Source organism: Neolamprologus multifasciatus, chromosome 3 (genome assembly GCF_963576455.1).
Source record: "Neolamprologus multifasciatus chromosome 3, fNeoMul1.2, whole genome shotgun sequence".
NCBI classification, from domain to species: domain Eukaryota; kingdom Metazoa; phylum Chordata; class Actinopteri; order Cichliformes; family Cichlidae; genus Neolamprologus; species Neolamprologus multifasciatus.
In genome coordinates, this window is record NC_140441.1 from 34,567,404 (window position 1) to 34,676,865 (window position 109,462).

General features: G+C 40.6%; 7 protein-coding genes, 1 long non-coding RNA gene and 1 pseudogene across 13 annotated transcripts in view; 4 read left to right on the forward strand and 5 right to left on the reverse strand.

The window, feature by feature from the left end:
- Positions 1-948: 948 nt before the first annotated feature.
- Positions 949-18,535, reverse strand: LOC146522754 (uncharacterized). Its single transcript, XR_014872993.1, has 2 exons — positions 18,318-18,535; positions 949-1,847 (listed from the first exon to the last, which is right to left on the reverse strand). It is a non-coding gene; the product is annotated as an uncharacterized LOC146522754 (long non-coding RNA).
- Positions 17,037-20,426, forward strand: LOC146522755 (uncharacterized). Its single transcript, XM_085153403.1, has 3 exons — positions 17,037-17,211; positions 17,319-17,678; positions 20,313-20,426. The coding sequence occupies exons 1-3, from the start codon at positions 17,154-17,156 to the stop codon at positions 20,414-20,416; spliced, it is 522 nt and encodes a 173-aa protein (XP_085009529.1). The 5' UTR covers positions 17,037-17,153; the 3' UTR covers positions 20,417-20,426.
- Positions 20,026-30,028, reverse strand: LOC146522756 (uncharacterized). 2 transcript variants are annotated; one of them, XM_085153412.1, is made up of 4 exons: positions 29,847-30,028; positions 24,303-24,358; positions 23,836-24,195; positions 20,026-21,713 (listed from the first exon to the last, which is right to left on the reverse strand). In XM_085153412.1, the coding sequence occupies exons 2-4, from the start codon at positions 24,349-24,351 to the stop codon at positions 21,610-21,612; spliced, it is 513 nt and encodes a 170-aa protein (XP_085009538.1). In that variant the 5' UTR covers positions 24,352-24,358; positions 29,847-30,028; the 3' UTR covers positions 20,026-21,609. The 2 variants fall into 2 exon arrangements, with proteins under 2 accessions (XP_085009538.1, XP_085009536.1); XM_085153410.1 differs by having other exon boundaries at positions 29,874-30,026.
- Positions 30,029-32,053: 2,025 nt separating this feature from the next.
- On the reverse strand, positions 32,054-33,975 carry LOC146522757 (uncharacterized). Its single transcript, XM_085146174.1, has 4 exons — positions 33,847-33,975; positions 33,383-33,739; positions 32,830-32,951; positions 32,054-32,739 (listed from the first exon to the last, which is right to left on the reverse strand). The coding sequence occupies exons 1-4, from the start codon at positions 33,893-33,895 to the stop codon at positions 32,683-32,685; spliced, it is 585 nt and encodes a 194-aa protein (XP_085002300.1). The 5' UTR covers positions 33,896-33,975; the 3' UTR covers positions 32,054-32,682.
- A 14,255-nt stretch (positions 33,976-48,230) lies between these two features.
- Positions 48,231-50,332, forward strand: LOC146522758 (tripartite motif-containing protein 16-like). The gene has a single exon (XM_085154815.1). It carries the CDS (start codon positions 48,377-48,379, stop codon positions 50,042-50,044), a length of 1,668 nt encoding a protein of 555 aa, XP_085010941.1. The 5' UTR covers positions 48,231-48,376; the 3' UTR covers positions 50,045-50,332.
- Positions 50,333-52,001: 1,669 nt separating this feature from the next.
- On the forward strand, positions 52,002-58,632 carry LOC146522759 (uncharacterized; annotated as a pseudogene).
- Positions 58,633-60,079: 1,447 nt separating this feature from the next.
- On the forward strand, positions 60,080-62,993 carry LOC146522760 (programmed cell death 1 ligand 1-like). Its single transcript, XM_085152062.1, has 4 exons — positions 60,080-60,265; positions 61,420-61,475; positions 61,583-61,936; positions 62,163-62,993. Coding segments are annotated over exons 1-4 (444 nt in total). The 5' UTR covers positions 60,080-60,263; the 3' UTR covers positions 62,195-62,993.
- A 960-nt stretch (positions 62,994-63,953) lies between these two features.
- On the reverse strand, positions 63,954-76,499 carry LOC146522761 (uncharacterized). 3 transcript variants are annotated; one of them, XM_085152052.1, is made up of 10 exons: positions 75,848-76,499; positions 74,724-74,783; positions 73,937-74,046; positions 69,759-69,897; positions 68,475-68,501; positions 67,699-67,778; positions 67,473-67,563; positions 67,268-67,375; positions 65,653-65,820; positions 63,954-64,579 (listed from the first exon to the last, which is right to left on the reverse strand). In XM_085152052.1, exons 1-10 carry the CDS (start codon positions 75,876-75,878, stop codon positions 64,443-64,445), a joined length of 951 nt encoding a protein of 316 aa, XP_085008178.1. In that variant the 5' UTR covers positions 75,879-76,499; the 3' UTR covers positions 63,954-64,442. The 3 variants fall into 3 exon arrangements, with proteins under 3 accessions (XP_085008178.1, XP_085008169.1, XP_085008159.1); XM_085152043.1 differs by having other exon boundaries at positions 63,954-64,576; positions 73,937-74,052; positions 75,848-76,497; XM_085152033.1 differs by having other exon boundaries at positions 63,993-64,579; positions 73,937-74,052; positions 75,848-76,495.
- Positions 76,500-93,908: 17,409 nt separating this feature from the next.
- Positions 93,909-109,462, reverse strand: part of LOC146522762 (FHF complex subunit HOOK-interacting protein 1A-like) — a 23,119-nt gene continuing 7,565 nt past the window's right edge. For all 3 annotated transcript variants that reach the window (XM_085152022.1, XM_085152011.1, XM_085152005.1), the window contains exons 4-18: positions 108,053-108,254; positions 107,748-107,969; positions 107,280-107,442; positions 107,034-107,145; positions 102,393-102,494; positions 101,861-101,917; positions 101,666-101,752; positions 101,044-101,211; positions 100,883-100,962; positions 100,419-100,591; positions 100,227-100,338; positions 97,505-98,802; positions 97,022-97,200; positions 96,817-96,937; positions 93,909-95,985 (exon numbers count right to left, since the gene is read on the reverse strand). In XM_085152022.1, the coding sequence (XP_085008148.1) occupies positions 95,753-95,985; positions 96,817-96,937; positions 97,022-97,200; positions 97,505-98,802; positions 100,227-100,338; positions 100,419-100,591; positions 100,883-100,962; positions 101,044-101,211; positions 101,666-101,752; positions 101,861-101,917; positions 102,393-102,494; positions 107,034-107,145; positions 107,280-107,442; positions 107,748-107,969; positions 108,053-108,254 (3,309 nt within the window). In that variant the 3' untranslated portion in view covers positions 93,909-95,752. The remainder of the gene's footprint in view (positions 95,986-96,816; positions 96,938-97,021; positions 97,201-97,504; positions 98,803-100,226; positions 100,339-100,418; positions 100,592-100,882; positions 100,963-101,043; positions 101,212-101,665; positions 101,753-101,860; positions 101,918-102,392; positions 102,495-107,033; positions 107,146-107,279; positions 107,443-107,747; positions 107,970-108,052; positions 108,255-109,462) is intronic.

Genomic DNA, 109,462 nt, shown 5'->3' on the forward strand with positions numbered 1-109,462 from the left:
AGTTTTATTTTGTTGTATTTATCCGCAACATCTTGCTTTTATTATCTCTCCCAGGAGGGCTAGGCTCAGTTTTTAAAAACAAAACTCGAGCTTCGGAGTGGAGCTACCGGAGCTGAACTGTGCCCCCGCGATTCTCTGTGCTGTGGTGTATCATCCGCCGAAACCCGTTAAGGATTTTAATTGTGAATTTGCTGATCTACTAGGGAGTCTTCTCTTACGCTATGACCGTGTGCTCATTGCTGGCAACTTAAACATCCATATTTGTTGTGAGGCTGATCCTCTGGTTAAGGACTTCCTTGCCTTCATTGACTCCTTTGATCTCACCCAGTGGGTAAGGGAGCCAACGCATATAAAAGGTCAAGGACACTGGGATTTCAGATCACTTCACGGTTATGTTTAATGTAAAAATGCATAATGTGGAGTTGAACAGTGATGGCCCATTGCACCAAGTGCACATGATCAATCCTCAGCTATTGTTCACTTTTCGGCTGCCTTTAGGTTGCCAACCGCAATACAGCTCTATCATTTGATGACTTACAAATCTTCATCAGTGTTGTGCTTCAGTTTGCAGCTTCACTTTCTGCAGCATGTGAAGGCTTTATATATGTTTTGACTGCAGGTGCTGACACGCCTTCATGGTTCACACTGGTTGTACTAACAGAGCAGAGTTCAGATGTGTTACATTACAATCCAGTTCCTCATGACTTACTGTTAGCACTGTGTTCTTTTAGTGCTTTAAAACTAAAAACAATGAGCTGAATTTCATTCCCCTCATCACTCAGATCAAGTCAGATCAAGTTTGAACAACAACTTTTGAAAGTTTTAGGCACATTTAGTCATTTGCTGGTGTGGTCGTTCATCTAGAGGTTGTATTTTACCTCATTTTAAGAAGAGGAACTAGATATTTTTTGTTATAACAGACTTAAAAGAAATGAGAATTCATCAGAGAACAGGATTTTATAGTAATCTGTAGTTTGCATGGTGAAGAAAATGTGTAGGGGTCAGAAATTCCTGACTGAGCTTTAAACAGCTGAGCCTGACTGACTTTCACTCACTCTCTCTGCTGAAAGGTGGGGTCATGTTGCTGTTGGTGCAAAGTTTGAGATCGGGTTAGATGTCACTGTGGGAACGAACACGAGTCTTCTCAGGTTTGATTTACTTGAGAAACAGTTTCAGTTTTATAAATAACGAATGAGTTCAGAAAATAAAAGAACTTCATGAATCATTTCACATTTACCCCAGAGGAAAAGAAACACAGCTCACTCTCAGCAGAATATTTAATGAAGAACAGAAATACAGATTTGTTATACGCAGATAAGACGTAATTTTATTTTTAACATGTAATTAACTTTAGTCTTTTCAGTGTGGCCGCTGTGCAGAGGTCAGTCTGTCAGAGTTACTTTAAACAAATTAATCAGTTTGACTCAAATCATTTTGAACATCAGTTCTTATGGGGACTTGACAATGAAATGGAATTTACACTAAATTCATAAACTTTTTGATTTTACACATTCAGTTTTATATTTTATCTTTGTTGTAAGATGTGTGAATGCTGCTTGTCATTTTTGTATACACTGATTTGCAAATGTGACTTAGGTTTTCCCAGTGAGCCGTGATTCAAAGAGATAATTATTTTAATCTCCTGTCTCTATAACACCACAATGAATGGAAATTTAAAAAAAAAACATCTACAAGATTTTCTAAGCAGAGATTTTGGAATCACTGATATTTTATTTGTTAATTTTAATTCATCACCAGGATAAATATACGGTTTGCTGTGAATAGCCTGTATTAGGATAGAGAATCAAGGCCTTCTGGGGTCCAAAGTGGCCCAGGATTGCATCGTGCTCCATCTAGGGTTATGATAGTTTACTGAATTACAACTAAAATCTTAAAATAAATTATTTTAAAAGTAAAAAGACCCAGATCATCGTTTCCCTGTGAAGAGGCAATAGTGAACTGTTGCCTGCGCAACTGATCCTAGCGCAGACACTGAGAGATGCCCGTACAGCGCTCTCTGTGGCGAGTGGAGCAAATCAGTAAACGAGAAAGGAAAAAATGACAGATGTAAGTAAACATTATCAAGACACATGAGGGAGGAAGGGTGAAAAGACACAGATTTCAGATTTATGAGGTGCAATACTTTGTAATAAAACTGCTCTTCCCTGGATAAATTTTGCCTCCATCCCACTTGTCAGATATATTTCTAAGACTGACTGTAGATATCAAAGCCCATAAGAAAGAAAGACAGAGAGACAGCGGACAACTATCTTTGGCCACCTGCTAAATCTTGTGCAGAGCTCCACTTAAATATTTCTCCGGCAGCCTCTGTCTCTGTTCCACGTGTAGTGACGAGTAAGCACCGCCCTTTGGGTCCTGTTCTCTTTAAAAAGAGAAGTGAACGTAAGTAGAATCTCTCTATTAGAGGTGGAAGCTGCCAGTAAGTGTCCTCGGTGCAGAATTATGGTGTGAGTGGTTTCTGAAGACAGACTGGTTTGGGATTTGTAGAAAGCTTCATTTCGGTCCTTAAGAAGCTCACAGCAGACCCAGACATCTCTTCTTGAATTACCTGAGTGGTTTACGTATTCTACGGAAGGATTACCAGACTGTTGCACACGTGCTGCCGCATGCACAGTGTTTTCAGTGGTTTTCATTTGTGTTCTTTTGCGAGATAAATACTTTTATTTCACTGTTTTAGGAATTATACAGTGCTTTGTATGTTAAGGGCACATTACTAACCAACTTTGGCGTGAATAGTGATGTTCGCTGTTTCTGTTATACTCCTAGAGTTGGATGTCTCGAGACCGGTCTTGGTCTCGTCTCGAGACCACTTTTACGTGGTCTTGTCTTGGTCTCGCTGTCTCGGTCTTGCTCTCTCAGATCGACATAGTGTTCAGGAGATTTGGAGTCAACCATCGGCGGAGCGTGGGGGGCTTACTGGGCTTAAGCCCGGGTCATTTTTTCAGAAGCCCGGGGTCTTTTGGGGTGTAATTTGTTTCATAGTTAGATGTCTGACTGACAACTGTATAAAACACACACACACACACACAATATTCGACGCACATAGCACAGTCGTAAATTCCCCCTAATTTTGTATGATCCGAGCTCAGGCACTGGCCGACTGAGCACAGCACCCACGTGAGCGAGGGGGGAGAAGCTGCTGTCTGCGAGTTTGCTGCACACAGAGGAGAGCTTAAGTTTGACCAGGTACCAAAGCAAATCATTCGCACTGTACAAATAATGTAAATATGACGGTGTTTCACAAAAGATTGATATCAAACTGATCACTTGGTTGCGTTACTTGCTCTTCGAGTGAATCAACAAACGGCGAAATGAAAAGCCGAATGACAATGTTGTTGTTTTTTAGAGCATCTTAGCTCTAAAGTTTTCAGTTAAGTACTGATGAACACAACAATGGACATAAGGGGCTTCTTTCAAAGAAAAAAACTCAGGTAGATGTTGTTTTATATATTATGCTTTGTATGTTGTTCAGTATATTTCTATGCAAAACAAGAGGAATTTCAATACACAGCAGTATATTCAGTTTAAACCAGATATGTACATACACTTTATGGAAAACATAAAAACATTTATTTTTAGTGTTAAGCATAAATTTAGAGTAGACTTTTTTGTTTTAGATAAATAAATGTTGAAATATCTTTTGAATTAGTTAAATGTCAGAATAAAGAGAGAGAGCTGTCTATTTTAATCACGTTCATCAAATTTAGGAGTACATATATACTAAGTTTATTGTTAATTAATAAGAAAACTCCAGACGATTCCATTCTGAGCTGAAGAAGCTTCTGATAGGTTAGTAGAGTCCATGTGAGTAAATTGGTGGCACAGCTGTGGATGCATATAAGGCAAAACACAGAGCCTGTTTCTTTGAAATGGGAAAATCAAGAGATGTCAACCAAAACACCAGGAAAAGAATTGTGGAGCTCCATAAGTGTGGCTCAATTGTGAATACAATTTGGTGCCATTTACAATTAAGAAATACAGATAACTTCTCTCTTTACTCTTAAAGTTAACAATTATGTTTTTTTTATATTTATCAATCTAAAAAAATAAACATTTAGTCTGATTTGATGTTACAATTTAAAAAGTGTTTTTATCTGAAGAGTATGTAAATATCTGGTTTCCACTGTATATTTGATGATTGTCAGCACAAAGAGGGAGAGAGAGGAGCAGAGAGGGAGAGAGAGGAGCAGAGAGGGAGAGAGAGGAACAGAGAGGGAGGCTGGCTCCGGTGGCTCCACCATGTACCCCGGCATCGCTGACCGCATGCAGAAAGAGATCACTGCCCTGGCCCCGCCCACCATGAAAATTAAGATTATCGCTCCCCCCGAGAGGAAGTACTCCGTCTGGATCGGTGGCTCCATCCTGGCCTCGCTCTCGACTTTCCAGCAGATGTGGATCAGCAAGCAGGAGTACGATGAGTCCGGCCCCGCCATTGTTCACCGCAAGTGCTTCTAAAATGCTTCCATGCTCCTCCCCCTCCGCCCTTGCAGGCGTCGCCGTACTTCCACTGTCCCAGCTACACGTGCGTCTGGTTTGTCTCGCGTGGACACGCCTGACGATGCTGTGAACACGACGGATCAGGTTAAAGTGTTACAGTAAAAGTTTCATTTCAACCACATTTCAAACACACTTAGCAATTCGATCCAGTTTGAGCTGTTGCAAAGTGTCAGACAGGAATTTCCACTGCATCTCTCTGGTCATGAAACTCTACAAACTGTTAAAGTCTTTCAATAAAATATCATTTATTTACTTAAAAAAAAACAAAAAAACAATTATGTTTTTTTATATTTATCAATCTAAAAAAATAAACATTTAGTCTGATTTGATGTTACAATTTAAAAAGTGTTTTTATCTGAAGAGTATGTAAATATCTGGTTTCCACTGTATATTTGATGATTGTCAGCACAAAGAGGGAGAGAGAGGAGCAGAGAGGGAGAGAGAGGAACAGAGAGGGAGAGAGAGGAACAGAGAGAGAGAGAGAGGAACAGAGAGGGAGAGAGAGGAACAGAGAGAGAGAGGAGCAGAGAGAGAGAGAGAGAGGAACAGAGAGAGAGAGGAGCAGAGAGGGAGAGAGAGGAACAGAGAGAGAGAGAGAGGAACAGAGAGGGAGAGAGAGAGGAGCAGAGAGGGAGAGAGAGGGGAGCAGAGAGGGAGAGAGAGAGGAGCAGAGAGGGAGAGAGAGGAACAGAGAGGGAGAGAGAGAGGAGCAGAGAGGGAGAGAGAGAGGAGCAGAGAGGGAGAGAGAGGAACAGAGAGGGAGAGAGAGGAACAGAGAGGGAGAGGAGCAGAGAGGGAGAGAAGAAAAGAGAGGGAGAGAGAGGAGCAGAAAGGGAGAGAGAGGAGCAGAAAGGGAGAGAGAGGAGCAGAGAGAGAGAGAGAGGGGAGCAGAGAGGAGCAGAGAGGGAGAGAGAGGAACAGAGAGGGAGAGAGAGGAGCAGAGAGAGAGAGGAGCAGAGAGGGAGAGAGAGGAACAGAGAGAGAGAGAGAGGAACAGAGAGGGAGAGAGAGGAACAGAGAGGGAGAGAGAGGAGCAGAGAGAGAGAGGAGCAGAGAGGGAGAGAGAGGAACAGAGAGAGAGAGAGAGGAGCAGAGAGAGAGAGGAGCAGAGAGGGAGAGAGAGGAACAGAGAGAGAGAGAGAGGAACAGAGAGGGAGAGAGAGGAACAGAGAGGGAGAGAGAGAGGAGCAGAGAGGGAGAGAGAGGGGAGCAGAGAGGGAGAGAGAGAGGAGCAGAGAGGGAGAGAGAGGAACAGAGAGGGAGAGAGAGAGGAGCAGAGAGGGAGAGAGAGAGGAGCAGAGAGGGAGAGAGAGGAACAGAGAGGGAGAGAGAGGAACAGAGAGGGAGAGGAGCAGAGAGGGAGAGAAGAAAAGAGAGGGAGAGAGAGGAGCAGAAAGGGAGAGAGAGGAGCAGAAAGGGAGAGAGAGGAGCAGAGAGGGAGAGAGAGGGGAGCAGAGAGGGAGAGAGAGGAGCAGAGAGGGAGAGAGAGGAACAGAGAGGGAGAGAGAGGAGCAGAGAGGGAGAGAGAGGGGAGCAGAGAGGGAGAGAGAGGAACAGAGAGGGAGAGAGAGAGGAGCAGAGAGGGAGAGAGAGGAACAGAGAGGGAGAGAGAGGAACAGAGAGGGAGAGAGAGGAACAGAGAGAGAGAGGAACAGAGAGAGAGAGGAGCAGAGAGGGAGAGAGAGGAACAGAGAGAGAGAGAGAGAGGAACAGAGAGGGAGAGAGAGGAACAGAGAGGGAGAGAGAGAGGAGCAGAGAGGGAGAGAGAGGGGAGCAGAGAGGGAGAGAGAGAGGAGCAGAGAGGGAGAGAGAGGAACAGAGAGGGAGAGAGAGGAACAGAGAGAGAGAGGAGCAGAGAGGGAGAGAAGAAAAGAGAGGGAGAGAGAGGAGCAGAAAGGGAGAGAGAGGAGCAGAGAGAGAGAGAGAGGAACAGAGAGAGAGAGAGGAACAGAGAGAGAGAGATGAAAAGAGAGGGAGAGAGAGGAGCAGAAAGGGAGAGAGAGGAACAGAGAGAGAGAGAGGGGAACAGAGAGAGAGAGGAGGAGAGAGGGAGAGAGAGGAGCAGAGAGGGAGAGGAGCAGAGAGGGAGAGAGAGGAGCAGAGAGGGAGAGGAGCAGAGAGGGAGAGAGAGGAGCAGAGAGGGAGAGAGAGGAACAGAGAGAGAGAGGAGCAGAGAGAGAGAGGAGCAGAGAGGGAGAGAGAGGAACAGCGAGGGAGAGAGAGGAACAGAGAGAGAGAGAGAGGAACAGAGAGGGACAGAGAGGAACAGAGAGAGAGAGAGAGAGGAACAGAGAGAGAGAGGAGCAGAGAGGGGAGAGAGAGGAACAGAGAGAGAGAGAGAGAGAGAGGAACAGAGAGGGAGAGAGAGGAACAGAGAGGGAGAGAGAGAGGAGCAGAGAGGGAGAGAGAGGGGAGCAGAGAGGGAGAGAGAGAGGAGCAGAGAGGGAGAGAGAGGAACAGAGAGGGAGAGAGAGAGGAGCAGAGAGGGAGAGAGAGAGGAGCAGAGAGGGAGAGAGAGGAACAGAGAGGGAGAGAGAGGAACAGAGAGGGAGAGGAGCAGAGAGGGAGAGAAGAAAAGAGAGGGAGAGAGAGGAGCAGAAAGGGAGAGAGAAGAGCAGAAAGGGAGAGAGAGGAGCAGAGAGAGAGAGGAGCAGAGAGAGAGAGGACCAGAGAGAGAGAGAGAGGAACAGAGAGAGAGAGAGGAACAGAGAGAGAGAGAGGAAAAGAGAGGGAGAGAGAGGAGCAGAAAGGGAGAGAGAGGAACAGAGAGAGAGAGAGAGGAACAGAGAGAGAGAGGAGGAGAGAGGGAGAGAGAGAGGCACAGAGAGGGAGAGAGAGGAACAGAGAGAGAGAGAGGAGCAGAGAGGGAGAGAGAGGAGCAGAGAGAGAGAGAGAGGAAAAGAGAGAGAGAGAGGAGCAGAAAGGGAGAGAGAGGAGCAGAAAGGGAGAGAGGAGCAGAGAGAGAGAGAGAGAGGAACAGAGAGAGAGAGGAGCAGAGAGGGAGAGAGAGGAACAGAGAGAGAGAGGATCAGAGAGAGAGAGGAGCAGAGAGGGAGAGAGAGGAACAGAGAGAGAGAGAGAGGAGCAGAGAGAGAGAGGAACAGAGAGGGAGAGAGAGGAACAGAGAGAGAGAGAGAGGAACAGAGAGGGAGAGAGAGAGGAGCAGAGAGGGAGAGAGAGGGGAGCAGAGAGGGAGAGAGAGAGGAGCAGAGAGGGAGAGAGAGGAACAGAGAGGGAGAGAGAGAGGAGCAGAGAGGGAGAGAGAGAGGAGCAGAGAGGGAGAGAAGAAAAGAGAGGGAGAGAGAGGAGCAGAAAGGGAGAGAGAGGAGCAGAAAGGGAGAGAGAGGAGCAGAGAGGGAGAGAGAGGGGAGCAGAGAGGAGCAGAGAGGGAGAGAGAGGAACAGAGAGGGAGAGAGAGGAGCAGAGAGGGAGAGAGAGGGGAGCCGAGAGGGAGAGAGAGGAACAGAGAGGGAGAGAGAGAGGAGCAGAGAGGGAGAGAGAGGAACAGAGAGGGAGAGAGAGGAACAGAGAGGGAGAGAGAGGAACAGAGAGAGAGAGAGAGAGGAACAGAGAGGGAGAGAGAGGAACAGAGAGGGAGAGAGAGAGGAGCAGAGAGGGAGAGAGAGAGGAGCAGAGAGGGAGAGAGAGGAACAGAGAGGGAGAGAGAGAGGAGCAGAGAGGGAGAGAGAGAGGAGCAGAGAGGGAGAGAGAGGAACAGAGAGGGAGAGAGAGGAACAGAGAGAGAGAGGAGCAGAGAGGGAGAGAAGAAAAGAGAGGGAGAGAGAGGAGCAGAAAGGGAGAGAGAGGAGCAGAGAGAGAGAGAGAGGAACAGAGAGAGAGAGAGGAACAGAGAGAGAGAGATGAAAGAGAGGGAGAGAGAGGAGCAGAAAGGGAGAGAGAGGAACAGAGAGAGAGAGAGGGGAACAGAGAGAGAGAGAGAGGAACAGAGAGGGAGGCTGGCTCCGGTGGCTCCACCATGTACCCCGGCATCGCTGACCGCATGCAGAAAGAGATCACTGCCCTGGCCCCGCCCACCATGAAAATTAAGATTATCGCTCCCCCCGAGAGGAAGTACTCCGTCTGGATCGGTGGCTCCATCCTGGCCTCGCTCTCGACTTTCCAGCAGATGTGGATCAGCAAGCAGGAGTACGATGAGTCCGGCCCCGCCATTGTTCACCGCAAGTGCTTCTAAAATGCTTCCATGCTCCTCCCCCTCCGCCCTTGCAGGCGTCGCCGTACTTCCACTGTCCCAGCTACACGTGCGTCTGGTTTGTCTCGCGTGGACACGCCTGACGATGCTGTGAACACGACGGATCAGGTTAAAGTGTTACAGTAAAAGTTTCATTTCAACCACATTTCAAACACACTTAGCAATTCGATCCAGTTTGAGCTGTTGCAAAGTGTCAGACAGGAATTTCCACTGCATCTCTCTGGTCATGAAACTCTACAAACTGTTAAAGTCTTTCAATAAAATATCATTTATTTACTTAAAAAAAAACAAAAAAAACAATTATGTTTTTTTATATTTATCAATCTAAAAAAATAAACATTTAGTCTGATTTGATGTTACAATTTAAAAAGTGTTTTTATCTGAAGAGTATGTAAATATCTGGTTTCCACTGTATATTTGATGATTGTCAGCACAAAGAGGGAGAGAGAGGAGCAGAGAGGGAGAGAGAGGAACAGAGAGGGAGAGAGAGGAACAGAGAGAGAGAGAGAGGAACAGAGAGGGAGAGAGAGGAACAGAGAGAGAGAGGAGCAGAGAGAGAGAGAGAGAGGAACAGAGAGAGAGAGGAGCAGAGAGGGAGAGAGAGGAACAGAGAGAGAGAGAGAGGAACAGAGAGGGAGAGAGAGAGGAGCAGAGAGGGAGAGAGAGGGGAGCAGAGAGGGAGAGAGAGAGGAGCAGAGAGGGAGAGAGAGGAACAGAGAGGGAGAGAGAGAGGAGCAGAGAGGGAGAGAGAGAGGAGCAGAGAGGGAGAGAGAGGAACAGAGAGGGAGAGAGAGGAACAGAGAGGGAGAGGAGCAGAGAGGGAGAGAAGAAAAGAGAGGGAGAGAGAGGAGCAGAAAGGGAGAGAGAGGAGCAGAAAGGGAGAGAGAGGAGCAGAGAGAGAGAGAGAGGGGAGCAGAGAGGAGCAGAGAGGGAGAGAGAGGAACAGAGAGGGAGAGAGAGGAGCAGAGAGAGAGAGGAGCAGAGAGGGAGAGAGAGGAACAGAGAGAGAGAGAGAGGAACAGAGAGGGAGAGAGAGGAACAGAGAGGGAGAGAGAGGAGCAGAGAGAGAGAGGAGCAGAGAGGGAGAGAGAGGAACAGAGAGAGAGAGAGAGGAGCAGAGAGAGAGAGGAGCAGAGAGGGAGAGAGAGGAACAGAGAGAGAGAGAGAGGAACAGAGAGGGAGAGAGAGGAACAGAGAGGGAGAGAGAGAGGAGCAGAGAGGGAGAGAGAGGGGAGCAGAGAGGGAGAGAGAGAGGAGCAGAGAGGGAGAGAGAGGAACAGAGAGGGAGAGAGAGAGGAGCAGAGAGGGAGAGAGAGAGGAGCAGAGAGGGAGAGAGAGGAACAGAGAGGGAGAGAGAGGAACAGAGAGGGAGAGGAGCAGAGAGGGAGAGAAGAAAAGAGAGGGAGAGAGAGGAGCAGAAAGGGAGAGAGAGGAGCAGAAAGGGAGAGAGAGGAGCAGAGAGGGAGAGAGAGGGGAGCAGAGAGGGAGAGAGAGGAGCAGAGAGGGAGAGAGAGGAACAGAGAGGGAGAGAGAGGAGCAGAGAGGGAGAGAGAGGGGAGCAGAGAGGGAGAGAGAGGAACAGAGAGGGAGAGAGAGAGGAGCAGAGAGGGAGAGAGAGGAACAGAGAGGGAGAGAGAGGAACAGAGAGGGAGAGAGAGGAACAGAGAGAGAGAGGAACAGAGAGAGAGAGGAGCAGAGAGGGAGAGAGAGGAACAGAGAGAGAGAGAGAGAGGAACAGAGAGGGAGAGAGAGGAACAGAGAGGGAGAGAGAGAGGAGCAGAGAGGGAGAGAGAGGGGAGCAGAGAGGGAGAGAGAGAGGAGCAGAGAGGGAGAGAGAGGAACAGAGAGGGAGAGAGAGGAACAGAGAGAGAGAGGAGCAGAGAGGGAGAGAAGAAAAGAGAGGGAGAGAGAGGAGCAGAAAGGGAGAGAGAGGAGCAGAGAGAGAGAGAGAGGAACAGAGAGAGAGAGAGGAACAGAGAGAGAGAGATGAAAAGAGAGGGAGAGAGAGGAGCAGAAAGGGAGAGAGAGGAACAGAGAGAGAGAGAGGGGAACAGAGAGAGAGAGGAGGAGAGAGGGAGAGAGAGGAGCAGAGAGGGAGAGGAGCAGAGAGGGAGAGAGAGGAGCAGAGAGGGAGAGGAGCAGAGAGGGAGAGAGAGGAGCAGAGAGGGAGAGAGAGGAACAGAGAGAGAGAGGAGCAGAGAGAGAGAGGAGCAGAGAGGGAGAGAGAGGAACAGCGAGGGAGAGAGAGGAACAGAGAGAGAGAGAGAGGAACAGAGAGGGAGAGAGAGGAACAGAGAGAGAGAGAGAGAGGAACAGAGAGAGAGAGGAGCAGAGAGGGAGAGAGAGGAACAGAGAGAGAGAGAGAGAGAGAGGAACAGAGAGGGAGAGAGAGGAACAGAGAGGGAGAGAGAGAGGAGCAGAGAGGGAGAGAGAGGGGAGCAGAGAGGGAGAGAGAGAGGAGCAGAGAGGGAGAGAGAGGAACAGAGAGGGAGAGAGAGAGGAGCAGAGAGGGAGAGAGAGAGGAGCAGAGAGGGAGAGAGAGGAACAGAGAGGGAGAGAGAGGAACAGAGAGGGAGAGGAGCAGAGAGGGAGAGAAGAAAAGAGAGGGAGAGAGAGGAGCAGAAAGGGAGAGAGAAGAGCAGAAAGGGAGAGAGAGGAGCAGAGAGAGAGAGGAGCAGAGAGAGAGAGGACCAGAGAGAGAGAGAGAGGAACAGAGAGAGAGAGAGGAACAGAGAGAGAGAGAGGAAAAGAGAGGGAGAGAGAGGAGCAGAAAGGGAGAGAGAGGAACAGAGAGAGAGAGAGAGGAACAGAGAGAGAGAGGAGGAGAGAGGGAGAGAGAGAGGCACAGAGAGGGAGAGAGAGGAACAGAGAGAGAGAGAGGAGCAGAGAGGGAGAGAGAGGAGCAGAGAGAGAGAGAGAGGAAAAGAGAGAGAGAGAGGAGCAGAAAGGGAGAGAGAGGAGCAGAAAGGGAGAGAGGAGCAGAGAGAGAGAGAGAGAGGAACAGAGAGAGAGAGGAGCAGAGAGGGAGAGAGAGGAACAGAGAGAGAGAGGATCAGAGAGAGAGAGGAGCAGAGAGGGAGAGAGAGGAACAGAGAGAGAGAGAGAGGAGCAGAGAGAGAGAGGAACAGAGAGGGAGAGAGAGGAACAGAGAGAGAGAGAGAGGAACAGAGAGGGAGAGAGAGAGGAGCAGAGAGGGAGAGAGAGGGGAGCAGAGAGGGAGAGAGAGAGGAGCAGAGAGGGAGAGAGAGGAACAGAGAGGGAGAGAGAGAGGAGCAGAGAGGGAGAGAGAGAGGAGCAGAGAGGGAGAGAAGAAAAGAGAGGGAGAGAGAGGAGCAGAAAGGGAGAGAGAGGAGCAGAAAGGGAGAGAGAGGAGCAGAGAGGGAGAGAGAGGGGAGCAGAGAGGAGCAGAGAGGGAGAGAGAGGAACAGAGAGGGAGAGAGAGGAGCAGAGAGGGAGAGAGAGGGGAGCCGAGAGGGAGAGAGAGGAACAGAGAGGGAGAGAGAGAGGAGCAGAGAGGGAGAGAGAGGAACAGAGAGGGAGAGAGAGGAACAGAGAGGGAGAGAGAGGAACAGAGAGAGAGAGAGAGAGGAACAGAGAGGGAGAGAGAGAGGAGCAGAGAGGGAGAGAGAGAGGAGCAGAGAGGGAGAGAGAGGAACAGAGAGGGAGAGAGAGAGGAGCAGAGAGGGAGAGAGAGAGGAGCAGAGAGGGAGAGAGAGGAACAGAGAGGGAGAGAGAGGAACAGAGAGAGAGAGGAGCAGAGAGGGAGAGAAGAAAAGAGAGGGAGAGAGAGGAGCAGAAAGGGAGAGAGAGGAGCAGAAAGGGAGAGAGAGGAGCAGAGAGAGAGAGAGAGGAACAGAGAGAGAGAGAGGAACAGAGAGAGAGAGGAGCAGAGAGAGAGAGAGAGGAAAAGAGAGGGAGAGAGAGGAGCAGAAAGGGAGAGAGAGGAACAGAGAGAGAGAGAGAGGAACAGAGAGAGAGAGGAGGAGAGAGGGAGAGAGAGGAGCAGAGAGGGAGAGGAGCAGAGAGGGAGAGAGAGGAACAGAGAGAGAGAGGAGCAGAGAGGGAGAGAGAGGAGCAGAGAGGGAGAGGAGTAGAGAGGGAGAGAGAGGAGCAGAGAGGGAGAGAGAGGAACAGAGAGGGAGAGAGAGGAACAGAGAGAGAGAGAGAGAGGAACAGAGAGAGAGAGGAGCAGAGAGGGAGAGAGAGGAACAGAGAGAGAGAGAGGAACAGAGAGGGAGAGAGAGGAACAGAGAGGGAGAGAGAGAGGAGCAGAGAGGGAGAGAGAGGGGAGCAGAGAGGGAGAGAGAGAGGAGCAGAGAGGGAGAGAGAGGAACAGAGAGGGAGAGAGAGAGGAGCAGAGAGGGAGAGAGAGAGGAGCAGAGAGGGAGAGAGAGGAACAGAGAGGGAGAGGAGCAGAGAGGGAGAGAAGAAAAGAGAGGGAGAGAGAGGAGCAGAAAGGGAGAGAGAGGAGCAGAGAGAGAGAGGAGCAGAGAGAGAGAGAGGAACAGAGAGAGAGAGAGGAACAGAGAGAGAGAGGAACAGAGAGAGAGAGGAAAAGAGAGGGAGAGAGAGGAGCAGAAAGGGAGAGAGAGGAACAGAGAGAGAGAGAGAGGAACAGAGAGAGAGAGGAGGAGAGAGGGAGAGAGAGAGGCACAGAGAGGGAGAGAGAGGAACAGAGAGAGAGAGAGGAGCAGAGAGGGAGAGAGAGGAGCAGAGAGAGAGAGAGGAAAAGAGAGAGAGAGAGGAGCAGAAAGGGAGAGAGAGGAGCAGAAAGGGAGAGAGAGGAGCAGAAAGGGAGAGAGGAGCAGAGAGAGAGAGAGGAACAGAGAGAGAGAGAGGAACAGAGAGAGCGAGAGAGGAGGAGAGAGGGAAAAAGAGCAGGTGAGACAGACATGTTAGTCAAATGGTTGTTTGCCAAAACTCATCAGAACATGTATCTAGTACCTAGTGTAACTTTTTAGATATCATTTGTTACTTTTCAAATTCTATATTTATTAAGTTATGCAGGCTTGTTTGCACAACAAGGGTAAATAATTATATAAACTTTTTTGAATCTAAATAGTGTACTACAGTATTAAAAAATAACTGTAGTGAGGGCGATGGACGCGACATTCAAGTGGAGCGTGCGTCTGTCCTCTCAGTAAGTGAGTGAGACAGTAGACAAACGAAGCAGCATCTGGCTGCAGTTTAAAGACTTTTTTGTCTCTGTCTTGGTCTCAGTTTAGGCAGTCTTGACTACAAGTCTATATACTCCACGAAGAAAGTGTACAGCTAACGTGAACTGTTTAATTGTTTAAGCCACTCACTGTTGTCTGGCACTGGTTATTTTTAGCTTAGTCTTCAACTATTTATGCAGGACTTGTTTTCTGTGTTTGGTTTGCAAAAAACTCTACTTAAATATTTTATAAAATTCTTTCAACATATTTCATATGTAGACTTTGTCCTGAACTAGATCTTATTTATTATTGCTAGAAATTGAGTTCATTCTTTTTTCCACTGGCAGGTGGGATGGAGGCAGAGTTTATCCAGGGAAGAGCAGTTTTATTACAAAGTATTGCACCTCATAATTCTGAAATCTGTGTCTTTTCACCCTCCCTCCCTCATTAGGGCCCATGTGTCTTGATAATGTTTACTTACATCTGTAATTTTTTCCTTTCTTGTTTACTGATTTGCTCCAGTCGCCACAGAGAGCGCTGTACGGGCATCTCTCAGTGTCTGCGCTAGGATCAGTTGCGCAGGCAACAGTTTACTATTGCCTCTTCACAGGGAAACGATGATCTGGGTCTTTTTACTTTTAAAATCATTTATTTTAAGATTTTAGTTGTAATTCAGTAAACTATCATAACCCTAGATGGAACAAGATGCAATCCTGCATCGTGTTCCTGCCACTTTGGACCCCAGAAGGCCTTGATTCTCTATCCTAATACAGGCTATTCACAGCAAACCGTATATTTATCCTGGTGATAAATTAAAATTGACAAATAAAATATCAGTGATTCCAATGATAGTGATAGAAAATCTTGTAGATGTTTTTTTTTATTCCATTCATTGTGGTGTTATAGAGACAGGAGATTAAAATAATTATCTCTTTGAATCACGGCTCACTGGGAAAACCTAAGTCACATCTGCAAATCAGTGTACACAAAAATGACAAGCAGCATTCACACATCTTACAACAAAGATAAAATATAAAACTGAATGTGTAAAATCAAAAAGTTTATGAATTTAGTGTAAATTCCATTTCATTGTCAAGTCCCCATAAGAACTGATGTTGATGGACGCTGCCGGAGAAATAGGGGAGACCGGGGACAGTTGTAACGTGGGTCAGTTGTAACACTTCCAATTTCTCCAATCAGGGCTAAGTTTCAAATGATGTGACTCATTCTGTGCATGCCCAACTCAGTTCTGCTATCACATGTGAAAAATCAGCACATTTTGTCAAACACAGACAATTTAACACAAAAAAAAGTAATTTGTATGCCAAAAAGTAAGTTTTTCTACTTTATTTCAATTTCTAATAGCATTATCTGCTTTGCATTTAAACTCATCAAACTTAAATTATGTTATTTGTATGTCTATGGGGATATATTCTGTGTAGGTCTTTAGTGCTAATGTTTTAGCTGTTGGCTGTAATGTTAGCTAGTTCATGGCTATAGGAGTCTGGGTCAGTTGTAACAATAATGCAGATGTTACAACTTACCACACTATTACTTTAACTTATATTAAACAAGTTGGGGCAACGACATCAGCAGAGAGAGGTTCACTGGTCGCTTTTGTATATGCGGTTAATGCCATTGGCAACACAATTCCTCCACTGTTTGTGTTCCCACACATACATTATGCAGACCACTGTGTCAGAGATGGACCAGTAGGAAGTACTGGTAGTGGAAATAAATCAGGATGGATGCAAGAAACAGATTTCCTCATCTTTCTGAAGCACTTTGCAAACCACACCAAGGAAAGCCATGATAAAAAGTAATGGAATTGCGATGCTGGTGAACAACTACATTTTTTCAGCTTCATTATTATGTTCAAAATTGGTGCAAGAGTTGTAGGTTATAATGCCCACTGAGCCAATAAGGCCAAACTCAAGGAAGACCAACCAAAATTAATGAAATATTCAGTTGCAGAAAATTCCATAATTTGTCTTTTTTGGGGGGTTGGAATATGTTCAAAAGCTAGATTTCTGCATTCTGTCAAACACACACATAGCTACATAAATGGCTCTAAGTGCATTCATGTGTTGAATAAACAAAGATTACATGTTAATTTTTTGTCAGTACCCTTATTTCATTGTGTTACATTTCACCCCAGGATATGTTACAACTAACCCAGACTATGGGGTTAATTGTAACATTTCACTCTTTGTGTTTGAGGCCATACCATGCAATGGGTAATTGTGCTGCAGAGAAAATAGCTGCACTATTTAATAGCCGAGACATGTAAATACTTTGCATTACATTTTGAATCCACTACCTTAAAAGAGCTCTAATTTACAGACAGAAATGTCAAAAATGTTACAACTATCCCCGGTCTCCCCTACTTAAGTGGAGCTCTGCACAAGATTAAGCAGGTGGCCAAAAATAGTTGTCCGCTGTCTCTCTGTCTTTCTTTCTTATGCGCTTTGATATCTACAGTCAGTCTTAAAAATATATCTGACAAGTAGGATGGAGGCAGAATTTATCCAGGGAAGAGCAGTTTTATTACAAACTATAGCACCTCATATCATATCTGAAATCTGTCTTTTCAGCCTCCCTCCCTCATCAGCTCTGTCCGTGTTTGAGCCGCTAATATGCGCTGTTATAGCGCGTCACTGAAATGACGTCTAAACATGTTTGTTCAGATAAATCCGTTAAATGAGTGCAATGTTGTGCATCTGCGGGTTTTTGTGACTCTGTCTATTGTGCTAATTTGCGCTGCTCACTAAGTTAGTGTCAAGTAATTAATGAGCTCAGTTCTGCATGAAGTAACACGAAGAAATGATTCCACCTTAAATCTGTCGGTATCTGTTGGTTTATACTTTAATGAATTTTAGAAAAAAATTATGCAGCTCTAGCTGTGAAATTGAGCTAAATAACTGTGGGAACTGTGCATTCCTCTTATAGTCACTGACTCATTCACATCTCCATTTGAAGATAACCGCTCTGCTCCTGTTCCTTCCCTTTATTAATTATAATAACACTGGATAAAGAGAGGATCAGAGCTGTAGACAGATGACTTTAATATTTGTACGTAAAGCAGGTAGACATCAAAGCATGTAACTGAACTCACATGTTTTTGTTTAGATACATGTGATCAGTGAACTTTATCTCATATAATTAAATCTATGATTAGAAGAAAATATTCTGGATCTCACTTATTTCTAAGCTCTGGTTAAAGCCCTGACCTCATGTGTTGATGACTCTTCACCTCTGTCTCCTCTCTCATGGAGAAGATGATCTGCAGGATCCTGCTGCTCATCATCCTCACCTCATGTGTCTCTGGTTAGTTTACAGCTTCACTTTATGAACTCCAAATAAAGCTCAACAACAGATTTGTTCCAGTTCTCAGTGTGTCTGCTCCTCTCTTTCCCTCTCTGTCTCCTCAACAGGATCATTTGTAGTCAATGTGACACAGACCTGCTATCAGGCAGAGGAGAACCACAACATCACACTGGAGTGGACGTTCACCACCAAACCTGACAGATCCACCAAAATGCTCAACATCCTCTGTGAACTCTTCATTAGTGATAAATCGTCAGTCCTGTATCAGGTTCATGAAGGTGTTGAGGTTTCAGAGTCTCAGGATGAAAAGTTTTCAGGACGAGTCCAGAGTGACAAAGACGCCCTCAGAGAAGGACGAATCAGACTTCAACTGTCCAGACTCAGGACTGATGACTCGGGTCTGTACCTGTGTGAGGTGAACACTGATGATGGCTTCAGTGTTGGAAGATGTCAGCTTAATATCACTGGTGAGTTGTTTCAGTAAACTATGAATGAATTCAGATCAAAGTCAGAGTGAAGTATGTAATGTTAATTTTTATGATGGTGTGCTTTCTTTGCTATTGTGCAGTTTTGGTGATTAATGTGCAAATTATTTGGTAAGATTGAAATTTAATTTAAGCACCTTTTCATCTGGGCCCACGTTCACTAAAAGTTTCTTTCTGTGTTAAAATTCAAAGCTCATGCACAGGAAAAAAAAAAAATACAAGGGAGCCACGGTCGAGGGGGTTGGGAGGCTCATCTTGTAACCTGGAAGGCTGCCGGTTCGATCCCCAGCTCTGTCTGTCTTGGTCATTGTGTCCTTGGGCAAGACACTTCACCTACCGCCTACTGGTGTTGGCCAGAGGGGCCAATGGCACGATATGGTAGCCTTGCTTCTGTCAGTCTGCCCCAGGGCAGCTGTGGCTACAATTGTAGCTTGCCTCCACCAGTGAGTGAATGTAGAGTGCTTTGAGGGTCTTGAAAAGCGCTATATAAATGCAATTTATTATTATAACGAGGGAATCAAATGCAGGAGAGAGGAGAGCACAGCTGGGAATAATCAACATACGTAACATGTAGAAAATTTCAACTTGCTGAGCACAGGACAGGGACTATCAAAATAAAACAGGAAGTATGAAAACAAAACCAGACTTGACACTGAGACACTGAAACATGACAGACTTTGGAACAGAGGAAACAAAAGTAACTAAACATTGAAAACACAGTGGAAGACGTAGTGACAGAGAACTAAGACTCAGAACTAAGCAAACAACACACGGAGACAAATAAGGAGAACAAGAGTAAAGAACTAAACCTTCACAAAGATATGACATCAGGAACACTGGGGAGTAGGGATGGGTATCGTTTAGGTTTTATCCGAAACCGGTGCCAAACCGGTACTTTTGAAACGGTGCCGGTGCTTAAACGGTGCTCAAACCGGTGCTTAAAGAATGGAAAACACAAAATTGGTCCAAAAACCTCTCATGTTCAGCTGTTTTTTTGTAAAAAGATAACAATGTTAGCCTTTTCTGCAGCTATGGGGCACATATGGTATCACTCTTGGCTGGAAGCAGTGCTTAAACAATGGAAAAAACACAACCTTTGTCCAAAAACCTCTCATGTTTAACTGTTTTCCACTTTTTCTTTGGTCATTTTAGCCTTTTTGGCCAGGGTGAAGGGAGTATCTGCCATCAAACAAGAAGACAGCCGCATGTAGCTATGATGATGTTTGCTAGTTCACCTTACATGCATTAATGTAATAACGTGGTTAGCCTACTCAACGTAAATTACACACGAACAACATTAAGCTACTCACACAGAGAAGAACGGCTGCTGCTGCCATCATCATCCTCATCATTTCTGCTACACTAGTAGGGCTCCGAGTCCGATAACAGGCACCACACCCGCAGTAGATGTGCACGGTGTGAGGTCTCTCAGCAAGCTATCAAATACGGCGCATTTCTCGGCTAAAAAAAAAACGCTATGCGTTGCCAGGTGTTTCATCTGATTCGAGGTGTTACCTCCTTTGACAGTGTCACAGTATCAGCTGTGCACTTGTTGCAGGCTGCTGAGTTTGCATATTTTGTTGTGAAGTACAGCCAGACTTTTGACCGCTTCACCTTGGGCATTTTTAATCTGTAGCTCTGCTCTAAAAGAACGTACGTACCTGGACCCGCCTACTATCCTCGGAAACGTAAAATGATTGGCTAGAATCTAAAGTGTATCACAGCTCAGGAAAAAAAAGCACCGAAATAAAGCACCGAAATGTGCGCTGCTTTTCGGTCTGGTTACTACCGTTTATGTCAGAACGACACCGGTACCCATCCCTACTGGGGAGGCACAGAAACAAAACAGAAGCCAAGAGACCAGAAACTATAAATAATAATGAAATCCAAGACTATAAATAATTCAAAATACAAAACACTGGGTCACTGACCCAGGACCGGGACACAGTTACAGTCTGACTTCCAGTTTCTTTATTTTTAGTCCAATCCGCCAACTCTAAGATTGAACTTTTATTTATGTGTTTGAACTGTGGTCTCATGTTTTCCTCCAAATCAAAGGGCTCGGTCACTTCTCCTCACTGAGGTAAAGTTTTAGTCCTTTCTCACTCAGAGCTGCTCTGACAGGTTTATGTAATCTCTCCTAAATTCCTCACTCAGATTTTTAGACTCAGTTTGGAGCTCTGAGAGCTTCCCTGACTGTTTGTGAAGCCCTATGTGATGGTTGGTAGCATTGAAGGTCTAACTGATAGTTTCTCTGCTTTTCTTCACTTTGATCACTGTCATTGCCGGATTTTGGTGGGGAAAATAATGAATGATCACTTTCATTGTTTTTCATGTTGATTAGATTCTTTTAATCAGCCTCTGTTCGATAGTTCATTCGAACATTCCAAGACTTCCTGTCTGCGGCCTCTCAGTGACCTTTGGTTTGTACAACCAGTAACAGGTTCAATTCAAAAGATTTTTTTTTTATCAATTAAAGGTTATCCCTTCTGTGTCAGTACTAAACAAACATACTTTTTACTGCACCAATAGATATAATTTATTTTATTGCAGATTGTTTTTATTTAATGTTTTATATTTACTTTAAGTGACTCATAAGTCTTTGTGTCTCTGCAGCCATGAGACATGAAAGAAAACCTGAGACATCAAACACAGAGAGTCAAGGAAGGATCGACCTCTACTCTGGACTAATGGCAGCTCTGCTTCCTTTATTTATTTAAAAGAATAAACATGTTTATAATTGATTATTTGACTATTTTATTATTTATTTATGGACATTAATTAAATGTCCGTTCATTTCATTTAAAACATTTAATTAATTATCATTCATTTTGTCACTCCTGGACCTCCGCACTCTTCCACAGTGTTTTGTTGTTTGTTTTATTTGCAGTTTTCTTACCCCCAATTGGTTGTGACAGATAACTGCCCCTCCCTGAGGCTGATTCTGGCAGAGCTTTTTTCCCATTAAAAGGGAGTTATCCCTTCCCACTGTCACCAAGTACTTGCTCAAAGGGGGTCTTTTGATTGTTTTGGCTTTCTCTGTATACAATATAAACTACTTTGACCTCGATGATGTTTTCATCGAGGTCAAGGAAAAGTGGGTTGATAGAATTGCTAGTCAGAGTAGTCTTGTGGATCAAGACCAGCAAGGTCACCAGGGTAGAGAGTATATGCTATTATTTTGCAGCGATATGTTCTATCATTTTGCTGACGCTTTCACCTGACGCTGTCCCCTCTCAAGCAAGGCTGCTGTCTTCTTGTAAAGTCTCTTGACACTTTGTGTACTAGCAGAATGGTCACCTAAAAGGGGAGCACTGTAAAAAGTTCAAATGGTTTGTCTACAGAGTTAACAGGAAAAAACAATGAACTGAATTGTTGGTGAGGTGTTTGAGTTCCAAGAGTGGCCATCAGGGCATTGCAGGCCTCCAAAGACATGCGCGCACACGCACACACACACACACACGAGAATAATGTTCACAGGACTCTGGACCGCAGAGAGATCTGCACTGAGAGATGAATTCAAGGCATCAGAAAACAGAGAATCAACACTAGATGGTGGCAAGAGTATATCTGACTGACGCATCAATCTGGCAATGACAGAATCTTTTTTTTCTATGGAACGTGAGGAAAATTATCAAGTAATAACTGACTGAAACATCTTCAGTGGATTTTAATTGACTGCAAGTTTTATTCAGTGGAATGAGAGATAAGAGAGCAACTTCACATTAATACTTCTGTTTAAAGAGAAGAGAAGATGATTTGTTTGCTCTACATCTGATCTAGTCTTCTTTCTTATTCTGCAGATCTGAGATACAAATAAATCAGGGCACAGCAGCAAAAAAACTCAGTTTAAAACAGGAACCACAAACTCACTCTTGCTAACAGACGAGTCCCAGCATTTGCTGTGTCAAGTTCAAAGGACCATCTTTGCTGCAACTGCAGCTGCAAATGCAACCTGTACAATTATAAAAGCAGTTTTAAATTTCTTCCAGCGTTTTTCCTTTGGACTTTCAGCTCCTGCAATAAGACAGAAAAACAGGTGAACTTAATTTTTTTCTCACATTTAACAAACTTTGTTTTCTTAAACTGATAAAACAATTTTCAAACACAAACTTTGTTTTGCTAGTCAGATGGATAATTTATGTTATGAATTGGGTAGTCCTGGAGATGCTAACTCCAGAGGTCAAAAAGCAAAAATTTTATTTACTCTGATGCAAAGTGTAGAATACACAAGTCAACTAGATAAAATCAAATGGAAACTGATGGAACAACGGGACTATTTATACTCATGAGGCAATCAGAAGGACAAGAAGAAACTACTGAATCTATGGGGGGGTCGCTTAAACTAAATATAAAACACAAAAGGCAAACAACTTGCACAAGTTAACATAAATGAAATTAACAGAGGGGATAACAGAGGCATATGAGAGAAAAACTTTAACAAAATCTAAACATCGGGACAACTCAGGATTAACGACACTTTTATTTCTGAACTATTTGTCATCTGAGATGACTCTAACAAAAGATCGACAATGGTTTGTTGAACAATGAAAATAAAATTTGTTTTTATGGTAGATTACTATAAATGACAATGAAACAAATGATTAAGTTCTCTGCATCTGAATGCCATCCATCCGTCATCTTCTTCCACTAATCAAGGGCCAGGTCGCGGAGGAGACTTCCCTCTCCCCAGCCACTTCCCAGGCCAACCAAGAGATATAATCTCTCTAGCGTGTCCTGGGTCTGCGTCCCTGACCCGGAGTGGGTACTCCACCCCTTTCCGGCTGAGGACCATAGCCTCAGATTTGGAGGTGCTGATTCTCATTCCCACCGATTCACACTCAGCTGCGGACCGTTCCAAGGCGAGCTGGAGGCCATCACCTGATGAGAACCACATCATCCTTGAACAGCAAAGATGAGATCCTGAGACCATCCAAGTGAAAGCCTTCTGCCACTTAGCTACGCCTAGAAATCCTTTATATAAAAATAATGAACAGAATCTGTGACAAAGGGCAGCCCTGGCGGAGTCTATCACCCACTGGAAATGAGTCAGACTTATTGCTGGCTATGTGCCGCGAGCTCTTGCAAGGGTTGTATAAGGATTGAATGGCCTGTAGCAATGGACCAGACACCCCATAATCCCGAAGCACCTCCCACAGGAAACCCCAAGGGACACGACTGAATGCCTTCTCCAGGTCCACAAAACACATGTAGACTGGTTGGGCAAACTCCCACGCACCCTCAAGTATCCTTGAGAGGGTAAAGAGTTGGTCCAGTGTTCCACAACCAGGATGAAAGCGCATTGTTCCTCCTGTATCCGAGGTTTGACTAATGGTTGGACTTGCCTTTCCAGCACCCTGGCACAGACTTTCCCAGGGAGGCTGAGGAGTGTGCTCCCCCTATAGTAGGAACACACCCTCCGTTCCCCCCTTCTTAAAGATGGGAAGCACCCCCCTGGTGTGCCAATCAAGAGTTACTGCCCCGATCTCCACACAACATTGTAGAGGCGTGTCAGCCAATAGAGCCCTACAACATCCAGATCCTTCAGGAACTCAGGCCGAACCTCATCCACCCCAGGGTCCCTGCCACCAAGGAGTTGTTTAACTGCCTCAGTGACCTCAGCCCCAGAGATAGATGAGTCGTTCCCAGTCTCTGCTTCATCCACGGAAGACCTGCCATTTGGCATTAAGGAGGACCTAGAAGTATTCCTTCCACCACGTGACAATGTTCTCAGTCGAAGTCAGCAGCACTCCACCCGCACTGTACACATTGCAGGTAGAGCACCACTTTCCCTCCTGAGTCGCCTGACAGGAGGCCAAAATCCTGAAGGGACCCCTTCTTCAGCATAGTGGCTCCCTTCAACTCTGGTGTCTATCATTTGGACACATGATAAGGGTCTGCGCAGATATCTGCGTGACTGCCTCTTTGTGACTATATAGACCTGTTCATATTGAATTTACATTACAATGGACCAATTCCTCATGAGCCCCAGACAGTGGACTTCAACTGGACTTCAAAGACATATAGTAGGAATGATTACTTGACTTTTAGGTCTCCAGATGGCCACTTCAGCAATTGAGTATGACCTAAGTATAACAAATTTATTAATCTTTTGAAAACCAAGATCCTAATAACTTACTATCAATACTGAGTGTGCTTGTTGCAGAGCTGAAGCCATAATCTGTGTTTACTTGACACAGGTAACGACCCGAGTCATCCACGCTGAGTCTGGACAGTTGAAGTTTGATTTGTCCTTCTCTGAGGGCGTCTTTGTCACTCTGGACTCTTCCTGAAAAATATCCATCCTGAGACTCTGACAACTCAACACCTTCATGAACATGATACAGGACTTTCACTTCGTGACCAGTTATCAGGTAACAGAGGATGTTAAGCATTTTGGAGGATCTGTCAGGTTTGGTGGTGAACGTCCACTCCAGTGTGATGTTGTGGTTCTCCTCTGCCTGATAGGAGGTCTGTGTCACATTGACTACAAATGATCCTGTTGAGGAGACAGAGAGGGAAAGAGAGGAGCAGACACACTGAGAACTGGAACAAATCTGTTGTTGAGCTTTTTTTGGAGTTCATAAAGTGAAGCTGTAAACTAACCAGAGACACATGAGGTGAGGATGATGAGCAGCAGGAACCTGCAGATCATCTTCTCCCTGTGAGAGGGGACAGAGGTGAAGAGTCATCAACACATGAGGTCAAAGGTCAGTCAGTACAGCTAGAAGAAGATCAACATCAATAATTATAGAATTGAAAAAAATGAATGGTCTTTTGTATTAAAAATACAAATGTCGTTCTGATGTGTTTTGGCATGCTGCAAACGGAACAGGGTCGCATGAAGTGCAATTGAGGGAAACCAGTAGCTGTTCAGATCAGTGGGGATGCAGGCCTTGATGAGAGTTAGAACAAACCTCTGATGCACTACATAATTGATAACTGCCTTGTGGTGGCAGGTATCAATTAAGTGTGTGGGGATGACAGTATGTGGGGATGACAGGGGAATGTTAAAGATGTCAGCACAAGATTTCAGGTCTCTCTTATCATTACTGTAAGCCAGCCTGTCCCCCACCTCTTGACATCATCCTGTGCTCTGAGCAGAGAGCATACATTTCCATCACAATTTTTGGTTTGGGAACACCTTGAGGGTGTCCGTGGTTAAAAAAGTGTCCATAGAGAAAATGATATAAGCCCGAACTGCAGAGCCATATTAATCTAAATCTATACTCTATGGAAACAGCTCCAAATCTGTGTGTTTAAAGTATTCTCAGTCCAGTAAAATGGATTCTGACTTGGATGGTTTTTACAGCTGGTCATGCTCTGTAGATCATTTTGTACTATGTGAACATTAGGGAGGGGAGGAGAGAGAAGAAGAATGTGTATAAAAATTGCATTCAGACTTCATAAGTTGTTCTTCCAGTAGTTTCCTGCAATGGGTAAAGACCATCATCAGAAGATCCAGCCTTGGGAGTTCACATTTGGAAATTACAGCAAGAAACACCAGAGGATTCATTTGGATGAACACGTTGGACTTACAAATTTGATTTATACTTTTTTTTTTTTTAATTTTCTGTGCTTGTTTTTGCAATGTTGGATTGTAACATTCAAGGATTTGGCTCCCTTCCTGTAGGATTACATCAACACAACCAAGATAAGTGACTTCCTGCATTGGGGGTGTCTAGTGTAATCCTTACATCAGTTTATTGTTTTATGTTATCTGAAAATGTGTCAGTCGACCTAAATATTGTAAATCATAAAACATCATAGAGGGAACCTGTTCATGAGACGCACAATGTGGCCACACGATAAAATAAAAATCATTATAAATAATTTTATTTATTATAACAAATAAAAAATATTTTAGTTATAGCATAAAGTTCTTTAAAACAAAAAAAAACGTCAAACTTGGAAGCTTCCTTCCTTTGTGCTATAACTGCCAACCATTTTGTGTGAAAAACAGGTTATCAATCATGAACGAAAAACCTCAAAAACTGGTGAACAGATAAAAATCTGTTGAGAGGAGAACGAGACTTAAAGTTGAGAAGAGCCTTTTTGTCTGTCTTGTTCTCTGTTCTTTAGATGGGATATAGAATCAATCAGAGTTTGGTAAAAAAGTAAAAAGTAGTTCCTTGAGGATGTTTCTATTTTTTGTGCAAAGCCATCCAAACTTTAGTCTTTTTTTAAGTTCTAATTATACTCAGCTTGAATCTGAAGAAAAAGAAGGAAAGTAATGTTTTATTATTTATATATATATATATATATACATACATGTATATAAATATACACACACATATATACATACGTATATATATATATATACACACACATATATACATACGCATATATATACACACACACACACATATATACGTATATATATATACACACACATATATATATATATACGTATATATATACACACACATATATATATACACGTACAGTGGGGCAAAAAAGTATTTAGTCAGCCACCGATTGTGCAAGTTCCCCCACTTAAAATGATGACAGAGGTCAGTAATTTGCACCAGAGGTACACTTCAACTGTGAGAGACAGAATGTAAAAAAAATCCATGAATTCACATGGTAGGATTTGTAAAGAATTTATTCGTAAATCAGGGTGGAAAATAAGTATTTGGTAAATAACAAAAATACAACTCAATACTTTGTAACATAACCTTTGTTGGCAATAACAGAGGTCAAACGTTTACTATAGGTCTTTACCAGGTTTGCACACACAGTAGCTGGTATTTTGGCCCATTCCTCCATGCAGATCTTCTCAAGAGCAGTGATGTTTTGGGGCTGTCGCCGAGCAACACGGACTTTCAACTCCCGCCACAGATTTTCTATGGGGTTGAGGTCTGGAGACTGGCTAGGCCACTCCAGGACTTTCAAATGCTTCTTACGGAGCCACTCCTTTGTTGCCCGGGCGGTGTGTTTTGGATCATTGTCATGTTGGAAGACCCAGCCTCGTTTCATCTTCAAAGTTCTCACTGATGGAAGGAGGTTTTGGCTCAAAATCTCACGATACTTGGCCCCATTCATTCTGTCCTTAACACGGATCAGTCGTCCTGTCCCCTTGGCAGAAAAACAGCCCCATAGCATGATGTTTCCACCCCCATGCTTCACAGTAGGTATGGTGTTCTTGGGATGCAACTCAGTATTCTTCTTCCTCCACACACGACGAGTTGAGTTTATACCAAAAAGTTCTACTTTGGTTTCATCTGACCACATGACATTCTCCCAATCCTCTGCTGTATCATCCATGTGCTCTCTGGCAAACTTCAGACGGGCCTGGACATGCACTGGCTTCAGCAGCGGAACACGTCTGGCACTGCGGGATTTGATTCCCTGCCGTTGTAGTGTGTTACTGATGGTGACCTTTGTTACTTTGGTCCCAGCTCTCTGCAGGTCATTCACCAGGTCCCCCCGTGTGGTTCTGGGATCTTTGCTCACCGTTCTCATGATCATTTTGACCCCACGGGATGAGATCTTGCGTGGAGCCCCAGATCGAGGGAGATTATCAGTGGTCTTGTATGTCTTCCATTTTCTGATGATTGCTCCCACAGTTGATTTTTTCACACCAAGCTGCTTGCCTATTGTAGATTCACTCTTCCCAGTCTGGTGCAGGTCTACAATTCTTTTCCTGGTGTCCTTCGAAAGCTCTTTGGTCTTGGCCATGGCGGAGTTTGGAGTCTGACTGGTTGAGGCTGTGGACAGGTGTCTTTTATACAGATGATGAGGTCAAACAGGTGCCATTCGTACAGGTAACAAGTGGGGGACAGAAAAGCTTCTTACAGAAGACGTTACAGGTCTGTGAGAGCCAGGGATTTTCCTTGTTTGAGGTGACCAAATACTTATTTTCCACCCTGATTTACGAATAGATTCTTTACAAATCCTACCATGTGAATTCATGGATTTTTTTTTCACATTCTGTCTCTCACAGTTGAAGTGTACCTCTGGTGCAAATTACTGACCTCTGTCATCATTTTAAGTGGGGGAACTTGCACAATCGGTGGCTGACTAAATACTTTTTTGCCCCACTGTATATATATACACACACATATATATACACGTATATATATATACACACACATATATATACACGTATATATATATACACACACATATATATACACGTATATATATATATACACACATATATATACACGTATATACACACACACATACATACATACATACATACATACATACATATATATATATTCTGTTGCCTACAATTTTGAGGGTGACTTTGTCTCCAGCTTGTCAGGGGGTTAAAGTAGATTCAGCGGATGAGGGAACCCTGAAATCTGTTGTAGCTCAAATCTGGAGCTATCATGTACAGGTTGTGATCAGCTGACCTGCTGCTCTTTGTGGATTTATATAACTGAATTTAGCCAGATGTCTGCAGATGTTTCATGAGTTGAACCGGCTGATTTCCATCCTCTACACTGACAGTAAATTGTTTATGCTGTCTTTATATTAGACACTATTCAGCTGGTATGAAGGTGGAATTCAGTGAATCTAAGCATCATGAGCTTAACTCAAATTAATCTCTGCTACACTTGATGTAACCAAACTGAGCATGAAACCACAGCCACTGTGCAGCAGTCACACACTGTTCTGTACTTTAAATCCATCACAGTGCAGCAAACTAATCTGTTTATCCTGCACTAACCTGGAACCTTTAAATAAACCAGTTAGTCTGCCTCAGTTTGTTTAGCAGCACGTTTCACATCATGGAAAAACATAATGTCACATGTACAGGCCCAATGTCTGGTTTAAAAACATGAGGAATTACATCTGAGCTTTACTCTCTCCCTGCAAAATACAGCAGCTGGACCTTTAGCTACAACACACTGAGACTGTCAGGGCTCTGTGTGCGGGAAGGTGGAGATGTGGATCCAAGTGCAGGACTCTGAGTCGGAAATATAACTGAAAACCACAGCTTTATTGCTGGCACCAACAAAACAGAAACCAAACATGAAAACACTAACTGGAACACACAGGCAGGATCTGAGGGTACGACGCGACACTGGGTTGAGGACAACACAGGGCTAATATACACAGGGTGGTAATCAGGGAATGGGTAACAGGAGGGAGACACAGCTGGGAGAGATCAGGGCTAACGAGACAGGGGGAGCTAAGCTGCACACACTAACATAAGACAAAGACTTTCACAATAAAACAGGAAACCAGAAACCACTAAATAAAGATGCAGACACGACACTGAGAGACAGACACTGGACACTGAACAGAAACTGCAATACACATGAGAACCCAAAACCAAAGAACTGATCCTTCACCAAGAACAGAAACAGATCGATAATGATAATAACAATAAACAAAGCACCAGAACATCAGAAAACAATCCATAATGCAAAAATAAACCAAAATATAAGAAACTCAAAATGCTGGGTCAACACTGACCCAGAACCGTAACAGTGACAAACTGCACACAAACAGTTTGCGTTTGCTGATGTTTGTTGAGCTGATAAAAACCTTGCATTTAAAATTACCTGACACTTAAAAAATTATTCCTTTCATGCTCGCTCCTCTTCTGTAGCGCTAGCTAGATGCTGAAATACCGCAACTGCAATCATTCTGCAGTCATTCCAGTATTGTGTCAAAAACAAAAACAAATTAAAAAAACACCATCCAACTTTAAACTCCTGACTTTGTCACACATCATGGTGACTTTGGCACTTTTTATGCAACATCCTTGATAAACAAACATAATTGTTTTTCATGTTTTTCTGTTTAGGCTTAAATTTTTTGATGTTTGGAGGCTCACAGTGTCACAATAATAACTCGTCCTAAATGCATTATACCAGAAGTAACCAGCCTGTTTTTAAAATATAAGGAGTAGAAAGTACAGATATTTGTTTAAAATATATAGGGGGTAAAAGTAACAAGTAGTCAAAAAATCTGTAAAGTGCAGATACCTGAAAATTGTACTTAACTACAGTAACAAAGTATTTGCACTTTGTTACTTCTCACCTCTGGAATCAACACATAATCTAATATTTGATACAGTCAGTATAACACATTTGACTTTCAGAGCAGTTGCTTTTAAATGATCTAAAAGAGGATAAAAAATAACACAAAAATACATAATAGACACAAACATAGCAGAAGGAAACATACAGTATATGAAAAGGATGAAATTCATACTTCTCTTGTGTCCCATTGCTCTTTATGAAACTCTCTTCAACAATTCGAATTCTGTCGCTCAAATCGAGGACTCTGTGTGCTTTCTGTTTTGTGCTACGCAAAGTATTATGCTCACAGTAAAATACCTGATCAGTGAAATGATGACATGGTGATCAGTCAGCATTCCTCTCTTATCTATAGCTACTGACTCACCTTCATGTTTTAAGTTACCGGGCAACAACCCACATGTGGCTGTACACACAGCACATAAACTGTTTCTGATCAGCTGACTGGATGGATTTCATCTGTAAGTCAGACTGTTGTGCATATATTTATCGAACAGCAGCCAAACACTTGGGAAAGCACACTGACGAGTGATTGCAGATCTTCCTTAATGAACTTAAACATAGGCTTCATTTAGCTAAATCTCCAGCATCTCCAACAACAACCTTCATAAGTTTTGACAAGGTTTTAGCAGAGTCAGACTAATAAAGTGTTTTTGGATCCAGAAGTTGTTTGAATAATCTGTTCCCAAAATATGCCCACATCTGAATGTGTGCCTCATGAAAAAAACCAAACTAATAAATATGCCTGAACAGAAATGGGTAGAAGCTGTCAGGCAGTGAGAGCACAAAATGAAAATATGCAAACAATCTTTTCTTTTTCTCTTCATTAACACGTGACTGTGACAGTCAGCCGTAGCTTGCCTCCACCAGTGTGTGAATGTGAGAGTGAATGAATAGTGGCATTGTAAAGTGCTTTGGGTGCCTTGAAAAGCGCTAAATAAATCCAATCCATTATTATTATTAATACATACACAAAATGAAGCAGCAGCACCTGAAACCAAACATTTCCTGAAATAAAAATGTAACTAAGATGAGGTCATGTTTATGCACCACAACACACATTTTAAAAGTTCAATTTGAATCAAATCTTTTTGTTAAAACAAACAGAAGTCTGAAAATATCAGAATCTGATTTACTGCTTGTCACGTGGACTATAAAAGTAACAAAAGTTCTTCCCCTGCAATGCTTTATTTGTTCCCCGCAGCAGAGCAATGACCTGAATCCTTCTACATCTTTTTTTCATGTTTTGAAAAACTAAAATCATCTTGTAAATCAAAGCAGCAACTAAACAAGTGTTGCACCAAATTTGCATTATTCTTAAAAGTTTTCCATTTACTGATAGTTCCACATGGTTGGAAATGTGTGAGTGAGTGACCTTCACGGCTCTGCATAGTCAAAGGTTGCTGATCTGGTCTGGTCAGTGTCAGGGAGCTGTGTGATCATAAACTCTTCAACTGTCCAATCAGAGAGGTTGTGTACAACAACAGGTCAGGATTTACTGTGCAGGACTTCTCTTGGACTGATCTTTATTTTCCTCCTGAATACTGCGTGCCATATACTGATAACTTTGAGTGTTGTCATGTGACGAGTAAAGTACAAGAAAACTGGACCTGAATCACCATTAAAAGTCACAATAGATAAAATGGAAAGAATGCAGGATGGTGGCTCTGAATTTGAGTGTTATTTGTTAGTTACACGTCTGCTAAAAGTATATTTTAGTCCATTTAATAAGGGGACACATCCATAGAAAAAAGCACTAATATAAGTAATATAAGGTAAACAAGCTATGTTGTGTAAAGTGCGAAGACACCGACTCCCTTTTTATTGTACTCCAAGTGTTTGAGTTATATTAAAAATTTGATAAGATTTAATTGGCTCAGCCTAGGTTGTTCTCTTTGAAAGTATTTTGAGGTAAGGTAAAACAAAACAAAAAAAAAGACTTCAGTATTACCTTTTGTCAGTTGAAACATGGCGCCACCTTGTGACTGAAAATCATTTCTGCAGCTCTGAAAACTTTAAAATGTGAATCAAAGTGCAGGTTTTCCTTCTGGTTGTTTCCATTGCAGTGGTTGTAGTTCTTGTAGTTTTGCTCAGTCAGTGTAATAATCTAGATCATTGACAGGCTCACATGTTGTAATGAGTGAATGAAGTCAGACTGACAATAAGGACAGAACACCTTGTATGAACTTAAGTGTTAGCAGTGACTGGAAATGAACCTTATCCACCAGTTCACAGTTTTCCATGCTCTGAGTTTTATAGAGAGTTTTGTAGACGGATTTTCTCCTTTCTGATAGTTCTTACAACACAGAGAGCCATATCTCGATTGATGATTTTAATGAGTACATATTGTAAATACATTTCTATAAGGCTTTTTTTTTCAGAAACTCATAAGATAAGATCAAAGAAAAAAGTTATTTCACAACAAATTTGATGAATTTTACTGCTGTCACTTCCTTGCTGGACACAAATGAAAACAATTATTCCAGTATAAAAAATACACATGATGCAAAAGACAGCTGTTGTCTGTTTACCTGCTGGAATTTAGTTTAAATCAAGGTTAATGATATTCAGCATCTTCATAAGAAATTCAGGCTTTATATTGAAATACATGAATCCAGCATGTGCTTTAAATCTGCCGAAAGCATTCAGAGCTGAAAATAAGTTAAATGAAGCCTCATAAAAATCTGTGTACAGGCTACATCCAGAGTAAAATATTGTATGTTTTCTCTGAGCTCACAGTTAAGCTGATGATGCTCAGGTGGAGTAAATACATGCGACAATAAGCACACACAGGAAAACATTAGTGTGCAGTAAATATTAGACAATCTTGTAAGCTTGTACTTTAAGATATATTTGGTTTAGAAAAAGATCCTAGAAAAAGTGTAGGGCCAGAGGGAGAACATATCTACAGTGGGTTTTAAATCTCTGCAAGTTGTATTTGGTGGAATCAGTGAAAGATCATAAAACACATTCCCACAAATACTTTAAAGAGAAGATTGTGTGTGGTTTGATTTGCATTGGATCTGGTCTCCTTTCTTGTTCTGTAGATTTGAGACAAGAAAGACAAAGAAACCAATGATGTAACTCACAGCAGAGGAAACAGTTCAGAATTAAAGATGAAACAAACTTACCTCTGCTAGCAGACGAGCCACAGTGTTTACTATGAAACCTATCATGACCATCACAGTACCAAGTATTATAACTGCTATGAGTGTAGTTGTCAAAAAAACCTGAAAATTCTCCAGTTTGGTTGCTGCAAAAGAAAAAAACAGGTGAATTTTTTTTAAAGGCAAAAACAAAAAAGGTTTTTGAGCAAAAACATAATTATCTATCTATAAAGTCTAACAGAAAGTTTAGCGCCTCTTTATGTCATAAATTGTGGATTGTTGAAGACAAGGCATACTGAAGGAACAAACACCAAGTCCTACATGAAGGCTATGATAAGGTCCAAAATACAAAAGAGTACAAAAATAGAAACTGAGGGGGAAGACTGGACTATTTTATATACATGAGGTGATCGGGGAATTGTACAAAGACAGTAATAAGGCTATCCACACAGCAGACGAAGTCAAACTAAACACTAAGTAGGTAAAGCGCAAATAGAAAAGAGCTCATTTGTTTAGTTTTGTTAAGTACAACATTTCACATGTTACTAGACAGGGACAATTTTAATAATCTACTTACGAATGACATTAAGTTGACATCTTCCAACACCAAAGCCATAATCTGTCTTCACCTCACACACGTACAGACCCGAGTCATTACTCCTGAGTCTGGACAGCTGAAGTCTGATTCGTCCTTCTCTGAGGGCGTCTTTGTCGCTCTGGACTCGTCCTGAAAACTTTTCATCCTGAGACTTTGACACCTCAACACCATTATTGACATGATAGAGGACAAAGTGTTTATTTTGAACATGGCAGCAGACAATTGAAAGAGTTTTGGAGGATCTGTCAGGTTTGGTGGTGAACGTCCACTCCAGTGTGATCTTGTGGCTATTTTCTGCCTGATAGGAGGTCTGTGTCACATTGACTACAAATGATCCTGTTGAGGAGACAGAGAGGGAAAGAGAGGAGCAGACACACTGAGAACTGGAACAAATCTGTTGTTGAGCTTTATTTGGAGTTCATAAAGTGAAGCTGTAAACTAACCAGAGACACATGAGGTGAGGATGATGAGCAGCAGGATCCTGCAGATCATCTTCTCCCTGTGAGAGGAGACAGAGGTGAAGAGTCATCAACGCATGAGGTCAAAGGTCAGTCAGTACAGCTAGAAGAAGGAAAATCTACAGTCTGATTAAAAATCAGCATTTCCGCAGTAAGTTTTCGATGCACACAAAGAGTAACAGCAATAATTATTTTTTAAAAATTGAATGTAATTTTGGTAATATAACTCTTCTTGTTGGATTACATCAACACAGAATGGAGACAAGTGACTTTCTGCATTGGGCGTGTCTGGTTGAATCCTTGCATCAGTCTATTGTTCCATGTTGTCTGAAAATGTGTCAGTTTGACCTAAACGCTGTAAAGACATCATAGAGGGAACCTGATCATGAGAAGCACCATGTGGCTACGTGTTTAGAGAAAAGAGAAAAGAAGAGGAGAAACAGGAAAAGATGCAGGTAAGCAGATGTGTCTTTGGATAATGGCATGTATTATGTATCCTTTTCAATGTATGATGAATTATAATGGCTGTTTGTTATCCATTTGCATACTCTCTCTCTCACTATATAAAATATATAGTGTATTATCTTACTTATTTTGTATTTGTTGTACTTTATTTGTATTTTCTGAACACTAAACAGGCCAGGACCGCCCCTGCTCAGAGACACAGGCTGATGCGACAAACCAGTAAGTAGGTGTACAGCGTACACTGTAGTCTACAGCACACAGGAGTGTTAGGTTATTATGAACACGTTGGTAAGTTTTCCCGTGACAAATGAACTAATTGAAACAATTCAGTGTGCTGTGTGTGCAACAGCGCAACAAACATGACCTGTCCTTTTATTAACTGCAGGGCTCGCAAAATTTAAAAATCCCTGGTAGCCCTTCGGCTGAGAATCTGAAATTTCCACTGAAGTCACGGGTAAGAGGTAAGTGGAACCAAGATCTAGGTCATTTGCTTTTTGAAGTTTGCAAAGACTGCTAAATTTTGCCAATGGTGGTTCAAACTTTGCAACATAGTACGTTGTTCTAAACAGTTTTTTCAGGAGTTCATGTTGTGCTTGGTTTATTTTTAGTATGTTTTTTTGCAATTGGTTTTACAGTCCTTAAAAAAGCACTGTGTTTTAAAGAACATACAATAAGAAACCGATTCTATTCCAAATTTGACAAAATGCTGATTTTATAGCAGCAGAATGATTGTATCTCTACACTTTAAACATTTAATAAGCTTTCTGCCTGCACAGAGTGGATCGTCAAACATACATTATATTGAATACATTATTTAATATTTATTCTTTATCCTTATTACTTTATTATTATAGCACTAGGAAAAAATAAGGTGTGGCAATAGTATATTCAGTATTCTGGAGGTCTAAAATGTCACTGTATGTGCATGTGTGTGTGTGTGTGTGTGTGTGTGTGTGCGTGTGTGTGTGTGTGTTTTATGTGTATAGATTTTTTTTTACTACTTATTACTCACTTAACACTGTCCAAACATGCCTCGTAAGGATGGCTCTATAGCATTTTTCATGATTACTTTATAAAACTTGATTACTTTATGGATTAGGTGCAAGAGTTGTTAAGTGTGGAAAATTAAATAATAGTTTATTGCAATAGCAAATTAGCCTAGTTTTTTAAATCTCTTGCCCTATGGTTTTAAGCATTGTCACTAATCTTTGCATTTTATTATTGTTTATTATTGTTTAGCTACCATCTCTCCTATGGACCTTTTAATGTCCACAGTCCCAGATCCACACAGCCCTGCCCTCCACCACTATCAGCAGCAGCAGAAACCCCTCAACAACAACATTGTACCCACTGTTATCTGTTATGAACCAAACTGAATTTCTACCAAAATACATCTATTAGTGAAAATGTGTTAGGGTGTTAAATTAATGTCACAAAAATGTGACCAACACATTTAATGTCAATAATAGCAGCTGCATAAATAAAGGAGATATAAATGTCTGACTGCTGTTTCTACCTTTTGACAGGATTGTTCTTTCTGGCTCAAAGTGACTTGATGCCATGTCATGAGAGGTATGTTTGACAGTTTAGAAGCCAACAATGGTTTAAATACAGCTATCTTTTTTTTGGCAATGACCAAAAATTACTTTTTGGCACAGCATTCCTTCTAAAACTTAATAATTAAATCTGATTGTCAGATTAGCCTAATGCATAACAATGAGTGCTGTAGCCTGGTGCACAGCAGGCTGCAGTACAGAGATAATCATTACCAAAAATAACTCGCCAGAATTTGATGTTTTATATCGGACATTGACTCTAGACATGATGTGCTACTAATCTTATTGTAAACTTAAGTTTATTGCTTTTGTGTTATTCAAAGATTGTTATTCAAACACTAGGCAGTTTGGCATATCTCAGTGCAGGCTACACTGGTTAGTCTGTAGTAGTGTGGTGAAGTTTACAGTCATGCTCTGTGTTGGGCTGATGCAGATAAGATGTGATTAATGTGGGGGTGCATCAAAACCAGTTTTTTAAAATTTAGTTGATGATACTGCCTTGGTGTTGGAAATGAGCCGTGCAGGTTACTTAACATCTCTTTGACTTCAGTTTCCTTCCACTGTCCAAAGACACACAGTTTGTGGGGTTAGGTTAATTGTTCAATTTTATTTATAGCGCTAAATCATAACAACAGTTGCCTAAAGGCACATAAGGTAGACTGTACAATAATACATAGGTAATAATATATATACAGAGAAAAACCCAACAATCATATGACCATATATCTAAAGCATAAGTAAACTTTTCCCTTCTTTCCTTTCTTGCTCTCAGAAACATCTGATGATGATAATGAGTTTCTGTACTACCGAGGTGAGGAAAACAGCAACGTTACAGTAGAATGGCAGTTTGCATCAAAAGTCAACATCACCATCTCAATGTTTAAGATCCACTGCCTGCAGTTACCTGGGCTGAAGGTTTTCTTCAACATGGACAGTAGTTCTGATGAGCCTCAGCATGAGCAGTTTGCTGGACGTGTTCAGTGTGACAAAGATGCTCTGACCACAGGACAAACTGCCCAAAGTCACGATTAATGATTCGGGACGCTACCTCTGCAGGATGGCCACTGAGTTTGAAAAGAAGGTTAAAGAATTCTGGCTCAACATTTCTGGTAAGATTAAATAAATTTTTGTTTGTTTAAGCTTTAACTCATCTCACTGTGTTTATAAATATCCTCAGAGGGTCTCAAAGTGAAGTTAACTTATTCCTACAGAAAACACAAATCTTGAGAATACAGAAATGTGTGATCTCTGTGCGCTGGCTGCTCGGGGAGAAGTCAAAGTAGTGAAAGATGTAATGGGAAAGTCCTTCACATCAAGGTCACCAGCAAAATTTTTAAGGATTTACTTTGCAAATGGACTCTCATACTTTCACTTTAACTTTACATTTGAATTTCAGTAACGCACAGAGTTGGAAATTACAAATGATTACAAATGATGCACACGTTTGATACTATTGCTGTCTTTACTGTAATATGAGCAGTAATACCATACTGCTCATATGTGTTCTGTCTGAAATGTTTGCACATATTTAGTGAATTATAAATATACTGGATTTTAATATCTGTCATTTTAATTACAAAGCATGGCATGAAAATATTTTTATGCCATGCTTTGAAAAAATGAAAATTCTCCTCAGAAGTATGACAAACTTGTCTTTACAGCAGCGAATCTCAAACCCAGTCCTGTGACACCAACAGCAGAGCTTAAACCAGAGACACAAGGAAGAGTCTACTTCTTTGCTGGTCTGCCTCTGGGAGCAGCTGTAATGTTGGTTTTCATTATGTTAATAATTCACTGGATTACAAAATGCAGACGAGGGGGAGAGCGGGACAACTAAAGGGAAAAACTTGACTACTCTGTGATCTTTGGTAGTCTCTGGACCTCAGCTAGACTCGCTGATGACTGTGAAGGCCAAAGCATTTGATTCATATCATTTTCACAGTCAGAGAGCTCTCCCTGCATACGGGCCACTGTCAGTCTGAAAGAGAGAGCTGCCATCAGGATAAAGGTGATCGCGTTGAAAACTTGAACTGATTTGACGTGTGACCAAAGCATGGAAGCAAAAAGTCTCCAACAAAACACTGGGAGCTGCAACCTTCTGCTGTAGAGGCTAAATTAAATGAAATATACAAGATGTATATTCTGACTCACTGATGACGTAGGCTCCAACTTCTATATGAGTGTTACAGTATAAAAGCTTAAGTACAGAATTATTTGAATAAAACGTCATCTGCCACATTTGAACTACAAAGAGTGAAGAAAGACTGAAGAAGAACAGAAAAAGAAGAAAGAGGAGGGACGGTTACAGTGAAATGTTAATGACAGCAAAGGCCTCATTCATCAGTCCATAATTCAGCTACACCACTGGTTGATTCCCATAAATATCCACATGGAGTCGATAAAGTTAGACAAGAAAAAAAGACTCTAAAGTACCTGGCAGCACCTGCTTAAATTTCCACTTGAATTGAATTTAGCTGAAAAGAAAGAACAAAGAAGCGACACCTGGTGGCTGCATGAGGAAACACAAAGGAAACCAAACCAAATAAATGGCTCGTTCAATTTTGGTGAAAATGAATTGAAGGTGAGGATTCCCAAATGCAGATGAAAATCTGATATTTCATATATTGTTTTCATATCATTATTTATTATTATTTTCATATATTGTAATTTCACGACTAAACATCCAGCAGAGAATCCAGGAGCGAGAGAAAGATGTGAAGCTGCTTCAACAGGAGGTGGAGGCCATCAATGGCTCTGCTGATAAAGCAGTGGAGGACAGTGAGAAGATGTTCACTGAGCTGATCCGTCTCCTCCAGAAAAGAAGCTCTGATGTGAAGCAGCAGGTCAGATCCCAGCAGGAAACTGAAGTGAAACGAGTCAAAGAGCTTCAGGAGAAGCTGGAGCAGGAGATCGCTGAGCTGAAGAGGAAAGACGGCGAGCTGGAGCAGCTCTCACACACAGAGGATCACAACCAGTTTCTACACAACTACCCCTCACTGTCAGCACTCAGTGAGTCTACACACTCATCCAGCATCAATATTCGTCCTCTGAGGTACTTTGAGGATGTGACAGCAGCTGTGTCAGAGACCAGAGATAAACTACAGGACATTCTGAGAGAGGATTGGACAAACATCTCACTGACAGTCACTGAAGAGGATGTTTTACTGTCACCAGCAGAGCCAAAGACCAGAGCTGGATTCTTAAAATATTCACATGAAATCACACTGGATCGAAACACAGCAAACACACATCTGTTATTATCTGAGGGGAACAGAAAAGTAACATCTATGGAACAACATCAGTCTTATTCTGATCATCCAGACAGATTCACTGGATGTAAACACTCATGTCTTCACTCATGCAGCTACCCCTGGTGACAGTTGGAAGGCCCCAAGACCGGTGCTGGCTGGACAACAAAATTCTCCCTGATAACGGGACTGTGTTTTGACTCTGCTCATATCCTGAGGCTGTCCATCTGTCCCATCAATGCCACCATCCTGTTCAGCCATGTTTACAGTGACTCATGTAAAATGTTGCCATGCATATCAATATGCTCTGTTTACAGTGTCCACTGGTATTGATTAAGTGCACTACTGAAAGCACACAAGGCATCTATGAATACATGAAAAACTATGTGAAAAATAACTTCACTATTTTCTCCCTCGTTCTTCCTGTTCTTGTACAACCTCTCTGTCCTCTCTCTCTCTCTCCATCCTCCTCACTCAGCTAGAGACTAGAAAAAAACAAAAAAATATAATCTCATAATTATTACAAGAGCAGGTTGGGATCCATAATTGATAACAGGAAAACCCACTGCTCAGTTATGTCAATTCAAGAGAATCTACAGCTTTATAATTTGTAGTGAATTTGACCACATGTCCACTTTTACCAGTTTCTCTTTGCTGTCCTCATCCCGCTCTCTCCCTCTCTGTCCTCCTCTCTCAGTCTTTGTGTCGTCACTCAAAACTTAAATGTTACAACGAAACAGAATTTACAAACTAACAAAAGACATGAACTGATCCATCAATTTATAACGATATTCAGTGTCACGGCTGCACAGCTGGAGTGTTGACATGAGGACCCAATTGCAGACAAGGGGATGGAACTGAGTCTTGAACAAATGACGAGCCTTTTATTTAGCCGAAGGCAAATAATACAGGTGGAATAAACAAAAAAATAGAACCTATGCTGGACAAAACCTAGACTATGACGACTATGACATGAACATGATTCTGAGCAGGTGCATGTGAGGAACTATGATAAGGGAACATGAACATGAAGATGCCCCTGAACAAAATCATTAGGGAAAAAATAAACCAGATTAAATACACACAGGAGGTGATGAGGGGTTAGTGGAAACTCACAGGGGAAACAGCTGAGTGGAATACACTTAAAGACGCCACGGGGCAAGTAAAACAGTTGGACATGGTGACACCTGACTCTTCAAAATAAAACAGGAAAGATTGAGAGACGTAGACATGAAACACAAGCTTGACAACATGACATGAGACAACACATCAGGCAAGAAACACATGACATACTGACACAGAAGACAAGAAACAACTTATAAATCAGGAATTATAGAAGAAACTAAACTAGAATGAAACTCATCTAAATCCTAACTGATGATAGCAATACAAGGACTAAGCATATTTTCAATATAATATAAGAAATCAAAAATACAAAATGAACTCAGAATGCTGGGTTACAGACCGAGCCGCTGACAATTCAGACTGAACACAGGCTGCATTTGGACACTCACAGGTAACTTCATTTTGACTTGCTGTCGCCTCGATCTGGAGCTGAACTGTAAACAAGTGATTGTTAACCATTGCCCACTTTTGGCTGTGAGCCACGCCTTGAGGGCAGCAAAAAAAATCTTAGTTGTACACCAGTGGGCCACGAGGCCTGCGGACCATCATAAGTTAATAATTAAAGACACCAGGAACTACGGTTATCCATGAAAATCTCAGTTACAATACAGCTTTCCACTGCTTAGTGGGAGTTGTTTAATCAGTCTCAATAACCAAGCAGAAGAAGACACTATGCCCACCGTTTGCAGTTATCAAAATATACGGAGAAGTTCTTAAAACGCAAAAATCAAGATTAAAGTGACAAGCCCCCCTCCCACAAGGCAAAAACTTTCCACAAGTACAACCATAACTTCCTGAAGTATGGGTTTGTGAACGGAGGAAATGAAGCGGCCCAATGTGTAGAGTGTGGACTAAGGCTATCCAACAAAGCACTGAAGCCTTTGAAATAAAAACAGCATCTTAAACCCAAACATCCCACGCTCACAAGAAAGCCAGTGGAATATTTCAAGAGAAAAGAAAATGGACTGCAGATGCAGAAACAGTCTTTTGTGTCACTGACTGGTAACTCTAACTGTGTCTTAAAAGTTAGCTACCTCATATCCAGGCTTGTTGCACAGAGTAAAAAGTCTTCAACTATAGCGGAGGAGTTGATTTTGCCTGCCGCCATACATATGTGTCGTGAGATTATCGGAGAGACTGCTACAAAGAAGCACTGACCATCCCATTTTCAAACGACACTGTGAGGCACTGTATCATGGACATGGTCTTAGACATATAGCATCAACATCTGGGAAGAATAAAATTTAGTCAGTTTTTCTTTTTGCAAGTCCACTGATGTCACAAATGGTGCATTGCTGCTGAGTTTTGTTTATTATCACTGGGACAGCAGTATGCATGAACACATGCTGTTTTGTGGAGAGCTACCAACACGAGCCACAGCTCAGAAATGTTTCTACTGCATTGACAACTACTTCGCCTAGAACGACCTGGACTGGCATAACTGTGCTGGGGTGTGCAGTGATAGTGCAGCTTCAATGACTTGTAGGCACCATGGCATGCACCAGAAACTAAATGGACCCACTGTTTTCTCCACCATGAGGGCCCAGGAAAAGAGGATGGACATGTTTCCACTTTTGTCTCACATCTTGGAAACTCCCCTCAGCTGAAGATCAGGGACTTTGTCTGTCAGCCCCTTTCACAGCTGACAGAGAAACTTGATGAATGCTTCCCTGAGAATCCCAGAGAAGCACACATTTAGATCTTGGACCCATATTCTGTGGATCCCACTGAAAATTATGTTGCTTTGCCCTCATCCGCAATCCCAGCTTCCACTGACGGGTCTTTACAATTGCACTGGGGCCAAGACCAAAGATCGAAACAGACTCAGAGCAACACTGGAAGTTACCCTGAGTGAGCTCTTCCCCCAATTACACACAGACTGGATCTGATCATGTCTCCGAGCCAGGCTCAAGTGTCTCATTAAGAGGTGAACATAAAAGGGGAGTTGCAGCTAGCCAAAAAAAAAAACGACTGTTGTGACTGTTTGTTGTTGTTCATTTAACTCAAATATAAAGAGCAACTTCTGGTTCTGCCAATGAAAAAAGGTTTACTGCTGAAGCAACTTTTAGATTCACCGACAGATTATAGGCTATATTTTCACTTGCTCTTTATTTTAATTTCGTAACAGTTTATTTATTTATGTAATTAGAAAATTATTTTGGGGATCACGTGACCCGTCGGCAGGAATGCCAGCATAGTTTTTAGTTCTTCACACATTGTCACAGTTTGTCACGTATCCTGTCACATAAATTAGATAAATTGAAAGCTGAATCCTGCAACACCGCAGTGTGATGATGATTCTATCACCAGATTTTTCTGTCTGGGTTCAATCCCAGATGGGCTCCAACTGCTTTTGGATGTGAAATGGAAACTTCAGCAACAACTTAGATGATATGGATAAAAATATTTCACATATTTTCCTCTATCTTCTTCCTGGCTACGTACGGTTCTCACTTGCTCGAAAACGGCCCACCCTGTCACTTAGTGTCCGCTCTCTCTGCGGTAGAGTATCACTTCCTGTTCCAACACACAATGGTGTTTTTGAGTGGCTTATCTGCATAGCAATTTCATTAAATCTTTTAGATAACTTGGATGCCTTCTTTTTTCATAGTATAATCTTCACATGCTTCATCCGAAGCACACTCCCTGTGTACTCACTACCTAATTTATAGTCGCAGTAGTCACTCACTGTGCCTTTACTGTTTCACTACTTAGCTTAGCTCGTAGCCAACTAGCTAGCAGCATGGCCTCTTCACCTGTCCCTCCTGCACTTTCCTGTTCATTGTGTCAGATGTTTAGTTACTCCTCGGCCTCCTTTAGCAGTAAAGATACTTGTAACAAATGTAGCATATTTGCAGCTCTGGAGGCTAGGATTACTGAATTGGAGACTTGGCTTTGCACCCTTGATACAACTGTAGCTAGTCAGGCCCCTGCAGCTGGTGCAGCCAAAGATAGCGTAGGGCCCACTGGCTGTTCCCCGGCAGACCCAAAGCAGCTGGGGAAAGAGGGCAGCTGGGGAAAAACTGCTGGCTAAGTGTAAACGTAAATTCAGTAAAATTATAATTCACTTCGACAGTAATGACACCCGGTCACGTCAATCGGAGGTCACTAAAATCAATATTGAATCGGTATGTAACTCTGCCAAAACAATGTTGGCATTCATCCCACTTTGGATGGAGCAGCTCTAATTTCTAGAAATATGGACAAATTTATTAAACCCCCCAAAATATGACTATCCAGAGTTGGGACCAGGAAGCAGAGTTGCAGTCTTACACGCCTCTCTGCAGCTTCTCTCCTCCTGCTACCCCCCAAAACCCATCTCCACGGAGACTGTGTCAGCTCCCAAACCGACAAAAAAAATAAATAACTAAAAACCAGCAACAAACTTAAACATAAAAAATCACAAAGAAAGAACAATACAGTATCCACATCTGAACCAAAGAGTAAAACAGTGAAATGTGGATTATTAAATATTAGGTCTCTCTCCTCCAAGTCTCTGTTAGTACATGACTTAATAATTGATCAACAAATTGATTTACTCTGCCTTACAGAAACCTGGTTGCAGCAGGATGATTATGTTAGTTTAAATGAATCAACACCCCCGAGTCATTCTAACTACCAGAAACCTCGAAGCACAGGCCGAGGGGGCAGTGTGGCAGCAATTTTTCACACCAGCCTATTAATTAACGAAAGACCAAAACAGACTTTTAATTCATTTGAAAGCCTGATGCTTAACCTCGTCCACCCCAGCTGTGAAACTCAGAAACCAGTCTTACTTGTTATCATATATCGTCCACCTGGGCCTTACACAGAGTTTCTCTCTGATTTCTCAGACTTTTTATCTGATTTAGTTCTCAGCTCAGATAAAATGATTATTGTGGGTGATTTTAACATCCATGTAGATGCTAAAAATGAAAGCCTCAATATGGCATTTAATCTGGTAATAGACTCAATTGGCTTCTCTCAAAATGTAAATGAACCCACCCACCACTTTCGATTCTTGCTAAAGAATCGTGGCTGCCACTAGCTTACGTAGCATTAGCATTGTGCCGTGGGTTGGTCGCCTGTTTACAAGTGGCACCATTGTTTATTATATGTCTGTGTATGGAAGACTGGTAATGCTTGCATATGGTTAAGTGCAAGAAAAGCTGGTCATAAATACTATTGTTCACTGTTAAAGTTTTAATGCAGATTGATCATTTGATTTAGCACTTTTATAGAAAGCAGTATCCTTTAAAGTTGTATGTACAATCGTTAGAGTAAATTGCATAATTTGAGCTTTTAAAAATGCTCAAGTAAATATTGTGCTATGAAGCTTATACACTGCATTGATGTGTTAAAAATAATGCTTGGGATTCGTCACAATATTCACAGATGTGTGATAGCAAACATAATTTGTATTTAGGTTTTTTGGTTTGTGTTTAAAGGTTTTTCACCTATGGCTGACTATGGCCGAAAAGAAGATAAACACCTGTGAAAGATGCATCAATCCCTTTCAAGCGGGGAAGCTGCACACGCGTAAAGAGCTTGACGGTGTCTTTTAGACCCCATTCCTACAACACTGCTCAAAGAAGTCCTGCCATTAATTAATTCTTTAATCTTAAATCTGAACAACCTATCTCTAATAATCGGTTATGTACCACAGGCCTTCAAGCTGGCAGTAGTTAAACCTTTACTTAAAAAGCCATTTCTAGGTAGGTATAGGTAGGTAGGTATTACAGGTACTGTGCTGCAGTGGTTTGTATCATATCTATCTAATAGACTCCAATTTATTCATGTAAATGGATCAGTCCTCTTCATACACTAAGTTCAACTATGGTGTTCCGCAGGGTTTAGTGCTAGGACCAATTCTGTTTACATTATACATGCTTCCCTTAGGCAGTATCAGAAGAAGACATAGCATACATTTTCACTGCTATGCAGTTGACACCCAGCTCGATCAACCCAGGAAGCCAGGTAACACACACCAATTAGTTAACCTGCAGGAATGTCTTAAAGACATAAAGACCTGGATGGCCGCTAACTTCCTGCTTATTAATTCAGATAAAACTGAGGTTATTGTACTTGGCCCTGAAAATCTTAGAAATGTGGTATCTAAACAAATTCTTACTCTGGATGGCATTACCGAGGCCAAGGTGTCCTTCAATGCACATATTAAACAAATATGTAAGACTTTCTTCCATTTGCGCAACATCTCTAAAATTAGAAATATCCTGTCTCAGAGTGACGCTGAAAAACTAGTTCATACATTTATTACTTCCAGGCTGGACTACTGCAATTCATTATTATCAGGATGTCCTAAAAACTCCCCGAAAAGCCTTCAGCTAATCCAAAATGTTGCAGCAAGAGTACTGACAGGGACTAGAAAGAGAGAGCATATTTCTCCTGTTTTGGCTTCCCTTCATTGGCTTCCTGTTAAATTCAGAATTGAATTCAAAATCCTGCTCCTCACATACAAGGTCTTAAATAATCAGGCCCCATCTTATCTTAATGACCTTGTAGTACCATATCACCCTATTACAGCACTTTGATCTCACGCTGCAGGCCTACTTGTTGTTCCTAGAGTATTTAAAAGTAGAATGGGAGGCAGAGCCTTCAGTTTTCAGGCCCCTCTTCTGTGGAACCAGCTTCCAGTTTGGATTCGGGAGACAGACACTATCTCTACTTTCAAGATTAGGCTTAAAACTTTTCTTTTTGCTAAAGCATATAGTTAGGGCTGGATCAGGTGACCCTGAATCCTCCCTTAGTTATGCTGCAATAAACGTAGGCTGCCGGGGGATTCCCATGATGCACCCATGAGGTTTTTCATTTCCAGTCTCCTTTCTCACTCACTATGTGTTAATAGACCTCTCTGCATCGAATCGTACCTGTTATTAATCTCTGTCTCTCTTCCACAGCATGTCTTTATCCTGTTTTCCTTCTCTCACCCCAACCGGTCGCAGCAGATGGCCCCCGCCCCTCCCTGAGCCAGGTTCTGCCGGAGGTTTCTTCCTGTTAAAAGGGAGTTTTTCCTTCCCACTGTGCTTGCTTTCCAAGTGCTTGCTCATAGGGGGTCATATGTTTGTTGGGGTTTTCTCTGTATGTATTACTGTAGGATCTACTGTACAATGTAAAGCGGCTTGAGGTGACTGTTGTTGTGATTTGACGCTATATAAATAAAATTGAATTGAATTGAATATACCAAAGATGGATAAAAATATTTAATTTGAACATATGTAGGCAAATGTTACACATCAGATGGTAATCTAGGGAAACTTTATTATATTTAAGTAACATATTTGGAGAATTAACTTGTATATATATTATTTTTAAAAAAATATGTACTCAAAAAAAATTATTCGGTCATTGATAGACTAACAACTATACCACTATACTGTTGCTGTGACTTATAAAGTATCTGCTTATTTTTATTTAAAAAAATTTCATTTACAAGCGAATACAATTCTAGTTGAGTGAGGAGGGCGGAGAGAGAGAACAGAGAGGTTGTGCAACAAAGTCACAACATTCACAAAGTCATTTTTCATGGTTGCTTTGTATACAGGTTGATGGACTGGGGGGTGATTTTCCAGTGTCTGTACTGAATAAAATACTTTAAGTGCTTGATAATTTGATGGACTGCCTCTGTGTGATTAAGACAATGAAATAATGTTTTTCATCTTATCTGCTTTCCCACAAATAGTTATTTAACCTCTTTAATGACTGAGCCTTTACCTCAGGTTTAAACCCTAAAGCAGGGGTCCCCAACTCCAGGCCTCGAGGGCCGGTGTCCTGCAGGTTTTAAATCTCACCCTGGGTGTACACACCTGAATCAAGAGATTAGTTCATTACCACCTCTGGAGAACTGCAAGACATGTTGAGGAGGTAATTTAGCCATTTAAATAAGCTGTGTTGGATCACGGACACATCTAAAAATGCAGGACACCGGCTTTTGAGGCCTGGAGTTGGGGACCCCTGAACTAAAGGCTAAAACGGGTGGATTAGACTGAAATCTCTGATTTTTTTACTCTGAATCATTCTTAGACACTACAACAGGTCAACCGAATAGTTAAGTTTCTTTTGAAGGTAACATTGTCTGTTTATCCAGTTGAAATGAGGTTTGCAAATGTAAACAAGGCTGATTACATTTTCAAACAGTATATTGCATTAATATTAATTACAAGCCACTACATGTATGACATGATTGAGAGCTGAGCCCCCGCCCCCATTTATATATTTGCATGATCTGTCCGTCCCAGCTTCAGTTGGTTCACTCCGTCACTGAGCCTGTTGGTAAGTTGTGCAGGAGAAGTCCTCGTTTTTATCTACTTTTGATCCTATAAAAGCATTTTTTTAATAACTGACCTGTTTGTGATATGTTCTTTGGCATAAAGTGGTTGTTGGACATGTTCATAATTGTATTATTTATTGAAAAGATAAGTTTAATCTTTTTAAACTAATGCTTTTATTAAAGGAACGTTTCACCAGTGCAGCTCTGCAGAGACTTCAGCAGCTGTTTCCAGGCATCACTCAAATTATTTTTAGCGTACAGGGGAGGTCAAGTCGGGACAGACACGGTGATAGTTCATGTGTGTCTTAAATACTTCCTTCTTTTAGACCCGCTCAGGAAATCAGCACATTTGATCAGAAAAAAATAAAGAAGAAGGAAAAAAAGGTTGGGCATGATTTTCAGGCTCACATGCAATTGTATTATTTTAAAAAGAATAATTTAATGACCATTTTGAGTGAATGCACTAAAACAATAAAATTGACTAGAATAATATAAATAAGTTCCATGTTTCCAGCAAACTGAATTCTTGTTAAACACTGTTTTGGATGAACAAACAGGTCTTAGATTCCAGAAGTTCTAATCTTTGTCAGTTTGCAACGTAGCATTGGCTTCCCCATTGTTACATAGTAGTACCTTCTTCATTCACTATTTTCAATACAAATTTGATGTTGACTCACTGTTGCTTGTGTTCCCTTGTTCAGATATGCAGATTACAGATGGGTGTAACCAACATGTGGTCATCTTTCTGAGCTGACAGGATCCATTCACTGCAGAAACACAGGTTTAGACCAGAGATCAAACTGCTTTGACCAAAACAAAAGAAACTCACACAGTCACTGACACTGAGAGGAGAAATGGCGCAGAAAGGAGTTCAGCTGGACCGAGAAACCTTCTCTTGTTCCATCTGTTTGGATCTACTGAAGGATCCGGTGACTACAGCCTGCGGACACAGCTACTGCATGAACTGTATTAAAAGTTTCTGGGATGAAGAGGACAGGAAGGGAATCCACAGCTGCCCTCAGTGCAGGAAGACTTTCACACCGAGGCCTGTCCTGGAGAAAAACACCATGTTAGCAGCTTTAGTGGAGCAGCTGAAGAAGACTGGACTCCAAGCTGCTCCAGCTGATCACTGCTATGCTGGACCTGAAGATGTGGTCTGTGATGTCTGCACTGGGAGGAAGCTGAAAGCCATCAAGTCCTGTTTATTCTGTTTAATTTCTTACTGTGAGAAACACCTCCAACCTCACTATGATGTAGTTCAGTTTAAGAAACACAAGCTGGTGGCCCCCTCCAAGAAGCTCCAGGAGAACATCTGCTCTCGTCATGATGAGGTGATGAAGATTTTCTGTCGTACTGACCAGCAGAGTATCTGTTATCTCTGCACAATGGATGAACATAAAGGCCATGAAACAGTCCCAGCTGCAGCAGAAAGGACTGAGAAGCAGAAGGAGCTCGAGGTGAGACGACTAAACATCCAGCAGAGAATCCAGGAGCGAGAGAAAGATGTGAAGCTGCTTCAACAGGAGGTGGAGGCCATCAATGGCTCTGCTGATAAAGCAGTGGAGGACAGTGAGAAGATCACTGAGCTTATCTGTCTCATCCAGAAAAGAAGCTCTGATGTGAAGCAGCAGGTCAGATCCCAGCAGGAAACTGAAGTGAGTCGAGTCAAAGAGCTTCAGGAGAAGCTGGAGCAGGAGATCGCTGAGCTGAAGAGGAAAGACGGCGAGCTGGAGCAGCTCTCACACACAGAGGATCACAACCAGTTTCTACACAACTACCCCTCACTGTCAGCACTCAGTGAGTCTACACACTCATCCAGCATCAATATTCGTCCTCTGAGATACTTTGAGGATGTGACAGCAGCTGTGTCAGAGACCAGAGATAAACTACAGGACATTCTGAGAGAGGAATGGACAAACATCTCACTGACAGTCACTGAAGAGGATGTTTTACTGTCACCAGCAGAGCCAAAGACCAGAGCTGGATTCTTAAAATATTCACATGAAATCACACTGGATCCAAACACAGCAAACACACATCTGTTATTATCTGATGGGAACAGAAAAGTAACATCTATGAACCAACAACAATTTTGTTTTGATCATCCAGACAGATTCACTTATTATTATCAGGTCCTGAGTAGAGAGAGTCTGACTGGACGTTGCTACTGGGAGGTGGAGTGGAGAGGGGGAGGAATAGAAGTAGCAGTCGCATACAAGAATATCAGCAGAGCAGGGGGGGGCGATGAATGTGGATTTGGAAACAATGACAGATCTTGGGCATTATATTGTGACACAAACAGTTATATATTTCTGCACAACAAAGTCCAAACTGTCCTCTCAGGCCCTGTGTCCTCCAGAGTAGGAGTGTACCTGGATCACAGAGCAGGTATTCTGTCTTTCTACAGCGTCTCTGAAACCATGACTCTCCTCCACAGAGTCCAGACCACATTCACTCAGCCGCTCTATGCTGGACTTTGTCTTGGATTTGGAGCCACTGCAGAGTTGATTAAAGTCAAATAGAGAAGACAGGTTCATGTTGATCCCTGACCATTATATGCACTTGTTTTTTTTCTAAATCAGGTTTTACATTTTAGAAGCTGAGAAGTTCAGTGGTCCATTGATGTGTGAAAATAATATTGCACTGATTCAAACTGTACTTACATTTATATACCTTACATCAATATAAATCTGAATTTGTTCTCATGGCTGATAATCATGTGAGTTTAAATGATACTACTCTTCATATTCAGCATGTTTGAAATCTGTCATCAGTCTGGTTAGTGGTTTTATTCTGTAGTTGCTGTAGTGGGTTGTCAAATGCAACAATATATTGGAGCTGCAGTGATTCATCAGTTAGTCAATGATTAGAGAATTGATTGTTTTATCATTATTTTAGTCACATTTAAAGCTGGTTCCAGTTTCTGAAATGTGAAGATTGTTGATTTTCTTGATCATATATGACTGTAAACTTAATGTCTTTGATGTTTGAACTTTTACAAAAGAAATTGAATCTTTGAGGTTTTTATATTGTTATTATTGTATCTAGAGTGATGACATTTAATGTCATTTTTCACATGTAAAGTTTGATCACTCTCGATCATTTATAAATGTAAGTATAAAAACTAAATAACACAGGCCTGTATATTGTGGAGGATAGACATGTTTCTTTGCCCTGAGCTGTGTCTGGCAGGCAGAGCGTCTCCACAAATCTGATGCTTCTGATTTGGAGAAAATGAGCTGAGGGAGACACCTGGTGGACAAACACAGACATGACAGGAAGGAAGACTAAAGTGCAGAGGGGAGACAAACAGCTGGAAATACTTGTTGGAAAGGATTGTCATGCTTCAGAAAAACACACAGCACACACTCTAACAGTCCTTTATTTGCACTGAAGGAGACATGTGAAGAAACCAAATCACACAATAATGAAGTGAACACATTTATAGTCAGTGTTCAAGATGATGGATAGAAATGAAAATCATGGAGCATTTACAGCAGAAGCAGCATTTACATGAGCTCACTGGCCTTTCCCCCCTCAACACTCTCTTCTTCATCATCTCATCTGCCTCTTCTGACTACTGCTGAGCTCCAACCCTTTTTACCTCCTGGAGATTCATATTCACTGAAATTTAACTAAATAAATTACACTTTTATTGATGGTTGATTCACTGAAGAAAAAAAAAAGTCCACTTTTTGTGTTAAAGGCAGGAATTTCTCTGTCCTGCATGTGGAGAAATCTGCTGTTAAATCAGAACATTAACAGGTTTCAGGTTGTATTCAAACAGATTTTACTGTGTATCATGTGTTAACAGGGACTATAAGACACTTTAGTGGCTTTAATGCATATTTATATGTTTAACACATTTCTGTTTGTTCACTTATAAACACATGCGATTTATGTCTGTTTATCTTTGACCTTGTAATTAGTCCCCACGGTGAATTCATCTTGTAAATCTCTAATAAAGTGGGAACAATGAACAGCATGTCACACAGTTTGTTATCCTTGTATACAGTCTCTGCTGCTGTGTGCTGTGCTGCACTCACTCAGAGATAAGAGGACATGTACAGTTATCCCACAGACACAGAGAATGAATGAATGAAGCCAAGATAAATACTTGGCTTCATTCAGAAAATACTTAATATGGAGCAATAAGAACATCCATTATAATGTTTTTGTACAAAGAATTTCTGGACCAATTCAAAACATCCATAAAACCAAAGGAATCTGCTGTAGTTTTTGATGCTGTACTAAAAAAGTGTCCTCATATTGTTACCAAACTCTGCTGTTGATGATTCTGCGTCCTCGGTCTTTTTGCCAACTTTTCTTTTTTTCCTATTTATGCAAGTTATATCAGCAACCTCAGCAGCCTTTAAAAAGAAATGGAAGTAATATCATTAATATTTCAGGTAAAGCAACAATTTACTGGTTTACTCTCAGTTCCTATGTTGATGAAAATAATTTTCATTCAGTCACCAACCTTCAATCTTTACGTGAATTTATTGTCATATTGTTCATTTTGGCTCCATCACTTTATTCATTGGATGTGGGATGATTCATGATCAGCTAAAGAGAAAGACGGTTTATTATTTTTGCAAAGACTATAAGGCAGTGTGGTGGGGTGTGGTTGGGGTGTGGCTGCAGGGGAGGAGTGGAGCAGCAGGTTCAGGTTGTGTGTCAGGGGAGGCTGGTCTTTGCAGCCAGCGAGCATCATGTAATCATTCCTCTCTATTTTCTTCCTTCATTCTTCCACCGCCGGAGAAGAGAGATCTGATCGGCGCTGGTGCAGCTGGAGGAGCTGGGAGAGAGTGGAGAGCTGAGCTCTGCAAACTGCAGAAGTGCACACACGTATAATAAAAGTCTGCATATGCATCTGCCGGGTCCTTTGTGTCCACAGGCACACTTTTATTTTTCACAAGAAACACATGCTGTGGCTTCAAGTTTTAGTTTCTGGAAAACTCAGAAGGGAGATAACCTTTGGATTCTTATGGGGAAAGAAAACAGGAGGTGTTGCCACACTGAGAAGTTCTTTTCAGGTAAAGATACTTAAATGTTTCTCACAGATATGGAAGATGGATTATTTTACTTATTAAATTTATGAATGATATTTTTGTATTGGGGAACATATATGGTTAAAACCATATGTACAACAGTCAAATGAACAAAATTATCTTTCAGGAATTCAAAGAGAAAATTGGTACTTTATTTTAGATACCTTTATGAATGTAAAACTAACTTTAGGATGAGATGTGAATTGCATCAATAATCCCCAAATAGACTGTGTGCTGGCTTGTACACATAGACAAGACACGAAAGTTCTTGCTCCTCTTAACGTACTCAGTTACACCGTAGAACTGGTGAACACAAATGTACAATGAAATTATATTTCAAAATTAAAACATATTTAAATATACATTGCACAAAATATAAACAAACATACCACTTTGGCCTGCAAGTGGACAAACCGGCGTATTTGGAAATTAAGCACTCCTTATTTCTTTCTTAGCTTGATATTCACACAGCTAGACCATCACCATGAGCTGCTTCCCTGACCTTTTTTTAAACAGGAAGTGACCTCTGCCCTTACCTTAAACTTACTCAATTAATCAATTATTTTTCCAGGTGTCAAATTAACAGTATATTAATCCTTTATGCAAATAGGAAAATGTTAGGAAGTCCCTGCCCTTTGTACACACAGCCCGTCACGGGGTGGCTGTAGCTCAGGAGGGAGAGCAGCTCACCTGCTGATCGGAAGGCTGGTGGTTCGATCCCTGGCTCCTTCAGGCTGCATGTCAAGGGCAAGATATTAACCCCAAGTTGCTCTCTGATGCATCCATTGTAGTATGAATATGTGTGAATGTAATTAAGAAAGCATTAAGTTCAGAGAAAGTGCTTGTGAGAATGAGTATGATTGGGTGAATGTGGCATGTTGTATAGACCGCTTTGAGTACTCCAGGAGAGTAGAAAAGTGCTATATAAGAATCAGTCCATTTACCATAAAAACAAAACCATACGAAAAATAAAATGCATTTTTAAGATAGATAGATCTGCACCGTATCCTTTAAATTCAGTTGAATTCAATTCATTTCAGTTGAATTCAGTTTTATTTATACAGCGCCAAATGACAACAACAGTCGCCTAAAGATGCTTTATATTGTAAGGTAGACCCTACAGTAATACATACAGAGAAAAAGCCCAACAATCATCCCACACACCCCTCACGCACACTCTTCACCCTGCTGCCTTCTGGAAAGAGTGTGTACTGTGGACTTTACCACTTCACATGGTTGGAATGACAATAAAGCCATGTGACTTGATTAAAACTATCAATATTTACTGATCATAGGGCAACCTTTTTAAATTTGGTACACCAGTCAATAAGACATGTTCCAATATATTGGAAATTAAATAATATATCTCTTTAAATGGTAAATGGCCTGTATTTGTATAGCGCTTTTACTAGTCCCACCTAGGGACCCCAAAGCGCTTTACACACCCAGTCATCCACCCATTCACACACTGGTGGAGGCAAGCTACAGTTGTAGCCACAGCTGCCCTGGGGCAGACTGACAGAAGCGAGGCTGCCATATCGCGCCATCGGCCCTTCTGGCCAACACAAGTAGGCAGTAGGTGAAGTGTCTTGCCCAAGGACACAACAACCGAGACTGTCCGAGCCGGGGCTCGAACCGGCAGCCTTCCAATTACAAGGCGAACTCCCAACTCTTTGAGCCACGATCGCCCTTTAAAGACAGTAATCATATTACCAAAATAACCAAGTATCACTCAATCAAGCACTGCCACTCACAATATGTAGCTTGTTGGTCACGGGTCTGTTTCTCGGCTTGGGTGCAAAAGGTTCTGGGTTCAATCCCAGATGGGCTCCAACTGCTTTTGGATGTGAAATGGAAACTTCAGCAACAACTTAGATGATATGGATAAAAATATTTCGCATATTTTCCTCTATCTTCTTCCTGGCTACGTACGGTTCTCACTTGCTCGAAAAGGGCCCACCCTGTCACTTAGTGTCCGCTCTCTCTGCGGTAGAGTATCACTTCCTGTTCCAACACACAGTGGTGTTTTTGAGTGGCTTATCTGCATAGCAATTTCATTAAATCTTTTAGATAACTTGGATGCCTTCTTTTTTCATAGTATAATCTTCACATGCTTCATTCGAAGCACACTCCCTGTGTACTCACTACCTAATTTATAGTCACAGTAGTCACTCACTGTGTCTTTGCTGTTTTACTACTTAGCTTAGCTCGTAGCCAACTAGCTAGCAGCATGGCCTCTTCACCTGTCTCTCCTGCACTTTCCTGCTCATTGTGTCAGATGTTTAGTTACTCCTCGGCCTCCTTTAGCAGTAAAGATACTTGTAACAAATGTAGCATATTTGCAGCCCTGGAGGCTAGGATTATTGAATTGAAGACTTGGCTTTGCACCCTTGATACACCTGTAGCTAGTCAGGCCCCTGTAGCTGGTGCAGCCGAAGTGTTGGCCCCGCTAGCTGTTCCCCGGCAGACCTCAAGCAGCTGGGGAAAGAGGGCAGCTGGGTGACGGTGAAGAGGAAGCATTGTCTTAAACAGAAGCCCAAGGTACACCACCAACCTGTTTATGTGTCTAACCGTTTTTTCCCACTCGGCGACACACCCAGCCGGGGGTCAAACTCGGGTAATTGGTGATTCTGTTCTCAGACATGTGAAGCTAGAGACGCTGGCAACCATAGTCAATTGTCTTCCAGGGCCCAGAGCAGGCAACATTGAAGGAAATTTAAAACTGCTGGCTAAGTGTAAATGTAAATTCAGTAAAATCATAATTCACGTCGGCAGTGATGACACCCGGTTACGTCAATCGGAGGTCACTAAAATCAATATTGAATCAGTGTGCAACTTTGCCAAAACAATGTCGGACTCTGTAGTTTTTTCTGGTCCCCTCCCCAATCAGACCAGGAGTGACATGTTTAGCCGCATGTTCTCCTTAAATTGCTGGCTGTCTGAGTGGTGTCCAAAAACGATGTGGGCTTCATAGATAATTGGCAAACCTTCTGGAGGAATCCTGGTCTTGTTAGGAGAGACGGCATCCATCCCACTTTGGAAGGAGCAGCTCTCATTTCTAGAAATATAGACAAATTTATTAAACCCCTCAAAATATGACTATCCACAGTTGGGACCAGGAAGCAGAGTTGCAGTCTTACACGCCTCTCTGCAGCTTCTCTCCTCCTGCTACCCCCCCAAAAACCCATCTCCATAGAGACTGTGTCAGCATCCAAAAAGACAAAAAAAAACAAACTAAAAACCAGCAACAAACTTCAACATAAAAAATCACAAAGAAAGAACAATACATTATCCACATCTGAACCAAAGAGTAAAACAGTGAAATGTGGATTATTAAATATTAGGTCTCTCTCCTCCAAGTCTCTGTTAGTACATGACTTAATAATTGATCAACAAATCGATTTACTCTGCCTTACAGAAACCTGGTTGCAGCAGGATGATTATGTTAGTTTAAATGAATCAACACCCCCGAGTCATTCTAACTACCAGAAACCTTGAAGCACCGGCCGAGGGGGCGGTGTGGCAGCAATTTTTCACACCAGCCTATTAATTAATGAAAGACCAAGACAGACTTTTAATTCATTTGAAAGCCTGATGCTTAACCTCGTCCACCCCAGCTGTGAAACTCAGAAACCAGTCTTACTTGTTATCATATATCGTCCACCTGGGCCTTACACAGAGTTTCTCTCTGATTTCTCAGGCTTTTTATCTGATTTAGTTCTTAGCTCAGATAAAATGATTATTGTGGGTGATTTTAACATCCATGTAGATGCTAAAAATGACAGCCTCAACATGGCATTTAATCTGGTAATAGACTCAATTGGCTTCTCTCAAAATGTAAATGAACCCACCCACCACTTTCGATTCTTGCTAAAGAATCGCGGCTGCCACTAGCTTACGTAGCATTAACATTGTGCCGTGCGTTGGTCGCCTGTTTACAAGTGGCACCATTGTTTATTATATGTCTGTGTATGGAAGACTGGTAATGCTTGCATATGGTTAAGTGCAAGAAAAGCTGGTCATAAATACTATTGTTTACTGTTAAAGTTTTAATGCAGATTGATCATTTGATTTAGCACTTTTATAGAAAGCAGTATCCTTTAAAGTTGTATGTACAATCGTTAGAGTAAATTGCATAATTTGAGCTTTTAAAAATACTCAAGTAAATATTGTGCTACGAAGCTTATACACTGCATTGATGTGTTAAAAAATAATGTTTTGGATTGTTCACAATATTCACAGATGTGTGATAGCAAACATAATTTGTATTTAGGTTTTTTAGTTTGTGTTTAAAGGTTTTTCACCTATGGCTGACTATGGCCAAAAAGAACATTAAAAAAAAAAAGAGAAACAAAAGATATGCCTGGTAATTGAGTGAAATCCAGTTAAACACCTGTGAAAGATGCATCAATCCCTTTCAAGCGGGGAAGCTGCACACGCGTAAAGAGCTTGACAGTGTCTTTTAGACCCCATTCCTACAAGACTGCTCAAAGAAGTCCTGCCATTAAATAATTCTTTAATCTTAAATCTGACCAACCTATCTCTAATTATCGGCTATGTACCACAGGCCTGCAAGGTGGCAGTAGTTAAACCTTTACTTAAAAAGCCATTTCTAGGTAGGTATAGGTAGGTAGGTATTACAGTTACTGTGCTGCAGTGGTTTGTATCATGTCTATCTAATAGATGCCAATTTATTCATGTAAATGGATCAGTCCTCTTCATACACTAAGTTCAACTATGGTGTTCCACAGGGTTCAGTGCTAGGACCAATTCTGTTTACATTATACATGCTTCCCTTAGGCAGTATCAGAAGAAGACATAGCATAAATTTTCACTGCTATGCAGATGACACCCAGCTCTATCTATCTATGAAGCCAGATAACACACACCAATTAGTTAAACTGCAGGAATGTCTTAAAGACATAAAGACCTGGATGGCCGCTAACTTTCTGCTTCTTAATTCAGATAAAGCTGAGGTTATTGTACTCGGCCCCGAAAATCTTAGAAATGTGGTATCTAAACAGATTCTTACTCTGGATGGCATTACCTTGGCCTCCAGTAACGCTGTGAGGAACCTTGGAGTGATTTTTAACCAAGACATGTCCTTCAACGCACATATTAAACAAATATGTAAGACTGCTTTCTTCCATTTGCGCAACATCTCTAAAGTTAGAAATATCCTTTCTCAGAGTGACGCTCAAAAACTAGTTCATGCATTTATTACTTCCAGGCTGGACTACTGTAATTCATTATTATCAGGAAGTCCTAAAAACTCCCTGAAAAGCCTTCAGTTAATCCAAAATGCTGTAGCAAGAGTACTGACAGGAACTAGAAAGAGAGAGCATATTTCTCCTGTTTTGGCTTCCCTTCATTGGCTTTCTGTAAATCCAGAATTGAATTCAAAATCCTGCTCCTCACATCCAAGGTCTTAAATAATCAGGCCCCATCTTATCTTAATGACCTTGTAGTACTATATTGCCCTATTAGAGCACTTCGCTCCCACTCTGCAGGCCTACTTGTTGTTCCTAGAGTATTTAAAAGTAGAATGGGAGGCAGAGCCTTCAGTTTTCAGGCCCCTCTTCTGTGGAACCAGCTTCCAGTTTGGATTCGGGAGACAGACACTATCTCTACTTTTAAGATTAGGCTTAAAACTTTCCTTTTTGCTAAAGCATATAGTTAGGGCTGGATCAGGTGACCTTGAATCCTCCCATAGTTATGCTGCAATAGACGTAGGCTGCCGGGGGATTCGCATGATGCATTGAGTTTTTCCTTTCCAGTCACCTTTCTCACTCACTATGTGTTAATAGACCTCTCTGCATTGAATCCTATCTGTTATTAATCTCTGTCTCTCTTCCACAGCATGTCTTTTATCCTGTTTTCCTTCTCTCACCCCAACCGGTCGCAGCAGATGGCCGCCCCTCCCTGAGCCTGGTTCTGCCGGAGGTTTCTTCCTGTTAAAAGGGGGTTTTTCCTTCCCACTGTCAAAGTGCTTGCTCATAGGGGGTCATATGTTTGTTGGGTTTTTCTCTGTATGTATTATTTTAGGATCTACTGTACAATGTAAAGCGCCTTGAGGCAACTGTTGTTGTGATTTGACGCTATATAAATAAAATTTAATTGAATTGAATATACCAAAGATGGATAAAAATATTTAATTTGAACATATGTAGGCAAATGTTACACATCAGATGGTAATCTAGGGAAACTTTATTATATTTAAGTAACATATTTGGAGAATTAACTTGTATATATATTATTTTTAAAAAAATATGTACTCAAAAAAAATTATTCGGTCATTGATAGACTAACAACTATACCACTATACTGTTGCTGTGACTTATAAAGTATCTGCTTATTTTTATTTAAAAAAATTTCATTTACAAGCGAATACAATTCTAGTTGAATGAGGAGGGCGGAGAGAGAGAACAGAGAGGTTGTGCAACAAAGTCACAACATTCACAAAGTCATTTTTCATGGTTGCTTTGTATACAGGTTGATGGACTGGGGGGTGATTTTCCAGTGTCTGTACTGAATAAAATACTTTAAGTGCTTGATAATTTGATGGACTGCCTCTGTGTGATTAAGACAATGAAATAATGTTTTTCATCTTATCTGCTTTCCCACAAATTTAACCTCTTTAATGACTGAGCCTTTACCTCAGGTTTAAACCCTAAAGCAGGGGTCCCCAACTCCAGGCCTCGAGGGCCGGTGTCCTGCAGGTTTTAAATCTCACCCTGGGTCAACACACCTGAATCAAGTGATTAGTTCATTACCACCTCTGGAGAACTGCAAGACATGTTGAGGAGGTAATTTAGCCATTTAAATAAGCTTCTGAAAACATTTATGATAATATAAAAATAATAATATAAAAAGCCAAAATAATCTTACTTTTAAATGTGGTATAATTATTTTTGAAAACATATGTGCATAAAAAATAGAATAGAGAAGCTGCTAATAGTCAAAATAGCTGAAACAACTTAATTTAAAATATATATTTTTGCATTTCTTTGTGTCTGACAGTGTTGACAAAAACCTTGCACTTCTCCAGCAAAAACATAAATTATTAAAAAATGTTACACCTGGGAGATTGTACCAAAACATGGTGAGACAGCCAAAACTTTGTGTAACAATTATATGTAAATGTTTTTGAAAAATCAAAAAATATATTTTAGAAAATTAAAACCTGTTTTGTCCCTAATCTCAGGAATCACTGATTTATTCATTTGTTTATTTTTTTTTTAATCTGAAAAATCACAACATAACTTTTCACAGAAACAGTGAATACTTAATAGTATTTCCTCAGAACCTGCTTTTGTCCGATCATTTTTTGTCAGTGCCCCGGCACACTGCTGCAACAGACAAGTCAGTTTATTCTGAACTGGGTGATGACTCCTTTAAATGAAAATTAGCTTGTAGCTTGTTGTCTAATGATGTGACTGGAAAAGTGAGCTCAAATATTATTTGTTGAATTTAGCCTGTTGCATCAGTTGCTCACTTTCTCTTATCTCGGGGTTAACAAACTCAGTTGTTGCTTACTCTGCAGTCTGAAAGAGGACCCTGTACTCTGCACAGACTTGGATGAGCTTTGTTAAACGAGGTTCATGTTAACAGTTTAAATTACGCATTTTTTGGAGGCAGACAACCAAAGACAACGGTGTTTGTTACAATCTGAGAAAGGAAGAAGCAACCCATGTATGTTTTTATAATGTTTTTCTGCTTCTATTGCTACTGTTAGTGATGCAAAAACAAAAATGTGCATAGACTATTATTAGTACAAGTAGTAGTAGGATTAAGTAGTAGTAAATTATTAGATACATGAGAATTTGTACGTTTTTGAGATTTCTATATCATCAATGTGATTTTTGTTTTTCCCACCAAAACACTTGTGCTGCAAATTCATATTTATTTTTTTATCTGTCAGGTTCAATAAACACTACATTTTTCACTCTAATTTTCTGCCAATTATTTTATGATTAATGCTTTAAAGAGTTAAAGAGGTTGTGTCATTAACATAATGCTTTTAGAGGACTGTAGCTCATTCTGTGTGTCTGTAGGAAAGTATTTAAACAGTTAAAAAAATTCTCAGTTTAAGTAACAGGTACAAAAAAAATCCTTGAAATGAAGAGCAAAAAATCTAGAGAGAACTATGGTGCAAGTTGATTTCGAACTTATTTTCATAAAAAGGGCGATCGTGGCAGTTTGTCTTGTAATCAGAAGGTTGCCGGTTTGAGCCCCGGCTCGGACAGTCTAGGTTGTTGTGTCCTTGGGCAAGACACTTCACCTACTGCCTACTGGAGTTGGTCAGAGGGCCCAGTGGCGCCAGTGTCCGGCAGCCTCTCCTCTGTCAGTGCGCCCCAGGACGGCTGTGGCTACAATGTACCTTACCATCACCAGTGTGTGAATGTGTGGATGACTGGATGTGTAAAGCGCTTTGGGGTCCTTAGGGACTAGTAAAGGGCTATACAAATACAGGCCAAAAATAGCATCTACATTTTGATGGTAAACACTCCTTTAAACACCATCACAGAAAACAGATTTCACAGTGTTGCTGTTTTCTATATGTTGAAACATGGCCCCACCTTGTGTCAGATATATATTTTTGCAACTCTGAATATAAAAAAAAAATATGTCAAATATTTTGAGAGCAAATTTTTCTTCTGGTTGCTTCCAATGCTGTGTTTGTAGTTCATGTAGTTTTGGTCAGTCAGTGTAATAATCAGGATCATGAACAGGATCAGATGTAATGAGTGAATGAAGTCAGACTGTAGATTTTCCTTCTTCTAGCTGTACTGACTGACCTTTGACCTCATGTGTTGATGACTCTTCACCTCTGTCTCCTCTCACAGGGAGAAGATGATCTGCAGGATCCTGCTGCTCATCATCCTCACCTCATGTGTCTCTGGTTAGTTTACAGCTTCACTTTATGAACTCCAAATAAAGCTCAACAACAGATTTGTTCCAGTTCTCAGTGTGTCTGCTCCTCTCTTTCCCTCTCTGTCTCCTCAACAGGATCATTTGTAGTCAATGTGACACAGAGCTCCTATCAGGCAGAGGAGAACCACAACATCACACTGGAGTGGACGTTCACCATCATAGATGACATGTCTTTGATTAGTGTCCTCTGTTATCAGAAAATTGAAGAAAAAATAGTAGTCTTGTACAATTTTGTTCATTATTTTGAGGTGTCAGAGTCTCGGGATGAAAAGTTTTCAGGACGAGTCCAGAGTGACAAAGACGCCCTCAGAGAAGGACGAATCAGACTTCAACTGTCCAGACTCAGGACTGATGACTCGGGTCTTTATGTTTGTGCAGTGTTTACTAACTACTCCTCAGGTTCAGCAAAATGTGATCTCAAAATCACTGGTAAGTTTATTCAGTAGAATTAATAGACTTTTCAATTTTCACTCTTTCACTGGCTGGACTTTTAATCTGCACTTGATGGAGTTTAATTGTTGAGAATTTTATTATTAGTCAAGATCAGCTTTCATAATTAAAACACATTTCATACATGTAAGACAAACATCAAAACATGCTCATGCTGGACACTGTTTCTTTCTCTCTTTTCTCTTTCTTTTTTTGTCTTTTACAGCAGCTGCTGATCAACTCAGAGATCGAGTTTAACACCCAACACAGTTGGGAATGGCACTGACAGCACCACCTCTGATGTGGTGTTTGCCATAATTCAGAAAGAAAGTGCAGACACAATATGTCTGTCCCGTCTGTAACAACTGAAAATAAAATAAATAATAAAAACAAAGGTCGATCAAATGGACCAATACGGCAATGCCATGATGATCCATTTGGCAAAATAAATCCATTGGGTATCCTTGTTGGTCTTCAGACAACAATTCTGACGGCTAAAGAACCAAATGGGACAGGCGAAAAAAAAAAAAAAAAAAAAAAAAGAAAGTGCAGACACAAGACTTATTTATAGCTGTAGAGATGAGTTTCTCAGATTACAAGTAATAAATCCAAGTTTCTTTGATGATTTTACATCTCATCGACACAAAATAATTTAATTCCAATTTCTTGTTTAAAATATATTTTCTGTTTTTTTTACAACCTGCAAAATGATCATTAAAGAAGTTAATTATAGGATTTGACAAAAGTATTTTTTGTTATGGTGTGCTGGCTCTGTGAAGAAACAATACTGGCTTGACCAAGGCTTTCTGTGTTGGGTAAAAATCAACAAAAACAAAACATCAGCTATTTAACACTAATAAAGTGATTGAAGACACTGAGACCTGAGGGTCATGGCCACAAGAAGAAGCATAAATACTCACAGATAGGTAAGTCAAAATTATTTTATAGTTCTGATATGGACCAAAGAATATACAGATGACTTTCTGAAAAGGTTTGGTGTGAGTAAGGCAGCAAATAGAATTAAACCCAGATATTAGCGAGAGACATTTTTAACCATCAGGATAATAAAGAGAATGAGGAAGAGATAGCAGTGAAATTCTGAAAAAAATAGTTTTATTTGAATCAATTTGATTTTTAACATGAAACAAAATAACACTTCTCAATGTTTGTTTTTTTAACATTAGTCAGAAAATTATATATTTATATATCAGTTTGAATTAGCACTTTGAGCAAAATGGCAGTGGTGAAATGTATTTTTAGTTAGCTTCTGAAAAGAAACCAGTTTATAAAAAAATTGACAAAATAAATGTAGATTAAAAAAATGAAAGCATTTAAACGTCTAGTAGAATGGAAACCTCCAGAGTCACAAAGTTAAAATATAGAACTTGAATAAATGTGAATAGTTCACAGTATTCTACTAAAAAAAATATATCTTGTACAAAAATATTTACAGCAATTATGACACACAGTGTATTTTTATAGTTCAGAGATTTCACAAATCTCACTGTAGGTTTAGGGGAAACTAGCCTACATCAATAATTTGAGAGTAACAGTTGTCGCTGCTAAAGCTAACTTTAATCTTGTTTTATGATGCTTTAGTAAATAAAATGGAGTAGAAAAAAGCTACATTTTAGGAAAAAACTCATTTGATTTAAGTTTGATGTGCTGATAATGTATAAAACAAACAAAAAAAATCATAAGGAAGCGTTAAAGCTAGTTTTATGTTTATTGGTAATGAGATGTGGTTCCCAAATGAAGCATCATTCTTGTGTATGTCCATTTGCGTCTTCGGGTTACAACCATAACTTATTTTTGCAATATTAAACTGTACAAAAAGTTAATCAACTTTTTCCTATATGAGTACTTTGTACACACTAATTTTCCCAAAAATAATCTGACTTAAAGCCAAACATCTCTTCTGAGAAACATTTAGCCTACTTCAAAGGATGTTAGATCTGAGAGGAACTGCAGCCAATCTATACGCTCATGAAGTGATGATATTTGTAAAAAAAAAAAAAAAAAAAAAAAAAAGTTGAGGTGTTATTGCTTAGTCTAGATGTTATTTTACTTCCTTTGGTATGAAGTTTGCAGTGTAGTTAGGCAACAATAATAATAAGTCAGTTAAGTGAAGGGAAAGTTGTGATTTGGGTAAAAAGAGTTAACATTTCTTCAATCCTTCTTTTTCTTCGATGCAATTTTGGACTGCCTCCATGAGCTTCCCAAATTGCTCAGTTTCAAACAATTCAATTAAAATCAGTTTAAAGTCCTTCATATAGTCTTAGAAAAAATACTAAATGAGACCAATAAATTTGAACAAAAACATATAAAAACACAATAAGAAATCAGTTAAAGCTAGCTTCATGTTTACAGGTTGATGTTAATTCCTTGGTTGTTCACTTCACAATCCATACTAGCTTTGGGAAAAACACATGTCGTGCTCATGTCCATGTGCTACAAAAGACAGTCTCTGCCTATATGTTGATGGAAGAGGATAACATTCAAGGTGCTAAGAGGAAGAGGAGGATAAGGAGAATGGAGAGAAGGGGAAGACCGAGGAAGAACCTTCAGAAGAATTGAGGAGCTGATCGCACCATGCCGGCTCGTCCAGGTTTATTTCAACAAATGGGTCACTGGAGCAAACTGCTGTGACAGAGGACAAAGATTGGGATTGAAGAAGACAGTGGATTGCAAAATGGAAAATGCCAACTTATCTGCAAACACCTAATCACTGTGCAGCAGTAAAACATTAAAAAAGTGCCACAGAAACAGACAATGTTCACTTTTAGAGTAAAACTGATGCATCACTTCTGCAGCCAACACTTTTAAAATGCAGACATTTTCATTTAAAGCCAAATGGTCTCTACCTTCAGTTAGTCACTGACCTGTTGCTACCGTAGATCTACCTTTTGAATTTTGCATGAAGTAAAAACATTTCAGGAAAAAAGTCCACATTTGGAGGTAGGGATTGATCAGGGAGAATAATTCACATCACTCCTTACACCAGTGACCACAGTAAGAGTCTCATATACAGCTGTGGTTGGACGTTTCCATACACTCATTATCAGCATGAATGTCATGGTAAATAATATGACAAGGCTAAAGCCTATTAACTTTTTAATTGTAATCATGGTTGACTACAACTGGCAGCTTTTCTTTGCCGCATAAAACAATTTGTTTAGCAGCACTCATTGGAATAAATATAGGGGCAATCGTGGCTCAAGAGTTGGCAGTTCGTCTTGTAATCGGAAGGTGGCCGGTTTGAGCCCCGACTCCGACAGTCTCAGTCATTGTGTCCTTGGGCAAGACACTTCACCCGTTGCCTACTGGTGGTAGGCAGAGGGACCGGTGGCGCCAGTGTCCGGAGGCCTCGCCTCTGTCAGTGCGCCCCAGGGTGGCTGTGGCTACAATGTAGCTTGCCATCACCAGTGTGTGAATGGGTGGACGACTGAATGTGTAAAGTGCTTTGGGGTCCATAGGGACTAAGTAAAGCGCTATACAAATACAGGCCATTTACCATAAAGAGTTGAGCCATATGTATACAAAGAATTTCAGTGAATATTTCATGTGTTGTCTTTAGACATACATAGAAGCGAGTTATATTTTTGAGCTTCATGGTAAACTTTCTCATGCAAGTCCTGCATGATTTCTGAAAATTCAACAGAGAAATGACCGTACTGCTTTGTGTTTGTATTTGCATTATTAAAGAAAAATCTTACTTGGGTTGTTGTTGTTTTCATTCTGCTGCTCCCCAATAGCATCAAAGAAAAGGCTGGTACTGCTCGGTGGGTTGGATATCTTGTCAGCTTCATCGCTACTCAGAGAGGGAGTGGTGTTTTCAGCGGGTGAAGTCTCCACACCGTTTGCTTCTGGCTGTTCCTCAGGAGCTGAGTAGAGAGGGCAAACAGAAGACAAACAGGATTTGTAAGATAAGGTGTAACTTTCTTTAGTGCTGCATAGTTTTGGGTAATCCCTGCAATGCTAAAGATATTATTTAGTGTAGTTTAAAGCCCTTCCCACAACATACAGTACTTTTTTCAAAACATGTAATTTGCAATCTTATTTGTAATTTGTATTCTTACTGTCCAAAGAATTTTACTTTACTTCTGGGTAAAAAAATAACTTATTGATGGCAAAATATCTTGCCTTGTAGTTTAGGCTGTTTAGAAATAATGGCGTAGTGTGGAGGCATATATTCTTGGACCTCTCTGGGCCGCTTATTACAAACAGAGCATTGTTTAAATCCTACTTTAGTGTTGATGCTGATCATGAGTAAAACACAGTGTCACAAAGCTCAAATCTCTCAGTGTGGTTTCTTGTAAATGACAATGCGTTCACAGTACTTAGAGGCAAGTCATGAAGTACAAATACACAGTTACTATACCTAAGTAGAATTTTCAGGTATCTGTACTTTACTTAGTAGTAATTTAAACTTAGTAGTTTTTTAACGTTTACATTTTTAAACAACACAGAAATGACTGCAGGTGTCCCTAAGTTGCTGCGGTACTTTAGCATCTAGTTAGCCTTACACAAGTGGAGCGAGCATAAAAGTAGTAACATGATTTGTCAGGTAACTTTACATGCAGCATTTTTATCAGCTAAACAAACATCAGAAAACACAAAAACTGCTTGTGTGCAGTTTGTCTCACAGTGAGTTGTAGATAAAAATCCAGCTGCTGTATTTCACAGGAAGAGAAAAGAAAGAGAGCTAACTTCACTCAGATATAGAAAAAGATAAGAAAGACTGGACAGGAGAGGAAGAAGAGAGGTTAGATTTAAAGGTAAGGACTGCTGATTTAAAGCTCACATGTAAGTCATTGTGTTGTTAAATCAGATATTGGGTCTGTACATATGACATTATGTTTTTTTCATAGTGTGAAACGTGCTCAAAATCAAACTGAGGCAGACTAACTGTTGCAGGTTAGTGCAGGATAAACGGGTTAGTTTGCTGTACTGTGATGGATTTAAAGTATAGAACAGAGTGTGACTGGTGCACATTGGTTGTGGTTTCATGCTCAGAGTTTGGTTACATCAAGTGTAGCAGTGGTTCTATAATACTTTTCTAATCTACCTGAGGACTCAAAGTGTTTTTTAGGACTATAATTAACCAATATGTGTTCCTAGTAGCGAAACAGTAGTAGAATTTCTCAGATGTGTTCTATTGAGATCTGGTGAATATGAAAATTCTAGTGCTATTATGATGGCCATGAAGGACATGAAGGATTTTCGCGTGCTCGTCAAAAATAAAATTTATAGTCCGGAGCTTTACATATTATTCACTTGAAAATTTTAAAACTTTTTCTTTGAGAACTGAAAAACAGTTTCATTTTGTACCGTTCTCTCCAGTGGAGTCCTTTTCCTCCGACTGTAGACTCGTGCCATTAGCGACCGGTGGAGGTGAAAGGTCATCGGTGGCTTCAATATCTTTAGGTACCGGTCGCTCTGAGATGTGACACACATACAAACACCAAAGCAAACTCATTAGGATCACCTTAAGTGCAGACATGTATATATAAAATGTAATTCCACAGAAACACACCCAGATCATCCAGGTAGACTGGCTCAAAGGTGCCAGTGGGCTGGTTGAGATGACCAACAGGATTTGGACGCTGGAGGTCAAATGAATATGTCTGCACAAACAAACAAAAAAGCAAGCAAGATACTAATAAGCGAACATGATGTGTGTGTACCTGTTTTAATTGTAATATAATAAGCAAAGGCTAAGCACACAGAAAACAATTTCTACTTCCATTTCTTTTTCTTACCCTGGAGGCTCTCCTCAAGAGGTAGAGGATGATACACAGAATTATAATCACTATGATGATAAGCGCCAGGACAACATAACCTAGAGACAAAGATAAGCAGAGCTGTTTTAAAAGAAGTGGTAATAACATTGGGACCACCCAAGAAAGGGAATGGGCTCTAAAAATTAATATTATGTTGTTAAACTCCTTAGAACATCACTTAAAACATATATAAAAGTATTTAAAAATGTGAAAGTAGAATTGTAGAGAAATTACAGTGTCAATTTCTTGTCATGTAATCAGCATTGCAACCACAGGGGGACACTAGCATTTTTTATGGTTGATTTTTTTTAGTCCCACCAAGTAAGAAAAACTAAAAGGTGTCTCGCCCAGGCAGCAAACATATTTGAGCCAAATCTAGCCTACTTTTGGCACTGGCCATTGTTCTGTGTGGAATGTCGTGTCAAAACTTGCATTTGGTGGAACTGTGGCTGAGTAGTGGTAACCAGGCACATCCTGAGTAAGTGCTGCCAGTCACAACCCAAGGCAGCTCACAGGAAACCACTGATATGTGCCAAAAATCCGTTAACATCTAAAAAATTTCACTGTTTTGTTTTTTGTTTTGTTTTTTTAAATATAGATTCTAGATCCTACTTATTACCACTGAAACAACTGGCCACTGAAGTTTTAAGAAGTTCACTTCAACATTAGTGTCCATTTGGACAGTTGAAAATGATAGCAGAATAAAACAGACAGATGTTTAAATACATAATAGATAATATAATAAAGATTCTTACCTGCAGACGAGCCAGCTGAAGGGGGTGCTAAAAGAAACAAACAGCAGGCTCAGTAATTCAGCTAAAGTCAGTTTATGTTTTTTTTTATAATAGAAAAGTGTAGCAAATTCACTTTATAGGTAAAAGCGTAGCATATATCTGAATATTTAAATTACAAGAGGATGAGCATTTGTTTTTTCTTTAGTTAATTTGCAACATTTACAAGTGACTTTCCTTTTAGCAGACACTATTTAAGCATAGTGATTCAATTTAAGTCAGTAACTCCTTTCCATCTATCCATATGTCCTGTTAGTATCCATGTGATTACTATTCAGAAGCTGCTTTTAAAAAAAAAAATTAAGGATTATTTTGGTTTAATATCCCAAAGAATCGGTTAAGGTGTTCCACAAGGATCAGTACTGGGCCCCTTTTAATACTTGTTTGTTTACAATTTTATTACAATGATACTTTTATATCTACTACTTACGTACTTTTCTATCTACCCCTCACCAGGTCTGCCTTTGTTTTAGTCCTGTCTATAGGAAATACCCTAAAGCCTGCAAATTAAAATACCCTGAACTTTGGTTAGATTGCAGGCTGTCCAACAAAGTTCAAACTGAACTTGGAGTGTATTTCTCTTTTCAATAGAACGATATGTTTTTCTCTCTACTATACATTAAAATTACTTTTTATAATCCACAACAACAACTATCTAGCTAATGACCAAGTTTAAATAAAGCAATGAACCCATTTCTATTTCATGTTGACTTTGTGATTTCCAAACATATTTCTGCTGATATGTTGCTTCTTTTGGATTATTTATAATGTGACTAACCCCTATTCGAAATCTTAGTTAAATTTATTATTTTAATTGTCTTTAAAATGATAGATAAAGATGTTTTACATGTTACATGTTTGTTTCGAGCACTAAGCATCTATATATCATTTTAGATACAAGAGATCAAAAGTCAAGCAGAAACGTATCCTTCTGCTTGACAATATGGCTCAAATGATTAACCTGAATTGATATTTAAGTCCTAATTTTAAAAAAGAAAGAGGAAAAAAAGGGGTACAAGTGTGCTGCTTTGTGGTCCTTTTATGTGATACGGTGACGTGCCACTCGCTTGTGTCTGAATATTCAGTTTGACGGTGTGTTAGAATAGGGTGAGAGTGTTTGAGTGGTTGTGTCTGCAGCCTGCTTACAGCTACAGAGCGTGTGAGCCTGCGAGTGTTGTGGTTTGATGCACAGGAAGACAACTTGGGGCGCAGAACTTGTGCATGCGCTTTCTGAATATGTGATGGTACCTGTAGTTCCTGAGCTGGTACTTGGTGTCGTTTGAGTCATTTTACCACCACGGTCTGCTCCTCCTTGTGTGACTATGCTGGTAGTCTCTTTCGTTGGTACATTAGTACTTGTTAGATTAGTAGCCACTGTGCCTCGAGGCTGTGAAGAGTAACAAACATCCTTTGGTTTGAAACATTTCATCCTGTAATCTGCCTGATTTCTGTTTCACTCACTGAATATGAAGGCATCTGACTCTGTACAGCAGTAGTTTCTGATTCAAAAGGCTTCCTGTGAGGAGTCTTTGTAGTTCAAGTGAGTTATTTTTTGATGTGGGAAGCCATGTCTATAGACTGTGAATAAAAAAAATAAAGGTGCCACCGTGGTATCACCCAGTGGTTTTAGAAGTCTTATTTCGAAGGCTGTTGAAAGTTGAAAGCTTTTCTAGGCGCCATCTTGTTTTTTTGAAATTTGACGTCACCATTGAAGGATGAGTCTGGATGTGAAACCGAGCTCACTGCATACTCGTGCAGAAGCAACAACCTAATTCATACACTCCTTTCTCATCTATTTTACTCAAATTAGACTATAAATTTAAAAAAGGACAACATGTTGAGTCCAATATGACTTTAAACAAGCATCAGAGACCATAAACTCCTCAGGAAAGCATTTACAGAAGTAACAAATCAAATGAGAAATATCAAGAAAGTCGTTCTCTATTAGTACCACACAACAACCGCCTTAAGAGGACTTTAAACATGCTTTAAACATGCTTTAGTCTATTGTGTAGAGAGAAAAAAACGTGTTGTTGTCATTGGTATCAACTAATTTATTTACAAATGAATTTATTAATGTATTATTTGCCAATTTTTTTTGCTAGACTAAACACTGATGTATGTCTGTCATATGTGACCTGCTTAGATTACATGATATTTTTTTTTTAATGAAATGATAATGAAAATGATACAGAAGAGGAAAAATCCCCAAATAATAATTTCACTGAATATAAAAATCATTGACAATCAGCAGATCATTTAATTTACCATTTTTTTAAGGTTCAAACTGTCAAATTTTGCATGTTTCATAAAAACAGAAAGTTTTCCTCTCAACAGTGACCTACCCTTGATGTGCTTCATTCCTGTAAAAAGAAGACCCTCAAGCTGAAGCTTAACTGAATAATTAGTCATTTTATTCTGGTTTCGTTATAAAATACAGGCTCATTCAAAGACAAAAAATTAGGCCATTCATCTGCAGGCTAACTTCAACCTAAGCTGTATTTTACCATGGCAGCAATCAGGGACATGTGATTTTTTTCTGCAGCAGAACAAGAGGGAAATGTAGTATGCGCGGCTTGCTAATACTGTTTTGGTATTAGTATAGAGAAGGGGCAGGTTGTTTAGAGACCACAGTAACCAACTGGAAATATTCAGCCGTCAGGAAACCCAGTTCAGTACCTGAGCTCTACTACAGATTATTAGCAATAATTAGGGGTGGGAATTTAACTCGTTAATTGCAATTAATTAGTTTGATAACGCGTTAAACAAAAATAACACATTTAATCGCACTTTGAATTTTGAACTTTTTTCATTGCACAATTTCCTGTTATACCAACACTGATGCACACATCAGAGCCACAGAATCAGAAGAAATTGTGTTGCTAGGACTGATTGGAGGCAAATTTCATTTCAAAAGACTACTCAAGGGAAGCCTTGGTAAAAGCATGGTTTTGTACAAAGTGTGCAAAAAGGAGTTTGCATACCACCGAAGCACTTCAACCTTATGGTACCATCTAAATGCAAAACATGTTGCAGCCAGCACAGAAACTGTGGGAGCTGTTAGCGCTAGCGGTCCAAGTACCAACAAAAGGTGTCGGCAGCCCAAACGTCAGGCTTCAGGACCAATATTAGTAAGTCAACAAACTTTGGATGGATTGCTCTGGACTGTAGACCACTATCAGTGGTAGAAGATAGAGTGTTAGAAAATGTGCTACAGTTAGCGTCAGGTGATCCAACTTTCCAACTGCTATGGCGAAAGACTATTTTAAGTAAAATTCAACAGCTTTTTGACATTGATAAACAAGCAATTACAGACCGCCCTGCTAATACGGAGGAACTACACCAGGAACAAACCAGACTGGGGCAACAGAAAGAGCCACTCACACAGGATGTTTCCACACTGTGGAATTCAGCGCTGGATATGGTTTCTCGTCTACTAAAGAATCAAGAGGCTGTTTTTACTGCTTTAGACAAACAAAAGCACAAGCTAGGCATTTTGACTCCATCAGAGCTGGTAAAACTCCAAAAGCTGCCGACTGTCCTTGAGCCATGCAGGTAAATAAAACTATTTTTAACAGTTTCTTCAAAAAGCCCTATAGTTACAGTTATTATGTGGATAAATAATGAATTTCTTGAACTGTCTACTACCGGTTTGTGATTGAGCTTCTTGGAGGTGAGATATGTCTCATGTTCAGTGGTTTTACCTGTTTTCTGCCGCTTGCATCACACCATGGTCTCTGATGATGACTCAAACTACATGGTGAAATTTAAGACTGCCTTCACAAAGGATCTATCCCAACGTGTAGCTACACTCAACCATCAGTGGCTCAAGATAGCTATTGTGCTTGACCCACGCTTTAAGGATTTTACATGTCTTGCAAGGGTAGAGCGAGAAGAGGTTTGGACCAGCCTTGAGGCCCTGCTGCAGGAACAGTGTAAAAATGCCACCACAAAGGAGCCAGCAAAGACAAAGACCCTCCTCCTGTCTTCATTGTCTTCATCAGCGAGACAGACTGTCCACTGCAGTGGTGGTCCAGTCGAGCAGGGACCCACCCACAGCTGTCTGTCCTGGTATTTGATTAGTGCTGCCACTTCTGTCCCAGGTGGGAGACTGTTCTCATTTGCAGCTCACATAGTAACAAAAAAGAGAGCTGCCTTGAAAATGTGAACAGGTTAGTTTGTCTAAGTAACTGGCTGAAAGAGACCGACAGTAACCAAGCATGGAGGTATTGTGAGTCCAATGGGTTTGCTATTTTCTTGCACTAAAATGTTAGATGATCACACTGTTTTAGCCTAATGTTAAAATAATGTTGGCAAAGGTTACTCAGAGTTTAAAGGTGAAGCTGGTCAAATAACCTTTTATGTTTTTGCCTTATTTTTTAAGAAGAAAAACTGCACTTTATGTTGAAATCTGTATTACTATTATTAATTAAAGACAATACCATTTCGAAAATGTACTTAAAGTACTTAAAATAGCACTTTATTTTTAAGTCCGCCCAATTTTGGAAAGGGATATTATTTTTTTTCTATTTTTTTCTCTCCAGAAATTAAAAGTGCTTAAGTTCACAATATTCATGTCCATGTCTATTATTTGATTCTGTCGCCCACTAAAACATTTTGGATTAAAAAAAAACATTTGCCCTTTGGGGCAAATTTTCTTGTGTGATTAAATGCAGTTAATCAGATTAATTAATTACAAAGCCTCCAGTTAATTAGATTAATTTTTTTAATCAAGTCCCACCCCTAGTAATACTAACTTACTACTATGAGCTTTGGCAAATTAAAAAAATAATTTAACTTTTGGTATCCTACCTTGACTTGGGTGTTGTAATTAATTATTTACATTTTAAAAGGAATTAAACAAAGCTATGAAATTGGTGTGCTCAGTGTTATTCATCCTTTGCTGAACTGTTGTATTTTTCTTCATCAGTAGCTGAAAATAACTATTTGGGATGTAAAGCTGTTGATGGAGAATCAAGTCAATGATCCAAAGATTAAACTGAATTTGTGAAAACAGAAATTGAATAATTTCTCTTTATGTTGTGTGATGATCAGAGTTGTGATTAAAGGCAGTAAACGACAGCTTGTGGTTCTCCAACTCTCTTTACGTCTGTGCAGCTACTCTGCTTTTAACTACGCAGCTTCATAGTGACAACAAGACTTCAGGAAGTGACTGCATGTTGTGCACCAGGAAATAGCTCCACCATGTAACTGTGCATAAAGCCTGAGTAGGTGGCTTTTTGCAACCAGACTGCTGTAGATGTTACTTTTTATTCCCTTCTTAAAATAAAGCCTATTTGAAGTTTATGGTCACTGAATGGATGCCAATAATGTGAACTCATAAGCATGAATTCCCAAACCAGACTTTGTCTTTTTACACTTTGAGAACCAAGATTTGCTATTTAACTTTGAGATAATTGACTTACCATACTGTTTGTTTCCTCTGCTGTAGTACTCTCGGGGTCTGTGTGATTTTGCGTCTCGTTTTCAATTCCATTTAAAACGTGTGTGGAAACGATTGAGGGGACAGGAGAAACTGTACCTGACATAAAGGAGAGACGCATAAAATGACTTTGAGGCCACAGTTAACTTCCCCCCTCTGAAAATAACACTGTAAAATAATAAACTATTACAACTCTGCAAATAATGTAGTGATATAAAAAAATAAATAGAGTGACACAGTTATGCAACAACACAAGAGCAGCAGGCTGCTTTAGAAGATAAACCAATGCAGATTTTTATGGTAGTTTAAGAAGCTACAGAGTGCTGACCAGGTTCAGGGGTTAGTGTCTAAATCTGAATAGATTTACACAATACATGAGTTGTTCTTATTACAGAGGACATTTATACTGTAGCATTGCTACTTTTTTGAGGACAAAAATACTCCAATATTCTCTACTTATCACCAGAAAGGAAATCAATATAAATAGATTTTCAGGTTATCAGATCAAGTGACTTTTATTTCTACAGCCTAATATTACATGTAAGGGTTCATAGACTTTACACGCATAAACAAAACATTAAGGACGTCAGAGAATTATTAAATTAAACATCTAAATGATCATAAATGCTTTCAAAAAGTCAGACTCTTGCTTTTTGTCATTTTCATACCACAGGTCCATCTGTATTTGGACTTGTGGTATGCAAGAACCTTGATATTCTCAGCTTGTTTTATGTTAATTAAATAATTTTCTAATTTCCAGTGGAACATACCGCTGGTTTGCACATGACTTGTACCATCTTGTCCCAGGCAAATAGGAGAAACTGCTAGAACTGAAACAAAGAGAGAGAATGAGCAACAGATAAACATGAGGTTAAAAATGAGCCAGTTAGTCATGGAAAGAGATCAAATTAAATATAAACATCTGAAATTGCCTCAGGACGCAGACTGTGGGTGTGCAACATGATTCTACACTTTACCCTAACAAGTAAATGTCACCCAGATTCTGTGGCTAGCCGGCGTGAGATACACAAACCAACTAAACATGCACATTTACGGTCACTTGTTTGACAAAGCACGCTTGTTAACTGCTGCTGCAAATACGTGTGAAAAACAGAACAGCTGGTGTGAAAATGAGAGCAGAGAATGGTGAGAAAAGCAGGACAGGAGATATATCATTTTAAATCGTATCAATCAGTCAGTTACAAAATTTCAGTCACTCTGCACTCTGACCTTTGACCTCTCTACCAAAGTTCCTCTGTAAGCCTGCAAACCATATCTGTATATTACATTGTTATATGTACTGTCCTAATTTATAGTAATTACAGCAACCAAAACACTTTCATGTTTACAGGGGCATTCACGTTTTTTGTGGTTGACAAATTTAAATTTGTAGCAAGACAAATAATTCAAATAATTATAGCTAAAGAGAAAAGCCTCATGTTGAATTAATACATTCTGCTAATCTGTTGATATTTGCATTGATTTGCACAAAAAGCAGATTCAAAGAAGGGCGTGCATATGGCGAGATTCGTGTGCTCCCAGATTACTTCCTGGATATGTCATGCTTCTCGAGTCCCTGAATGACGCTGAAATGTAATCAAATGCATGCAAGTGCAGATTTAAGAGCAAATCAAGGCTTTCCTTGTGTTGGTCAAAGAAAGGTTTGATGTGGAGTAAAAACTCGAGTCTCCTGCAGCGTCTGACCATAAAAACAATCTGAACGTTGCCCTTGAAAGCTTCTGAGTTTTTGAGCGCGCACAAGGACCCCGATCGCAAGCTTTTCTGTTCCCTTTTAATTTTATTTTTAACTTACCACAAATTCAAACTTCCTCTAGCGAGATAATAGAGCGTGAAATCAGAAATGAAACCTGTGTGACAGTTGAGTTAAACTCACCGAGGAAGCAGACACGGCTCCACAGCTTCATGGTGGTGGTGAATTTACTTTTCTCTCTCTCTCCTACTCACTGAGATTTTAGCCACTTAAAGTTGATGTATGACCATCAACAGGACTGGTGAGTTTCCTTCTTTGTTTTTTCCTTATTTTGTCCCTTTTAAAGCGATCCTCTTCTTCTGATGCTGCTCTCGCTCCTTAGCTATGAGCTTTCTGCTTGCCGCTTTCTCTCTCTCTTCCTCTCTCTCACCCTCTCCTCCCGCCCTCACTGTGTCTCTTGTCACTCAGTGCCTGTTTCATTTGTGCTCAGTGCTCTATGCTTGTTCTGTTAATGCACGCTACACAACCTAAAGCATGCTGAAAACAGGGCGGTCGATTGATGTGGGCCCTTTATTTCGAAGAATCTTAAAGCTTTGTACCTTCAGCCAACAACTTTAGGATGAAGCTGAACCTGGACTGTGGGTTACAACCTATGACCCGGCATCAGTTTTGGGTTAGTCGCTGGTCCTTGAGTTGCAGGCTGGGATTATAATCTCTGTAATAATAATAACCAGGTGAAAACACTGAAAAAAGGAGAGCATCAGATTAGATGCATGCTTACATGCTGTTTTTCTTCACTCTTTTTGTGTCTACTTCTCTTTTTCTCCACCTGCTGCAGTCTACCCTAACCCCCCCCCCCCCCCCCCCCCACACTTATTTCTCAACATCTCAACCCACTGTTCTCGCTCTCATATTCTCTATATGATCTGCATGTATCTCCACCCTCTCATGTTTCCCTCGCTCTCAGGAACTGAGTCATCGACCACAGGCACAGGATGCTAGCTCAGTTTTGGCCTCTCACCTCAGAAACACATCGGCAGGACCTCGTTAATGTTAATTTTCACTGGTTTAAAGCCACGACACACCATATAGCATTTAAAAAAGTGCTTACACAAACTACAGAAAGGGAAATTATTGCCTAAAGTGTATGAAATCCAGCTTTTGGTGCATTGGATGCTTTAAATTTGCAGCTTTTGTCCCATTTTTTTAAGCACAGTCTCAATGTTTTGTCTCAAGCGTTTTGTGGCTTACAATAGTTTTCAACTTGCGTGTCTTGTCACATTTCGCACAGTGATTCTCATGTGATGCCTAATGTTAACCACACGAGGGAGAAGTTACACAAAACTACAGCACAGACATCACTGATGTTGCAAAGATGACACTGATGAAGGATCGCAACAATATGAGAGGCAGAGCAAGATCAAGATCAGTAATTTCAGATGAAATTTGAGCCGCTGTGTTAAACATGGTTTAAACATGTCAGGTCGGGTCTTGGACTCCATCTCTCTGGGAACATCTCAGCCCCCCACCCCCCAGGTGTGGGGGCCTATCTTCCCTCACCACACTCCCTGGCGGTGGCTGATGCCCTTGGTCAGGCCCCTTCTGGGGGTCGGGGCACCCTTGGCAGGGCCACCCCCCAAGTATCCCTGCTTGGACTCTCGCACTCTAGGGGGCCTCTGGATGTCTGGGGCCTGGATCTCCACCATACCTGCTTCATGCCCTGGGGGGCAGGGCTATGACTCCCCACACCCTCTAGCAGATAGTTGCATGGAGAAACCTTTTGAGGTTGTGACAGCAGGTGTACACACGGGTGCTCACAGAAAAACACTATATCTTCCTTGGCTGCTGCCTCAAAGCATACTGTGCACTGTCGGTCTTGTGGGCTGTTCAGTAACATTCAGTATTTATTATTTACTGTTACTCTACTTACCTTGGTTGTTGCTGTGGTCTCCCTACTGTGTTGTTCTCTTTTTGCTTGTTTTCTTTTTTCTTTTTTGTTCCAACAGGTGATCCGGAGGATTATTTTTTTAGTGTCTTCGCTCACTGACCCTCATCCCCTCTGTTTTTCTTTCTTTCCCTTTCCTATCCCCCATTCATGTCTGCCCAGTCTCTAATAACTTAAAATAAATAAATTATTATTAATGGACCAATATACCAATATAAAGCCATAATGACCCACTTGGAAAAACAAATCCGCTGGGCATCTTTTTTGGCCTTCAGACAATAATTCTGATTGCTAAAGTACCAAACAAAACAAGCAAAAAAAAGAAAACAAAAAAGAAATGTACAGACACAGTGTCTCACAGTATAATGTAATCATATTGTAAATGGACTGCTGCTTTTCCTCTCTAACTAACTGCACACTCAAAGTGCTTTCAGTACATTCACCCAATTATGCCCATTTAGTGACTTCTAAACCAAAACACCTTGTCTTAACACACACGCACTGCAAGGATACGTTACCATGCATGCCGTGTAATTTGATAAACGACCCACTATACCTCTTCCTGAGCCACAACTGTCCCCAGGAAACAGATGCAGTCATGACTGGGTATTTGAGGAGGAAACTGAAAGATTAAAAACGGTACATCTTGTCAGCTCGCTTTCATTTTCAGCAACATTTGAAATCTTAAAAATATTCTTAATAACAATACTGTGTCATTGATATAAGGAAGTAATATCATTAGCCTGAAACACTGCCCAGCCGCCTTTTTATACACAATTGACAAAAATAATAAGATATTTATTAAAGAAGTGACTTGTTTTTTATTTAATTTATTTAATTTTTGACTTCTAACCTTGATGTTGCCCCTGTCAGAGGGGCAACATCAATGTTAGAAGAAGCTTCAGTTCATTCACTAAAACCCCCAAAACTCCCCGCTCTCCTTCCATGGCAGTTTTTCATTTTGGGGCAACAGATCAAAACATCACAACAGAGAGTTTGAAGTCAAGGCTTCATGAGGTTGTGGTTAATGTTGGTTGCCAATTGCTGTTGCTGGTGCTGTTCTTCCCATCTATTCCCACCTACCCCCCATTTACCTTGATTTCTTAAATAACCATTTCAAACTATTTACAGACCAATCAGCTGTTCTTCATTCAATAAGATGCCACACAAATTGTTTGTGCCACTCCAACAAAATAATTTCTGTCGACTATAAAGAAGAACATCACAGCCTGATACCTGCAGGTCTGACAGCAGCAGGTGTATCACTCCTGTTTCTGCCTGGAGACAGCAGTCGCCTCATTGTTCTGACACACAACACAAAACTATCCACAACACTACACACTAACTACACAAGACAACACATTAACTACACACTGCAAACATGCTAAACGTCACAAATCTCTCACATCTCAAAACTTGCTCTGTCTCTTTTTCTGCTGTCCCTCTCTCTCTCTCTCGCCGTCACTCCTAAAACTTCCCCTGTTGTTTTTTTGTTTTTTGTTTTGCTCATAAGCAGAGAGTGCTTGCTAGCGCTGTCCTTAGACAGTAAACGTGACGAAACTATTGAGGAAAAAACACAGTGTTTATATTGCTTATCATGACTCTGGTTTTACGTGGCCTATCAACACAATTTAAAAACTGGTATATATCACCTTGGTACTTTGTCTTTAAGTGGTCGTGTGATTGACTTACCACAACTACTTTATTCTTCCTCAGTCAAACAGCAGCACTCATGCGATTGTTTTGCCCCCTTAGCTCCAGGTGTTGTGCTAGACCAGACCTTCCCAAAGTGTGGGGCCCGCCCCCTAGAGGGCGCGCAGAACCATTGCAGGAGGGGGCCGCGGTATGAAAAGAAAAAAAAAACAAAAACAGTGCTTGGATACTGCTAGCATAATGGACAGGTTTTTTGTGTTTGGGCTCCAACACAAACGCAAAGCAGGAGATGAAGCATCGCTGAATATGTTTCCAAACCAACTTCATTCTAAGCCAAAGACTAGAAAATATGGTGAAGCATATCTTCCCTTTGGCTTCACCTGCACAAGTGCCAAGGTAGGTCTCCCCTGCAGAATTGGTTTCCCTTCGTCGGGAGCACACGTTGGGCTCTTCAAATCACAGACAAACAGTATCCCACATTCTTGATTTTTAGTTCACAAACACTTGTTGTAATGACTAACTACTCCTGACATTTTGGAGATGTTAGCTCTTTATACAGTAAAGTTACAGCTGGGTACAAATAATATCAGGCTGATCCTGCCACAATTTGTTTGTTATCCCCATCACTGACCCCAACTAATATTACTGACAACCATCAATGAAAACAGTACTACTGGTAAGTCCGAGCTTAGCTCAAAAGTGATAAACAAGACAGCAAAGACCAAGTGAGGAATAATGCTGGAGCTGATGGAGGTGAGCCAACCAGCATGAACATGATTTCCTGCAACCAATCAGCACAAGGCGTGAGTCAGCGAGGAGAGAGCAGGTTAAAAAGAACGATAGTCAACTCAGTAACTGGGTGGTAAATATTTCAGGAGACAGAGGTGTACATAACAATGAGTAGTTATAAAAATAAATAAATCATATTATGAGACATATACAGCTGATGAGATGTAGAAAGAATATAAAGCAAACATTTTTTTTGTTGCTTTGTATGAAGAAAACCCGACAAAGTAACTAACTGAATCTCACCATGACTACATTTTAACTCTTTCTTCACTAGTTGTGAAAATGACACACATGGCCTATTTGTGGCTAGCTGACCACAGTCAGAACCTGTTGCTTCTACAGCAGCTCCCGTACACTTTGAAACCAAGAGGTTTCAGTTTGCATACTCTGAGGACCAACTCAGCTTTTGACCTTTGCCAGTCCGAGCAGATGGCACGCAAATGTCAACGAGCACTTTGTAAAGTATCACACGCATGAATCATTATTCGGATGGAAACTGTGGGGTTCAAACCCTGGACCTTTACATACCTGTGGTGACTGTACGAACTAGAAAGGCACAGTTCTGTGAGCTAACTTGAAAGTCTTGTTTGCATTTTATCAGTATTGATTTTTATTCTTTGTGAGTTATTACTGAGACTAACAGTCAACAACCAGATTCAGTATGTTCTGTTCATCCAATGGAAATTCTTGGATGAATTCTTTCAAGTCCTTTGGAAGCCCAAGCTTAAATTTACTAACTTTACCTGGGGTGATAAACACTTACCTCATAATGTAACTGACTGGGACATAGACTTTGTTCCTTTCAAATATTTTCATCAACCAGTTGCAGCAGGTGGCTGCCCCTCCCTGAGCCTGATACTGCTGATTTCTTCCTGTTAAAATGGAGTTTTTCCTCTCCACAGTCACCAAGTGCCTGTTGTCTTTATTCTCCAGTATAAACTCACTTTAGTCAACTGTTGTAGTGAACTGGAGATGTATACATAAAACTGAATCAAATGTAATCATACCAAACCCTATGAAAATTGAAACTATGTAGAAATATGGATTTATTATACTAAACCTGAACCACTTACACTCACCTGCCAATTTATTAAGCACACCTTGCTATACTGTAACTGCTTTAACCTCCTTTTTTCCTTCAGAACCGCTTTAATTTTTCATGGCACTAATAGCAACAGAGTCCTGGAATCTGTGCTGAGAGATGTTGGTTCATATTGACTTGATGGCATCACACAGTTACACATATCCATAATGAAAATCTCATGGTCCACCACATCCCAAAGGTCCTCTATTGGATTGAGATCTGATGACTGCTGAGTAATTTAAGTAGAGTAAACTTTGTGACACTGTGTGACATGGTGCATTACCCAGCTAAAAGCAGCCATCATCATTTGTATGCTGTGGTGTAGGCTGTGGCATTGAAACAATGGTGCATTGGTACCACAAACTCAAAATGTGCCACCAGCAACAGTCTGAATTGTTGACAAATTTTGTGATAGTGCATTGCTTTCATTAATTTTAGGCCAAATTCTGACCCTGTCATCTAAATGTTGCAGTATAAATTGAGTCTCATCAGACCAGGCAACATTTTTCTATCTTGTAGAAAAGCTTGCTTTAATTTCCTGTTATTAGCTGGTAGGAGTGGCATCCGGTTTGGTTACAAGCCCCTGCTAAAACCCACCTAGTTCAAGGTTCAACGTGTTGTGCATTCAGAGATGCTCTCCTGCATATCTTGGTTGTAACGAGTGGTTATTTGAGTTACTGCTGCCTTCTAATCAGCGTGAAACATTCTGGACATTCTCCTCTGAAAGGAACCACTGCTCACTGGATATTTTCTCTTTTTTAGATTATTCTCTGTAACCCTAGAGAAGGATGTGTGAAAAAATCCCAGCAGATTAGCAATACTATTTGAAATACTCAGACAGTCCATCTTAAATCAGCCCTCTTGTCCATTGTGATGCTCAGTTTGAACTTCAGCAGGTTTCTTTGACCATGTCTACATGCCTAAATCCACTGAGCTGCTGCCATGTGTTTGGCTTATTTGCAAGCACCAAACATCCAGCATGCACAGTTCTAACACTTCTGTTAGCTGAGTCTCCAAATCTCTAAACACCATGCCTTAAGGGAACACAACTATAGTTCAAGAAACTTAATGTACTTGACAAAATAAGAGAGAGGACCCATCTGACTCAGGATTCTCCCCAAAACTAAAATTAATGAACTGAACTAATACTTAAGCAGGACTGCTGGGAACTCCCAACTCAATGTGTAGCACAGATGTTACCTCTTGTATACAGTATGTGGCAAAACCCACCAATTTAATTTAAGTGCTTGCTCATAGGGGGTCATATGATCTACTGTGCAATATAAAGCGCCTTGAGGCAACTGTTGTTGTGATTTGGCGCTATATATAAATAAATAAAACTGAATTGAATTGAATTGAATTAAGCGCAATTAGAAACACAAAGAAAGCCAGATTTGTAACAAGGTACTAAAAAAACCATTTGTTGGGGCAAGTCAAAGTGTTCAGCTGAACAGGGAAATATTGTAGGCCTGCTCTTACCCTTACCCTACTCCTACCCTACTCTTCCTCTTCCTGCTCTGTTATTTTTTTATCGAACACCTGCAAAAGTCACTTGAGGTCTCTTTAATATTTTGACACATGACTGAGTTGTTCTTCTGAGTTGTGTATTTATTCAGAAAAATCAGCAGTGAGGATGATGGAAAGCAGTGACGTCGTAAATAACAACAGCAATACATATGAAGCTTTCCGTCTTTATAAATAAAACACAGTATGAGACGTATAACTGTTTTGTGATGAAAAATTATAATACATTTACTATGTTGAATTTTTCTTCTGTTGAATAAGTGAAGTAGGACAAAGCGTCACGGCCAGCGGGAGCTGACTCTGTGTTATGAGCAGAATAGTGGACCCAAACCCAAAGACGGGAGGAGACAGTACAGAACTTTAAACAAAAAGCAAGACTTTAATAGGGCTGATGGCAAGAGTGCAAAACAAAACAAAACAACATGAACAGTGGCAAGGGCTAAACTAAAACCTAAACTGGAAACACTAGAAATGACTATGACGACTATGAACATGATTTTGTGCAGGCATGAAAGAAACTGTGAAATACAAACATGAACTAGACACATGAACATGCCCTGAACAAAATCATGAAAATCTTGGAAACCTGAAGTGACACGGAGGGCAGGAAAACTGACGACCTGACACAGAACAAAGGAAGAAGGACTTAAATACACACAGGGGAAGTGGAAACACACGGGGAAACAGCTGACTCAAATGAACATAACAACATCACAGGAGAAGAGTAAAACTAAACACATTTAAACAAAGAAACACAAGACTTTCAAAATAAAACAGGAAACATGGAGAGACGTAGCTATGACGACACAGGCTTGACAACATGAAACACGCAAACAAGAAATACATAACAAATAGCACAGAAGGCCTGGGTGAAACAGACTAAACTAAAATTCAATTAATAATCCCAAACTCCACATTATCTTCAAAATATAACAAGAGATCAAAACCAACTGAAAGTGCTGGGTGACAGAGCCAGCCCTGACACAAAGTGAACAAAATGAATTTATACTGTTTGTTCTTTGAGCTGTTCCTTTATTTACCATGAGTATTAACAGTGCAGTGGTCAGATCTACATACACTATATAACCAAAAGTATTTACTTGTCTGCCATCACATGCATGTGAACTGGAGTGACAGGGTTTCATATGATGTTGGCCCAAACATTTTCAACTTAGGTTTAGGAGAGTTTATGAGAATTTTTCACCATTCTTCCAGAAGTGCATCTGTGAGGTCAGACACTGATGTTGGATATGAAGACTTGGCTCACATTCTCCGCTTCAGTTCATCCCAGAAGTGTTGGGTTGAGGTCAGGACTCAAGGAAAGGAAATTTGAACTTTAAAGTCATTTTAAACCCTCTATGTATTTAAATCTAGACTTACTACTTACTACAAGTTTAAAAGGGCTTTACAAGTCACACATCTTCTTCTCTCATTTGTTTTCATGTACACCTAACAATGGGTAAATGTTGTTGCTTCTACAGCAGCTCACCTGCACTTTGAAACTAGCAGGTTTCAGTTTGTGTACTCTGAGGACCAACTTGAGTTTCAAACCCTTGCCAGTCCAAGATGATTGCACACACGCAAATGTCAGTGAGTTATTTAAAATATACCACATGCATGCATGAGTAATTACAATGATGGCAACTGGGGGATTCAACCCTGAAATGTGCATACCTGGAAAAGGTGACTGCACCAATAAAGAAGGCACAGTTTTCATGGTTTATATGTCAGGTGTTTGCAGCTTATGTGCTAATCTGAAATTTTCTTGGTTAGAATTGGTAAAAAATAAAGATTGTTTTATTTCTAATGGCTTATTCATCTGAAAAAAAATTAGAACACCTCGCTCTTAGGGGATTTGTGGTTGCAGTTGCTGAATATCAAGAGCTCTTTGCCGAGAAACACAGAAGTAATCACTTTAACAACCAAACCACTAATCTACTTAGTAAGAGCAGGATGATAAAACTTGCAGGTGGGGGGTGAACAGGTTTCCTGTGTATTTACAAGCAGCTCACACTTTTCAAAAGAAAAAACAAGCAAACTTTTTTTTTATACTAGCATACACAAAGCTAAAAGAACATAGCTCAGGCCAAGGGAACAGAGGTCAGCATTTTCAGCACCAGCTGTTTTCAGTCCATGGTTTCTGGGAGCTGCGAAGAGAGATAGAAGGCAATCATGCAAAACAACATTTCCTCATTAGCAGAAAAAACAGCCTAATTCTGAGCTAGCTAGAAGCTTTCAGAAGGGGGAAGAAACTCAGAGGTTATGCAAAAGACCTAATGGTACCACAGAGAATCACCTAATAACTGACAGTAAGCCAAGATTTTTGAAGCAGCTTTCATTGACACTGGAAATTAAGGAAAATTGGAAGTGCAATTCTACCTTAGGTACGTAGGTACGTGAGAACCTTATGTGCCTGTGATAGAAATTTGCTTTTAAGTGCATCAGATATCATCACCTTCCTAGGAAGGTTACAAGGTGAGTCCTTTCTAGTTATCTCAAAACTCCTGATTTCCCCCAAATATTTAAAACTGAGGTGAAAAGCACAAATTTGGCATGATCCATGCCAAGAATGCCTATGGACAATTCCAGGTTAAAACCATGCAGGCTGGTAGAAGAGTAGTTTAGTGCTTATTGTCTGTGAATGTTCTCAATCATTCAGGTCATCGTAGTCTAAGGAGCTTGGAAAGAAAAGCGTCTGGACTTTGTTTCCTTGAAGATGGACGCTTTTGGGGACACTCCCATAGGGCTTACAATCCGGGACTCTCCGCAAATTGTTCATTGAACTGAAAAAGCTTCTTGAATGAGGGGTGAAAACATCTTCAAGAAAACTGTCACGGTCCTGCGTCAGTGACCCAGTGTTTTGTATCTGTTTAAGTTATATTCCCTGATTATGTATTATTATAATTTATCTCGTTCCCCGGTCATGTCTGATGTCACTCCTGTCTCTGTGCTCCGTGTTTCCTTTGTTCAGTTTCACTCTGTGCTTGTCGTGTTTCCTGTTTTACTTTGAAAGTCTGTTAGGTCTCGCTAGGTCTAATTTCTCCCAGCTGTGTTTTTCTCCTGTCTCCCATTCCCTGATTACTCCAGTGTGTATTTAAGGCCTGTGTTTGCCATGCTCTTTGTTGTGTTGTACCCTCACTGTGCTGTGTTTTTTCTTCTATGTTTCTGGTAACGTTATAGTTCTCTGTTCACAGTTATGTTTTCTAGCTTCCTGGTTTAGTTTCGCAGTGTCTTAGTTCCTCACTGTTAGTTTCTAGTTTTCTACTTTTCGTTTCTAGTATGTTTTACTACAGCGCAATAAAGTTGCCTCTTTTAGTTCACCCTTGTGTCCTGCGAGTCCTGCAAGTGGGTCCTTTATCCTGTCAGCTACACAGCAAAACATGACAGAAGTCCAGACGCTTTGCTTTCCAAGCTCCTTAGACTTTAGTGCCTTGTAACCGTCACAATGGTCTGGTGTCTCTTTAAGACAACCCAAGTCGAGGGTTAATGTTGTCATCAGTATGCGCCACTTCCCTCTCTGTGATTGAGTGGACATGTGCTTGCATGCTAGTGCATGAGGCGGGACAGATTTTATGTTTTACCTCTCCAGACACCTTTGTTTGAAACGTTTTGGGTTGTACGAACACTGTGCGCCATGTTTGTTAAGCTGCAGCCGTTAAACCGGGCTTATATGGTTGACGAAGAGAAGGTATATTAAAGAACACGCTGTGGAATTCCCAATGCCAGTGTGAATGTGTATTCTTTTGACTATCCTGCTAAGTGTTTTGCTGCCACCTCTCAACCACTAAACACAACCCAACGTTACAGCCTGTTGATATTAAATGTCTGGCAGGGATATTTTTCTCTATGTCAGAAATACTGTTTTTGTAAGGACTTAAAAATATTTCAGAAAACTTTAAAATAACCTCTCTGGCATTGCCTGATGAAATATTTCAGCTGTAATCATTGTGTATGGTTCTTCATTGGTTCGTTGTTTTTATTTTTTTCAGGCCTTCAAACTGACCCCCAATCCCATATTGAAACATCCACATCTGACTTAAACAATCAAGAATTGTTAACATAGGCCAGAGCAGGCTAACATTACGTGAGGAGGGTGTCCTGTTTTTTTCTGGAATTTCACCACTGCCAAAATCTGAAGTTAAGCTGTTACATTTACTCATTAAACATTCAATAAAAATATAATAATAATAATAATAATAATAATAATAATAAAAATGAATATGAAGAAGAATGAAAAACAAAAGTGCAATGTAAACTAAATTTTGCGCAATAACATGCTGATGTCAGTATATTTCCTAGTATCTCGCAAGCCTTTGAGAGTAAGTATTCTAATACTCCAACACTGCAATATTTTATTAATACTGCCTTTGACTTCCCAGCTTGGATTTGGGAAACAGACAGTCTCTTTACTATTAAGATTGGGCATAAAACTCTCCTCTTTGACAAAGCTTATGCCTAGGATTTGATCATGTGACCTCAAATCCTGCCTTATTTATGCTGCAGAAAATTTAAACTGCTGAAAGCTTCCCATGATGTACTGGGCATTTCTCTTTCTCTCAGCCCTTTTTGCTCACTATGTATTTATACACCACTCAATCATTAGTTATTATTAATCTCTGACTCTCTTCCACAGCATGTCTTTTGTCCTGCCTCCCTTCCCTCAACCCTCAAATAATACTGTCAGATGGCTCCTCCTCCCTGAGCTTGGTTCTGCTGGAGGTTTTTTCTTGTTAAAGGGAGTTTTTCCTTCCCACTTTCACCAAAATGTTTCTTCATGGGGGGTTATGTGATTGTTGGTGTTTCTGTTTGTTATTGTAGAGTCTTTAGCTTACAATATTAAGCACTTTGAGGGAACTGTTGTTGTGATTTGGTGCTATATAAATAACAACTAAAAAGCAGTTTTTTTTCTACAATACACTCAGTCAGGAACAAATTCCCCACTGTTGAAGAAAATGCTGTCATGAAGATTTTTTTTATGAGCAGCTGCTCATTACAATATCAGTAAAGCAAAGTTTAGAAGCCATTTATTCTTCTTTTATTAACTTTTTAATCTCAAGAAGAACTTGAGTCTTGTTTGTTTCTTGAACCCTGCTAGATGATAAATGGACTGGTATTTGCAGAGGGCTTTTCTTCTCTAATTGAGCACTTAAAGCACGTTTTAGTACAAGCCTAAACACATTCACTCAAAAATCAGTAGATGCACTTGGGGAACCAGGTCTTTGATGTCTAACACAAATATAAATCAATATCCAGATAGGAGGAGTTCGGGAACAAACGATCAACATTCAGATTTGTAGATGACCTGTTTCTACAACCACCAAGTCTGAGTGCATGCTTCTCAGAAAAGGGTCAAGTGCTCACTCTAGGTTAAAAATTAGTTGGTTCTCCAAGGGGGGGAGTTCAAGTCTTGTTCATGAATGACCAGAAAGTGGAACCAGAGATTGACTGAAAAGACTGGTGCAACACTTTGCCAGTTTGTCATGGTGAAGAGAGAAATAAGCATGGAAAGTGAACTTGATCATTTCCAGGGCAATCTACGTTCCATCCCTTAATTAGTTGGCTGTTTTTATTTTTTCATGCCTTCAAACTGAACCCCAATCCTATTCAAAACATCCACTTCTGACTTAAACAACCAAGAATTGTTAACACAGGCCAGAGCAGGCTAACATTACCTGAGGAGCCTGTCGTGTCTTTTTCTGGAATTTCACCACTGCCAAAATCTGAAAATGAAATAACAACTAAGGTTAAGCTGTTACATTTACTCATTAAACATTCAATAAAAATAGTAATAATAGACTCCAGCCCCCCGAGACCATGACAAGGATAAGCATGGATGGATGGGTGGATGGATATTTATATTTATAGCTGAGCTGTTTCATTAAAATTCAGTGTGGTAATGTCCACAACCAGAATTACAAAAAAAGTTGTCTCTGTCCAAATATTTATGGACCTGATTTGATTTTGCCATCAAAATATAATCCACAAAGTGATGGATTTACCACTGCAGAAACAGATACAACTATTTTGGTAATTACAAATACTGTTCATAAACTTATGGTCTAATAAATTTGTTAAGCAGTCTATTTCACCATGTCAGAAGTACAGTATGTTTGGAGTCAGCATCATGTAAAGATATTTACAAATTAGAACTATAGACATAGAGCAGAGGAGACAGATATTACCTGACAGTAGAGAAAGAGGCACTTCAGTGTCATTTATTATTAAGGTTGAATTTATTTCGCCATAAGTAAAAAAATAACTATAATACTAACTATAATCTTCATCATCAAAAGGTGGATCATCTCCCTCTGATAAAATAACTCCAGTACCTTCAGGGATAGAAAAACAAAAATAGCAGATCAAGTAAAGTTGTTGCCCCAAATATATATAGCATTTAAACAATTGAATGAACATTTTAAAAAAAAATAGCTGCTGCCCCAAGCTGAGGAGTTTAAGTATTTCAGAGTCTTGTTCATGAATGACCAGAGAGTGGAACAGGAAACTGACTGGTGGACCAGTGCAACTCTATACCAGTTTGCTGTGGTGAAGAGAGAGCTATGTGTTAAAACTGAGGTTGATGATTTTCAGGTCATTCTACATTCCTTTCCTTACTTATGATCAAAGCTGTAGGTTACGACCGAAATGACATCATGGATACAAGTTTCCTCTGAAGAATCCTGGGCTCAGCACAACAACAGAGAGAAGATCTTGGTCATTTGAAAGGGGCGCAGAGTAAAGCTTCTACTCCTCCACACTGAAAGGAGCCACAGGAGTTGGTACAGCCAACTGACCGTGTCTCCTGGGCATGTGCTGATATATTACAGTGTATGCTAAAGATATAAAGCTAGCACACATTATAACGTATTTAAAATAACTTCCAGCCGAAACAATAAAGCAATAGACAAATGAATGAATCAATGATAATGACCCAATAACATATACATGATACTACATAATAGTCATACATCTGTATGAGGTCACAGGGCTGCATATCAGTGTTTTCTACAAAGGGTTTGTTTTTTTCTTCTCGCTGTCTTCATGTCAACCTTTTATAAAAGTCAGCAGAAACTCCCCCTGTCTGGATAGCATGAAGGGGTGAACTCTAAAATTCCAGTTACTATTTATTTCCTTCTCATTTACTTGATTCAGGTTTTGAAAATATTGCAGGTTGGGTTAAAATACGTCCCATCTCCCAGGGCTGGTGGTACAGGGTGCTTTGTGTTTCATTAAACACTGGTGTCTGACAGTCTGGCGCTAAGGAAAGGATCACAGGTCATTAATGAAAACTTCATGACGCAGCATAGTTTTGCTGAAAGAAAATTCATCATTTACAGCAACAAACGCTAAATGAAATGAAGAAGCAGTGAAAAACAAATATTCACAATTCATTCACTTGTAGAAACACATTTAACAGCCATAACTTGAAGTACTTATTTTCAGTGTAACTTTATTAATCTGTCACATTGCTGTTGAGGATGTTTGGCTCACGAACTAAAACACTCATGTTGTTTTAGTTCATTGAGGTTTGTGGGTATTCAATTATGCACGACTCTGTTAAGGTCCCTCCAGAGCATTTAAATTGTGTTAAGGTCTGAACTTGAGTCTTTTCTTTTTCAGCCATCATGTTGCAGATTTGCTGATCTGATTGGGACCAGATTCCTCCTGCATGACCCAGTTTCAGCTAAACTTTATCTTTGGCTGTGAAATGAGGCCAAATCATTACTCCACCACTAGTGTGCAGTGGCCTATAGAGTCTGAGAAGTGTCTCTTGTATGTTTCTCTCAGCACTGCACGGTCTCACCTCGGAGCTAGTGTTCTAGGATGACTACCATTGGGATAGAGTAGGAAAGCACTGTATAAGAACCAGTACATTTACCAGTAACACTTACTTTTCTATTAGTTTGTTGCATGTTTTTGCAACTTTTTTGAGACATGTTGCTGCCATCAAATTCTAAATAAGCCAGTATATTTTCCTAAGATGCTACATTTTCTTAGTTTAAACATTGGATCTATTTTCTATGTTCTGTTGTGAATAAAAATGTTTATGAGAATAACAAATGATTGCTTTCAGTTTTTATTTATTGCTTATATACAGCTCCTAGCTTTCAGTGAGCTTGTTTCTCGCACTCTACTTCTGTATTTTGGTTTAGGTTTTGTTGTATAAATAGTGACATAGTGTAATGTCACGTACTGTTTATTTGAGGATGTGTCTCAAAAATGTTTTGACTTGCTGATGACGACATGATTTTTATTATGCCCTGATATTTAAAATCTTGAGAAAGCCTTTACTTTCTTTTTTATGCGTATAAAACATGTACCATATTTGATACTGTCTCTTTACAGCTACAATATGTCTAAAATACTGCATATAATTATTTTTGATAACACATATAACCTATCATATATTAATTAAGCATTAATAGTTAGAATTGTTGTTTTTCTTACTAGTAAACCGCATGAAAGGTTAAATAAATGTTAATTCACCAATAATTAACAAGTTGTTATAAGTGTTTCTTTTGTCTGAGCTGTTTGAAACCCCATCAATACAAATCATGACTGAGACGCACCCTACCATGATGCCATTTAAAAGCAAAACAATAAACCACACGCACAGTTTTAACTCACTCACCAAGAACCCACAACAGCAGGCAAAGTGTCATCGTTGGCATCATCCGTTAATGCTTTGTTGTTCTTCTCTGACAAATTTGATGTGAAAATTTCAAACCAATCTTCTCCTCGTGACTGACGGCTGTCACCTTGATGTCTGCTTGAACTCTTCATTCAGTAAGTCTTGTATATACAAAAACAGGAACTAGCTAAACCACAGTGAACTACATCAGCTGACTTGTTATTGCTTGCAGACTTACGTAAAGCTTTGACTTTGACATCAGGGCCACCATGATGTCGATATTTGCAGCTTTTGTTACAGGTCTTTTGTACAGATTTCAAATGTTTATCTAGAGGATGCTTTTTACTCTAGTGGTCCTCTGACTTTTCCATAACTTATTTTCAACAGATCTTACTTTGAAGGTTAGCTTTTCTCATGTGTAATGTTTAACTTCCTGTGTCTGTCTTCCTCCGATTCCCTGATTGGTCTCACCTTTTAACACTGCAACATGTTGAGTAATTAGTTTAAATATATACATGCCTATATGTACACAACTTAAGTGTTACCAGATTATAAATGTACAGGACCTGATAATGTGATAATACAGCAAAACTTAGACTGCTGATTGCTGCACAGTGTAAGTGCAAAAATCTCTCTTTTGGGTTAGGCACCAGACTTTATCACTGATTGCAAAAGCTAAAATGCAAACATTATCTATGCCACAAGAAGAAATGACCAAGACGTAAAACAAAAATCTTTTCTGTGTCAAGTCTCATCTTGGTAAGAATTTATTTCAAAGCAGATGATGGAACACTGGTGACAAGAAGAATAAGATCTGAGCAAACGTTCACCAGATTGTGCCAGCATTAATGCAAATCAGCATCAGAGTCAGACTTCAGTCAGGTGCACTATATTGCCAAAAGTATTATCTTATGTGCGTTCACAGGCATATGACTAACATCTCATTCTTAATCCGAAAGGGTTTAATATGATGTTGGCCCACCCTTTGCAACGAAAACAGCTTCAACTCTTCTGGGAATGTTTTCCCCCACGTTTAGGATTCTGTTTATGGGAATATTTCACAATTCTTACAGAAGCACATTTGTTAGGTCAGACACTGATAAAGGCCTGGCTCGCAGTCTCAACTCTAATTCATCCCACATCTTTTGTGTTGAGGTCAGGACTCTGTGCAGGTCAATCAGGTTCTTCCACACCAAACTTTAAACTTTGCACAGTGCAGTCAGACAAGTACCGTTCTCCTGGCAACCAGGCTCCTCAATCACCTTGAAAGATGGAGAAGTGTGATTTGTCCCTCCAGAGAACACCTCTCCACTGTGCTAGTTCAGTGGCAGCGTGCTTTATACCACTGCATCCAGTGATGTAAGGCTTGGATGCAGCTGCTCGTCCATAGAAACCCATTCTAATCTGAAGACCACATGACGTTTGGAGGTCTGCAGCAATTGACTCTGCAGAAGGTTGGAGGCTTTATGTGCCTCAGCATCTCCTGACCCCACTGACTTTATGTGGCCTAGCACTTTGTGACTGTGTTTCTGACATTCCCAATCACTTCCAGTTGACTGTGGAATATTCAGTAGCGAGGAAATTGGTCTTGTTGCACAGATTGCATCCTATCACACTACTACACTGAAATTCACTGAGCTCCTGAGAGCAACCCATTCTTTCTCAGGTGTTTGTAGAGGTGGTCTGCATGCCTAGGTGTTTGATTCTATACAACTGTGCCCATGAAGTGACTGAAAGATCTGAATTCAATGATTTGGATAGATGAGGGAATTCTTTTGTCAATATACTTATTAGTATAGGTTTTGAATAACAGTTCTCAGTTGGAGGAGAATCTGATAGGTGCATTCACAGACAGTGTGCACATAGATGAAACTGTGCTTTCTACATACAGACCTCATCTATTACTGCTTAAAAATAGAGAGAAACGTGGTTTCTTGGTGTTTGAAGTCAGATCGGTGATTATGTTTGCCACCTGAAAACTATGTAAGCAGGAACCCAAATCTCTTTTTCTTCCAACAAACAACACAGCAAAGACAAAAGCACAGGAGCATCACAACATGGACAAATTTCACCTTAAAGACAAACATAAAGTTTAAAATGTTATATTAACAACAACAAAACATATTCACAGAGGTTTAAAAGAAAAAATAACATCTGATATCTGCATGGAAAATCAAAATCCATTGACTTTGCATCATTATATATTGCATATATATATATATAAGCATATTGCATATATATATATATATATATATATATATATATAGTAAGGCTTTTGATACTTTACCTGTGTGTTTGTTTGCATATGAAGACAGCAGCAAAAACACATAAACAGGAAGACACAACTGATCAGAGCAACCTGACACTTTAGATACCGTTTCAAGGATTGTCACTTGCTTTGTTTGAATTTCAGCATTTAAATTTCCTCCATCTGGTTCAAAATATTCAAAAAATACACATAAGCAAAACTAAAATGAATTACTGTACACCTAGAATGGCTTTGTCAGGCACATGAGCCAGTCTGGTAAATAGAAACAGCAATAAAACAACAGTAAGGACAAATAAGGTGCTTAATCTCACAACACTCAGTGCCTTGTATATTAGTACTGATATTTAGGACCCGCTATGCTATGAAGTGCAACTGATCGTGCTATAGAGAAGTGTCATCAGGAAGTAAAAAATCTGATCTAATCTCTCTCATGAGCTACACTTTCCTGCCTGGGATTTCCATCCTGTGTGAGGCCTTTAATCTTGACATAGTTGAAATAACTTTCATTTTTACTCATGGTCAGGTTTAGTAAAACCTCACTAAAAAAACAAGTAAAAATTCTACCATCCTTTAACCTTCTCTTCCATTTTTCTTGTTGTGGTGACACACTAGGCAGTTCCTTCAGGCAACTGGTTGCATATACATCTATGGGAAAGGCTTCCTTGCTCTGTAACCTTGGGAACACTTCACTGATGACTTTATTGTCACAATCGCTGGTCATCAGGTCATACTGAATAGAAGATGAAGTGCATTTTATGATTGACCTGTTGACAGGTTGACTCTTTCTCAGTCAGATCCACCCCTCGTTTATCACATACAGTTTGAAAAACACCCAGATGATGACAGTACATACAGTCAGGTCAAGGCTGGGACTTTACAGACCACATTGTCTGCACTTGTCTTTTATGACATCTGTGTCTCTGATTCAAGATGAGGGTTTGTCACTGGCAAACCACAGATGGTATAAAAGATTAATTTAGGCACTGTGACTTTGCCCATCAGTTTGCGAAGCCTCAAAGTCAATGTTTCAATGTTTTATAATTAATCACAGGAACCAAAGGTGTGGATGCGACTATGACTATAAAACCAAGGAACATCACATACTCTTTAAATAATGACTAGTCATTAGTAAATGAGCAAACTAACATCCATAATCATCTTTTCTGAGCATAATAATAATAATTTGCAAAAGGAACTGCTTTACTCGTTATCACAAATTAGTGAATGAGCTTATAAATTCATTAGGAAGTGTTTAGTGAAATAAGGATGAAGAGCTGGTTTCCCATAGATTTCTTTAGGAGCAGAAATCCTTTTGCAACCACATGCACCGCCCCCTGGTGGTCAGTAAAAAGAATGTAGATTTAAGACAGGTCTGCTTTAACTTCAGACTCTGAAGCTCTGTCCATTTTTTATTCTGTTTTTTCATAGCTGCTATGTCAGATGTTGGATGGATATTTGAGGTTTAGAAATGTCTTTGAACTACCATACACGTTAAAAAAAAAACCCGAAGAAAATGTTGGGAATATAAGCAAGGTTAAATTTTACTGCCTCCTTTTATAAGAGAAAAAAAATTGCTGGTGTTAAAAGTAAGAAAAAATTGTCTTGCATTAACAGTTTTAATGAATCATTTTGAACATTAGTGAATTGTTTACTGGATATGAAAACACAATAAAATAAATGAAAGTTTAGATCTATTTGATGCAAAGTCACTTTAGTGCATGTAAGGTAAGATTTATTGTCAACCAGCTTCTGCAGCACTTTGTCCTTCCTGAGGAGGAGGAATAAAAAGGTCCTCTGCATTTTGAACCACATGTCTAACTTTTTCCATCTCAACAAAACCATGCAAAGATTTAAGAAAATATGGTAGAAAACTATTTTCACGGATCCCACAAATATATAAAACTCAGTACTGATTCTTCAAAATCAACTCCTTCAAAATTATTTTATAAATATCAGTCATATTCACATGGGGAAAGCATCAACATTTTCAAGTGCTGCCAGGAACATACACAACATCTGAATATTTATACTACTTAAATTATTCACTTATATTAATCCTCGATGAGGAAAGTAGTTCATGCTACATGTTTTCTCCTTGAGCTCAGTCTTTTGCTGGTGGTCACAGCATATCCTTGATCTTATCAGCAGCAATCTGGGAGGCAGATTTTTACAGTTGAACTAGGGGTTTGCATTTGTTACTCCTCAGAATAACAGTCCAAGGCAATGCTGTGCTCCTGGGCCAAGGCAGCCAACTCCTTCAGGAACTCGGCGTACAGGATAATGGCGAAGACTCGGCTCTTGGCTTGAGGGGGAATAGTAGGACAGGGGGGCAAGACACTGAAAGGAGGCAAAGGCAGAGCGTTCTTCACAGAGCCATTGGGAAGCGATGGATCCAGGATGATGTCACCGCCCTGAGACTGGAGGCACTCTGCGGGAAACACACAAGTATCATAAACTGACGTCTGAAAAACGTTTTATTTGTAACTTTCCAAAAATGACTGTGTTCACACTTTCAGAAGTGGCCTGACAACATCTACAAATTATGTATTTCAAGCTTAGTTAGAGGCTTGCCCAGCGCTATCAGTGCTAAGAAAAGCAGATGTACTCATCTGTGGCTCCAGTGTTGACTGCCCAAGAGTAAAAAATGAACAATTCTCAGTTTCACAAATGTATTCTAGTCCAGATCTTCTCTGATGAAGGCCACAAGGCCTTAGGATGTTTGTTGGCATGGCCAGAATAAGTTGGTAAAATTAAGAGCTGTCGACTTAACAACTCTTTTATGTTTTTTTAAGTACAACTTTTCACAGTGGATCATCTCTTTGTCTTTTTTATCCTCTGTCATGCCATCACAGCTCCTCAGCTGCTTAAAGACATTCAGTCATTCTTACTTTGTCCAACCTGTTTCTCCAGATCCTCACTCCTGAATCTGTCTGCCTTGAATCTTTCATTTCTATTCCTCCTGCTACCTTTCTGCCACAAAAAACCCCATTCTGCCCAATCTGAGCTTCTTCAGCTCTTTTCCACACCCACTGTTCCTTGGAGTGGTTGACTATAACTATTTAAACTCATCTACATTCAATATTCCACTGTCCTCCATACAATTCAATTCAATTCAATGTCATCTGCAAACAGCATAGCTGAGGGAGACTCTTGCCTGCTCTTGTCTATCACACTGTCCATTTAAAGCAGACTATCTAACTTGTTTCTTTAACTTTAACATATGTTGTTTTGTATCCTGTTTATATGTGTTCTTATTAACCTCTGAATTTGCCATCTTGGTCTTTTGCCAACAAGAACCTCCAGGCCTGAGTTACTAGAGCAGGATAGTCTGGTCTGGCCATCACATAGCGCTCTATCTGAGCATGCACCGACACCAGCACCTACACAATGAAAGTGAACATAACATTTTTATTAACAAAATCCAGTCTGACCTGCATGAGACGTGTCAGATGTATGACTCCTACCAGGTAAAGTGTGCGAACGTTAGGCTGATTTTGTGTGTCTGTGCTGAGCAGGAAGGATCTCAGGAGAGGTTGTGGGTACGATGCCAACTGGGCCAGGATGCCTGTCACAAGCAGGTTTACAGCAATAGAGTTTTCGAGAAGGTTCTCCAGCCGAGACAACAGCACACTGATGAATGGACCTGGTTAGTGTACGTCAAGAGAAAATGCATTGCATCAGGTGTAAAATAAGGGGGGGAGGGGTCTTTTAGTCTTACAACTGACATCCAACCAACAGCTTTAAGCATCACTTTCAATTTTCAGTGGCTACATTTATTTTTGACCACGTTACCATGTTGCAAACCTACATTACGTTAAGCGTTAATTGGAAAAAATTATGAATATTTGACACAAAAGAAACTTTCTCATTCTGTCTTATAAAAATGTGTATAGTGACTGAGGTTAATAAATCAGTGAAGCTGCTTTAAATGTTACACAAGCACAGACCTGTAAATGGAATTTGATGTCTCCTGCCGCTTTTCTTTGTGTCGCTCCTGATCTTCTCCGCTTCATCTTCCTCTCGAATCATCTCTTCCTCTTCTTCTGCCCCAACATCATCCCCAAAGGAGCTAAAACCAAAGTCAGTGCAAAGCTCTTCCTCTTCAAGTCTTTGCCTTAGCACTTGGACACGCTTCCTGAATGTGTCAATATCATCTGTGATGTCCTCATAGTCTGGTTCTACCCCTAATGACAGCATGAGCTCACAGTATTGGGACAGGAAGTCATTGTTGTTTGTGTTGCTGTCAGGCAGGCTTGGAGATATGGGACGGTCAAATGATTCAGATTCATGATGGCCATTGGTTAAAGTGTTTCTTACTAAACATGTTGAGGGTGACTGTATGCTTTCATGTACATGTTGCTGATGTGCTCTAGGTGTATGGCTGACATGAGCTGTAATGTATATATCCTCATCTGCATCATCACATTCGTCGATGATGTCATTGTTTACATTAAAGCCATTGGTAAAGAGCTGATCTCCCAGTGACCCTCTGTGTCCAAATATCCTTTTGGTTTCTTCTTCTTCTCCTTCCTTTGTTCTCCCTATCTCCTTTTCACAGTCCTCACTCCTTCTTCTTTCCTCTTTTCCTGCATCCTCGCTCCTCCTCCTCGTCGACATAATGCTGTTTACAGTTTCCAGAACCGTCCTTCCTGTTGTTGTTAACATCGTTGTTAATGTTGTCGCTGTTGCTGAAACTCGCTGTCCTTTCGAGATGCTCCCACGGGATTGGCGATTTGCCAGCATGATCCGATCCAAAATGGCTGCCTTTGCGTCCTTTTTAGCAATGAGATCATAGACAAGAACATCATCCTGAAACTCGGATTCTTCAACATAAGAGCCGCGCACCAGCTTGGTTGCATTGCGCCGCATTTCCTGGATGTGTCGAGGAGGCAGTGGGGGAGGTGCTGGTGGAAATGTGCATGTATCTGCCTCCAATGATAGATCCCCATTCGCCAGCACCACGTTTACCACAGCTGAAGGCAAGGGACTGTCATCTGCAAAAATGTCATCCCACTCCAGTTCAAGGGCGGAGCTGGTTCTGCCCGCTTGGCTGTTATCTAAAGAGGATGGTGTAGGGGAGAGGGCAGAGGGCGGAGGACTGATAACCAGTGAGCAGATGGAGTCGCTCTTGACTCGCTGCATGAACTCTTCCTCGTCTTCCATGTTGTTACCAGGTGTATCAGATCGATACTCTTGAAGTGGAGGGTTGATGCCATCATAAGAAGCCGACCATAAACGGCAAGACCTGCCAACAAAGAAAAAAATATATAGATTCAATAAACTTCTCTGAAATTACTCAGTGTATAACTTTTATTTAAATTCAAAAAATTCCCAAATCATAACCACAGGGCTCTGTCACAGCAATGCTCTAAATTAATATTATAAATACTAAGATCCCAGTCAAATCCATTCATTGGATTGATCATGGATGGAAGTGATGAAACCCAGTGCAAGGCAGTCCATGACCTTGAGCCCATATTCTGATTGGTAAAGGTAGGGACACAAGCGTGTCCCGAGCGTGGCACGACACACACAACATTAGGATGGTAGTTTAAAAGTCAGTAGTGTCACAGCTGTGTCCTCATGTGTCTGCACATCCCCTGATCACCTCATGTGTGTATTTAAGTCCTCTGTCTTCCTGTGTTCAGCGTCGTGTCGTCTGTGTGTCACCCCTCATGTCATGTCAGGTTTCAGGACTCTGTGCAGGTAATGTTGCTTGTTCACGTATAAGTTTATAGTTCCTTCATGTTCCTGCACGAAGTCCTGTTCATAGTCGTCACAGTGACCTTGTCATTGTCTTCCTAGTTTTTATAGTGAAGTCTCAGTTTTCTTAGTTTTCAGTTTTCCCCAGTTTAGGTTCCAGTTTAGTTTTGCCTCCGTGCTTATTGCCTTATCAGCCGTAATAAAAGGCTCACTTTTTGTTCAAGTTAGTTTTGGTCTCCTCACCTGTGTCTGCTCCTGGGTCCTCACACACCCACACACGGTCTGCCCCCGCAGAGGCTTAAAAGTATGTATTTATGCAAACTTTTACACTAAGACTTTCAGATCTGAAACAATAATGGCATTCCCATTAGCCAACCATTATCAGATATTTGCATGCCAACCCACAAAACAAAGAGTATAAACAAGTAAGCATTAGCATGTAACTTAAAGTGTTGCTCAGTCTTAGCGTGGCTGTAAGCTGTTGTTCTCGTTTCTTTTATTAGTCTGTTTCCTGCACCTAAGATTACAACGATAAGGAGTGCACTTTTTTTGTTTGATTTTGGTTTCACCATCAGATAAAAGACCAAACTCATTATTGTGGCAACATTTATCTATTACCACAAATGTCTCAGTCCTCCTACCATAGATGTGCCTTGCTGGTTTTCAGTACGCGCTTATCTAATTGTAGTTTGAAAAGCAAAACTATGAACTTTAAAACCACCAGTGAATACAATAACAACAATCAAGGTTTTTAGTACAAATTTAATAGCATATGTTGACCAGCAGATGTCACTATCACACTATGAACCACTTTCACTGTTTCACACTGGTTTGCTGCATGTTTCCCAGTAAGTGGTGCAATGCAACACCAGTTATGAGAAACAACCCAAATCACATTTAATTTTAGTAATCAGACCCAGGCTGAACCATAGTCTTTTTGTAGAAGAAGAAGAAAGGCACACTAACCTGCGGGCAGTGGAGATAGCCTGACGGGCATCCCAGAGGTAATGGAGGTAGTTTACATCCATCAGGAAGTCTGAACCACGACAGTAACCAACGCTGTCTGACACTGACAGATCTGACAGACGGTTCAGGAGGAACAGGTCAGTACAGCCAAAGCTAATGTATAAATAAGCAGTTACCCTCTAACATACTGACCGGTTCCTTTGGGCCAGTGGATGTGCTCTGAGTGTGTGAGTGAGTTTTGGAGCTGCAAAGGGCACCAGGAGGGCATCAGCAGTAGGAAGGAGGCAGCACTGGAGGAGTAACAGTCCCTCTGCTTCAAGAAGCAGTGCTGCTTCCTGCTCAGGTGGCTGCAGGGAATCAGATACCTGAGGAGACACAGAGCAGTTACACTCGGTCCAAGCATGTTATACACAACTGGCATCCAGGTGCAGTTTCTCCGTGTTAAAATGCTTTATAGTAAGTCAATAAAGGACGCTGTAGCTGACAATGATCGGTGAGGTCTTACCATCATAGATAGAGTGTTTGTGCTGCTGGTGTTTTAAATGGAGCGTCTAAATAATACATTTTCTGCAGTGAAGTTCCAGTTTTAGTGAAACTGTAATATTTTATTAGCACTAATTAAAAGATGTGTGTCTGTGAGTTGCTGTTAGACTGACCTGAAGACCAGCTGCAGCATGACATCTTCACAGAAGAGCCCAATCAGAGTCCTGAACAGAGCCAGTGACACCGTGCCCAACTGAAGGACATGCAAAAGGTCAAAGGTCATTTACTGCATGACAGAACATGAAGCAGCTGTATTAGATGACTGTGTGGATACCTGGAAAGGTGTGTTGACCCTGCTGACCAGTGTGTCCAGGATGTGAACGTTGTCATGTGTGTGCAGCAGGATGAAGGAGAGGAAGGTCTGGAGGAGGGCGGGCTCAGAGATGGAGCGCAGGAACAGGTCCAAGTATGCTGTGGTAGTCATCACTTCCTCCACCGTCAGCTACTCACAGACAGACAAATGATCACATACACTAGGATGTGATTAAGTAATAGGTATTCCATGCAGGTGTTTTTATCCTGCTGGAATCACAGTAAAAATGCTGTATTAATAACTTTCCTGTGAGATGTTTACTGGTGACTAAATGTAAAAGATGAGGAAATAAATGTCCTGTCTGGTCACTTTAATAACTTTAGTGGCTACAAAAACAGCTGAAATTACTGTATGGTCAAACTTACACTCTATAGAGTATAAGTGTAATGTTTTTGCATGAATAAATAAAGTATTTATGGTTATTACAGCAGGAAGACCAACATAACTGTGTTTGGTAACCAAAACCTCTGACAGTATCATCCTTTAAAACTGTTCCTGTTGTAGATTTCTTTTGGTTTGCTGCCTGTACTTTACGGCACTTTATCAGGGACATTTTTTACAGTGTTGGGATGAAATGTGATACCTTGTGCAGAGCCGGAGCAAGTACAGGCACAAGGAAGCCATTGTAGATGTAACCAAGCAGCTGGGAGCGGATGGACGGATGAGCCACCTGAGGGAAACAAAGATGTACACTTACAGAGTAAAAATAAAGTGTATATGTGTGTGTGTGTGTGTGTGTGTGTGTGTGTGTGTGTGTGTGTGTGTGTGTGTGTGTTACCTTGGTAACAGCACTACAAAAGTCCAGAGAGTGCAAAAAGTGGACCAGAGCAGGAACCTGTTGACCCAAACACAAAGTGTTGATTCATTTATTCTCATTAATTCTGTTACTAACTTGTATGATTCATTAATATAGTTTTATTTTTCATACATTTATCTAACACATACTTGTACATATTATACATATCACTTTTTAGATTTAATTACCATTGCATAGCTGTTACACAAGTGATAGGCATTGATATACTGGAAAATTAGTTGTCTGGCCAAGTCAGGAAGGAAGGCATTCATGCTTGAGCATAGTACAGATTGTTGAAGTGTACTTAAAGTGGAAGCTCTTCATCTTCAGTCCTCTGAAGTAATGAGGAAAACCACAAACTTTACTTAAACGGCTTAAAACTGAAACCTGCCAGGCACCAACAGAAATACACCCCCCACACACGAAGGTACAAGTCCAGACACTACTTTTGGTTTCTCTCACAGGTTCACTCATTCATTATTTCATCCTGTCACCCCAGCGCTGTGGTTGTTACCTGCTGCCAGTCCGCCTGGTCCAGAGAGTTCCAGTCCTCGCTGTAAACCTGCAGCCGAGCTGGAAGAGACGAGTACAGACCGGACAGACCCGTGGCCAGCACCTGCAGCAAACACACACATACAGGTGTTCAAAATTTACATTCTGAAGCAGATTTGGTCAAAAAGAAACAAAAAGAGAGACAACATTTGAAGACTTTCGCAATACCCTTAACAACCAATTTTAACACCTCAGTGTAAATCAACAGGCATGGTTTAAATTAGAATAGTTTTCAGGTTTTCCAAAGGGTAGCTGCACGGGCATCAGCCTGATTATGCCTGTGGGGGTAACACCAAGTTGGCTTATAAGGGTTCATCAATCTTAAATGATAAGTTCACTGACATTATAGATTTCTTTACCATATTTTTATTTACTATTTAACACTACTATTGTGTCCCTGAAAACATTAGTTCCCTAATCCCAAAAATCCATGCTGACTTCGGAGCCACAACTCCTGCTGAAATGTTATTTTACAGCTTGCTGATTTTGGTGTTTCTGGATGCTTTTGACTAAAGGTGGAAGTGACTTGTGGCAAATACTGTCGTGGTCCGTGTTATATTTGTTGTTTTTCTCATGATTCTTTGTATTTCTAGATTGTTCATTTCCTCCTGCCTTCTCTGCTTCCCTTCTTTCTGTAAATCAGGGACTGGGGCCCCCTGGTGGACTGCAGCAACAACAGAAGTTCAGTTTGAAAATTACTCATAGAAACTATGTACAGTTGCATATCTATATAATAATATGTATTTATACAACATGTGTATTAAAACTGTAAATAGGAGGTGCTTAGTTTGTGATAGTACTCATTTGCATATGTAAGGCGACCATATTTTGATTTCCAAAAAAGAGGACACTTGGCCCAGTCATGAAGAATTTTAATAGTACTGTTTGTTTAAAGAAAAAGTTAACATATTTAAAAGATGCCTTCTCTGTGTGGTTAATGAATGGTGAAATAAAAAATGTCATATAGGCTTTTACAAGTCAACAAGTGCAAAAAAATAACTTAAAAACCTGTGGAATTAAATAATGTTACAGAAATAATGCCTTATCTGTATAAGAAAGCTTACCAGTGAGGTACCAGTGAGGTATTGTGCAATGGTTTCTGCTGTCTCATTTGGCATTTCTAACCTCAATTAATTTTGTCTGCACGCCACCATTCTTCCAGTCAAAGTATGATTGGGAATATTTTCTCTGTTCCATGGTTAATTAAGTCTGAGAAATGCCACAGTACTGTATTTCATTAAGAGCTTCAAGAGTGACTTGAACAACCACCTACAACACAGCAGTTCGGGGATGACGTTGCAGATATGGGTCCTCTGTAGGCCTATAGGAAAACCCGGGCATTTTCATCCATCTCGAAAGTCCCCCCGGACGCCTCAGACAGAACGTGAAAAGTGGACATGTCCGGGGGAAAGAGGACGGTTGGTCACCCTAGCATATAACTGGTAAGCATTAGCAATTTATAGCTCTGTGTTACTTGTGTTTTTTTTTTCAATAAAATTTCAAGGAAATACACCACAAATGGGCCACAGCGCTCTTTACTTTGGTAATGGCTTGTCTAAATATTTCAGTGGGACCTATTTGTCTTTTTTGATTTATCATACATTAAGAAAATGGATATAGCTGTGAGTCCAAGAGCTGCAGCCTTTAGACAAAACCATGAGAGGCCTTTCCTTGTGTTTCAGGTCTTTATGCTAAGCTAAGCTAAATGGTAAATGGCTCACACTAAAAATGGCATTTCACAAACTGGTCCTTTAAACACAGAGGTGAGCAAAGAAGTAGCCTGCAGAGTGAGAAGTTGTTTCTAAAAAGAAAAGAAAGATATTGTTTCATTTGAGACAAAAAAAAACAGGGATGAGATATCAGGAAAAAGGAAGAAGAGAGGAGGAGAGCTGGTGATCAACATCAGTATAAACAGCAGCAGTGGTGGCGGCGCTGGTCGTCAACAGCTGCCGTCTCGGGTCTCGTTAGCAATCGGGCAGGCATCCAATCATGTGCAGACTTGCTAATCCTTCTTTGTGTTGGGGCCAATCTCACGCTGATTTACTAAGCTGCTCTCTGCATAAAGATTGAGGTCAGCTAGTGGTCACATGGGCTTAAATCTGACACATGGACAAACACAAGCACACACAGGTGGCACGTGCTCAGATGTCTTTGCTCGCCCTTTCACATATGAAACCCCCACCGTGGGTCTCTCTCTCACACACAGTCAGGAACTGGGAGGGTTGGGGCCAACATGGCTGACACAGTGATAAACACTGAAACACACAAACATGTACTTACATTACTGTAACATTTAAGGGTCTTTTTTTATTGTTATGACATTTTATCACATATACATATGTTTTTATATTTTCTTTAATTACTTTAATTGTTTTTTCAAGTAACTGACTGCTTAATTAATCATTTACTAATAGTAAGGTTCATTCAATTGTGTAGAAACACGATTTTTCTTCAAATGTTCCTGTTTTCTCTTATTTCTCTTTGCTGTTTCTTTGGGTTTCCCTCTTAAGCCCCCTTCATCACTTTCCACAGTAGTTATCTGCTTCTCCTCTCTCTCTGTATCCATCACACACAGTCCCAGAGGAAGCTGTATGAGCTCATTAGTTTATTGCATAACTTGCGCTAATGAGATTACAATACAGAGGGGAGATGAATGGGGGGGGAGCTCATACACTGAGCTCAAAAACTACTGATTGTATTCATTAAACAACCATCTGGTTCATAAAAAATCTGTTAAATGATCAAGGGTCAGGCTGTTAAAGGGCCTTTTTATTCTCCTAATTCCTCTCATTTCCCTTCTTATCCGTGCAGTTTGCACTTTTAATAAAAGTTATCCAGATCTGTGAGAAACATGTATTTGATTCTTTCTTTCTTAGTTTGTGCTCAATCCTCTCAAGTAAGTTTTATGAAGTGTGTGTATAATCTTGCTGACAAACAGAGAAACAGAAAACAGTCATTTGCTTCACTTCAGCAGAGGAATAAACGCCCTTTTTCTCTGCAGGCTGGAAGGCATGTGGAGATTAACCCAGTTTAGCCGGGCTAATGGGGGTCTGTGTGAGATAAACTGGTGGCTCAGCTTGTGAAGAATAGCTTTAAACACTTTACAGATGTGGCATAAATCTCACATATTTAAAGTTTCACAGCATAATGCAAACACAGAAGTCTTAACCTAACACCACTTTGTCCTCATCATATTCATAATGTTGCACAATGTCTTTGAGAAAACTGAGAAAACAGGTTACCTGGGTGCCCCTGTAATATATTAACTACACTGTGATTCGTTAATCAGCAGTATCCTTCACCCTGATTGGTTGTCTCTTCAAGTGTTAAATGATGTGGTTCTTATATCGCAGTTTTGAGCTCTATTAGAGCTTTTTATGCCTCACTCACACAAGCACCTTTTTCTAGACTTAGCTGCTTTCTTTCTAAACTTTATGCACATTCAACCGTCATTTACATTTTTGAGACTTGTACACATCCAGTTAAGTTCATAAGCTTTTTGACAATGACACAATTTATGTAGTTTGGCCTCATAGCACCACCAAAGATCAAATCAAACAATCAACATGTGATCAAAGTCAACAAAAGTCAGAGATTCTTGTTGCTGTCTCTCATTTTCAAAGGCCCAGAAATAACTCAATAGTTGGCTGACAAGCAGTTTTATAGCCAGGTGAGGCCTGGTCCTTTGTTTAAAACAGATTAAAAAAATAGAGAGTTGAACTTGTATGTGTTAGCTTTTTACTGGAATTCTCCATTTGACTGTCAGTCAGGTGTCAATCTAAGTGAATGAGGTCATCGTTTGGCTGAAACACCAAAAGAAAACTGTGAACCCATCGCAACATCGAGCCGAGTCAAGAACACAGGTAGGTGTGTCATCATTATGGTTTACAGTCAGGAAACGCCTTCACAAAGTACAACCACAGAAGTTTCACAACAATGTGCAAATAACCGCTTCCACTCAAGAACAGGAGGTATGTCCACACACACACACACACTCTCTCTCTCTCTCTCACACACACACACACACACACACACACACACATAGTAGTAAGTATCTTACTCCTGTCCCCTACATTTTCACTGTCCCTACATCTCACTGTGTCTTACACAGTGTGTAAGATATATGGAAGGTAATGTGATGGCATGAATGTTGCCAGTGGCACTAATGCTTATTGATTATGTGACTGTTGATCAAAGCAGCTGGATGAAGTGTAAAGTGTCCAGAATCAGACACAAGCTGCAAAACTGCACAGTGCAAATGATGATGACCCAAAGCAACCCAATAGTTATTCAAGGCAAAGACATGGAATAATCTTCGTTGGCCAAGTAATTGAGATGATCTCAACCCAACTTATTAAACACAGAACTGACCCACAAACAAGCAGCAGCTGAAGGTGGCAGCAGTAAAGACTGAGCAGAGCATTTTGAGGCAGGGAACACGAAATCTGGTGATGTTCATGGACTCTAGACTCTAGGTGGTTACTGACCACAAAGAATTTTCATCCAAGTATTAAAAACAAGCCTCTGAAAATGTTGGACTGTGTATGAAAAAATGGTCTGTAATTCTTAAACAGTTATCTTTTTATGTTGTGCATTTACTTACAGGACAGAAGTATGTGTTCTCTGCAATGTGCTGAGCGACTCGAGGCTCAGAGGCAGACAGAGACATGATGAGCAGCAGAGCATCTCGGGCCTGTTGACCTACCAATCCCTGCCTGAGAGACAGAGATAACACAGGCTATGAGTTTTGTGCAGTTCTGAAGTACATACATTACCTGTGTGTTACCTGTGTACATTTGTGTTACCCTTTTTTATCCAGCAGAGTGTATGCACCTGTGTGTGTACCTACCTGTGTGTATACGGGATGAGCAGGGAGAAGAGAAGGAAGTTGGCAGCTCCCTGGTCCTCGCTGGTGTGGAAGAACAGTTCGAGCACTGAGGGATCCTTGACCAGAGCCACGCAGAGCTGGTTCAGCAGGAGGACTAGCTCCGCCTCCACCACGCCGCCGGTGTCTGCAGGGGGCCACGGGTGATTAAAGGGTCAGGTAACCAATTAAACGTCTTACTGGTTAGTGGTTACACCTCCACTGTATATATATATATATATATATATATATATATATATATATATATATATATATATATATATATATATATATATAGTATGGAAGAGATAACAGCTGAACTTGAACTTGGGCTGGGCTGCACTGTAATGTAATACCACATTGTACCACTAGATGGTGTAGTAATCAGCAAAACCTTTATTTGGCCTGGCAAGTCAAATCTTAAACATTTCAACACTTTCACCTCCAACTCACCAGATGCAGCTCCGGCGCAGGAGGCGAGCAGCATCATTAGCGGCCGCAGAACCGGTTTATGGTGAAGCAGAGGCTGTTTGGCCTGAGACAAAAGCATCTGGTACATCCTGAGCTGCTCTAGCTTCATGTCTTCAGTGAACTGCCTCCTCAGACTCCACAGAAACAGCCTCTCCATCACACCCTCAAGGACCACAAACTCCAGGATCGGACCCATCGCTCCCCCTGGTACCGGTGCACAAACACTCCTGAGTCCCAGTATACTACTGCATTTCTTGCACAGCGAGGGATGATTTCTTTATTCCTACCTTGGCCCGCCTCTTCCTCCATCAGTAGAAAGAGCATGTGCTCCACGTAGTTCTGGACGGCGCTGGCCTCGTCGGCCGGGATGGGGCCTAGACGTAGCACTCCAGAGCTGCTGCTGCCGCCGCTGCTACCATGACCTGTGAGGAAACTCAGTGCGTTGGTGCCGCTGCGACTTGGCTCGTGTTTCTCCAGGATCTTCACCACCTGAAAAACAACAGAAACACAAGGATGTAAAAGACAATGCGTTTACAGCCATCTTTATACGACAAGCAAAACAAACACCTGAAATGAGAGTGATTAGAGGAAATAGACAAATCTACACAAGAGTAGATACTCATACCTGTTTTATCAAAGCGTATTCAGATTTTTTTTAAAGTACATTTTCAATGAATGTATTTGTCTGCATGGAAAAGTTAAAAAACTAAACTAACTAAACCAAAGCTTTATCCTGGTACAAACACAAACATAACAGCTGGAGACAGATTTATTAAATGAAATATGGCATAAATGATGTCACTTAATAATCTCTCAAGCTTCCAGGTTAGAAACGTCACTGGGGCAAAATGCTGTTTACATTAATGCATGAAGAAAACGGAAACACATTATTTATATCATGTTTTTATTTTGGCTTCCTTTAGTTTCTAATAGTACCAAACTGGATCATTACTGCCATCACCTCTTTACCTCAATGCATTATAAATAATATTTATATGTAGTTGTCTTGGACCCTTCTCAGCTGAACGTTAAAGGACTACAGTTGCAATTCCTCTAATGACCACTAGGTACCACAAAAAGTGGAGTGGCAATTTCAATGTTCTATTCGAGGAGTAATTTTGTAATTCTGAGCAATTTTGACCTGTGTATATTTGTTTGATTTCCCTAGAGTTTGTGGACAAATTTGAGCTTAACTCGATCAGCCTTTGGGAAAAGGGTGTTTTGTTTATTTACTCTAGTCTGAATCAGTTAATGAGTTTATTTCCTGTACTTTTGCTTTTTGTAACACAGAGAAATTCCAAGCAAACCAAAATGTGTTGCTACAAACCACACAGGACCTTTCAGTCCATATATTGGCAGAATGTGTCTGAGCAAAGAAAAGAAATACAGGCAGAGGGTGCTGCATTGCAGACTAATGGATAACATGGATAAGTTACTCCCAAAATCATTGTATTTAATATCTTCGTAATTTCTGAAACTGAAACTCAGCTGAAATCTGCTGAGTACGATGTGCAGATTGAGGTGGGATCACATTGTCATCATAAATAAACCGCTTGTGAGTTTGTTTGGAGACAGACCGAGACAACCTCCGCCAACGGATGTGAGTGTGATTATCTGTCCTCACCCAAGTGCGATGACTGTGTTGAAATGTCCACATATGAAACGCGCCAAGAAGGAAAATTAACTGGAGCTCACAT

Coding starts and splice junctions, on each gene's coding strand:
- LOC146522755 (XM_085153403.1), top strand. CDS start 17,154: ATGGAGAAGATGATCTGCAGGATCCTGCTGCTCATCATCCTCACCTCA. Junction 17,212..17,318: donor CCTCACCTCATGTGTCTCTG/GTTAGTTTACAG, acceptor TCTCCTCAACAG/GATCATTTGTAGTCAATGTG. Junction 17,679..20,312: donor ATGTCAGCTTAATATCACTG/GTGAGTTGTTTC, acceptor GTGTCTCTGCAG/CCATGAGACATGAAAGAAAA.
- LOC146522756 (XM_085153412.1), bottom strand. CDS start 24,351: ATGATCTGCAGGTTCCTGCTGCTCATCATCCTCACCTCATGTGTCTCT. Junction 24,196..24,302: donor CCTCACCTCATGTGTCTCTG/GTTAGTTTACAG, acceptor TCTCCTCAACAG/GATCATTTGTAGTCAATGTG. Junction 21,714..23,835: donor AAGCACACTCAGTATTGATA/GTAAGTTATTAG, acceptor GTCTTATTGCAG/GAGCTGAAAGTCCAAAGGAA.
- LOC146522757 (XM_085146174.1), bottom strand. CDS start 33,895: ATGATCTGCAGGATCCTGCTGCTCATCATCCTCACCTCATGTGTCTCT. Junction 32,952..33,382: donor ATGTCAACTTAATGTCATTC/GTAAGTAGATTA, acceptor TTTCTTTTGCAG/CAACCAAACTGGAGAATTTT. Junction 32,740..32,829: donor TGGCTCGTCTGCTAGCAGAG/GTAAGTTTGTTT, acceptor TCAAATCTACAG/AACAAGAAAGGAGACCAGAT.
- LOC146522758 (XM_085154815.1), top strand. CDS start 48,377: ATGGCGCAGAAAGGAGTTCAGCTGGACCGAGAAACCTTCTCTTGTTCC.
- LOC146522760 (XM_085152062.1), top strand. Junction 61,476..61,582: donor CCTCACCTCATGTGTCTCTG/GTTAGTTTACAG, acceptor TCTCCTCAACAG/GATCATTTGTAGTCAATGTG. Junction 61,937..62,162: donor ATGTGATCTCAAAATCACTG/GTAAGTTTATTC, acceptor TGTCTTTTACAG/CAGCTGCTGATCAACTCAGA.
- LOC146522761 (XM_085152033.1), bottom strand. CDS start 75,878: ATGAAGCTGTGGAGCCGTGTCTGCTTCCTCG. Junction 68,502..69,758: donor TACCAGCTCAGGAACTACAG/GTACCATCACAT, acceptor TGTTTCTTTTAG/CACCCCCTTCAGCTGGCTCG. Junction 67,779..68,474: donor TTCAGCTGGCTCGTCTGCAG/GTAAGAATCTTT, acceptor CTTTGTCTCTAG/GTTATGTTGTCCTGGCGCTT.